At 46.4% G+C, this 144179-nt stretch overlaps 3 protein-coding genes and 3 pseudogenes across 4 annotated transcripts; 4 read left to right on the top strand and 2 right to left on the bottom strand.

The window, feature by feature from the left end:
* Positions 1–31919: 31919 nt before the first annotated feature.
* LOC146181222 (uncharacterized) lies at positions 31920–60512 on the bottom strand. Its single transcript, XM_084575726.1, has 9 exons — positions 60128–60512; positions 54531–54674; positions 49998–50226; positions 49212–49380; positions 46520–46843; positions 43082–43297; positions 37291–37525; positions 35621–35756; positions 31920–31977 (listed from the first exon to the last, which is right to left on the bottom strand). The coding sequence occupies exons 1-9, from the start codon at positions 60510–60512 to the stop codon at positions 31920–31922; spliced, it is 1896 nt and encodes a 631-aa protein (XP_084431852.1).
* A 4939-nt stretch (positions 60513–65451) lies between these two features.
* On the top strand, positions 65452–66057 carry LOC146181221 (putative ATP-dependent RNA helicase DDX5 pseudogene; annotated as a pseudogene).
* A 14060-nt stretch (positions 66058–80117) lies between these two features.
* On the bottom strand, positions 80118–112672 carry wap (DDB1 and CUL4 associated factor wap). Its single transcript, XM_084576295.1, has 7 exons — positions 112167–112672; positions 110971–111174; positions 108717–108821; positions 106841–107047; positions 97303–97599; positions 95693–95810; positions 80118–82932 (listed from the first exon to the last, which is right to left on the bottom strand). The coding sequence occupies exons 2-7, from the start codon at positions 111133–111135 to the stop codon at positions 82760–82762; spliced, it is 1065 nt and encodes a 354-aa protein (XP_084432421.1). The 5' UTR covers positions 111136–111174; positions 112167–112672; the 3' UTR covers positions 80118–82759.
* LOC146181220 (uncharacterized) lies at positions 101741–103645 on the top strand (annotated as a pseudogene).
* Positions 112673–112765: 93 nt separating the features above from the next.
* Positions 112766–136602, top strand: LOC146181217 (R3H domain-containing protein 4-like). 2 transcript variants are annotated; one of them, XM_084576297.1, is made up of 7 exons: positions 112766–113007; positions 114946–115136; positions 119394–119518; positions 120733–120906; positions 125233–125264; positions 130526–130667; positions 134087–134226. In XM_084576297.1, exons 1-6 carry the CDS (start codon positions 112934–112936, stop codon positions 130650–130652), a joined length of 723 nt encoding a protein of 240 aa, XP_084432423.1. In that variant the 5' UTR covers positions 112766–112933; the 3' UTR covers positions 130653–130667; positions 134087–134226. The 2 variants fall into 2 exon arrangements, with proteins under 2 accessions (XP_084432423.1, XP_084432422.1); XM_084576296.1 differs by lacking the exon at positions 125233–125264 and having other exon boundaries at positions 112767–113007; positions 134087–136602.
* On the top strand, positions 126198–129903 carry LOC146181218 (uncharacterized; annotated as a pseudogene).
* Positions 136603–144179: the final 7577 nt, after the last annotated feature.

The following is a 144179-nucleotide window of genomic DNA, read 5'->3' as shown; positions in this document are numbered from 1 at the left end:
CACAAAATTGAACTTTGCAGGACGTGCTTGCTTTGTAGACTTTATTATCACCAATGGCTTAGGGGGTATGCGATGCCCTAATTTTTAATTTGGAATGTTTCGAAAATATTAACCCTAAATTGGTTATGATCAAGCGTTAGACGGAAACCCCTCTGGTGATGCGGTGACATAGTAGCAAAACCGGCATTAGCCAAAATAATAGATGCAAAAAAAAAGGAAAACATCGACGTTTCGTGGACCGTACGGGTCCTTTGTTCACAATGAAAACCTATCGATGAAGTAAATGGCTTATATACAGCTTAGGTAGTGTAATAAGCGTGCATATTCGAGAAGATTGGCCCTCGCGTCTGGTTTAAAACATGTGTGTCCGTTTGAAAATGCAGTGACTCAAGAAGTAGCCGTTATGACATATTCATCTCTGTCACGATGACTGAGGCGTTGCCTAAATCGATTGTCGGAATGTTGAACCAAGTCGTTATCTTGCGTGCGGCCATGGACGATGTCATTGTGATGTTGCCACAAGTGCCCGACAAAATTGCACGATTCGTCGATATATGCAGCTCCGAAATAATTACATTGTGTATGCAAATCCGGACTATCGTTTGGGTTTGATGGGGTCCTTCACTCGAGAAAACTTTTGCTTGAGCTTTCTTTATTGCACGTGGGCGATGTGGACGCTGTTTTTAAATATTCTGGCTATCGCCTCGCTGACTTCTGGAGCCTATGATATGCTAACCCGCTTGCTTTTGTCAGTGACCTTTCCATCCCAGTTTTGACATTAGCTGCGTTGTTCAGCTGTCTTGAACATCTGTTTCGAGTACTCGTTGTTTCGAAAGTAATTTCTCACAATCAGCCGCTCACAGCCGCGCTACGCCGTGAAGAGGCGTGAAGAGGCGTAGCTATGGTCTTCTCTAAAAACAATTATTGTGGTTCAGCTCTGGTTAACCCTAGTTGAATTGCGAAAGCAACGGCGGAAGCTTTGTTTTTCTGCTACATTAACCCCCTATCACGCCCTATCAGTGTAAGGTGCCACATTAATGGGGACACTTTGCTTTTGCAATAAAACTATTCTTAACCAGAGCTAAACCACAGCTACATTTTGCTGTGTAGTTCTGATATTAGTAGAAAGGGGTCTGTCTGACATGCAACTTAAGTGCTCCAAAGTTTCATACCCGTCTTACTCTCCCATTCAATATCAACTACCTGAGTGAGAGAGCAACTGCTATCACCTCGACGACGTGTAAGGATCTTTTGAGATCCCATAGCCAGAAAAGCAGTCAGTACCCGTCCATGCCACTAACCAACTATGTATGACAAGCCACAGGACTGACCATAGTTTTTCCCTTGCATTGTCCTGGGGAAAAGGCATTTAACATTGTCACCTTAACAAATTTCTCGCGTAAAACTGACATTCTGCACAGCACTTTGGATATTTTAAGTTCCACGGATCTTTCCTTTCTAATGAGTGTTGCTGTATGAAAACTGTCCGCTCACAATTGTCTCGCGATCTGGTTCGTACCCTTAACTCTCCACCATGCAGACTGTTTCTGTTCTCATGGGCTACCGCACATGCACGCTCATTTCCAGCGCCAAGCAAAATGACCTGGAGCATAAATGATGCCATAGCAACCAGCGGAAGCTGCAAACAGATGACTTGTCCTGCGATGGGACAAGCTTGCCTACATGAAGCCTCTACGTGTTTCTCACAGCTCTGGGAACCGAACTTGCTTATTAATTATCCCAGGCGAGCCGAATGACACCACGGGTTGGTGCACTGCATGCTAGCATGTGAGCAAAACACGTGAGCAAGCAGCGGCAGCGGCAGCGGCAGCGGCAGCAGCAGCAGCAGCAGCAGCAGCAGCAGCAGCAGCAGCAGCTGCTGCTGCTGCTGCTGCTGCTGCTGCTGCTGCTGCTGCTGCTGCTGCTGCTGCTGCTGCTGCTGCTGCTGCTGCTGCTGCTGCTGCTGCTGCTGCTGCTGCTGCTGCTGCTGCTGCTGCTGCTGCTGCTGCTGCTGCTGCTGCTGCTGCTGCTGCTGCTGCTGCTGCTGCTGCTGCTGCTGCTGCTGCTGCTGCTGCTGCTGCTGCTGCTGCTGCTGCTGCTGCTGCTGCTGCTGCTGCTGCTGCTGCTGCTGCTGCTGCTGCTGCTGCTGCTGCTGCTGCTGCTGCTGCTGCTGCTGCTGCTGCTGCTGCTGCTGCTGCTGCTGCTGCTGCTGCTGCTGCTGCTGCTGCTGCTGCTGCTGCTGCTGCTGCTGCTGCTGCTGCTGCTGCTGCTGCTGCTGCTGCTGCTGCTGCTGCTGCTGCTGCTGCTGCTGCTGCTGCTGCTGCTGCTGCTGCTGCTGCTGCTGCTGCTGCTGCTGCTGCTGCTGCTGCTGCTGCTGCTGCTGCTGCTGCTGCTGCTGCTGCTGCTGCTGCTGCTGCTGCTGCTGCTGCTGCTGCTGCTGCTGCTGCTGCTGCTGCTGCTGCTGCTGCTGCTGCTGCTGCTGCTGCTGCTGCTGCTGCTGCTGCTGCTGCTGCTGCTGCTGCTGCTGCTGCTGCTGCTGCTGCTGCTGCTGCTGCTGCTGCTGCTGCTGCTGCTGCTGCTGCTGCTGCTGCTGCTGCTGCTGCTGCTGCTGCTGCTGCTGCTGCTGCTGCTGCTGCTGCTGCTGCTGCTGCTGCTGCTGCTGCTGCTGCTGCTGCTGCTGCTGCTGCTGCTGCTGCTGCTGCTGCTGCTGCTGCTGCTGCTGCTGCTGCTGCTGCTGCTGCTGCTGCTGCTGCTGCTGCTGCTGCTGCTGCTGCTGCTGCTGCTGCTGCTGCTGCTGCTGCTGCTGCTGCTGCTGCTGCTGCTGCTGCTGCTGCTGCTGCTGCTGCTGCTGCTGCTGCTGCTGCTGCTGCTGCTGCTGCTGCTGCTGCTGCTGCTGCTGCTGCTGCTGCTGCTGCTGCTGCTGCTGCTGCTGCTGCTGCTGCTGCTGCTGCTGCTGCTGCTGCTGCTGCTGCTGCTGCTGCTGCTGCTGCTGCTGCTGCTGCTGCTGCTGCTGCTGCTGCTGCTGCTGCTGCTGCTGCTGCTGCTGCTGCTGCTGCTGCTGCTGCTGCTGCTGCTGCTGCTGCTGCTGCTGCTGCTGCTGCTGCTGCTGCTGCTGCTGCTGCTGCTGCTGCTGCTGCTGCTGCTGCTGCTGCTGCTGCTGCTGCTGCTGCTGCTGCTGCTGCTGCTGCTGCTGCTGCTGCTGCTGCTGCTGCTGCTGCTGCTGCTGCTGCTGCTGCTGCTGCTGCTGCTGCTGCTGCTGCTGCTGCTGCTGCTGCTGCTGCTGCTGCTGCTGCTGCTGCTGCTGCTGCTGCTGCTGCTGCTGCTGCTGCTGCTGCTGCTGCTGCTGCTGCTGCTGCTGCTGCTGCTGCTGCTGCTGCTGCTGCTGCTGCTGCTGCTGCTGCTGCTGCTGCTGCTGCTGCTGCTGCTGCTGCTGCTGCTGCTGCTGCTGCTGCTGCTGCTGCTGCTGCTGCTGCTGCTGCTGCTGCTGCTGCTGCTGCTGCTGCTGCTGCTGCTGCTGCTGCTGCTGCTGCTGCTGCTGCTGCTGCTGCTGCTGCTGCTGCTGCTGCTGCTGCTGCTGCTGCTGCTGCTGCTGCTGCTGCTGCTGCTGCTGCTGCTGCTGCTGCTGCTGCTGCTGCTGCTGCTGCTGCTGCTGCTGCTGCTGCTGCTGCTGCTGCTGCTGCTGCTGCTGCTGCTGCTGCTGCTGCTGCTGCTGCTGCTGCTGCTGCTGCTGCTGCTGCTGCTGCTGCTGCTGCTGCTGCTGCTGCTGCTGCTGCTGCTGCTGCTGCTGCTGCTGCTGCTGCTGCTGCTGCTGCTGCTGCTGCTGCTGCTGCTGCTGCTGCTGCTGCTGCTGCTGCTGCTGCTGCTGCTGCTGCTGCTGCTGCTGCTGCTGCTGCTGCTGCTGCTGCTGCTGCTGCTGCTGCTGCTGCTGCTGCTGCTGCTGCTGCTGCTGCTGCTGCTGCTGCTGCTGCTGCTGCTGCTGCTGCTTCTGTTGCTGTATAATGAAGAATGTCACGCAGCAACAGCTCAACGTCCGGTGAATATTGTTGCCCTCATAAATATGATAACTGAACACTAAGGCGATTAGTCAGTTGGTTTCTGTTGGTGCTTTCTTCTCCAAAATAACGACATTGAAATACCAGCAAGTTACTCCATCGTGTCCACCACATTTAGTTATATACTAAAATGTCCTTTGTCCTGCAAGGCTACAAGACATTACCGGAAAGTTTACCAAAGGTAGAACGCGACATTTCTAGCAAAACTGTTACCGCCAATTACTGCACTGAGCTCTGATGCGTAATCTGGTTGAAAACTTGCCAATTTCCATTTTTCCTTTTGTACTGATTTATCGCATGTACAGGCCCTAACCTCGACACACAAACGAGAAATGTAGTCGTCTCTCTCGATTTTGGCCCCGCCGGGGTGGTGCAGTGGTAAGACGCCCGACTACTGTGCCGGAGTTCCCGGGTTCGAATCCGGCCACGGCGGCTGCGTTTCGATGGAGGCGAAACGAAGTGGCGTCCGTGTGCTGTGCGATGTCAGCGCACGTTATAGATCCCCAGGTGGTCGAAATTACTCCGTAGCCCTCCACTACGGCTCTTCTTTTTCTCTTTCCACTTTCATTCCCACCTTCCTTCCTTCCCTTACGGCGCGGGTCGGGTGTCCACAGAGCAAGTGTGACAGTTACTGCGCCTTTCCCTTCCTGTGAACCAATTATTATCTCTCTCGATTTTGAAAACGGTTTTCATTTTCTTATGTTTAAAGTTCTGGAACTGAATGAGAAGAAAGTCCACAAATTCTGGCCAGGTGAAAATACCTCGATCCCAGGGTACAAATCGTCAGATACTGCGAGGTCCCTCAACTTGTCCACCACTTCATGACTCTTTCATCAACGCAGGAGGGAAAAGTAGTTTCGAAAGGTAGCTGCTTGTGCTAGCTGCGAATACTTCAGGCTCAGTGCGCTCATTTTGGCCACTATGGTTCTGTGAACATCCTCTGCGTGTGCTCCGCCATCAAACTTGCCCTATTTTTTTTTTTATTGTCGTGAAAGCTTTGCTTCTATTTTCTTCTGAGAATTATACTCATGTGAGGGCATGAGGAACGGGAGGGGGATTGTACTGTATAAGCAACACTTGAAAGCTGCAAGTGTATGTTAATGGCTTCCGGCCAGGATATGATAAACAGGTTGCAGTAAAGCCTTAGTTCTGCAACCGACCTGTCCCGTCTAATCGTGACACAAGTCTTTCAATTTTCCCCCTTCACCCGCAGTAGTAGTGCAGGCGTTAGATTGCTCGACTGTTGTGGCCAAAGTTGAAGATATTGCTCAGCGAATGCTGGGCGATGTCAGTACACGTTAAGAATCTCCAGATATCTTGGTCGCTTTGAGTTCAAACCACATAGACCAAATCAAACCTTTCTCCATTTGCAAGATATCAGTTAATCATCGCTATAAATAATTTGAGCATAGATTCATTCAAATTTGAGGCTTGATAACATTAAGCAGCACTGTGGTCTCCACCCTAAAAGCTTTACACTGGGATTTTGCCAGCGCACTTCTACGGTTAGATGATTCGGTCACCTAAAGAATGCAGGGAGTGCTAAATGTCTGTAGAATATCATATTTCCCGACATACTCGCTGCAAATTCAGTGAAATTGTTCTCGAGGTATAGATTTAAGCTGAGAGAACACACTCAAAAGTCGTTTGCAAAAAGTTCATTGTTGTTTTTTAGGGTTTAAGTATCTGCAAACATTCAGGTACATGTTGAAATATAAACTATGATTCTATCGTTATTCGTTTGTGAATTACAGGTTTTTAGACGCTTATACGGATAATATGAAATCGAAATTAAATTGCACCGTGTCCTCCCCAGCTGGACTTTGCAGAAGACGCATTTAGACAAACAGATTTCAGGTTTTGCTAATGCTGAGATAGACATGTCCGCTCAGCCTGAAAGTCCCAGACGTGTGGCCGCAACTAACCGCACACTGTAGAATACCAAGCAGACAAAGCTCTTCCCTAAAGTACTTCCAAAACCGGGGTCTTGCTCGCTGGCACGGGCCGCCTACATGAATGCAAAGAAAATTTATTGGTGTCACCATTACAGCCGCGATTCACAACATTCTTCACATCATCTTTTTGCATAGCCTTTGCTGAGTTGTAGCTATCTGCATTATCGGTAGGCAACAAGAGCTGGTATTATAGGGTTAGGAAAAATTCTGAAAGTCTAGGCGATAGATCAGAGATGAACCAGTCAAATGTTTCGACAGTTTGCTCACAGCCACATAGCTGTTTCTCTCGACGCGGTGCCCGTGATCATCTAAGCTAGAGCTCCGCTGCTAAAGCGTCGCCGAATATAATCAATTATTTACTAAGAAATAGTGAGGCTGAAATTAAGTTTTAAGATGTAATAGGTCATTCACTATCACGTGCCACTGATCAATTACAAAGGGCCGTCTGTTGTACATTTGATGAGAAGCAATCTAGGCCTATTGACGGTGGGGGAAAACACGGCCAGAACAACGCCGTCCACTTCCCTGGTGGGCGGGAGCATTGCTTTAGGCTTGCAGCATCCGGCACTGTAAGCCTTATGAGTGTATCATCTACTTGCGTTGTGACACTGGGGTGACACTTGGCCCTGTCAACGAGTAGCGCAAATGATGCTGCTAAGACGGGACGAGCTGTCTCGAAAAAGCGCACCGCACTATGCTGCTGAGCCGTCGGGTGGTACTCGAAGATTGTACAAAAGCACCGTCAGACGGCACTCTACAAACTGCATACTTTATTGTTGGTTTTGAGAGGTGTTTCAGTAAAATGAGTAGATTGTTGGAGCCGTCTATCTTGTGCACCTTTCGCATACTAGGCCCCGACGTGCATCTGAATACCGCCCACAGACGCCGCTATTTCCAAGGTTAAAGATAAAGAGCATTAAGCATATTTCCAAGATAAAGAGCATTAAGCAACAGGTGAAAAACACAGAAGGTAAAAATTGGATAAAATCGATGGAAAAGAAACAGAGTGTGGAATTATACCGAAAGTGGAAAATGCAGATTAGGAAGGAAGATTTCTTTGATAACTCAAGAGGCAGTGCCCTACTTTTTGAAGCTAGATCAGGGTGCCTTAGAACACGCAGCTACAAAAAGAAGTTTAACGATGGAGATGACGCATGTGCTGTATGTGGAAACTCCAGTGAAACAATTGACCATATTATACTCGAATGCAATGGTATCCATCCGGAAGTTGGTGCAGGCGCAATCACTGTTCCTGAAGCTCTGGGGTTTAGAGATAACAGTGGCCGGGTGAATAAACCGGCGGTGGAAACTAGCAAAAAACGGCTGGAAGATTGGTGGCTTAAAAGCAGAGGTGACATAATGTTAGTAATGTAGGAACAAAACTTAATAGATAGAATGATGGCTAAGTTAATCATTCTAAATCAATAAGTAAGATATAGGGAGAAAAATGAGCATGATAGCTACTGCTACCACCCCGTTCCAAAGGGGACGCTCCTATATTCCATCCATCCTTCCATCCATCGAGTGCAAGGAGGTAGAAACATGCAAGGAGGTAGAAAAAGAGCGAAATGGCTAGAGATAAAACAGCAGTTGAAGGATGACAAAATAGGTGTGTACGCTCTTTGCGAGACTCATCTCAGGGATCTAGAAGATCCGCCATTTATAGAAGGCTACGTCTGGGAAGGGTGCAACAGAACGAGAACGGAAAAAAAGGGTGGAGGGGTAGGTATGCTGATACACCAGGGAACAAATTGGCAAAGAATTAAATCATCTTGTAAAGAACATATCTGGGTTTCAGGAACAATTTCCGGCATACGGACATGGCTAGGGGTAGATAATTTAGGAACAGGACATCAATGCAGGAAAGAAAAGAAGGCTCTTGTTGAATGTCTCAGTAACGATATAAGCCAGTTTGGAAACGGGGCCAATATTGTTCTACTGGGGGACATGAACGGCCACATCGACGATCTGGGTGGATACACGGATTGTAACGGGAAGCTAATGCTGGATTTCTGTGAGCGACACGATCTAGTTATAGTAAATAGAGAAACAAAATGTGAAGGCCAAATCACGTGGGAATTCCGAAACAGGCAGACGACCATTGACTATTGTCTTGGTTGGTTGGTTGGTTGGTTGGTTGGTTGGTTGGTTGGTTGGTTGGTTGGTTGGTTGGTTGGTTGGTTGGTTGGTTGGTTGGTTGGTTGGTTGGTTGGTTGGTTGGTTGGTTGGTTGGTTGGTTGGTTGGTTCATAGGAAAGGAAAGGCGCAGTATCTGTCACACTTGCTCTGTGGACACCTGAACCGTAGCGTAAGGGAAGGGATGAAGGTGGGAGAGAAGGTGGATAGAGAAAAAGGGGAGCCGTAGTGGAGGGCTGCGGAGTAATTTCGACCACCTGGGGATCTTTAACGTGCGCTGACGTCGCACAGCACGCGGACGCCACTTCGTTTCGCCTCCATCGAAACGCAGCCGCCGTGGTCGGGTTCGAACCCGGGAACTCCGGCACAGTAGTCGGGCGTCTTACCACTGCACCACCCCGGCAGGGCGACTATTGTCTAATGTCGCAGGAAGTTTATAGCAAGGTCACAAAAATGTAAATAGACGAAGAAGGGGCGTGTAGTCTGGGAAGTGATCATAAACGTATTAGTCTGCAGATGGGGCCCTTGATGAAAAGAGAAATGGAACTTAGACAAAACGTAAACGCAAAATAAACGACGATCAAACGCAGATAGCAGCAGACATAGAGAAAGCAATAGAGAAAAACCCCATGGAAGACTGGGATTATGAATAGGTAGAACTACTCATAAGGAGGAAAATTCAGGAGGTTAAAGTAGCAAACCGCTGGAATGGAAAGAGGAAGCCACGGAGCTGGTGGAAGAAGAAAATCAGGGAAGCTACTGAACAACGACGGGCTGCTTCAAGGGAACACCGAATGGCAAAGAAAGCACAGGTATATCAGGAGGAAATCGACCAAAAATGGGAATCATATCGGCAAAAGAAACTTCAGGTGCAGGCCCTCGTCCAACGTAAAATAAGACTGTCCACCGAGCGCTGGATGGCTGACATAAACGATGCCTCTAGAGGCGCAGCTAGAAAATTCTGGAACCATATAAGCTGGCTAGGGAAGAAGAATCAAAGAAAGCAGGATCGGATTCAAGATAACGAGGGAAATTGTTTAAAGGAAGACAACGCAGTGAACTACATTACATCAGTTATAGCCGAGTCATTTAAGAGCGATGATAAGGTAATCTCCGCAAATCAGGAAGCAACACAAGGCAGCAGAATACAAAAGCAGCTTAGAACTGACCAATCTAAACTGGAAAAAGGCAGACAAAAAATATTCCTAAAAACACTTCTACAGGAATAGATGGAATTCCGATCAAGCTGATTAACGAACTCGGTCTAAAAATTAAGGAAATGTTGTTAAAAGCTCTGGAAACAGTCATAACGACTAAGCAAATTCCGGACAGCTGGCGGCAGAGTAAAATGAATTTGATTTATAAAGGGAAAGGAGACAGAATGCACATAAAATCCTACAGGCCGATTACCATAACATCTGTTATGTACAGGTTAGCCATGCACGTGGTGAAATTAAAGGTGCAAGCATGGGTAGAAAGTAACAAGATACTCGGAGAACTTCAGAACGGCTTTAGAAATGGTAGGCGCTTAGATAATAGCCTGTTCGTGCTTACCCAATGCATCGAAATATCTAGAGTGGAAAACAGACCTTTGTATTTGGCCTTCCTGGACATAAACGGGACGTACGACAACGTAAGCAGGGAACTCCTGTGGAACATATTAAAAGATGAATGTATCGGTTATGACATAATAGAGTTCCTACAGGAAATATACCGGGATAGCAATGTAGAAATTACGTGGGAAGGGATAAGAAGTACGGAGGATGTCAAAGTATGCAAATGATTAAGACAAGGCTGTCCTTTATCACCGGTGGTGTTCATGCTTTATATGATAAACCTGGAACGGAGGATACAAGACAGCAACCTAGGTTTTAACCTGTCATATAGATTAGGTGGAAAGGCGGTAGAGCAGCGCCTCCCCGGTTTGATGTATGCAGACGATATTGTGCTGCTACCTGAGAGTCTGGAAGAATTGCAAACTGTAGTTAAGTATTGCGGAGACGAAGGGGACGCTCTAGGCTTGAGTTTCAGCGCAGTTAAGTCGGGTCTGATGATTTTCAACGGCTCAACTGATCAGGGTCTTAAAATACAAGGCCATGAAATACCCAGAGTAGCAGAATATAAATATCTGGGGTTATGGGTAAACGAAGGATTGGCATACATTGGAAAGCATGAGCAATCACTTAAGGCCAAAGGGCGAAGGAATGCCAGGATAATGAAGCATAAGGCATTGGGGGGATACAATAGGTATGAGGTTTTGAGGGGTATTTGGAAAGGAATTATGGTGCCCGGACTTCCTTGCAGAAATGCGGTTTTGTGCCTAAACTCAGAGGTACAGTCGACATTAGAAATAAATCAGAGATCCGTTGGACGATTAGCACTAGCTGCCCACGGCAAAACTACAAATGAGGCGGTACAGGGAGATATGGGCTGGGCATCTTTCGAAGTACGGGAAGCTCAGAGTAAAATATTATATGAGGAACGCCTGAGGAAATTGGACAGTAACAGATGGGCAGCTAAAGTATTTAAATACCTGTACTTAAAAAGCGTTGGCTCACAATGGAGGAAAAAAACTAGGAAACTAACTAGTAAGTATGCTAGTCACAAGGACGGAGAAATAAAGAGCATTAAGCAACGGGTGAAAAACACAGAAGGTAAAAATTGGATAAATTCGATGGAAAAGAAACAGAGTGTGGAATTATACCGAAAGTGGAAAATGCAGATCAGGAAGGAAGATTCTTTGATAACTCAAGAGGCAGTGCCCTACTTTTTGAAGCTAGATCAGGGTGCCTTCGCAGCTACAAAACGAAATTTAACAATGGAGATGACGCATGTGCTGTATGTGGAAACTCCAGTGAAACAATTGACCATATTATACTCGAATGTAATGGTATCCATCCGGAAGTTGATGTAGGCGCAATCACTCTTCCTGAAGCTCTGGGGTTTAGAGATACCAGTGGTCGGGTGAATAAACCGGCGGTGGAAACTAGCAAAAAACGACTGGAAGATTGGTGGCTTAAAAGCAGAGAAGTGACATAATGTTAGTAATGTAGGAGAAAAAATTTAATAAATCGAATGATGGTTTAGTTAACCATTCTAAATCAATAATTAAGATATAGGGAGAAAAATGAGCATGATAGCTACTGCTACCACCCCGTTTCGAAGGGGACGCTCCTATATTTTATCCATTCCATCCATCCGAGTGACAGATGCTGCGCCTTTCCTTTCCTGCAAAAGAATTATTGAACGCCGGTGAACTTCGACGCGCTCGACGTGGAAGGCAAGGAGAGTTTAGCTGCTGACGAACGGCGCAGAAGACTGGAGAAATTAGCTTCTGATCCCGAGGTTTTCACTGCTTTTCGCTGCGTATACCCAGGCATAGCAGAGTTAAGCCATGATTTTTTTTTTTTTTTTAATGGGGAGGAGTCGCACATCGAATAAGCGTTGCTGGACAACACCGGCAGAGCTTGGCGAGGGAGCTGCGCAGCTGGCTTTGGCTATGAAGTCCCGCGCATGCGCAGAACTAGGCTATGTGGAGCCACGCGAAGCTGCGATCTGTCACAGGTAATGAAACTTTCAGTTCAAAAACGTAAATTAGTTCTGTAGAATATGAAAAATGGAATCATCTTGAAATAATATTTTGTTTCAAATGAGGAACGTTTGCAATGGCACGCTATAAACAAACCAGCCGCGTATGGGCCCATGCATGTTATTAGTCGGTACTGCAAGCAACGCCATCCAACAAGGCGCCTGGTACTCAAAGGTAAGGAATTATATCCAGATGTCATGACAAAAAACATTCAGAGAAGACAAGGCTGAGTTTGTAATCGCGGTTACTTGTTTCTTTTATTGCTTTTAAAATGCGCAGTTGTCATAAAGTATAACATGTTATTTGTAAAAAAGCGCATGATGATTGCTTTTCTTCAAGCCTTCGTCTTGGCTTTTATCATTAGAGAGGAGAAAAAATCAGGTACAGTAAAAAGATTGCAAAGCACGACAGCTGCTGATCGAAAAAAAAATAGCAGGGGCGTAGCTCCGATATGCCAGGATATACGTAGCGAGAGGTAGGTTTCCCTGTCTGACCTTGTTGTGGTTATGTATGTTTAGCAATGAGATACATTGGGTATACATATTTTTTATTCATACTGCTTGACAGAGACGAAGACTGCCCCAAGCTCTTTGAAGTAGCATGCTGCGGTTCTAACTTTTTCTACGTAGTATGTATATTTGGGAGTCTCCAAATGCAGTCTCGTACCACGGCCGCTCGATGGAAGCGCACTGGGTGCGGCCTGCTGCGTCGCGCCGCCGTCAATGGGCAAGCGCGTCCTTGGCGAGTTTACAGTTGCGCCCGCTATTTCTGCTGAGGGCGCCACTGTTCGGGGACACGTCGCCGCTGGGGTTGCCGGCTCTGAGCGCGCGGTTTGCTTCCTTTCTGGGCGCGTTCGCCTCGCGTCTACGTGGTAAACGCAAACTTTTTTGTGTGCGCGTGTGCAAGCACGTTAACGTTGAGACTGGATGCATTTGTTTTATAAGGCGAAAGCCGTTCTAGGCTCATGGAGCGAAATCTATGCGCAGAGGCTGTGCCTGTTATCTGTGCGTCGCATCTGTGCACTGGTGTGCCAGTCGCAAAAGCGAACGTACAAGGAGGGAGGTTAAGAATGAATATGATTGATGGTGATAGGCAATCAATAAAAGTTATAAATAGACATTGATAGATGTAATGACTAATGCTAATGACTAATAATGGTTAATAATTACTAAAATGATTTGTAATGAGCAGTATATCAAACTACGACATGTAATGACCGCAACTGATTAGAAATTAGTAAAAGTGCTTAGCGATTGATGGTAATGACTATAATAGCTAGGCATGACTCATCATTACTGTTAATGACTACGAGATGACCAATATGTGAAACGACGACATGTAATAACAACTGCTGATTCTAAATGAGTAACCTGCTTAGTTATGAGTGATAAGGGCTACAATGACTACACAGGCAGACTCATCATGACTGAGAAACGACCAATATATCAAACGACGTCTTGAAATGACAAACTGTGGCAAACGATGAGAGGCAAATGAGAGGAGAAGGGTAGGCTTTCGCCGTCCTGCGCTTAAGAGACATCAAGAGACCCTCTAATTTTATCCGCTGAGCTCGCTTCAGGCAAAGATAGCAACGAGGAGTGGAAATGCACTCGCTTCCTCTGAAATGAAAGTGGCGCTGAGGTTAAAAAGTCCAGATGCTGAAGCATATGCCCTATCAGCTGCCATTGAATTTGCTACAAGAGACAGCAGATTGGACTTATTGGTGATTAATTATCGGTTAACCGTGCAAACAACGTGACGGGAACACAGGAGAAGACGGCACAACCGCGTTAGTTGTGTCGTCCTCTTTTCCAGTGCTCTTGACACGTTGTTTAACCTATTTAGTTACCAGGGAACTGGTCAGTGAACTAGGATTTTTAACGATGTGTTGTGAAGCAAACGAGCACGATTAGGTAGCACCAGAAGCTTTTCTCGCAGGTTATGTTGCGAGGACATATCAGAAAAAGCTACGAAGGTTTTTATTTTTTATATATAAGCATGCAATTTGTTCTAAATTTTGCCGCGCTAGTCTGAGTGGCCTAGCAAGTAAAGGAGCCTGTTCATACAACATTTGTTTATACTGTTAAGACTGTTTGAGCTGATGCGATAAAATGAAAAGCCACGTTCCGCAGAAAATCCGGCGCCCGCTCTGTCAGCGGAAAGTCGGAAAAAAACCTCTCTGGTATGAAGCACTTTAGTTGGTAATATGGCCAGACACATATGGCGCAATGAGAACACATGCCATGTTGAGTGTGGCAGGAGCTGCCAAATCAGAGAGAGTCAATAAGATGCAAGGGTGAAAGGGGAATTACTGAAAGCGGGACCATTAGATCCCAAGTAATGCACACATACTCCTATAGGGCACGTTCGTACGGCTTCGGTAAAGAGGGGCTTTATATAGCTATGTGTAGGGTGCTATTTCATATAATGCGGTGGCTTAAGGTTTCATTCTAATGATATGCCACAGAGGCAGCAATTACGGGATACGGTGAACAAGCAGGTAGCAAAGTGCGGGCACTCTAACGAGGCTCCTCAAGGAGACTTAAGAACCCCAAGTTTTGTTTATCACTACCAGGTTGTTGCTTAATTTATGCGATATTTGGTAATGGTTTTGAGGCGACATGTCAGTCGAGCAAGAGCCTGTTGCAGGAAATATAGTCAACTGGACCAGTTGCAGGTTAATGAAAACCAAGGACAATGGAGGCTTGATGTACCTCGCAAAGGAAGTAATCAAGCTTTGTTAGCTTACGAGCACCTTCATTAACAGGATGATGAAGTCTGAAGAGGTCCGGCGAAGTAGCAAGCTGTGTAAACTTTTGGTTTCATCATTGTTTTCTCACTGTACACAGTACCTGCAGCTAATCTATAAAAACAATGATCGTGCCCAAGCTAAGGCGCTATGCAAGATATCGTTAAGTTGCTACCCCCACTGATAGCGAGCTGGGCTTGAAATGTCAACTCAACAGTGGAGCGATGTTTATGGCTATGGCATAAACCTCTCTCAAGAAAGGTTTTCCGTCTGCGATTGGTAATTTTCTTCCTTTTTTTGTGTGGTCATTAAATAAGCCTACTCGGCTGCTCATTGAATCTCGGCTGCAGTTGCGCCTTGCGCGTGAACATTCTTGTGATCACGGCTAAGAGTTTCACAACAGCAGCGTTCTTCCATTGAAAATAACGAACCAGCAAAATTGTATGGGTTTGCGAGCAGTCAATAAAAATAGTAATAAAACTTTCGGCGCATATACGTAGCACCTTGAGGCAGACCGGATAGATCAAGCGCGCTTATTTTGTCCGGTCATGCAAAATGCGGGAAGCCATGACGGATAGCGTTCTGGCGTACAAAGTCTAATGTCTCCAACTGAGTAGAAGGTCCCAGGTTATCATCTAGATCTAACTTAATAAACATCTTCATATTTCCACTGTAAAATTTGTCACAATGAGATAGAAAGGTTGGTTACATGACGCATTTTCATAGAGGTTGCTCATAGTAGGACATTTTTTTATTGGATAGCGCTGGCAGCTTAGAACAGGTTGTAGTCAATTTGTCTATAAAAGCTGTATGCAGGAATGAGTAAATGGTATGAAAATGACACACGGAATTCGCGACATAGTTAATTAAGTGGTTATTCATTAGGCTGCCATGGCAGCTGAACAGCTTCGAATTGTTCACAGCCGGGTCACATTTTAATGTGACGAACAACTGGATCCGAATGCAACATCATGGTAATGCGAGCTCTCCAATCGATTGAACACCGTCACTATAGTTTTTCTGGGTGCACTCCAGTATACATCCTTGCCGAGTAAGTGCTAAGTGCTGACATGGTCACACTGGACATGACAGTATATACTAATTCTTGTTGCCAAATTGTGTGAAGCGGAGCTCAAAAGGCTTCTACCACGCCGACGCCTCCCTCAAAGCGCAGCCAGGCGCAGCTCTCCGCGCGCGGCTGTCCCCGAACGGTGGCGCCGCGGCGGTGGCGACTGGAAGTAGGCGCCTCCCGCCGGTTTCGGGCGACGTAGCAGGCCGCACCTAGTGCGCTTCTATCGAGCGGCCGTGCTCGTACATTGGGTTACTCAGTGGTGCCAAGTCCAGTTAGTGCAACAGTCTCTCGCACACGCTACACATGTGTCGTTCAAATGGATTGTTCACGAAGTCTGCTTGAAGCGTCCGGGTCGCAGAAGCACTATTCACGTCTTGTTTACTCATTTTAGTCTTTTGGTACTTTTAAATTGCGCACCAATCACTTCCTATTCCTTTTTCTGGCTCTACTTCCGGCTGCGTGACGTGACATCTACTACGTCACCCCTTTCTTTCTTTCTGCTTTCACTTCCACCTTCCTCTTTTCCCATACGGTGCGGTTTAGGTGTCTACAGCATAAGTGTGACAGATACTGCCCCTTTCCTTTCCTGTACACCAGTTATTCTAATTATTACCTAAATAACTTATAGGCCTAATTATGTTTGGATACAACATTACGACACCCTCCATTATTGACACCACTCATTCACTTCTCAATTACAACTGCTACGGACACAATTTTGCGGAGACATTCTGCGGACACAAATGTGTGAACATAGCGAAATAATGCTTTCGCATTAATAAGCACAGACTACAGGCTCTACAGATAAAATGTTTTTTGCGAAGCATAACTTAATGAGCGCAACATGAAGCAAACACGTACGCTTGTTAATGGCGAGACGAGTACGATATCACCAGCACACCAAATAAGAAAATAGCCACATTGGAAAAGATGCCATAGGTAATGTGGGCCGCGGATTAGCCGAAAGTAACACCTCTGCAGCCCTCGAGGTCACCTAAAACGTGGCCTAAGGCATCGCAGTCCATCTAGTCAATGTAAAAATGGCCGCGCATCCTCCCCACTTCCATTCCATTACTCCGTCGTCTGCTAGGTGCCCGACCGCAGCCGCACGTAGCCAGCACAAAATCACCTTGCGGAGTTCCCGGGTTCGAACCCGACCGCGGCGGCTGCGTTTCGATGGAGGCGAAACGAAGTGGCGTCCGTGTGCTGTGCGATGTCAGCGCACGTTAAAGATCCCCAGGTGGTCGAAATTACTCCGTAGCCCTCCACTACGGCTCCTCTTTCTCTCTCTTTCCACTTTCACTCCCACCTCCCTCCCTTCCCTTACGGCGCGGTTCGGGTGTCCACAGAGCAAGTGTGACAGTTACTGCGCCTTTCCCTTTCTGTGAACCAATTTAACTTTTTAGTCTGGAAGCCAGATGGCAGCCCGAAACTGTCCAGCTGGAGATAACCAAATGCATTCTGACAGTAACCGAGAGTGACTGGAGTGACCCGAGGAGCAACCAACGCATGGATCCGCGCTTGGGCGACCAGTAGGCAGCCCGCAGGCTGTTAGACATGGATAATCGAAGAGGCCGACTGTAGATATGGCTTTGTCGCGTATTTACCGTTCTTTGTAGAAACATTTCGTCACGCGAAGTTCTGAGTTAGTGAAGACAGCCAATCACAGTCGGCATTCGCGGCTGATTTGCTACAAACAATTTAATTATATTGCTTGCCCACAAGCAGTCAGCATATTTTTGCAGTCAAATCACGCGGCATATTTAATTTTCCTTATGAATGTAAGCAAAATAGCTCTAGATCCAGAGTATATACGACAATTTACAGAGCTACACCGCATGCACACCACACAAAACAAACAAATCCCACAGAATTTCAACAGCTGTCACTGACAATCAGCGGATACTACGTTATGTCTCACACTAGCATTTTACAACCTTTTTTAAAGTTGCTAATATGCTTCAAACTGTCCTCGGGCCTAACGCCATCCGAGTGAAGTAATATGTGTCTTCTTTCAGGCACCGTTACTCCACTGAAACGTTCTACACGCAATTACATGTCTTAAGAATCGCCCATTGAAGACGATGCACTAGACATGTAAATGGAAGGGGAAAGCTGCAAGCGTGCATGGAAATATGCAGAGAAGATCTCAAGCATAGATCCATCACATTTCTACTCGCTGACAGTTTCCTTGGTAGAGGCATCACCAGCCACGGGGGTAAGCGAACAGTCACTTCGTACGCTTTTCGCAACCGGGTGTCTCGCTCTGCCGCTGCGTCAGCTGACATCAAGTATAGAAGCACCTTGGATCCTGACGCGCTTAAGGCAAACGTTAGCGCACGACTGCCTTCCTTTCGGCCATGACCTCAGCAGCTTGTCACAGACATAGCTTTTAAGGAAATTACAAAGTGTAAAATAAACATGGAAATTACAGTGTAAAATAAACATGAGCTCTAGATGTATGTGCTAAAGAAATAGCATGTTGGTATGTCTGTTTCAGGAGCAAACAATTGCCTGCCTGCAAACTCTACAACAATGGCACTTACAAACATAGCACTCGATCACCAGCCTAACCCCACCAGTGGGGCTATATATACTAGATTAACGCCAATTGGCACACGCACGAGTAGAGTAAAACTTTTCTAGGCATGCAATGTATCTCCAATTGAACATTTGATACAGCCAGTTCGCAAAACATAAGTACACTCTAGAACACATTCTAGAAGTATGAACCGTCGCATCGACAGCGATGTATTTTATGCACGCCGGATATACCCGCTGCTGGGTTAAAAGCTAGATCGCGAGCCATACAAAAAACATGCAAGACAAAATTTCTTAGATATTTTCGTCTCTTAGTAAATTATCCAAGCAGGCGGCTACTTATTCCCAGTTAGTGACCACTTTGATCACTGAGATGGTGTGTACAATGACCTTTGAAGGGAAAATATTTTTAAAAGTTAACTTTAAAGATCGTCGTTTAACCGGACATTGAGCAACAAGGGCGGTCTTGGAGCGCAACGAGTGCGCTCTTTCAGTTGAGCTTCTTTCAAACCGCGAGTGACATGTGCTGCGCCTTTCCTTTCCTGTAAGAGAATTATAGAACGCCGGTCAACTTAGAGGCGCTCGACGTGGAAGCCAAGGAGAGTTTAGCGGCTGACGAACGGCGTAGAAGACTGGAGAAATCAAGTCACTGCTTTTCGCTGCATATATCCAGGCATAGCAGAGCTAGGCCATGTTCAATTTTTTTTTTTAATGAGAAGGAGTCGCACACCTCTGAAGCGTTGCCACGGCCGCGGTTCAGGCGTCCACAAAGTGTGACAGATACTGCGCCTTTCCCGTCCTGTGAACCAATTATTTTATATTCACGCTACGCAAATATAGACGCACTTGGACTATTTCAAGAGACAAGTGCGAGCCTTGAAGCAGCTGTCGGGGCCGCTTGCCATTGCGCGGTTGACAACCGAGTATATACCCTCTACCACTGTGTCACAAAGGGGCTAATGTTTGTTCTAAAGAAGCAGTGTTTCCTTCATTTATGTTCGATCGTCTGCAGAGCCGTCAGCGGGCAGTTCCTGGCCCTACGGGGCTGGGACGGTAGGTCAACGTCGCTTGCGGCGGGGCCTAGCCTGCCACCGAATTTTTATCTGTTGTAGGCCGTCATTGCACCCACCACCACTTAGGTGGTAGACGACGGCTGTTGTTGCAGCGCGCGTCTTTCTCTCCCTTTCCTTTTCCTTTTTTTAATCGATATTTATTGCCTCAGGGCATGGTTGGTTGGTTGGTTTGTGGGGTTTAACGTCCCAAAGCAACTCAGGCTATGAGAGACGCCGTAGTGGAGGACTCCGGAAATTTCTAGGGTAAGAGATGAAGGATGAATAAATGAATGGAAAAAGGTTGACTGATTTTATGAAGTCCAGAAGATAGCGATGATAAGGTCCCGGCGTCCAAGTGGCATATGAGGCAAGATTCGTTGCTGAAAGGCCAGCTTTGCTCAGGGGCCGGATTCGTGTTGGTTTGAGTGCTGGCCAGTCCCACAGCAAGTGGTGGATGTCGGCCTCAACATCTTCGCTTTTACAGATCGGGCACCGTGGGCGGGGATATAAGTGTTGGAGGTATGACCACGTCATAGTGACAGCTGGTGTGAGGGCAACACCGGCCCGGATCCTCCTAAGGGCAACCTCCTCTGCACGGGTGAGACCGCCGGGAAGGGATATCGCACATGGAGTGATAAGTTCACGTGTGCGGCGCCGGAGGTGTTCCTTTCTTGACAAAAGGAGGGTAGCGTCGTCCACTTCGAGGAGACGTGGGATTGATGCGTGTTGGTTCACGAGGCGGGTTGCTAAATCGGCTTGACTTTGGGAAGGCAGCAGATCCCGTGGGACCCACTAAATGCGTATTGACTGTGGAATGCGCGCGCAAGCAGGTGGATGTCTTGGCAAATTTTAGGGCAGCGGCTGACACGTCGGAGCAGACGGACTGCTTGAAGTGCGTCAGTGCGGATGACAACATTGGCTGTAGGGAGCATGGTTATGGAAGCCACGGAGCAGTGTGCCTCCTGAACTGCCACGAGCTCAGCGCAGAAAGATGTTAGTGGTTCCGAAAGCTGAAACGTAGTTGTCTGATTCAGGCTAGGTCTCCGTGGACAGTAGATTGCTGTTTTGGCTTCACAGCCTTGCAGGCTTCCATCCACGCACACTACTATGAAATCTTGAGGCAGGTGAGTATCTCGCTCTTCAAATTTCTGGCGAAGCAACGATGCCGAGTTGGCAGACGTTCGTCTGCGGATATCAGTTGGCTTGTTGTCTCCTAACTGTTCAAATTTCCAGGGAGGGAGAACTGGCGCAGGTGGCTGATGAATAATGTGTGACGTTGCATACGCCCTCAGTGCTTGCGTGTAATGGGATAAAGTGGCCTTGAGTCTGTGAGTATCAAGGCGCTGCTGCACCAGTTCATCGACGGTGTTGAGCTGCGCATTTTTCTGTAACGCTACGACCGGTGTGAGTCGTGGAAGGCATGTTATGGTCCTCATAGCTTCTCGATTTACGGCTTCAAGGTGATCCCATTGTGCTCTTGTAAGATGCTGGAACTGGGCCTGATAAACAATACGTGGCTGCAGAACCACCCTCACTAACTGGCGTGCAACAGACGAGCCAGCGCCACCATTCTTTTTATTAAACTCATAGTTTGAAGTGCTTGCTTTTTTGCCTGAGAAAGCCAAGCAGTCGCTGATCTTGATTGGTGAATTGTTAAGCCCAGAATTTTCAGGCTCGAACTTTCTTGTATTGGGGTGCCTGATAGAGCCTTTGACTTTGGGAAGACAGCAGATCCCGTGGGACCCACTAAATGCGTATTGACTGTGGAATGCGCGCGCAAGCAGGTGGATGTCTTGGCAAATTTTAGGGCAGCGGCTGACACGTCGGAGCAGACGGACTGCTTGAAGTGCGTCAGTGCAGATGACAACATGGGCTGTAGGGAGCATAGAGGAATTGGATTTGAGGTAAGTTTACGGCGTCCCCAGCGGCTGGTGACTGACGTGTATGAAGTTTTACACACCCAAAGTTGAAGGCCAATGGAGGATGCGTAATCAGAGGTTACGTCTAACGCTGACTGAAGGGCGGCCTCTTGAGTGCTCCTTTTCCTTTCTTCTCTATTTTCTCCTCTGTCCGCACGAGGCAGCGGAGGTGACTCAGCTACAGAGCCAGTAGCAGGCCCGTGCATTTTCTTTTCTTTCTTCCTACAGCCACAACAGCAACAGAGCCGTCAGCGTTTTTTCTCTTGGGGGGGGGGGGGGGAGTACAGGGACAATGGGAATGAGGAGCCGTCCGTGGACAGCTTCAGAGACACTTTCGTCTTTTCGTGTTCATGCCAGTACCATAGCTGTTTGACACCAAGAAAGCAACGGGGCGCACACACTTGAAGCTGCTCTGTCCCCGAGTTTCAAGTGGGCAGTCGGCACCTGGTTCCGCTCTAACGTATGCACGACCAGCAGCAATAGCGCTCCAGCCTTGTTCACTGAGGCAAGCTCATCAACAGTAATTGATTAGAATCTCCCCTAGTGAAAAACGCGTATGAGTCGCAATAACCTCATAAAGATTTCTCATACTAAACTCGTACTAAACGCATACAAATCTCATACAATCTCATATACTTCTCATAAGATGAATGGCATTTGTATGATATTATATGAGATTTATAAGAGTTTAGTACGAGTAATTTGTATGAGGTTATTGCGACTCATAGGGTTCTTTCACTAGGGTCAGACGGCCATAACTCCTATTCAGTCTTGTTTGCACAAATCGAGACATATCAAGTCTACTAACCGTTATTTTGTCTCAGTATAATACACTAAAAGGCATAGAGTCATTGCACTCAAGCTGGCGCTTTGTTTTGCGGATGGATATCACTTGGCTAAGACATGCGTTTTATCTTCTCCTATTTAACTAGTGGATGCTTCTGATGTAAAACTATATGCGGTCCGCAGGCGCACGCGTACACATTCAACGCCACAAAAAGGCTGTATTAAATATAATGCGCCACGAATTTATATCATACGCTTCATTTGCTATGAAATCTATTTCGTACGAAAACCGCGTCTATCTCTTTTGTAAATTGACGATTCATTTTTCAATCCATTTTTATTTCAGTTGTCGTTGCAGTATGAAAGGCATCACCCAGCGTTCCGTCCTCATAGTTCGCTCTGTACAGTCAGCAGCAAGGGCACGGCTTCGCTTTACTTATTCCCTAAAGGACCACAAAAATAAGAACAGATTCAAAATGAAACCGTTTTAATGTCGCCTTTCTTGCAAGAGCGGGCACGGGGAAAGTTCGCTAGTACCAATATCAAATATCAATATTCAACAAAGATTTTGTCGCATGCGCGTGTGTTCCTACTGGCGTCTACCTTGACTTAAGGAATTGTCAGCAAAATTCAGGGCCGAGAAAGACCCCAGAGCGTGGTGATGAAGACGGTTGTCTGCCTTCAACCTCACCCCAGTTACTTACGTGACACATCGACAGGAAGATGCAGAAGACTCCAGGCTTAAAATCCTAGGCTTGAGGGCACATTTTTCTTTGCTTCACTCTGAGACCAAGTTCTGCAAGGCTGCTGATATGACCCTTCCGCTAAATCTTGATCAGCTCAGATGTTGGCTTGTAGCAGTGAATGGGACTACGTAAAGGAAAGTTGCCAAAGCTAAATAATGAACTGCACGAGGATATCTATCGCCTTTTTATACATCATTCACATCTATTGCCGCATGTTTCTTCTACAGTACGCCCCGCAAGCATCGTCCTAGCTAGACTTCGTGCTGAGTCTAGACGCAGTCGGCAGCAGGTATACATGCTACGAAATATTTAACGCTCCTGTGCCACATAACGCAGGTATTCTAGAACGCTTTGCCACCGAGAAGGACATCCTACGCATTCAGGGCACCATGCAGTCGCCGCAAGCATATCTCCGACCAGTAATGTACAGCGTAGCCATGGGTGTCTCTCGCGTACGAAACTCGGCAATTGACAACTGCCCGAGCCCGATTGGTCGACGTGCATGGTAGAGGGGTAGCCGACACACTGATGTCCGAAAGAGATGTGCGTGTTCTAGAGGCTGTTGACAGTTGCTTTCCAATTACAACGTTGATACGTTGAGGAAGCATCTTTCATGGCGGCTGCTGCAGATCCTCATATATGATCGCCTGGCCTCACCAATGCATCTTTACCGCCGGCAGCCAAAAGTTTAGCCTATTCTGTGCTCCGAGATGCCATTGAAAGGCAAGAGGAATTATATGCTCTGTCCCACGGATACTTCTTTCTAAAGGAGACTTCTGAATACTTGTATTAACCTCAAAGCGGACGTGGTAGGTTACTAGTAGCAATAGAATAAAAGCTTTGTTGTGTCGGGTTATGCAGTTCCTGTAGCGAAACAAACTCAAACGCGAGTTTGATGACTACTGCGGTTACTAAACAAAGCTTCGCACTGAATTATTGGCATAAAATGCAGTTGTACACTAGCATTAGCTCTGTGGCAAGGCAATTTCTACACTACTGCTGCTCGAGGTCTTTCAAATTTCGTTCGTAATTCACCAACAATTATATAATAACTGCAAGTATAGAAAAAAAAGGAAGTTTAAAGGTGGCGGACAAGATTTATTCAGTATTATCACATTACGATATCGCGGCGGGGATCTGATTCATTTTGCGTTTGTTCCATGAAAGCATATCGTGGTAACCCATACGGTATCCAAGGATGATAGCATTTTGAAAACTACGCGCCTCCTGAACGAGATCCCCTCTGTTCGCAAATTGCTAGGTAGAAAATTCAGGCGGATTTCTACGAGATGATGGCTTCTAGATTCCGCCTACTGATAGGCTCCGAGAGTTCCGTCTCATTCTTTTTTAAATCTTTTGATGGGAGGTTGAAGCATTCCTCAGGGGTCTGTTAGGGATGCTTGGAACCGTCGCCGTAAAGGTATGGCTAAATGGCACCTCATTTTATGGGACTGATAAGAACTACAATTTTTCGTGCGTTTTGATATGCGATGAAGATTCATCACAACGCGTCAACCCTAGTGAAACGCCAAACTTCAATGCTCAATACATAGAGGTGTGGCAATGAAGACATAATTTGATTTCATTCGGTTATTTATATTTCCTTAAATTTGCTAAATATTTCACTCCATCTGACTTTTCTTTCACATTTGTTCCCAGGCAATACACACGCAATTATAAGAGAGACCTCGTACCAACTGAACACCTGACACATGCTGTCGACACTGCAATTTAAAAATTGCCTCTGCCGTATTCGAAGCGCTTGTAAGTCAGTTGGAGCTCATTGCACCTCCACATTGTTTAAACGCTATTACATTTCTTGATTCATCCGTGGTGTGGACAGACCCTGTAGTCAATAAATACGTCCGCGCGCTGCAGCTTTGAAAACAAAATCGTGATTCCTGTAATCCAGCCGCCAACCTTCCGCTCCTTCGTCGAGAGCACAAAGGACTACATCACGACGACCGCCGCAGGCCACGTTTCTAATTCGTCTTGTCAATCGAAATAATGCCGGCATTCGCGGAGGCGAAGATAGCAGTGACAGAGGTTTCTGGTGGGTAACGAACGCATTTACTAATATGCTCATCCTAAATTGAAAACAAAACAAAGGAAATGAATCTCGCATTACACAGGCATGTTGCGCCATCCAGCGAGGCTGACACAAAATGACAGAACACAACAGTCTGGTGAGGGAGGGTGCAGCAAATTAACATCCAGCCTTAAATTACGGCGGGGGCTAGCCTGCCACCAAATTTTTGTATATAGTAGGCCGTCATTGCACCCGCCACCGCTTCGATGGTGGACGAAGGCTGTTTCTCTCCCCTCTTCCTTTCTTCCTTCTCTATTTTCTCTTATGTCTGCACGAGACAGTGGAGGTGGCTCAGCTACAGAGCCAGTAGCAGGCCCGTGCATTTTCTTTTCCTTTTTTCTAAAGCCACAACAAGTATATTCTAGGCACTATAATTTAGTTAAAGCGAAAAACATGTCGTGTCAGAAACGGCAAATGCGTACAAAAAATCACAGTGGCTTAGCTGTAGTTAAGCCTAGGAGATTGCGAAAGCGAGAGGCGAAGTGGGATGAATTTGAAGACGACACCACCTGTTAGGGTGCCTCGATGTGAGACGGGGGTGAAGGGTGGCTGATCCTGGCCCTATGAGGCTGGGACGGTAGATCAATGCCGCTTGCGGCGGGGGCTAGCCAGCCACCAAATTTTTATCTGTTGTAGGCCGTCATTGCACTCGCCACCGCTTAGGTGGTGGACTACGGCTGTTACGGCTCGCGGCTTTTTCTTCCTCTTCTTTTTCTTTCTTCTCTACTTTCTCTCTTCTATCTTACATCAGAAAGCTAATGAAACATGTCATCCTTAACCGACTGCAAAATTACGCGGAAGACCGCGACTTACTCCCTCCAACAATGATTGGCTTTAGGGCAAACTTGTCCACGCAGGACGTGATGCTACAGTTTAAGAAGAATATGCTGGACCCTCCATGCGGAACTGGGACGAAGGCGGTCTTCGGGCTAAACCTGAGCAAAACCTTCGACAACGTCTCGCATGAGGCAATCCTCACGAATCTCTCTAAATTGGACCCTGGTGAACGGATATTTAATTATGTCCGATCATTCCTATCCGAGCGGACAGCAGAGCTCACTCTAGGTAGCCTTAAATCAGATCCCATTCCTCTAGGAAGCCGGGGCACACCACAAGGCTCAGTGCTCTCGCCTTTTCTATTTAATCTTGCTCTCATTACACTTCCTCCTAAGCTCGCTGCCCTGCTGGGGCTGCAGCACACTTTATACGCGGACGACATCACCCTGTGGGTAACCGCGGGGAATGACGGCCAAATAGAGGATACGCTACAGCAGGTAGTCGACATAATTGAAACCTACGCGTCGGGAGCGGGCATTGAATGCTCGCACACGAAATCGGAACTGCTGGTTTTCAGGGCCAAGCCGCGCGGAAGAAATGCAAACCAGGCCCCCCCCCCCCCCCCGATCGCCCTGAACGTATGTGTGAGGCCAACCTTTCAGGGAGGTTCAAACCATGCGCATACTGGGTATGTACATACAGCACAATCGCAAAAACACCGAAACAATCAACAGACTCACTGCCACGGTGAATCAGACTGTACGACTTATGAGGCGAATCGGCAACAAAAGAAAAGGAATGAAAGAAAAAGATCTCTGTCGATTAGTCCAGGCTTTCGTACTGAGAAAAATTGTCTACTCCCTGCCGTACCTGCAACTGCAATTCGCGGAGAGAATGAAGGCCGAGAGCCTAATCCGACAGGCCTACAAGGCTGCCCTTGGGCTTCCGCACAGCACGTCTACGGAAAGGTTGCTGGCCCTTGGGGTTCACAACACGCTATCGGAGCTGTGCGAGGCACACCTTGTTTCCCAGCTTGGACGACTAACTCGCACGAACGCGGGAAGGTCCAAAGTGTACAGACTACACATGTGCGAACAACTTCCAGAGAAGGACGCGAAAACACAGTTACCTACACACATTAGGACAGGTCTATTCATTAAATCCTTGCCCAAGGATATGCACCCCGCGCCCACGAAGGCCGACGCATGGTGAGGGCTCGTGCCCTGCATAACAAGTACGGCCGACACGTCAATGCAGCGTACGTGGACGCGGCGAAATATCGGCACACCCAGAGACAAGCGTTAGCACTGGCTACTGTGAATGGGAACGGTTCCCCGTTGGCAGCCGCATCAATCGCAACCACCTCCTCCGAGGCGGCTGAGGAAGCGGTCATAGTCTTAGCCATTGCAAACACGTCCGCCGATATTATATGCAGTGATTCTAAAACAGCCATTCTCAATTTCGCGCGGGGCCGCATCACGTCTACCTCCCTCCGCATCCTCCAAAGCACCCCTGCTCCGGTTCGGGAAATTGAACTCATCTGGGTCCCGGCCCACTCGTCTAATCCGGGGAACGAGGCGGCTCACGCGCAAGCCTGAGGTTTCGTCGACCGGGCAGTGAGCGCTCCCTCCGACCCGAATTTCACGAGGGACGGGTTAATTTCTTTTCATGACATTACCCATCACTTCAGGCGGCTGGAAGGCGCACATATGCCCCCCCCCCAAATCTTTAACAAAGGTGCAGGAAGTTACCTGGCGCCGACTACAAACGCTCTCTCCTAAATCCGGTGGTGCTTGCCCAGATATACCCAGGCCAGTACAACCCAAACTGCAGTAAATGCGGCGAAAGAGCAACATACGATCACATTCTCTGGAACTGCGCAAATGATCCACCTGCGGTGGAATTAATACAGCTTCCTTTTCCCGAGCAGTGGAAGCCGTGCTGGTCAGCTCGAACCCGAAGATTCGACTACGGGCTAATAAGGTCGCCGGCAGCCATGGACTAGCGGCCATCTAGTACGTCTCTCCTTAGACCTGCTTGAGCGACGAAATAAATGTTTGGCAATCCAATCCTAATTCTCTCCGCTCCGCACGAGGCAACGGAGGTGGCTTAGCTACAGAGCTAGTAGCAGGCCCGCGTATTTTCTTTTCCCTCTTCCTACAGCCACAACAACAATTCGATGCGTGCGCCCTCGCGCCCTCGAAGGGTGGAGACAACTCCATCATATTTTGGCCCAACCTTCTCATAGCGCTTCCGGAGCGTTCCTGTTATCGACAATCCCAATGCTGAACGCGCGCGCCAAGGACCGCCACGCGACAGGAGCGACGGCGTACCATCTAAATACACTCTTCTCGGAGAAAATGTTAGATACTGCGCCTTTCCTCCAGAAGTCTCATCTTGTCTAGTGTTCCTGCCATCTGCAATCCCAACGCGCGCCAAGGAACCCCATACGACAAGCGTTCCTGTTATCTGCAATCCCAATGCTGAACGCGCGCGCCAAGGACCGCCACGCGACAGGAGCGACGGCGTACCATCTAAATACACTCTTCTCGGAGAAAATGTGAGATACTGCGCCTTTCCTCCGGAAGTCTCATCTTGTCTAGTGTTCCTGCCATCTGCAATCCCAACGCGCGCCAAGGAACCCCATACGACAAGCGTTCCTGTTATCTGCAATCCCAATGCTGAACGCGCGCGCCAAGGACCGCCACGCGACAGGAGCGACGGCGTACCATCTAAATACACTCTTCTCGGAGAAAATGTGAGATACTGCGCCTTTCCTCCAGAAGTCTCATCTTGTCTAGTGTTCCTGCCATCTGCAATCCCAACGCGCGCCAAGGAACCCCATACGACAAGCGTTCCTGTTATCTGCAATCCCAATGCTGAACGCGCGCGCCAGGGACCGCCACGTGACAGGAGCGACGGCGTACCATCTAAATACACTCTTCTCGGAGAAAATGTGAGATACTGCGCCTTTCCTCCAGAAGTCTCATCTTGTCTAGTGTTCCTGCCATCTGCAATCCCAACGCGCGCCAAGGAACCCCATACGACAAGCGTTCCTGTTATCTGCAATCCCAATGCTGAACGCGCGCGCCAAGGACCGCCACGCGACAGGAGCGACGACGTACCATCTAAATACACTCTTCTCGGAGAAAATGTGAGATACTGCGCCTTTCCTCCAGAAGTCTCATCTTGTCTAGTGTTCCTGCCATCTGCAATCCCAACGCGCGCCAAGGAACCCCATACGACAAGCGTTCCTGTTATCTGCAATCCCAATGCTGAACGCGCGCGCCAAGGACCGCCACGCGACAAGAGCGACGGCGTACCATCTAAATACACTCTTCTCGGAGAAAATGTGAGATACTGCGCCTTTCCTCCAGAAGTCTCATCTTGGCTAGTGTTCCTGCCATCTGCAATCCCAACGCGCGCCAAGGAACCCCATACGACAAGCGTTCCTGTTATCTGCAATCCCAATGCTGAACGCGCGCGCCAAGGACCGCCACGCGACAGGAGCGACGGCGTACCATCTAAATACACTCTTCTCGGAGAAAATGTAAGATACTGCGCCTTTCCTCCAGAAGTCTCATCTTGTCTAGTGTTCCTGCCATCTGCAATCCCAACGCGCGCCAAGGAACCCCATACGACAGCTTGCGTGGGCTCAAATATGGAGGCGTAGAGGCGGCACTGACCCTTTCAAAGAATGTCCCCACCCTCCGGAGCAGCGGCGGAGGGCGCGCGTATCGAGGCGCCTACCACCTGTTAGACCACGGCGCACCGAGTGGCAGAAGCGCGAAACGCCCGGCGTGGCTACGAGCCACGCTACGCTGAAGAGCCGACTTGGTACCCCAGCTTTCACGCTGGTATGGCGTCAGTAGTCACGTGGTCTAAAGCGTAACTATCGGACCACGCTATGCTGAAGGCTCGAAACCTGGCGCACTATTGCTTTCGCAATAAAACGGACAAGCAGCGACATAATGGGCAGTAGTAAGAGAAATGTTCCCGGTTTACACCACCGAAACAGGCTTGAAATTATTTTCGTCATGCGGAGTATTCCTGGACAGCAGCCAATCTTTTTTTTTATAACTTGCACCAAAGCAGTGCAAGGCACTTGAGCTGACACATATATTTGTAGCCTGTATTAATTCGCATGGAAGCTCTCAGACTTATCAAAGTCTGATTTTAATTTCCTCCTAAAAGACAGCCTTGAATATAAGTGCAAGCATCTCAAGTGCTCAAGTGTCCTGATCTACGGGGTGGGAATTGGGGGGGGGGGGGGGGGGGGGGGGGAGGATTTACGTCGCTTGGGCGTTGCTCTCGGTTCTACACGCCACGCGGCTAGCTCGGGCCAACTCAGTAGGCGTGACGAAGTACGCACTGGCGGTTAAGCAGCGGGCCAAGCTGTATATAGGGATCCCCCAATACGATAGCTTCCTTGGCATTTCGCATCGAAAGCAACACCAGCAATTCCGTCGACTAGCACCGCCATCAATCAGCTATCTCAGTCTAGCTGCCGCGCCGCCGCCGATATGGCCTGTGGAGATGAGCGGGGAAGAGGAAGGACGGGCAGTCCATCGGCTTCAGGCAGTACCTCTCCCCCAGCCCTCTACACATTCGCCCCGCGGGAAGGATCAAGAGGAGGCAAAAAGGCTGATGTCCATGGACTAAACTTACCGTGAGGAGTTCGCCCGTTTCCACCGGGCTCAGATATTGTCACATAAAGTCAAGACGTTTTGGATGGTAAGGCATACTTTGTTTCTCTATGGGTAAAATGGATAAAGCGAGCACAGGGCGGGGCTGATCGGGGAGCTATGGGGAGAACTTCAGTCTGTTTTTGGTATAGACTGATTTCTCGCTTGAGGCAATGCTATATTTATACTAGTTTTCCGGTGGCCAATAGCAATATTCTTATTTGTACATTTTAGTGATATTCACACAAGGCCTACGCAATCGAATTTTTCTTGTGCCACACTCAAATTCTAGCAATCAGATACAGCACATTACGCTATTTCCTGCACTCCCACTTTCTACAGTCGCTATCATTAGCATATGCCGTTGTAATTTTATTCAATTCTGCTACGTGATTTGGGACGCCAAGTGAACAGCACATTTCAAAGTATTAAGAGTTTCTTCTAAAAAGAGGTGCTGAATTGTTTGACTAGTGGTTGCAGGATGATGGTTTTCATACAAACTACTCCCTTGCAAATCTCACTCACATCTCGGCGAAATGTTAGAAAAAAAAGCATAGCTATGTTTACTGCTCAGGCGACATGCGATGTGTACAAGGTGGAATGAGGAAGGTTTCAGCAAAGTTAAATATGCATTTAGATGAAAACCACCTTTTTAAATTCAGGGACGATCAATTCGATAGATGCAAATAATTTCAACGCTCTGCCACGCCTGCCCTCATCAAAAGAAAATAAGAGATTTCACTCATCAGCTAGATACATATCGACCATGACAGGAGGCAGGTGGCACAAGTTCCAACTGCAGTAGGTGAAGATCCACCTGTCGGGCCCCAGGAGGCAAAACTACGACGCTTCTTACATCGGGGTGGTGCACCTCGCATTGGTAACGTAATTGATCCACACAAAAAATTTGAACAGGAGAGTTCTTGCAGTCGTCATCATAATGTTTTATGAAAGGTTTGCAATAAATCTACACGTGCTAGAACAACCATCAAAATTATTGCTCCGTTTCGTGTATGTAACCGCACTATGATTTATTTTTGAGAAATCGAAGATCAAAACTTCAACCTTCAAAATGGCTTCATCGGGTCAATACCGCAATTTTTTTAAAGCAGAAAAGGTGTTACTAAACCATTTGGGCTTCGTACTAACTCATTCAAGTTTCAGGAATCTATAGGACGGCTGCAATAATTCCAGATTTTAAAATTATTATTAACGATGGCAGAACCTTTGTTTAGAGCACCACAATTATGCCAAAACTTCTTCATATTTCATAAAACAGTCTCCTTCAATGTCATTGAGACCTTGCTAACATGTTACTAAAACCTAACACATTACTCTGGAACACATCTGCATGCTTATGAGCCACATCTAAATTTGTGCTATCGTGCTATAAATTTCCTCGTTATAATGCGGTTATCAGTGGCCCAGCACAAGGACATAAAGCCTCGCTAGTAAATGCTAAACAAAGGCTATGAGTGGCCGAAAAATATCGCATGAATATAAAAGTAACCGTGTTTTCATATTTTCTAAATTCTCTGCGCACGCGCACAAATGCGCGCACAGACGAAACGATGAAAAATAAAATCGGTTGCAGCCACCGATCCGCAAAAGAAAAAACGCGCGGTGTTAAGCTGGCGCTGGTGGCGCTGCTGCTGCTGGGTTGCCGGCAGCCGGTTCGCCATCTGGGGCTGCTGCACCATCAGGTGGCGCTGCTGCGTCGCCAGCTCCTGGTACAGCACCCTCAGCCGGAACCGCTCCGGATTCACCTGCGCCTACTGCTCCAGGCTCGCCTGCTGCAGCAACCCCTTCTCCACCCTCTGGAACGGCGACCTGCGGAGAATGCACACTGTGAATGTGGAGCAGTGCCTATATAAACCAGGGCATTAGGGGAAAAGAAGTTCGGCGTTCGATTGGCAGTGTTTACGATGCAATTCATTTTCAATGATGCCTTCTATTGGGTTGAATTGCGCAGACATTGTCCACTGGTAGCAGCGTGTGGAAAATGTGCTCAAAGAAGCCACATGCAAGCCGAAATAAATTCGACACAAGCCAACGATAGGCCGGGGTGGCGCAGTGGTTACGGCGCTCGACTACTGTTCCCAAGGACGCGGGATCGAATCCCGGCCTCGGCGGCCGCTTTTCTATGGAGGCGAAAAGCAAAGTGCCCGTGTGCTGTGCGATGTCAGTGCACGTTAAAGAACCCCAGGTGGTCGAAATTTCCGAAGTCCTCCACTACGGCGTCTCTCATACCCTTAGTTGCTTTGGGACGTTAAACCCCACAAACCAACCAAACCAACCAACCAATATCATGACCTCTTATAGAGGCATTCCTTGCCTTTCCCGCTCAGGTTTTGTATGTAGCCAATCGCACTATGTGCGTGTTTTCCCCTCTCTTACCCTACCAGCAGACACTATGAGGTCGGCGCAATTACTGTTACGTGGGGCGACATAAAGTGCGCCTGTGTGCTCTCTAGGCCACACAAGACTCATTTATTATGGGCGCATTAAAGATGCACTCAAAACGAACAGACCAAAGAAGATATTGCATATTCGATGGTTGCTCTCCTGAGAAGATGGTTGCTTTCCTGAGAAAATCGCCAGTGAATATCCAAAGGCCTTTACATTAAAAAGTTCCCCTTTCAAAGCTCGGCAGCAAAAAAAGCCTGCAGTGACGTCATTTTCTGACGTCGTTGCAATCCGACCAATGAGTGAAGCAACAGGAACACTGCAGTCACCTGTAGCGCCAGCAGGCGGTGGCTTCTCCAGCTTCGTTTATTGTTACTGGAACTCGCTATGGCTTTCACAGACGCCCTCCGCTGCATCGCATGCACCTCTGCTTCATTGTAGAGTGCGTGCGTGTGGAGAATAGGATCCGTGGATGCCAGAAACTATACACCTTCAGCAGCAGACTGCAGTAACCTTGCTGATCGTACTCCCCCACTAATGCATTCGATGGCGCTTATGTGTGGACTTTGGTGTAATAAATAATAATAATAAATTGGTTCACAGGAAGGGAAAGGCGCAGTAACTGTCACACTTGCTCTGTGGACACCCGAACCGCGCCGTAAGGGAAGGGAGGAAGGTGGGAATGAAAGTGGAAAGAGAGAAAGAGGAGCCGTAGTGGAGGGCTACGGAGTAATTTCGACCACCTGATGATCTTTAACGTGCGCTGACATCGCACAGCACACGACGCCTCTTCGTTTCGCCTCCATCGAAACGCAGCCGCCGCGGTCAGGTTCGAACCCGGGTACTCCGGCACAGTAGTCGGGCGTCTTACCACTGCACCACCCCGGCGGGGCGACTTTGGTGCGCTGTGTGCTGCCATGAAACGGGCTCGGAAATATCTAGTAATTTGTAAAATCACGCTAGCAACAGTCATGGTTACCGGATTTCATTCAAAACCGCTTCTGAGTAAACATAGACGTGCATTTGTTATCTAGCACCACAATGTGCTATCTGTTACCTGTTTCTTGACCGACTGTACAGCACGTATATGAAGAGAGGCAGCGCTTGCGACTGACTCTGCTCTAGCCGTCACAATTTCTGCATTGGGGAATTGTCTCGTGTGGCTTCGAAGTGGAAAGAAATGAAGGTACGTACCGCTGAAATCTTTCGGCGATAGCCGTCTACAAGCATTGAAAGCATACTCAACCAACTTACAGCAGTTGATACACTACGTCTCTAGAGGGAAATCATGCGCTGAATACGTACCTAATGCGTCACGTACTGCGCCTGTATGACTAACTGCGCTGGAAGCCCCGCCGGGGTGGTGCAGTGGTAAGACACCTGACTACTGTGCCGTAGTACCCGGGTTCGAACCCGACCTCGGCGGCTGCGTTTCGATGGAGGCGAAACGAAGTGGCGTCCGTGTGCTGTGCGATGTCAGCGCAGAGTAAAATATTATATGAGAAACGCCTGAGGAAATTGGACAGTAACAGATGGGCAGTTAATGTATTTAAATACCTGTACTTAAAGAGCGTTGACTCACAATGGAGGAAAAAACTAGGAAACTATCTAGTAAGTATGCTAGTCACAAGGACGGAGAAATAAAGAGCATTAAGCAACGGGTGAAAAACACCGAAGGTAAAAATTTGATAAATTCGATGGAAAAGAAACCGAGTGTGGAATTATACCGAAAGTGGAAAATGCAGATCAGGAAGCGCCCCGCCGGGGTGGTGCAGTGGTAAGACACCCGACTACTGTGCCGGAGTTCCCGGGATCGAATCCCGGCCTCGGCGGCTGCGTTTCGATGGAGGCGAAACGAAGTGGCGTCCGTGTGCTGTGCGATGTCAGCGCACGTTAAAGATCCCCAGGTGGTCGAAATTACTCCGTAGCCCTCCACTACGGCTCCTCTTTCTCTTTCCAGTTTCATTCCCACCTTCCTCCCTTCCCTTACGGCGCGGTTCGGGTGTCCACAGAGCAAGTGTGACAGTTACTGCGCCTTTCCCTTCCTGTGAACCAATTTAACTTAACTTTTATTTTTTATCAGGAAGCCCCGCCGGGGTGGCGCAGTGGTAAGACGCCCGACTACTGTGCCGGAGTTCGCGGGTTCGAACCCGACCTCGGCGGCTGCGTTTCGATGGAGGCGAAACGAAGAGGCGTCTGTGTGCTGTGCGATGTCAGCGCACGTTAAAGATCCCCAGGTGGTCGAAATTACTCCGTAGCCCTCCACTACTGCTCCTCTTTCTCTTTCCACTTTCACTCCCACCCTCCTCCCTTCCCTTACGGCGCGGTGGCGGTGTCCACAGAAAACAAGTGAGACAGTTACCGCGCCTTTCCCTTCCTATAAATAAATCACTGCGCTGGAAAGTTGCGATACGCGAAACTAGAGTCAATTCTGCATGGTCGGGTACGTGTGAGGTAATTTTCCACTGCGGAAAAGAGGAAAGAGCAGGCTCAAGCATCGCACTTCGCAGTCATACATGCGTGTCCCAGCATGTGAGCCTGGCTATGCGTCTTCTATGCTGCTCTAAGAATGAACACTGATGCACGAAACAAACACACGGCAAATACAAAAACATTCGAATGGCATACGCGCGGCAGAGAGCAGACGCATACCAGTGAGAGAAGTCGGCAGTGTATCCGCCTTCACAGGGCCAAGAACACTTTGCACATAAAGGACCCGGTTATAATACAATGTTTAAATATCTCGGTTCTGTCAAAATAGCATCAGCTGTAAAAGTTGTTCAGGAGTAACATTCACGCCAATATTACATTTTTTATCACATTACGGCCCGGGCTACTAGTGGGCTACTAGTATTTAATGTGATGGAGACCAATACCCATGTTTCGATTTTTCCAAGCAATTAAACTTTGAAATTTCTAAATGTCGCTTTTATCGACTCAAATTCCACATAGCGCGTGAATATTGTATTGAAAAACGCGCCTCCGATATTAGACCGGGATGCGCAATGCCACGTTCTGCAACTGTACAACTCATTCACTTACGATTTCGCCTGGTCCACCGGCTAACCCCCCTTTAGCGGCAGCATCTTTGGCCGCCGCGTCGTCCATTTCCCTCTTGAGGCCGGGTAGCCACGCTGCTCCGGCCAGCAGGGAGAAGACGCCGGATGCGATGAACACCATCGAGTAGGCGTCGGGGAACACCACTGCGGATGTATACAGATGGACGGACGGAGACTTGGGGAGCTCTTAGTTGCATGGCACACGTTATCAAGTGCAAGGAGAGACACTCAAATATCTTAGATTCAACCTAAAACAAAAAGTGATTAAAGTAATGTTCTTATTATCTTCAGAAATAGAAAGTTAGTAAAAGGACTGAACGCTCGACCAGGCCGTGCATCGTTGCACGGTGCGCAGTGTATTCCACAAATGATGCACATACACAATTTTGATCGCACGAAGAAAAATAACTCAGTGCTTCAAACCGTGACTAAAACAGGTCACAACGCAAAAAATGAATATCTTTTAACCGCCGGCACCATAATGAAGGGTACTGCAAGCACATCAAGCTATCTGTGCGTAAAAGAAGGCATCACATTTGCACCACAAATCGTTGCGTTCACAAAACGATCCCAGGCAATAGCTATTTCATTAACTAGGTGACATTTTAATATTTACATATCTGCTTTTATTTTAACTGCGAAAATAGAAATCAGGTCTACACAGGTAGGTTATACATCAATGTGAACCATGAGCTAAGTGAGTAGACAATATTTATGTAAACTCACCATGACCAACTTCCATTCTTAAATAGTTTGTGCAGCATACGCACTGCGAAACTGACGGTCGTCACCATGAAATGTGATTTATTTTTGAATTTCCTTGAAAATCAGTGTCCATAAAAGTATACGAGCTGAACTATGTGCATCTAACAGCTTGTTGAATGGCCTTCCAACAATTTACACTCATAAAATACTTCGCCATTTTATGACTGAACAGTTTTATGCATCAAATACAAAACGTCGTTTAAGTGTGACTCTATGGGGGAAATGAACATGAGTTTGGAGGTCGTAACGCCCGCAGCAACGGCGTTTGAAAAATATGCAGTGCATGAAAGGCAACTCAGAGAGCTTTCAGATGCGTAGTTTTGACGTCGTATATTCCTCTCATTTTCGAGTGAGAAAATTTAACGGGAAATGAGGTTTCATAACCACCACCTTGAGTTTCACTGTGTATATGACCGACAGCACATTAAGACTAAAAATAAAATTTATTTAGAAACTTAGGTGATTAACCTTGCATTTAATAAACCTTATTTCTCACATAATTTAATTTTTCCTAAGACAACCGACGTGCAGTTACCGCACCAAAGTATCTCATAATGTTTGAAGTACAAATCTACCACACAAGTATTATTCGATATAGTGTGTCACGAAAAGTACATGATTAGGTTTGTGTACAGCGTACCAGCAGTGTTCAGCGAAGTAAAAACAGTGAAAATTTCACTCAGCCATTGAGTTTCAAAGGTGTTAATAGACATCCAACACAAAGACATAGATATACGAACGGCTAAACACTGCAAATGTTTGGTGAAGTAGATGCTTTGATATTTCATTTCATTCTAAAGAAGCCAAGACAGGAATGCGCTAAACTTCCGCCAAATAACAGCCAACAGCGCCTTCATTCTAAAACCTCCGGCGTGTCCGCTGCACAAAATATCCTACGCCACTTGATACTCACTAACTATCACTGGTCCGAGGAGGCAAGCAATACCCGAAGCCGAGCGGCACACGGTCAAGTGCCGCTCAAAGGTTTCCGCCTCGACAAAGCGCCGTAGCACCGGCTCAGCCAGCATGTCGAGAGAGCTGCTGAGCCAGCCCAGCGCGAAGCTCACAGGCCCCAGCAGGAAGACCTCCTTGGCCAGCGCCATGAGGAACTGCACGCCGCCCATCAAAAAAGCCTGCACCGCCATCACCTGCGGCAGGAAAAAGGTGGACAGGATATGAAGCGAAGCAGTCTTATAAACAGCCTCTTCCTTTACTAAGCTGGATCTCATGAGTGGAAAGAATTATACTTTTAAAGTATAAAATATATATTATAGAATTATATAAAAATCAGACAGCTGTTGTAAATAAAAAGAAAAAACACAGAATGCTGCAATCCTCCTCCGCCTCTCTCAAAGACCGATAGCTGATCCCATGTATTCAAATAACAGGCATTTTCTTCTCCTAACTGCAAACGTAGCTAAAGTTCACCGCCTTTTCCTGCACAAAGCAAGGCGCCCGTGTTCTCTGCGATGACAGTGCGGACTAAAGAACCCTAGGTGGTTTTCCGGAGTCCTTCACTACGTCGCCTTTCATAGCCCGAGTCGTTTTTGGACGTAACGTTTTGGATTAACACTGTAGACCGCCATCTTCCAGCAGAGGTTAGTTACCTTTGATGAGTAGTAAGCATGGTTAAAATTGTCCATTACTGTATCGTGCCTTTGTTACTCTTTCGTTCCTTGAACATCAAAATCCGTATTGTCTTTAAAGTTGTTTCACATATTAAAATTTAAAGGATAGCGGTTTATCGAAAGTCATTGCGTCAACGGGATCAACGGCGAAAACAGACCGTGACCAGACAGTTAAGCACAAGGCGAAAATGGCGATAGCAAAGCTGCTGGGAAGAATGGTGAACTTAGTGTTTACAATTGCCTCAGACGAGAAGAGGAAGCGCGTTGTTGTTTACGGCTTCGCAACAGCAGGCCCGCGTATGCCTTAAGACGATAGATATACGATCAGTCTAGCGTGCCCGGTGATGAAGATATAAGAGACGGCGTCAAAGTTTGCCCATTGTAATAGCAAGTCCTGTGCGTTTTTTAACACAGCAAGACCCTTGACACTCCGGGAGAAATTTCAAGGATGGTCTTGGGGTATTTGACCTACATCGCAACCTCACAAAATTATACAAATGTGCAGTATCATACGATTCTTGTTGTGGCTGGATGCCTGGTAGCAGTCGGTTTAATTTGTAAGTGCGCAAGAGATTTGACAAGGTTTCTGTGTGTTGGTTTTTATCATAAACAAGGGTGTACCCTGATGCGTTGGTTAGTAGGGGAGAATTGCACCGATTGAAACAGAAGAATAGCACGTAAAAGAAAGCATAGAAACCGGCAGACTAGTGCGATATCCGATGCTTGAAATACAGAAGGGCGAGATTGAGAGCTGCATACACATCTTATTCCCGAGAGTATGGTTAAATCGCTCGCTGAAGCCGCAGTTCAGCCCACCGGAGGCGTACCTGGTTCCCTTCATTATACAGAACTTTTTTAGCAAGGCATTTACGGTATGCAACCTTCGCTGATGTGCGGCCTACAAGTGTGACGGCATATTCAACGAAGTCAGACTTCAGCTTGGCGATTATGGAGTCAAGACCAACAAGGCGTTCGTGTAGACCCCTGTAGGCGCGTCCGGGTCCATGTTACGTAGCGTGTACGATGCCATGAGGAAGCATTGCAAGATAGCCAAGGCTTTTCAGCGTGCTGCTGTTGTTGCGACTGCAGAGAAATGCATGGGCCTGCTACTGGCTCTGTAGCTGAGCCACCTCCGCTGTCTCGTGCTGATAGAAGAGAGGCAGAGATACTCAGTGTTCGAGGAGTATATGTGCTTCACGAGTACGCCTCGCGAAGCACTGATAGAAGAGAAAATAAAGAACAAAGGAAAAGAAGAGGGAGAGAAATACGAGCGTCGCAACAGCCGTCGTTCACCACCAAAATGGCAGCGGGTGCACTGACGGCCTACAACAGATAGCATATGATGGCAGGCTAGCCCCCGCCGCAAGCGACAGTGACCTACCAGTCCCAGCCCCATATAGGGCCAGGAGCAGCCACTCCCCACACCTTCCTTTTAAGCGTGCTGCGAAATATCTAAACAACCGGATAAAATATTTGTCAAAGGTGCTGAAAGCGAAGGAAAGATTTAACTAACAGGGGAAAGTAAGAGCATACACGAAGGGAACTGCGCAGCTATTTGATGGACATAGATTTGGGAAATGCACGAATTTTGGTCGGGTTCAGACACGTTTTCTTCAGTGAACGTGAATAAAATTTTATCTGGCATGCGTGATATATTTTCAATTGAGCTTCAGTTTACAGTGTGCACTTCAGCTCCGCCAAAGAAGCCTCTCGGGGACTTGCGCATGAATACCTTGTCGGAGAATCAAGCACGAATATGGCGACAGTTAGGTCTTGAAGGCTAGCCAGAATCGAAACCTGAAGTGCAACTTGTTCGCTAACAGTCATAAGCCCGGCAGTTAACTAAATATATCCGGGCACTAACCAGGGAAGAGTTTCTGTTGCGCAGCTCCTCAAAGTTTTATTATAGCACGCGAAGTTTTATAGTCGGCAACAGTGTGCAAGTCACGCACTAACACTATATCATAAACTTCTCAGTTAGCACCCTTTAAAAACCCTTCAATCTTCACAGCTTTGACAAGTTGAGGTTTACAGTGTCTTTTTAAGATATCTTGTGAAGCTTTCGCCGACCTTCCGCAGCCGTTGAAGCAAGTCTTGTTTGGTGTCGAATTTACTCATAGCCGTGTGCCCAATGACACCTGAGGAGCCCGCCTCCAAAGCCGTCTAAGTCAGTTTTTCTCATTAAATCAAGTTAACACCGCCGATGAAATTCTAGTCCTCCCTTTGGCTCCAGAAACTCATCTATCTGTAAAGTCAAAACAAATGTTCTACATCAAGCTTGTGCGACCAGATAAACATATCCTATCGCACCAGTGTTACCGTAGTAAAATCCAAACTTGAACTTCACAATCTAGCTTAGCGCCGGAAACTAGCTCGTCTTTCTCTTTATAAGTTTTATCACAGCTTGCCACCTGACAACGTATTCATCCGTCCAGCCCATTGGACATCTCGTCATCTCCACTGCAATGCCGTCTACCCCCAGCGCACCCATACGACAACATTCCAGAAGTAATTTTTTCTCCACACTGCCCTGGATTGTAACTACCTTCCCGACCACATCGCCTCACTAACCGACATTCATCATTTCAAGACTGCGATCGAAAGACATTTTTTATTGTAACCGCAATACTACAAGCCCACCCCTCATGTGATCCCCCTTAAATGGGGCCTTTGAGGATTCTATAAATAACTAAATAAATAGCAAGGTTCCGCTTCAGAGCGAATCGAGCACAGATGACAGCCAAACTTACACTACTAGACGTGGGATGTTTTCGGGCACTGCAGGCATCTAGAGAGAGAGGCAGTAAGAATCTGCGGGACCGATGTTGTATTCCGGCCCTTCAACACTGTGTAAGAGAGCAGTTCATTAAAACGAACGCACTCGGATAATGGGTCCAGTAATGAAAACACTCCAAGGTCATCCAGCTGTGTGCCGGAGACACACAGGGATAGTATTGCCACTGAAGAGAATGCTCACCATCGTCCCTATTATTTATTTAATGGATGCCTTTTACTTAGTTTTCCTGCTTTCAGATGTTTTCGTGCGTGCCTCGCCACATCATCATCGATTCTTTTAGTATTCGTGCTCAGGCTTCATTTTCTCCTCGCCCGCTGTTCATTCAGAGCATTGAATTTCAACCGTTAAGGAGTGGTTCGATGCTCAACAGCTTTGGTCTCGACAGGGTCATTATTTATTTTTCCGAGAATCGCAGCTTCACACTTTTGTTGCTATTCCAGATAGTATACCATTATTTGACCCATGCGCTCTAGAATACTGCAAGCGGACGCAATGATATACATACACTGAAGTTTTTAATGCGAAAGCAATGTTTTGTGATCTCTATAAACCCTATAATTGTGGCTCCTATAAATGTGTTCCTGATTTGTGAAGCCGAGTAGCATCGTAAGCATGCTGTGTACTTCGGGCTGGTCAAGAGAACTGCTCAAGCCTCCTATAAGTTCTCCTTGTGGTACCTCGCGTACGCGGTAGCCATTTCCACATGCATGGCAGCTGCAACTAGAGTAAACTGAGCATGGCGTAATTCTAGAATATAGCTGGTTTATTCTGTGCTACGTCTAGATTGTTCCCCTGCTGAAATGCATGCGTGCTGGCCCATGCGTTGTTGGGACAAAAAAAAATAGAGATTGTGACGAAGCCTAGTTGTAATCACGCATGTGATGTCGCGCAGGACCGCGAGTATCGGCATGTGGCACCTGAAGTAACACACATAGTTTATCCTGGGGCCCTTTCTCCTCTTCTGACTTCTGCGCCTGACACTTCCTTAAGCGATTGCTCTCACTGCCCTGTTCCATGATTAAAGTTTAGCCTGTCACTTCCGAAAGCGATTCCGTCCTCTGCGATAGCTTTCTTGGGGATCGGAAGCCGCTCTCGTGGAAGGTCCCGCCGAGGGCGACCCCGTTATGTGATGTCAAAGCATCTTAGCAAAAAACGTGACATTTGAGGAGTAGAACATGTAAATGAAAAGCGTGGTCATTCAAGCATAAGCACCGCATTAGCTTAGTATGCGGCTACTTTTTGGATACGAGGCAACATCGCATGCCATTACCGCGAATGAAACAAAAAAAAAAAAACGTGGTGCGCGGTGGCTACTCCCGGCAACCCTTTGCGCTGGGGACCACCGCGCTAGAAGCTCTCCAAGAATAGCAATCTTGTGTCTTCACAATGTCATTATTTGAGTATTAAAGGGACCGTTCACAGTTGTACTTCTTCACCTGAGGTTATTTTGACGTAATACTTATCAAAACATACAAGAATTTCTGAAACGCCCCCGACAGCAACCAGGCCACATCGGGATGACCACCCCTACTTGTTGGATGGAACGATTACGGAAAATAGGAGCTGAAAATATAGCCGTTAAAGACAACTTCAGTGTTTTTTTCTTTTTTCATAAATTTTCGCTTTTGATTGCATTATACTCTTCGGTGTGTCTTGACTCCAACTCAAAAGTCATTTTTCAAAATTCCAAGTAAAACTTTTTTCAAAGAGCAAAAAAGCAAATATAAACCACAACTACTTTCACGGCCAGAAACGACGCTCTATTTGTCGAAGTGGTGACGTCACATGCACTATTGGAAAAACACTCTTATGGCGAAACTGAAGTAGGGAAATCATGACACAGTACCTAAAACGTTTGAGATACCCTAATACAAGCATCAAAGTATCGTGATCACGCGGGGAGGGAGCAGTAACGCAGGTATAAAATGTTTGTGACGCCATAAACACAGTTTGCCCGCAGAAATCGTCTGAAATGCGGTTACGAAAACTGCACATTTCAAAATCGCCTTCCCAAGCCGCACAAATTTGGTACAGTGCGTCAGCGCATAGATAAACGCTTAAGAAAAAATATTTACCAGACTATTCGGATGTCGAAAAACCTCCGCAGTTCCCATTTAAATACACTCATGCATTAAAAAAAATTGAGACTGGAGATGAGAGCCACTAGTGTGCTTTCTCTGTGCGGACTCTACAAGTGTTCATAAGAGCTGACATAGCCTCAGGCCTCAGACACTAAGAATTTACTCTATAGAAGAGGTCTGCATCAAAGGACACCTTACCTTACGGTGTTCTCCGGTGCTTATTAGGACTTCGTAGCCCACCCGACCAGCGAGGTCTCCAACGCCAAATGCCACGAGTGCCAGGGTAGCCGACATACCGCGCTCCCGGTCACCGTCCAAGGCGTAGTCATAGATGAGCGCGCTCGCCGTCACCGACAAAGAGGTGAGCGCGCAGTGGACCGCCAAGATTTGGCCCACAGTCGTGTCCTGAGCGGACTGAGTTAACGCGCCACAGAAAAAGGCGTCATTTAGGCTTTTTCTCAGCTTTCCTTTCCATGAAATGAAGACACAGTGAGCGTCACACTATAATCCCTGCACGCCTAGAGTACCTTATACCCCACAAGCAATAGTGAACCCAATGGATCGATATAAATGGCTACGGCGGACGCAGTTTCATGGCTGCCAAAGCGGGTATTGCAAAAAATGTGTACAAGGTGCTCCTTCGTGCCAAAAGTATAATATTAAAAGATGATTGAACGTCCCTATGTTGGTGCATACGTGTTGATGTGGAGAAAAGCCCTATTTTTAGGCAACCCTACATGCTCATAAGAAATAAATTGATCTTAGCGCATCACCGATAGATATCAGTAAACATTTGTAAAACCATTGGGTTATATATCGAAGAGAGAGGGCACAAGTGAAGCGAAAGCAGGGTAGAATTTGCGAATTAGGGACAACTGAAAAATTTTCAAAAAACGCAAAACTGATAGGACCACTCGGAACACTACCAACGTATTGTTTTTTTTTTTTTTTTTTTTTTGCTGGATGAAAAGATGGTTTTGGTAATGTGAGAAATTTCAAAATACTGCCCCAACGCTTATCTGATATTACCACGTCGAAGCGCTCGGGAAATAAGAGCTAGTGACTTTACTTCATATCTGCGGCAGGACTAATTCAAGATACCGAGGCGTTACTTCTAAAGAATAAAACAAACTGTTGCTGTCTCATTACATCGTTTCCATCGAGGCAGAAATTGACAACTACTGACCGCCTGAGTATCACGCCCCCCCCCCCCCTCCCTACTGCCACTTTATTCCTCAATACCCCGCCAAAAGATATATACTGCCAACTGCTTCGCGTACACCAAAGCCTCACTGTAACGAATGTGTACGTTATAAATGGGTAACAAATGTGCTTTAAGAACGAAGTGTGGTTATCTTGGGCCGCCGCAATATCAGAGCAAAGCTCTGATCGTACTCAAGCGCGTATGCGTTGGTTGAGATGAAGCCATCGTGTCGCCTCCACTTCGCTTTATATTATAGCTACGTCTAAATGCAGGTTTCGAGAGATCCCCAGAAGCATACGATAAACAATGGCGCTCATGAATATCTAACTCAACGCCCCATCAGAACGAAAGTCTTCAATTTAAAACTCATTGTTCGCCAAACGGCACTGAGCGCACAAATATAAGGCGAATGATTCAACACTTGCGTTTGAATGTGGCCTTTTTCTCCGTAATCTTATTAGCCGATTTCAGTTTTCTGACTATCCGAATCCTTATTTACGCTTACCACGCTGCTTTTCTAGTGTTTCGGCGACGGAACAGATTTCAATACGAAAGCGCTTGAGTTTCGTCGCCTTCCGCAGTTTCATTCATGCGCATATTCTGGCGCCAGATATGCTTCGCTGTAACGCCAGATATGCTTCACTTTAACGCCAGATATGCTTCGCTTTAAAACAGTTTTCTTGCTTATGAAATGTTTGTTGTTGTTTTTTTTTTCAAAAAACATGACTCATTTTAATCCTCGCTGCATTATTTAATCAGCATGGCTTTGCATTCTCCTATTAGCACTCCTTGAATGAAAAGAACACTGAATAAATCTGCCGAAATACGACACTTAATAGGCGAACTTCAATAGCAGCTCCTCGAGTATTTGGTTTTCGATATGTTGAGAGGGCGAGAGACGCTTATATACGCTGTCAGACCCTGCTCTCAAATATACATCACGGCCGGTCATTAGGTGGCTCTCAATTGTTTTCCGATCCATGACTGTTGGCCCTGGAAAGGATTGAGCGGCAGTTCTCTCTTTCCTTGTCCTTCAATCCTTTGCCAGTTATGATTGCCGTGCCTCATTAAACTCGCTTTGATGGACGAGGGTGTGTGTCTCTCCTAAAACGTATTTCGCCGCGTCAACTTTCGGGAGACATTTAAGATCCACCTTTAAGGGTGTGATGCAAATGCGATGTTGGCTCTGCTCCTCTACTTTCGGATGAACGTTCAAGGGCATGCACTTTCATACTTTCTAAAACACTTAATTTGTGCCTCTGTTTTCTCCTACACCCACACCATAAAAGCTAAGCCACAAAATTATGTCAAATAAAACCCTACATAGAGGTAAAGGTCCGCTTTAACCAACATGTCCGAACGTACCTCCGGGGCCTAGGGTTTGTAAGTCTGACTCGAGATTCAAGGTTCCTGGGTTTGATTCCCACGTCACCTGCCTATACAACAGCCGCAACATCGTGCATTAACCTACGCGACCTTAACTCCATCTGACCTGCCAATTGCACCTGTCAGAAAAATGCTCGATACTTTTCGCTCACAACGCTGAGAACAACACCGACACCAGATAATCGCTGAATCTTATCTTATCTGAAGCTCACCTCTCCCGCTCAAATACTGCGCATAAGCCGATGGAAACGAATCACTACAAACGCGAACCTCCCCCCCTTTTTCTCATTACATTTCCACGTTTCCCCCTCAAGCTGTATGTCTCTTCTCAGCATTCCATTTTCGCGCTTTTGTAGAGTGCATTGCTGCACTCTTCCTATTATCTCTTCATTTCCATATAGTCGCCCTGCTTTATTCGCGTAGCAACACTAAGTTTGGGCGTTATTCTACTCTCATGACAACATCGTCCGCTCTCGAGCCATTCCAATTACGCATTCCCTGCGCTCTCGCCGCAAAGCCGAGGCACTAAGATAACCGTTGCCTCTCAGCCTCTTCGCCTCCGTCGGGAGAGAATCTCCATCTAGAGAGATGGAAATTCTCTCCTCCATCTCTCCCGGAGAGAGGGAGGAAGAGGTAGCGTTTCGCCCTCCGACTATACGCGGAACGGCTGAAAGGCGGGTGACTAAGACAACACCGATTACGCCAACTTTGACGACGCTAACCCAGAAACGGGAGCCTACGAACTGCACTCTGAAAAGGAGGCGTACACCGATTCCGGCCGCGTCCGCGATCAGCTTCGTCTGCAGTGGGGCCAGAGCATCACCGGAGTGGCGTGAACCTCAAGCTGCCCTGTACAGCTTTTTGCACGGCCCTTCGTTCCCTTGTAGGTTATGGGACATAAATGAAATGGATTCATAAAAATGACCACATGAACAATCTTTCTCCGCCTCTTAAGACTTGAAGAAAGGGGGGAGGTAGAATTGAAGTAAAACTGTGTGCCCTCACTCCTCTCTGCGGGTACAAAAGGTGACTATGAAATGGCTCACCCCGCCGGCAGCTGCGACTGGTGACGGTGCTTTCTCGGCGCCCAGTGCTGGCACTTCGGGCTGCGGCTCGGCGTTGCCTTCGGCAGGCGGAGGTTGCTCTCCTTCAGTTGGAGCAGCAATGGCTTGCGATGGGTTGACCGTGCTTTCAGCGCCTGTCCCAGGATCGACCGACACGGCGCCGGAAGGTGCGCCTGAAGGGGCAACTGAAGGGACACCTGAGACGGCCTCTGAAACTGCGCCAGACTGGACGCCGGATGCAGCGCCAGGTGTGGCATTTGCGGCCGACTGTTCCTCAGGATAGGCCCCGGGAAGGTGCATGGAGGGCTGAGGAGGTGAAGAAGTGATGCGCATACCATCATATCCACATATAAACGTGCGAGACTAACAGCATCCTTTCTAATAACAGTTTTGACGGTTTTCATCAATTCAGAAGGCCTGCTAACCAAATGAAATATCACAGCTTAAGCTTACAATTTAGTTCAGCCCACATTTATGGCTCCGACAGACAATTCCTGCACGTGGAACACAGTATCATTGAATAAACAATTTTCCCCTGAGGACGCTAATCACGGAAGGATAGTACTGACGGTATTGATAGAAAACGCACAAGAACAACACGCTGCGCTCATTTACGGTTGGCATTGCTGAGCGCGATGATAAATCACCTCGTACGCTATGTTAATTGTTGTTAGCGGCAGGCATTACACTGGTATAGGAAGTGAAATGCAGTGAGGTTCAGTGGCCAGGGCGCTCGACTGCTGACCTCTGGTATGAAAGTTCAATACTGGCCTCCGTGGGCCCGTTTCAAAAGAGTCGAAAACCAAAGATGTCCGTGTGCAGTGCGATGTCAATGCACGTTGCGATAATTTCAGAATTCTCCACTATATGGTGCATCTCAGCCGATTTCGCTTTGGGACGTTGAACCCTCTTAACCAATCAAGCCGGTCGGGCGGGGGAAATGGATCATTTGTGTAATTTTGTCGCAAAACCCCTTTTCTATCTACCGCTCAAGATAGTGATGATGCAGAAAAAATTGTCTACTTCATCGCCGAAAGTACGGGCATGAAATGCAATTCCTGTAATGGCTTTCCCGCATCAGTGGCTTTCTTGCTACGGATGTCGACTGCGGAACTCAAAGACATCGGATAGTATCCCGGCCATGGTGGGCGCTTGCCAATAGACGCGAGAAGCAAGGCTCACGTGAACTTTGAGATATCAGTGCATGTTAGGAGCCTAGGTGATCGAAATTTCCACAACGCCCTACTAAGGTCTCCCGCACGGCTTGAGTCGCTTAGCCACGTGAACTCCTATAAACCACATCAAGCAAGTAGAGGCTTTCTACATACTGGAAAGGGCCTGAGGTGGCATTAGAGACCGTTTCAGTATACAGCTCGGTATTAGACCACATTAACGCCTAAGGCAGATTAAGCCTGCTTATCTTTCTTCTTGTGATTATTTCAGACGACTCACTGTGAAATGATTTTCTCCTACATAGCAGACGTCACATGATGTTCTATTTCCGGTCCGTGATGTCGCTGTCAGGCCCACGATTATTTTGAAAGGAGCATGCCCGTGAGTAACAGCGCAACCAAACACTTTGGCCATGCCTTGGTTTATGCGTACCTACACCGAACTCTACCTTGCATGTGATATAAAAGGTTTTTAGGCGTGCACACTGCTTTTCACTGTGCTACTTTCACCAGCATAGGCTGGCAAATACCCTGTGGACCCGAAGTTTGATGTCCCATGATAGCTAAACCACGGGTAAAAAAGCGCTGCCAGCTTTCAGAGTGCGGCCTCGTCAAATAAGCATTACAGTTGAGTGAAGTTCTAGGCGGCTCTCGATGCATCGGGCCTTGTTTATGGTCTAGGTTTTGGCGATGCTTCCCGCTTCTCTAACAATCCGGCCACAGTAAATGGTAACAGCACTACTGGTCGTAAGGATATGTTGGTACAGTTTGATCGAAGTCCAATTGAATGGGGGCGGTGGACATGGTAATAATGTTTGCTACTGCCTGTGGTGCCCTGCAGCCCCTTTTAGTGTTTTAAACCGCGCGCGCTTTTTCCTATTTGTGTTGGTGTTTGCCTGGCCAGCGCTAGTACGCATGAGCGAGCTGCTAGGCGCGGGGGCGGCACGTTATCGGTGCTAAAACGAAGGTAGAAAAGTGCATCGGAAGCAATGCTTGGGGTACTTTGCCCGGCGGGAGGCCAGCGAGAGGCGGCAAGCTAGCGTTGCGGGCCAGCGGGATGTACACGGACGACGGAGCGAGGTCCTGCCAGACGAAGAAATGACTTTGGAGTACTTGCGTGAGTTTCTTCCACGCGAGGAGCAATGTTTTTTGTACCGCCGTTAACGCTTTCGCCCTATTGCTAGCCCTATTCGCACCGCACTGTGTTTTGTCTTGCCGTGATAAAGCCCTGACCCTCAATCTGTTTCATTCTTGGTGTTCCATTGCCGCGCGAGCACAAGTAGGCTTTTTTATGACTTATCTAATGTAGATTGACGCAGTTATGTGACACCTTTTTCCTTTTAATTCTTCGGGAGCAAAATTCAAAACGCGGCGTGGCGAAGCCAATTCCTTTTTCTCGCTTGTGTTGTAAATCATTACGACAGTGTGAAATGTGGCGTATCGTCCGTGCCATCTATGATCTACGGTCTAACGTATTAAATACTTGTAGAGCAAGGGCACACCTCTTTATGCTCGCCGTCTTCCTTGTGCTCGCCTTCTGTCTTAGGCTCTCCTTCCGGCTTCGGCTCGCCTTCGCCCTCCAGAACTGGCTGCGCAGCGGCGCCCGCCGCCTCTGCGTCTTTAGGCTGGTGGATCGAGGGAAGTGGATCGATGGCGGATATCCATACGGGCCTGTAGGTGCAGTGCGTGGTAAAAGACGAAAACATATTTTTGACAGAAAAGAAGGCCACGCGAATTGTCCCACGCTCTGCAGCCGACCACAAACAACCCAGGGTGTAGAAACGAAAGAAATAAAACGTCGCTGCAGTGACGAGCTCTTTTTATATGAATACTTGTCTTACTGTCCTGTACCAGTATATTTTCTCATCCTTTAATTCTTTAAAATGTTCACGCCATAATCTAGCTGCAAACGGTAGTGATAATCGCACATATGAATCCAGACAACAGGACTCTGCACTTATTTCACTTTTCTTGCAGCCGCACCCATAACGACAGCGTTAAGGAACAAATTCGTTCCAGCTTCCATCGAAGTGTGGCTACTGACGTCAAGTTGGAAACGAAAAACTCATTGTTATTGAATAGTTGACCAAGCTATGTTCTAAATTTCACACCGAAATTTCCATTAAAGAAAAGACAGAAGCACATGTCTTAAGCGCGTCCACTGCAGACTGCCCAGCAGCTGCGCTGAAGGGAGGGCGGAGGCGCTAGGACCAGGCGGCCAGTTAAAGCTGAAGACCATCTTTTCTCTTCTTCATACAATGGAAGACTTGTCAGGAGGACCCACTTACCGGTTTATGAGCATGGAGCCAGCCAAGGCGTTGAGCGATATGGCGCCGGAGACCAGCAGGGCACCATTGAGTCCATAAGTTTCCACCAAGCCCGTCAGTATGACAGGGTACATTACGGCCGAAAGCGAGAAGGCTGCGTGGTAGAGGCGCAGGGCCTTCTGTCGTTCCGTAACGAAGTGCAGGTGGACAGTCGTCTCGTCCACAGCTGTCGACAGAGCCGCACCAAGACCTGCGGGTTAATACATTGAGTCTTGTTTGAATCACAGGACTTCGTATTAAAGCGGCCAATATTAACTTTCTTGGCACATCGCAACAAAGATGCTCACCAAAATTTTCATGTTTTGAGTCTTCACTACTTTATCGGACTGGCTTTGCGATCAGCCGACTGCAGAATTAATTCAGACCAAACCTGATCATCTCGTTAAAGGAAAACTGCAGAAATGTCATTTGTTTTACAATATTTATCATGTTTGTTTCAGTATGGCAAGGCGGACATCGTGGATGGGAAAGACGCATTAAGAGGCAATCGAATGAACTCATTAATTTAGGTTTGGTTTGGTTTGTGGGGTTTAACGTCCCAAAGCAACTCAGGCTATGAGAGATGCAGTAGTGGATTGATTGGTTGGTTCACAGGGTGGGAAAGGCGCAGTATGTCACACTTGTTTCTGTGGACACCTGAACCGCGCCGTAAGGAAAGGGAGGAAGGTGGGAGTGAAAGTGGGTGGAGAGAAATATGGAGCCGTAGTGGAGGGCTGCGGAGTAATTTCGACCACCTGGGGATCTTTAACGTGCGCTGACAACGCACAGCACACGGACGCCTCTTCGTTTCGCCTCCATCGAAACGCAGCCGCCGAGGTCGGGTTTGAACCCGGGAATTCCGACGACTCCGGAAATTTGGACCACCTGGGGTTCTTTAACGTGCACCGACATCGCACAGAACACGGGCGCCTTGCTTTTCGCCGTCAGCGAAAAGCGGCCACCGAGGCCGGGATTTGATCCCGCATTCTTGGGAACAGTAATCGACCGCCGTAACCACTGCGCCACCCCAGAAACCAAACCATCATTAATTTAGCTTTTTTTGTCTTTAGGGCAGGTACTCCTATCGCAAAGTGAAATTAAGCCGCCAATACACAAGGCGAACTCTCATTATTAAATGTCGTAGAAGGAACTGCAGTTCGACATTTTTAAAGCGAAAACAGGCATCTAACTACTTAACTAGCTATGTATTTCTTCCCACAACGTAAGTTGATCAAATGGTGTCTTTGCGCTCACTTGATGTATACAAGCATGGAAGAAACACCAACGCATGGTAAAGTGCGCAAGTATTTTGTGTAATTAAAGTTAAAGTCCAGTGTTTAATTAAATTTAAAGTGATTAATATTGCAAACTGGGAAACCACTCAGAAATCTCAATCCATAGTTCCGATCTATATACCTCACTTCTAGCTATACTTTAAAGTTTGTAGTGTTGTGATACAATACTGAACCGTAGAACTGCACAGTTTGGTTCCACGAGCCAGTGTAGTTTTTATTTTCTTGCCAATAACCGAACCGCTCTCAAGCGGCCTATCAGTTTGCTTGTAGTACGTCGAATGATCTTGTACTCTTTTTCGCGCTCAGTGCCGCCGCGTCGCGGCTTTACCTCTCTGTGTTTTTAATACAAAATGCGCCGAGATTTGCCTGGAATGATTGCAGCCAAGCCGACTGCTTTTACTTGGTTCCAAACTGTTCTAGTACCTTTGGCGTATTTATCTCGTCGTTTCTACGCCGATTTTAATTTAATCTCTGCCGAGTACGATGGAGTTTTGTAGGTCGAAGATTGATGAGCATGCATTCCGCCAGTGCCGGCCTTTTTTGGGGTGGGCGACCAGTGCGATCGCACAGGCACCAGTATGAAGCAAGCGCTGATTTTCGCTTAGAGCTCACCCCAGCTATTTTCCGTCTCCCCCCCCCCCCCCCCCTCGTTCTTGTCTTTTGGCCTTCACAATAGGTATTAGCTATGTGCCTTTTTACAGTCAGAAAAGTTACTGTGCGGTCTGTCCAGTGCCCGTCTGAGTTGCGTTTTCTTTCTCTCACGTAATACTCCTTTCAACGCGTTCTTTGAATAATGACAGTTCTTTCTTTTCTGCATGCTACGCTGGAAACATATCGTTAGAGCACGCAGCTTCAAAAAAACTTCTTGACTTTGAGCTCAGAAATGGGCTGAAAGTCGACTAGGCGCCTTGATGATCTCCTTTTTGAAAAGCGCAGGAGGTGGGGCTGTGAGACTTTATTGTCTTGGTCGCCAGAAAAATTATTTTTGGACAAGATAAATTATTATATTTTGGCATGGTAGAAAAAATGTACGAAAAAAATTCAATTAATCTTACTTTTTAGTCAAGGACGATTTTGTTGTTACTATTGTTGCTATGTGCATGGCTGCGAATTGAGATAACATTTCGTGCAATGGTGTGGCTACTTCAAAAATAGAGGTTGTATTGGCTGAACCTGTCATTAAGTTAAAGCAGGGTTTGTTTTTATTTTGACATTTCCTCCCTCCCCTGCTGCACACTGAATAAAAACTAATATTTCTTTGAGAACTCATGGTTGCATGTGTCTTAAGCTCGTTCTAAGCAAGACAATTTGCTAAAAACTAGGATGGCAGAAATGCTAAATTTGCAGATATCCATTGAAACCTGTAAAAGAGAAACAAAAAGATCAAAAATTTCTATTTAATGGATTTCTTATAAAGGTTTAAATCAATCAGACAGTCAATATTTGAGCTTTGCTTGTGCGCGCTACTTTCTTGAGTGATTGAAGTTGTCTGCAAATGCAACTAATCCTATTTTTTATTGATAAACCTCTTTTTGTTCTCGTCTTTTTAGACCGTGTCAGCCTTTCGTAATGTTAGCAGTATATGACCCGCTGGCACGTAGGAATAACCTAGGGCGAAGTCATGGTAATGACTTCTGGCTGGAGCTATTGATTCGCGGCCTCCCTTTAGGCTTCAGCCATAGGAATACACAAGTCACAATAATGAACTTTCCAAACAACTTTGTTTAATTATCAGGCGTCCCCCAGAAAAAAATTAATCGAGATAAGCTAAACATAAAGAGAAGAGCTTGAAGGCTGGGGGGCGGTTGCTCTTGACAGCAGTTGGCACAGGGCGCGCCGAATTAGGTAAGGCCGGGCCTGCTTGCCGCTATTGATGCCACCGAGTTGCTTGCTTCTTTACGGAATAAAGCCAAACAAGCAGTCATTATTTTGGTGTTACCCTAGTGAAAAAATTGTATGAGGCAATAACCTCGCATTTTCTCGTACAATATTACTCCATTCCCATTAGAAATCACATACAAGTCGCATATAATTCCATAAGGACTCATAGTTTTTTGTATATTATCATAAATTATGTACTATATTATAAGATAATGATGTGCAACGAACGAGAGACTATGCGATTATATCAGATTTTATGAGGTTATTGCCCTGTAGAACTTTTAGTTTTTCAGTAGGGTACACCTGTCGGGTCATTGCCTTCTGCATTGTCACCACTACGTGGCAATATGGCAATATCTTAGTAACAAAAAACAAATTTTAGGACATTCCTAAATACATTATAGCAGACGGGTAGCTAACATTATGTCAAAAGCCAGCCGATATGAATATAAGCCCTGTTAACTAAGCGGTACGAATCTGCCAGCGTGGCCTAAGGGTAGAATGCCCCACTCGGAATGAAACAATCGTTAAAGGCACTTGATCCCTCAACACGAGTGCATTTCTTGCGAATCTGTGCACTCGTTCGCAGTTTTTTTTTTTACTCATTTGCTGCTTTTTCATCTTTTTTGCTCTTTATTTTTTTATATTTTTACTTTCGTTAGTTCCCAATTTGTTATTTTGCACGTTTCTTTTTGCACAATTTTACGTATTTTGCATAATTTCGACGTCCGTGACTGTTTTGACGTCTCCACGCTATATCGACCACCTTGTCTAACTTGTAATAATGACTGTTTTGGCTCTAATTATTTACTCCATATCAACAAAATTTTTCTCACAATTTTTTCCTCCTAGCTCTACCTCACATGACCATTATCGTAGTCATCAGTCAATCCATTTCTTGACTATGTCTTTGCGACACCTCCCGCGCACTCATAAATCCTGTCCACATTCATGAGCCAATAAAGGTTTTTGCCCTAAAAGTTGCCGGAGTGTTGAATTCCCTTCACCGTCCCACCTGCATTGCGAAGCCGCGTTGGCAGCTCCGCCAAATCAACCATGTCACGCCTTATATATTACGCCTTACGACTAAATGAGCACTACGAATAAATATTAAGTCTGTGATAACTTCATCATCGACAGCCAAGGTGCCTACAGCTATCATCGAAGCTCCTCTAAATAAAACACGTTTCTTGACCTACAGTGCAGTTTAGAAGTATCTGAAAAGAGCTTCTTGATTGAGGGCACAGTGCATTTCAGTGAACTTAGTCTGCACTGATGTCCCTATTTTGCCCTCGAGGAGAACCCAAAGGTTTGTGCCTACGCGTGTGCAGATGCTCACCGCAGCCTAGTGCCAACACGGGTACGATCAGGAAGAGGCTGTCCAGGACGAAGCAAGCGATCTGGCCCACGCCCACCAGGGCAGCACCGGCAACGGACAGCGTGCGCAGCGAAGTGGTGCGACACGCCATGGCTGCCACGGGTGCTGCAAGCGATGCGGCATTTGTTATCAGACAGCTTAACACCTGGCCATGAATATCACTGAAAACTCGAACAAGGTTTATTATTTCTTCCCTGTTCGCCGCCACTACTGCGCCTATAACGTAAGCTCCGGTTCTAATGGTGCTTGACTCTTGTTGAGCTGTGCAGCAGTGAATTAGTCTTCGAAAATGTTACTATCGAGGCAGTAGGTAGTTGTTTTGGCCATTATTTTGGCCAAATTGTCCCTTATAACAAGGTCAAAGCATGAATTCATTTAGTCGAAACGCGAAAGCGTTGTCCTTGTTTCTTGTGGTTTATTGGGGTATATTGTACAAAGGGGCCAAGTTATCACAGTCGGATAACAAAGGTACTTTGCCCACTACCTCGTTCTATAAACATATCCAGATGCGAGAGGTACTCTTATTTTCTACTAAGAACTGATTTGATTCCACATAAAGGTTGACTACTGGGGACGTTCTGTAGACTCCATACGAAAGGGCAAACCCAACTTATGCAGTGGACCAAATAAAAATAAATATTTTGCCATAGCCTAGATTATCGGCGATTTTCACGATATATATAGGTGGCATCGCAGTAATATCTTTAAGTGATTACACGGTCGTATCACGGTTTTTTATTGAAGGCAAGCGGGAAATTTTATCCAAACACGTATTATTAGCTGGTATTAGGGAGCCAACATATATTCCAGAGAATAAGCTACCCTAAGTAACGCGGCAAAAAGCAAGCACTGCTCAACGATGTCACGCGAGGCCATGGGTTCTATGGAAAGCATAAAGCTAGTGACAAATTGAAGATTGCTGGCCAATGTATCCAAACAGCATCTATGTATGGGACGCCGCACGCGAACATCGCCCGCCTCGAAAGCATTAGTGACACAATGATCGCCGGTTCCTGGTGTTTCTTCCCGGCGGAATACTCCGCAGAATGGAAGAATGCTTAGTATTCTGTACGGTATCATCACATGCAAGCCACGAAGGCTATCATCGCATTGTGCTGAAAGTAAATTTTAGCGGTGGTTCCACTTTGAACCTTCTTCTGCGTGGACATCAATTAGAAAGCCAAATCTGGTACCATCCAAATGTGGCCCTCCCTCTAACTGGAATATCATCCTTACTCATAAACAGGCTTGCTAATGCGGTGAAGCGTTGTGCTGTGGGAAAAAAACTTACCGACGATTGCGTTACTTCGTAATGCGAAATTTGAGCGCAGCTCATCAGCAGTTCCGATTTTTTCGATAGATTGAGGCAAAGATTTCGAGCAAGACACGCATGTACAATTGCAGAAACTTTTATTTTTCGCACATATTCCTTCAAGAAACACTCCACTAACAGTTCTTGACTGTCATGAAGGCAGCTTTGTGGTAGGAGAAATGAAGAGAGCATTAGCTTATCGGAAGGTTGCGGGAGGACCGCTTCGGTGGTGGACGACGGCTGTTGTTGCGGCGCGCGTCTTTCTCTCCCTCTTCCTTTTCTTTCTTCTCTATTTTCTCTTCTGTCTGTACGAGGCAGTGGAGGTGGCTCAGCTACAGAGCCAGTAGCAGGCCCGTGCATTTTATTTTCCTTCTTCCTACAGCCGCCACAACAACAGGCAGCGCGTGGGCCCATATGAACGTAGCGCGACGAGTGATACCGCTGACAGGCTAGCCCCCGCCGCTTGCGGCGGAAGCTAGCTGCCACCGAATTTTTATCTGTTGTGGGCCGTCATTGCACCCGCCACCGCATTGGTGGTGTACGACGCTGTTGTTGCGGCGCGCGTCTTTCTCTCCCGCTTCCTTTTCTTCTCTATTTCCTCTTCTGTCTGTTGTTGTTGTGGCTGTAGGAAGAAGGAAAATAAAATGCACGGGCCTGCTACTGGCTCTGTAGCTGATCCACCTCCGCTGCCTCGTGCGGACAGAAAAGAAAACAGGAAGCAGCAGAGGTGGCTCAGCTACAGAGCCAGTAGCAGGCCCATGCATTTTCTTTCCTTCTTCCTACAGCCACAACAACAGACAGATGGCTCCCCTTACTCTCTTTCCACTTTCACTCCCACCTTCAACCCCTTCCTTTACGGACACGAGATAGGACACGGGTTATGCCGGCCCTAATTCGCGGCGGCACTCTTGGTGTCCGGGGGGAAGGGGAGATGGGATGTTGGGAGGGAAGGGGGGGGGGGGGTCATCATCGTGGAGTCGCTCTCGTCGTCGTCCTCTTCATCGGCTCCGTCGCCAGCGTCGTGGCCAGCAGGTCAGCAGGCCCGTTGGTAGGTTACAGTTGTGCAGCCAGGCCGGACTCCTCCAGGAAGGCCAGCAGGAGCCGGTGGGCTGCCAGGGGGCTCCCCAGGTGGTCGACATTACTCCGTAGCCCTCCACTACGGCTCCTCTTTCTCTCTTTCCACTTTTACTCCCACCTTCCCCCTTCCCTTACGACGCGGTTGCGGTGTCCACAGAAAAACAAGTGAGACAGTTACCGCGCCTTTCCCTTCCTATAAATAGATCTATAACAATAAATAGGCAGCGGATGTGGCTCAGCTACAGAGCCAGTAGCAGGCCCGTGCATTTTCTTTTCCTTCTTCCTACAGCCACAACAACAACGACACTGACGTTGAACAGCACACGGACGCTTGTTTCGCCTACATCGAAACGCACCAGCTGACATCGGGATGGAACCTGAGTACTCGGGTTCAGTAGCCAGGGGTCTTAACCGCTGAACTATCGCGGCCGGCGGTAACGCATACCATGAGCAACTAGAAATTGTTAGAAATCACCATAGTGCCCTTTGACGAGAGGTCGAACCCAAATTTCTCACGTTAGCAGCCGCTATGCTTCCTTGGGAGAGTCCGGCTGTGGCGGTGCAATGGTTAAGACGGTAGACACCTGTTCCCAAGGACGCAGGATCGAGTCCCGGTCGCAGCGGCTGATTTTCCAAAGAATCGGAGAGCTAGCCTGCCGTATGCTGTGAGATGTCAGTGCAAGTCTAAAAACCCAAAGTGGTTGAAGTTTCAGGATCCCTCCACTACAGTGTCTCTCATTGCCTGAGTCGCACTATGACGTTAAACTCGATAATACAAACCAGCATTAAGACACTCGACGACTCAACCACAATTTCTCAATTCAAACCTTGACATGGCGACTTGCTTTTGGTGCAGGCTAACACAAAAGGCTTCCGTGTGCTGACGTTAAAAATTCAAGTGTGGTGGAAAATATCCGCAGCCCACCACCCTGAGCAGCTCTACCTATTTATTTCACTCACACTTCCCTTCTTTCACTTGCGCTGATGCTCAGGTGTCCAGAAAAATGATAAAATGCGCATTCCTTTTCCTCAATATCGAGCCGTTTCTATGACGCGGAAGGCATAGTGTTTGTGGTATACCTTCAGTGGTAACTAATCTCGAACATTACTTGGAAGATGCATATTATGTACCATCACGAATTGCATGTTATCACCTCGAACGCTGTACGAAGATTACGCCACATTTCGGGCACGAAATAATAAGTGACACGTGGGACTTAATCTGGTATGCCGCTTTCGCAAATGGCACGCTGAAGGTAACGGTGGAAGATGGCTGCTCCTGACATTTCGGGGCTGGCAATATAGTGGCCTTCACTGCTTGTGACGAAGCCGTTTACCAGTGAGACATCTGTTGTGAATGCCGTCGTAGCACTCGCAGCTTTGGTATTAAGACGGCGGCTGTTACGACTCCTCCTTTTCGGCTCATTTTTCGGCCTCAACAATGGTGCCGGAGAGAATTTTGTCCAATCGATAAACTAGGCATTAACCTTAAGAGCATAAAGAATCGGCGCGCTTTGTATTTGCTATATGGCGAGATGGAACTTTCAGAATGTTACGGTTGCACGCAGGTACAGTTTACGGACAGTTTTTACCCTAGTCATTTAAGACAAAGTAAACAAAGCTCTAATGGCACAGAGTTCTTACGAGAAGTGAAGAGGTCGTCGGTACAGAACTGTCGCGAACACCTTACTATCTGTTCAGTGTTGAGGAAGTGCCATAATCATGATAAACTATTTGCATTCGTGTCATAATAACTCTTGAGCCCTACACAGTTCTAAATATAAAAATGACCATCTAAGCTAACCTTCCAGGCTAAATCGGCTTTAATATTTTGAAAACAGGTGCACTGTGAGAAAAATGAAAATGCATTATCATTGACGAAATTTTGACATCTCAAAGCCACTGAGATGCTAACAGATGGCGTGGTGATGGGCTCGGAATAATTTTTTTCAAGCAAGGCGCACATGTGTTGTACAATTTCAGTTCACGTTAATGAACACCAGGTGGCCGAAGTTTTCAGAGCCCTTCATTGCGCCCTCTCATAGGCTGAGTCGCTTTGGGACGTTAAACCTAATAATCCAAATCAATTTTTCATCGCCCATGTTGTTTTACCTCCACTGACATCACGCTATACGCAGGGCCCTTTGACAGTCGCCTCCACCGAAACCAGGCGGACACGTCCGGATTAAAACTAGAAACTAATTGAAACGATGGAAAGAATGATTTTTCTGAAATTAAATAGTCAGCAACTGCCAATATCTCAGCGAACACCTCCCTCGAACCACAAGTAAGAAGGTAGCACATAGATGTGAAGCAATGGAGCGCTAAGGAGTAATTTCGACCACTTTCAGATGTCTATATACTATGTATTGCATCGAACAGAAACACGGAAGCTTTTCTGCGTTTCCCCTACATATATATATCCTACATATATATATCCTGTATGCGCCCCTCCCCTCTGTAACGTACAACTGTACCCTGAGGGTATTATAAATAAATAAATAAATAAATAAATAAATAAATAAATAAATAAATAAATAAATAAATAAATAAATAAATAAATAAATAAATAAATAAATAAATAAATAAATAAATAAAATGTTGCTGTCCCGGTGTGGTTCACATTCGAAAAATCTGACCAACTGCAGAAGTAGGGTCTAACCACTGCGCCACCTTCGCGCCCTCTAACAAGGTCATGCAAGAGACTCTCATACTAAATGGACAGCTGGACTGCCGTGATAAAAATGATTGGTTTTAAACGGGGCAATGGACAATACAGAGCAGCATTAAGAATCACGAGTGTTGGTCGCTTAGTGCACTGTCTCTTTTCTGATAATTTCGATCCGCCCGCCCGTCGCCCTAACTTCTGGCGCTCTGGATACTCCGACCAGCTAAGCAGACCACGAATGGCAGATGAGGCGCAGCAAAGGCGCTTCTCTCTCAGGTCCATCCTCTGGTATTGTAGCCACCACCTGTGTTTGCGTGCGTTCTTTTCAACGTCTTTCTGCTGGCGCATTTCTTCCGCTATTGATCCTTAGTCTATGTGCCTAAGGCTAAACAGGGATGCCGCTTTGTTCACCTAGTAGTACATCGCATGTTAAAGCTATTACAGGTTTGGCTATATATGAAGACTATACTTCAAAGGGCACTGGCTTGACATGCAACGTACCAAGTGTGCACGCAAGGCTGTAAATGAAGGCGTTGATCCAGGCCACCGATCCCTTGGCATCAGGGCTGAACGCCTCTCCAACGGCGTAGAACAGCACTGGCAAGGCTCGACGCAGCAGCGAGCAGCAGAAGATGTTCCAGGCCACCGCTCCCGCCACCATCCAGCTGTGTTGGCCATCCGGTGCAAGAACCTGTGCAGGCTGCCCGGCTAGGGATCCTGGGGCTCCTTCGAGCGGCACTGGTAGCTGTTCCACTTCGGGAGGCACCGGAGGCTGTGCGCCGTCTGGAGGCACTGGAGGCTGCTCCCCTTCAACAGGTGCAGCCCCCGTTGCCTCAGGTGGAACATGCGGTTGCTCTCCTTCTGGCGGCGCGTTAACCGCTGGCATTGGTGATTGCTCTGCCATCTGTGCCCTTCACGAGTGCTGCTCCAAAATTGGTTCACACTTTTGGCGGGCACAGACAGCCACGAATGTGGTTAGTTTTTGGAAGCTTCAGTTCCTCAATGTAGCTAAGGGTACCGTGGAGCTGGAGTCTTGTCGAGAACTAGAACGCAAAGATGGCTGCTCCTTCTGGCTGCACGCGAAGAGTCCCGAGCTGCACGCGAAAAGCCGTGTGCCATTTCCTCTTCTTTCTGTCGTACTATCTCGTTGCGAGCAAGACCGCCCAGTAGCTGGTCGCTTCGAAACTGTACGTTACAGCTCACATTTGCGTATAACATAAGTGAATATCCAGTACTCATCGAAACACTATAGTATTTTAGTCTTTAAAATTTGTTCCTTTACAGCTTCTTAATCTGCACATGAGGTCTACGAGAACCAAAAAATGTTTCTTTTCTTATTTAGCCCCGATTTGTTCCCATAGTAAAGTCGCGGTTCTGAAAAATTGCTTCTTGTGTTCATTACAAGCATTTGTGCCATGGGTGTCTATTTCTTCTTCAGAAATTCAGGCATCAATTTGGAAAAAAAAAAACACTTTTTCAATGACATGATCATGTCATTTCTCCTCCTCCAAGCGCAGTTATTCATGAAGGAATGGTCAAGTTCAACAGAGTACAACCCCGAGTACCAACAAGAACGGCGACAGGCGCGGGCCAAGTCCTCGTCGAGCAACACGCCCAGGACCCGCACGCCCGGTACGTGGACGCAGCGGAATACAAGCGAGAAGGATGCGTGGCAGTGGCCGTTGCGGCGGCTACCGGCATCAAGACAACGGCAGCGAGAGTGCGGTGCACGGACGCCACAGACGCCGAGGAGGTTGCCATCGCTCTGGCGATCTCGGAGGCCGAGTTTCACACCGTGCTCAGCGACTCGAGGAACGCTGTGCGCAACTTTGCCAAGGGGCGAGTGTGCGCGCCGGCGGCCGCAATCATCTGTAAGCTCCAGCTCCAAGACCGCGGCAACCCTCTCCGCATCAAGTGGTTCCCGGCGCAAGCGAGAGATTGTGCATGCTCACCGAATCACAACGAAACGACCCATTCGGCGGCGCGAGCGCTTAACTTCTACGCCCCCGAGAGGGACCGTTCCGAGTGGTGGTTCGAAACAAAAGACCGAATGACCAGTTAAGCAGAAGTGACTAAATGTTACCGCCCAGCTCGACGGACAATGCCGCCGCCTCACCCGGCATTTAGTCGGGAGGAGGCGGTCATCCTAAGGCAAATGCAAACCGGATCACTCCTAGCCCCAGCAGTGCTACACGTCCTCCACCCCGACATTTACACGAGTGATATGTGCAGTGTATGTAAACTGGGTCCAGCGGACCAATGACACATCATGTGGGACTGTGCCAGGTTCGCGACCGAAGCTGCATCCAAGACATATCCGCCAGAACTTCAAAGTGCTGTTCAAAATACAGGCAAGGCATTCAACTATAGGCCATCCAGCAGGTTCGAGGTGCGCTCGAAAAGTACAAGCCTCACAACCCACCACAAACGGGCCAAATGAGGTAGTGCAGAATAGGGCATAACCCCGGGTCGACGCTTTAACCCGTCGTTTGCCGGCTCCTAAATAAAGTTACATACATACATACATACATACATACATACATACATACATACATACATACATACATACATACATACATACATACATACATACATACATACATACATACATACATACATACATACATACATACATACATACATACATACATACATACATACATACATACATACATACATACATACATACATACATACATACATACATACATACATACATACATACATAGAAATTATTGGTTGATATCAGTATTTTCGAAAATTCCTTTTTTCTTTGACCACATTTTGATGCAGCCAAAGCATACAGTCCAAGAGTCTATTAACCGAACATCTGCTCAATTTGCCCACGGTTTCCTCGGCTGTTCAAATTTCTTCTCTGTAAAGCTGCCTTGTTTTTTACTCGAACGGCGTGCGAAGCTTAATAAAGAATTTTGAATTCAATTATTCTCAGCAGAACGACTTCGCCACTTTATCTAAATTTTTCAGAAACAGAAAATCTTTTTGGGTAGTCGTTCACTTTAGCACTTATCCAGAGCTTATAAAGTCTTCCGCCGGCTTGGAAGCCAAGCATTTCTAACACTTTTCCTTGTGGACGAGCTCTTTGCTATTTTTACCTTCCGTTCATTAAAGAGAGCAACTCAACGAATCGTGAACCAGCCCCGTATCATGATTTTCATCCCTCTGTGGTTTAATGTGGGATGTTGTACGGCGATCTATATGAAGTGTGTTTCGCCAATCTTTGGAACGAATCTCCTTATTCCCACATGAGGAGAACGCGAATTTAGCTGATCAAATAAGCCTGTTATATCCTTCACCTAAACATACCAACTGTGCACTTACCAATGCCATTCTGGTAGCCAATCTCTTTTGACTTATGTGCAGATTCGCTGTTGTGTCATGCGATGAAAGAAATGGTAGGAGCATGAAGGTTGCTACCGTTGTTCCTGCACATAGCACATGACGTTTTTCAATCACTAGAGCCACTGTTGAGCCTGGTAAAAGGAGTCTTTACAAATATACAAAACAGGCAGACTAAAATTTATCGCGTCATTCCAACGTTTTTCCGGGCCATTTATTTGCCGATCTGGCATGTCTTTATGAAAATCTGAAAGCCGCAACTTCTATATCTCCTCAAAGCTAGTGAAGCTGCCGGCTGTGCAACTCTGAAATGCATTGAAGGCCGAAGCTGGTTTATCCTAAAGCGTTGTCCAACAATAAACCATTTGTGCACTCCATGTGACGTTACGTTCATGTCGCACCCCACCCACTGCTTATATGTGCGTCAGAACACATTTACGCGCATAACATTTCACTTCAAAATGCCATTAGGATAATAACAGTTTGCTAGAAGACGAAAATGATTGCATTTGGAAGCGCCCATGCCGGAACAAAATTATGAAACTAAACAAAACCTAAAAGTTACACCCAAATTTTCTCTTGAAGTTGGGCGTCGGAACATAACGTGAATGACCAAATGGGTACTTCCAAAATCGTCTGTAAATAGAATAAAAATATTTAATATCCCTAATTTATTTATCCACTATTGCATTCTTCTTTGTCGGGAGCATCAAGTTGTGCCTATAGCCGGGACCTTAGTCAATTCTCTGTCTCATGTCCCTGTCAAATATATTACACATCACATGTTCGAACCCACGCACTCATGAAGCGTTAATTAAAAGTATGAAGCAAGCCACTTTCCGGCAACTGCTTGCACACACTGTTGCAATGTCAAAATCAGACCCTCTAAATAAAGTATATTTGTAACAATTAGAGTCTGCCCACCCTCATGCACCAAAGCGCACCCGTGCTAATGAGCCAAATCTCTTTCATTGGTGCAGCCAGTTACCGTTTCAGTCCTTACTATATCTAGACATTCCATGCATCTCTCCTAAACGCTTATTTCAGATTAGGAAGAAAATAATAGGCACATAGAGAAAACCCTTGCTAAAGAAGGAGTTTTAAACATATCATTGCATGTGTTGACAGCATACTCATTCACAGAAAAAAAGAAAATCAGTTTAAGGAGATCCACTCTCTCGTTGATTTATATATTTTCATAGATCTCTACATTTTCGCCAATAGCGTAAGGTCCGGGTATCGCATAAAAGCCTTTGTGGGCGTTATTATGGTCGTAACACAAAAATAGGCTCGTGATATAGTGATCAAAAATGCGGTACAGCTGTTGTTTGTGCAGCGCTTGGAGCGGTGTCAGCGCTTGGAATGGGGTCAAGTGGATGCAGCTAGCACAGAACCGGGTTAAGTGGAGAAATATGGGAGAGGCCTTCGCCCTGCAGTGGGTATAGTCAGGCTGATGATGATGATGATGAGGATGATGATGGAGCAGTGTCACACCGCTTCTAAATTGGCATCCATGTGCTACTAGTCATGTCGAAGGCTAGTCTGCGATATGGATTTCAAGCGACGAAGTAAGTGCCTCCAATGCATGGCTTTAAATGCGTGGGCGTGTCCACCGCGAATCTAGAAAGGTACTGCGCCTTCCTTGCCTCGTTTCTATGGATTCCACTACATGATGGCCACCTCTCTGCGTCATCACGTTGCGCATGCTTTAGCCCCTTTCATAACCTCCCCTTCCATGGCAGTCATCTTCCTATGGCATCCCTTCCCGTTGCGTATTCCTTCGCTCTATCCATGCTTCCCAATGCAATATATCACAAGTTGCCACCAACCCTCTTCTCTATATTTTTTTAAATGCCGAGAGGGTATTTTGAAACATTGATTTTACCATCCACAATCATTGGGTGGTAAAATTATTCTGAGATGAAGAGTTTGACAGGATGAGTGATTTGTTAAATACATTATCTGCTGCCCAATTCATTGCCGATCCCCCTGTGTGCGGATGGATCATATGTTATTTGGTAAACAAACATTAATGCAGTATATCGATTATTAATAAACGTTTTTACTGAACCCTGGCCAATTCCCACTTGTGGTCATGTGCCATGATACAAGAAAGAAGAACAATGCGGTACCTGCCGGTGCCAACCCTGGCCAACCGGATTGCAGCGCGGTTAATTCCATCCAGCCAGAAAGGGCATCAAGTACAAATCCATCTTTCCGAGGAATGGCTGCTGTGGATTTTTTTCGCGCTATGGGACCTGATACAGTACCAGCAGCAACATCTGCAATCTCAACTGATGGTAGCATGAAAGCACCCGCAGTAGCTCGGCGGCACCACGTACTCGAGCGTGAGGCTGTTTACGCAGGAGAGTGCGCCAAAGGGCGCCCGCCACAGCCTTCTAGACCGAAATATACGCCCGCCGAATCGGGACCGCATTCAGCTGCCAACCTTCGAGAAGAATTTATACATGGAGCATCTGCCAACGACGGGCCGGTCGCCTGCTCAAGTGGATGCATACCGAGAAGCCAACGCTATCGCAGTGCAAGGGCGTGGCGTACCCAAGCCTATCTTTAATATCGAAGAGGCTGGCTTTCCAGAGGACCTGATGCAAGTTGTCCGATACTCCTTCTGCGAACTCCAAGCCCAGTGTTGGCCAGCGGCCCTCAGCGTAAGGGACCTCTTTGTCATTGTGGAGAACGAAGCGAAGGGCAAGGCTCTCGGTTACCTGACCCCTGCTATCGTACACATTCGACACCAGCGACCCATCGAGGTTAGCAGTGGGCCCGTAGTTCTTGTGCTCACCGAGTCTCGTCAGTGCACGCGAGAGGTTGAGCAGGTAGTGCGTGATTTGGAGAAGTGCAGCCACATTCGAGTCATGTGCCTTTGTTCCGGCGGCCCTAGAGAACAGCAACTCAAGCAACTAGAGGAAGGTGCGGAAATCTGCATCGCGACGCCACGACGCCTTGTGTCATTCATGGAAGACTCTTTGCGCCGCTGTACCTACCTGGTGGTGGATGGTATGGACCACATGGTCGCCTTGGGCTTCGAGAGAGAGAGCTTCGTATTATTTTAAATAATATCCTATCTGATCGACAGACGCTGTTTTGGGTCGCTTCCCGAAGAATGGATGTGGAGCATATCGCCGAAGAATGGCTGACAGACCCCGTTACAATCACAACTGGAACATCCGCATCTTACCCGAGTCATCAAGTTGAACAAACTCTGCGTTGTCTGCGAAACAAAAACAAGAGAGAGAACGCACTCTTTGAACTCCTTCAGGAGGTAGCATGAGACGAAGGTAGAAAAGCTGTCGTGTATGTCAACACGAAGCAGGCAATGGACGAAATTGTGATGCACCTGAAGAAGGAGGGCTTTTCTGTGTTCGGCATCAACGGCAGGATGACGAAAGAGGAGCAGCAATGGGCGCTGAAAGCTTGGCGATTTGACAAGGTGACAGTTCTGGTGTCGACTGATGCAGTGGCGTGTCATATAGATCTACGAAAGAGATTTACCATATCGTTGGCGTGGAGTACTTGCGAGAGGCATGGCCTGTCCGGCGTGCGTGTTTACTACGGCAGAGGAAGTAAAATGGGCATCATATTCAGGAGTCCATCACTGGTGTTTAGTCTGCCTGGCTTACACAAAATGTTCATAGGCAAATTAAACCAGGATAGACTGGAAAACGGTGAAGCAAAAACATATCACAGTCGCACTCGGACTGTCGCTGCATGCTTCCCGCATACGCTGTCGGCAATCATTTTGCGATTTCTTTGATTGTTTGTGCAGTCCACGAACACGCATTGCTGTCCCGTTGCCATTGCCTCTAAAAGGGGCGCTAATAAAGGTATTTAAGTCTCTTAAACGACCATATACCGAAGTGCAAGGCCGCTCTGCTATGCATGAAGCGTGCGAATGCACAGCCCACTCGGTACTGGACACAATAGGCCGGCACTATGAATCTGGTTAGAGAGTATTTTCTTCCTCCTCTGCTTTCTCTCTGTAAAACTGTCTATACACACCTCACTGGAGTACACTGCTCCCGAAACACGAATTTGGACGATCTTGATAGCTCTGCATGCCTGTCCATCATATCGCTTTTCCAAAGACTGAAAAGTCCGATCAACACAAATAGATCATAAGGCACGACAGAGTTCTTTTTTTTTTTTTCAGGAGGCAAAAATCTAATAGTATATGGCGTAATTTCAATGTCCTTTTTAAGAGTTCTTGGTATGTCCTTAGCATCACGGCACAGAATAAAGTAATGATCAATTGTCTCAGACGTTACAAACTTCGGCAATTCACCGTACGGGGCAAAAACACCTCCTTATCATGAAGAAGTGTCTTGGCAGGCAACGTCGCACTGTGTACTTTGAAAAAATAAACTTTTTTGCGGCTGCCTGAATGCAGATTTGCCTAACACGCTTTAGAACAGTCGTGTCCAAAAACCCCAGATAAGGCTGCCGATACAACGGTGTAGGAAACAAAGACTCAGTGCGAACCTGGGTCATCTGCTTGCTCAAGAGGCTATAAAACTTTTCACAAATCATCGTTTCAGTAGCGCCATTGCCCGATACGGGCGACGTCTAGCGTCGAAACAGGTTATGCCGCCATTTTGGAGAGTGCTTGTGAAAGCTGAACTTGAGCCTGACGGCCGCGCATCTGTTTTGTGCCCTTCAAAGCGCCGTATATGTACTGCTTCTTCCTTCCATTTCACCTCTGTTGTGCCGCATGACCTAATATGCGATTCATATTGTCACCAACATACGTAGCAAGCAGCGCAACAACTGAGCTGGCCCTTTTTAATCAAGCGAAAACTCGAGAGAGACGAGGATGACGCTTAGCCAAATGTCAAGACATTCGGCCACTTGGTGGCGCCAGAAGATGGTCAGCGGTGTGGCATTGCCCCCCTTCCAAGGGGCATCGACCCGATGCCGCAAGCGTAGGAGAATAGTAGAAAAGCGGGGCAAGTTATACGGGAAAGTCTCTGGCTCTGGTTTGGACCCTGAAATGGTTTACCGATTGTAATATGGCTTCATTGTGGCAACGTGAACTATCTCAGATTTCGGCTGCCGAGAGGAGCGTACAGTGCCTTGTGGTAGCACCTCGTAGTTCACCGCGCTAAGGCGGCGGAGCACCTCGTAAGGTCCAAACTATCGCCGCAGAAGCTTTTCAGAGCGCCCTCGCAACCGTATTGGGCTCCATACCCAGACTTCGCGCCGGGCGTGTAAGTCACCTCTCAGTGTCGCAGGTTGTAGCGCTGGGCGTCGTGTACTTGTTGGTGCCGAATTCGCTGTCGGGCAAGCTGGCGTGCAGCTTAATTCTGCGTCATGAATAAATTGGTCAGCCCCCCCCCCCCCCCCCCCCCCTCCCGACAGGGAAGGGAGCAGAATCTGGAAGAAGCATGGCATCCAGCATAGTCAAGGGTTCGCGTCCATGAACCAAATGAAATGGAGTGAAGCGTGTTGTTTCCTGGAGTGCAGTGTTGTATTCTGCCGTACATCACGTACGGCAGAATTCGGTCCCAGTTCCATTCGGTCACTTGATGGCGCCAGAGGATGGTCAGCGGTGTGGCAATATGCTCGCATGAACGACCAATGTGAATTAATGGCCAACACAAACCCAGCCAGCGGATCCGGCGCTTCGTTTTCGGCATTGGTGTCAAACGCGTCGGGTTCGTCGAGGCCTGGCGTGCTAGTCAGCCGTAGGTATTTTGTATTTATTAACGCGAAAGCGTTACTTCACTATGTTCACAGATTTCTGTTTGCAGACCGTGTCCGCAGACTGCGTCCGCAAAATCGTGTCCGCAGCAGTTGCGAGTAATTGAGAAGAGGCAGAGGTTAATGAATAGTGTCAATCGATAGAGGCTGACGTAATGGTATGTCCGAAATAATAATGAGGCCAATAAGATACCAAAATGGAAGCCTGGGCGAGTTGGTATGTATACATTCTAAAACAGCGCAAAAGAACAGGGACGAGAGAACGAAACGTACAGCGCTCGAAACCAGCGCTCGTGTTGTACGTTTCGTTCTCTCGTCCCTGTTCTTTTGCGCTGTTTTAGAATGAACCAATAAGATAATTCGGTAATTAGAGGCAAAACACGCTAAAATGTGTCCGCAGCAGTTTTGAGTAATTGAGAAGTCGTAGAGGTCAATGAGTGGTGTCAATCGATAGAGGGTGACGTAATGTGTGCAAAAATAATTAAGGCAATAGGTTAGAAACCTAATTAGAGACAAAAAATGAAAAAGTAAAGGCGAAAATGGTCTCAATAATGAATGGCCTGGCGCCACATTTTATTGCATCAAATACTAAAATAGTTAATTAAATCAGTTAACTAAGGTGACTTCAAAGATGTGACATTACGCAACCTGAAGTGGAGCCAAAAAAGAGCATAGAAAGGGATTGACGCGCAATCTGAAAGTGCCAAAGACTAAAGTAGTTAATTAGGGCAGTCAGTTAGGGTGACATCAAAGATGTGACGTCACGCAACCTTAAGTCGAGCCAAAAAGGGCATAGAAAGCAATTGGCGCGCAATTTGAAAGTACCGAAGACTAAAACGGGTAAACAAGAAGAATAATTGTGATGTCAAGGATGTGACATCACGCAGCCGAAAGTAGAGCTGAAAAGGGCATAGGAAGGGATTGGCGCGCAATTTGAAAGTACCAAAGACAAATGAATAAACAAGAGGTGAATTAATGTGACGTAGATGTGACGTCTCCCTAATTGATTGATGTAATTAACTATTTTAGTATTTCATACATTCAAACATCACGCCAGGCCATTCGCTAATGAGACTAATTCACCTTTAATTTTTCATTTTCTGCCTCTAATTAATTACCTAATTAATCTATAAGCTTTATTTTTTTGCACACAATCACCCTCTATCGACTGACACTACTCATTAACTCTGCGACTTCTCAATTACTCACAACTGCTGCGCACACGATTTTGCAAATTGCTCTCTAATCTTTTCCTATGCCCTTTTCCGGCTCTACTTCCGGTTGCGTGACTTCAAATTATCAACGCCACATTAATTCACTTCTGTTTATTCATTTTAATGCTTGGTACTTTGCAACTGCGCGCCAATCATTTCCTATGCCCTTTTCGGCTCTACTTTCGGTTGTGTGATGTCACCCTAATTGGCTGCCTTAATTATTTACTTTAGTCTTTGGTACTTTCAAGTTGCGCGCCAATCCCTTCCTATGCCCTTTTTTGGCTCTACTTCAGGTTGTGTGACGTCACATCTTTGACGTAACCCTAATTAGCTGATTTAGTTAATTGTTTTAGTATTTGATACACTCAAATGTGGCGCCAAGTCATTCGCTAGTCAGTCCATTTTCGCCTTTACTTTTATTTTATGCCTCTAAATAATTACCTAATTAACATATTGGCTTAATTAATTCTTCGGCCACATTGCCTCAACCTCTATCGATTGACACCACTCATTAACCTATACGACTTCTCAATTACTCAGAACTGCTGCGGACTTTTACATTTTTTGCCTGTAGTTAATTGCCTGATTACCTTATTGGCCTATTTATTTTTTCGGTAGTAACATTACAACAGCCTTTATCGATTGACCCCTCTCATTAACCTTTACCTCTTCTCAATTACTCGCAGCTGCTGCGGACACGATTTTGCGGACGCGATCCGCGGACACGGTCTGCGGACAGAAATCTGTGAACATAGCGAAGTAGTGCTATCGCGTTAATATGAAGGACTGGCCCGAAGGAAAGGAACGCCCAAGTGCAGCGCGGGCACAGCGCTCACGTAAGTCTTTATTCCGCTGACGAAGTGTCGTGAGCAAACCCGCGCCCACAAACTCCCTGTAAAATCTTTGCGGTTGACTGCAGCTATCCACTGCCTTCGCAGATCGGGTGATGCCGGAAACCGGCGCAGCGTAAACATATCACATCGGCAGTGCTCCCGCGGAGTGCATTGTAGTGGGCACACTTCAGTCCCCAAAATTGTTCTTTTCCGCTGGTTGTTCGTACACCCATACACATCACAGTGCTGGCCTATAGACTTTCGATTGGCCTATGCCATTATTTACGAGAGTAAGTCATTAGCGACTAAAATAAATGCAAACATCGATGGATATCTAGCGCTTCACATTGCAAGCGCGAGGCAAGTCACAGTCCAGCCCAAACAGGCAATATTGATGCATACTCTCAGCGCCAGAAGCGCCCCCGTGAAAATGTCTGTACAGGTAATCTATAGAGAAACGCACAATGAGAAAATTAAAAGTGTCAGCAACCTCCTTAAGAAATCCCCATAAACTTCCCTCACGAGCTTGCCCAATTGGTGCGGATAAGTAAGGCAAATGAGGACTAAGACTACACCACGCTGACCTCGTGAGAAACTGATCATAATTCCCATTTTCTAGCGTGAGGGTGATAGTAGCGATGACAGTGACAGTGCATTTCTTTGATAACTATGATAGTATCGATATAGACGATGAAGATGGTGATTGTACGAGTGACAATGACGATGCAGTGAGTGAAATCAGACTGGTAAAGTGGATTTTACCATTTCCGCTTTTAAGCAGACTTAAGCGCACTTCTGTAATTTTGTACTTGAAAGGATCCCGTTAAACCCCTAGCGATGACCACCGATTCATATGGATCGGTCGACAATATGGGCCCCTTGGTCCTGCTAGCGGAGGTAGGGCGTGGCAGATGAAAGCAGTTTCAACACACCTTAATCGGATAAACCAAGGGATCATGAGCTCCCGGGTTCGAACCCGACCATGGCGGCTGCATTTCGATGGAGGCGAAACGAAGTGGCGTCCGTGTGCTGTGCGATGTCAGCGCACGTTAAAGATCCCCAGGTGGTCGAAATTACTCCGTAGCCCTCCACTACGGCTCCCCTTTCTCTCCTTCCAGTTTCACTTCCCACCTTCATCCCTTCCCTTACGGCGTGGCTCAGGTGTCCACATAGCAAGTGTGACAGATACTGCGCCTTTCCCTTCCTGTGAACCAATTATTATTGTTATTATTATTATTATTTTGTTTCGTAACACTGTTGAGAGGTGGCGCGCATATTTGTCTCTAATGATGGTTTAGTTAACCAATCTAAATCAATAATTAAGATATAGGTAGAAAAATGAGCATGATAGCTACTGCTACCACCCCGTTTCAAAGGGGACGCTCCTATATTCCATCCATCTTCTGCAAGGAGGATTGGGGAGGAGGAAAGCGTGACCAAAGTTGCGTCGGCGATGAAAGGGGAGCAGAAGGAGAGAGTACAGTGCGAACCTGAGCGCCGGACGCGAGCTCGGCGTTCGTGTAACAAAATCGGCCTACGCTGAATGCATTGCAGCGCGCCTGAGTCAGCGCTCCTGTCTTATCTTACTCCGTGGAAACAGCTATTAGGTATAGTCGTGAGAAAAAGTGGTGTACAACACTCAGTGGTAGAGTTCGGGAAAAATTGAATTGCAAGGCTACCTAAAAACCGCCATCTTGGATCGAGACAATAGTGGTAGTGCCCCATTTTATCCACATGCATGCACCACTGTCACAGCCCCTGTCGCTGTCGTTAAATGGCTGGTAAATGCAGTTTTCCCGAGCTCAGTCACTGGCTGGGTGTTGTATACCAATTTTGCTCACGACTGTACATCAACTGGCAGATACATTCTGTTTACATCAGGCATACATTTTGAACGACAAGGCGAACTGACAACTGACCTTTTTTTTATTTTTTCGAGGTATACCACCGATACCTCGAAACATTCACCCAGTTTCCATGATGGACGTCATGCAGAGAGCCAAGTCTTTGACCAAACATTTTCTTGATACACAGCGCGTTGCACAATTAGAGGCGCGATATAGAATGCATCGCCCAGCTAAACCGTGGGATCCTCGCCGTTACAATTTTGCACAGAAAGGGCATTTTATCGCTAGTATTTTTAATACGAAATTTGTTTGGGGTACTTGCCTGATTCGATCGAAAGAAGTCAAATGTTCCCATCTTATGCGGCGGCGACAACGCCAGACGAGCCGCTGCCCCAGCGATGGTACTGGTGGCGCCACCTCATGCTGCTACAGCAACTCTGTAGCAGGAAAAGAGGGGGCGAACGTTTCTGGCAGTAGGTTTGAGTTGTTGTAAGCAGCATGTGGTGGCGCCACAAGTACCGTCGCTGGGGCAGCGGCTCGTCTGGCGTCGTCACCACCGCATAAGATGGGAACATTTGACTTCTTTTGATCGAATCAGGCAAGTACCCCAAACAAATTTGGTATTAAAAAATACTAGCGACAAAATACCATTTCTGTGCAAAAATTGAACTGCGAGGATTCAGCGGTTTAACTGGGAGAAGCATTCTACATCGCGCCTCTAATTGTGCAACACCCTATATCTGTAGTGTATGTCGATGCAGCAGATTCCTCGGCTGGAAAGATATGGTGCAGTCATAACTGGGGGCGCTATATGTACTCAACACGCACATTTTGGAGAAACAGCTAACAGCCATTGCTCTAGCCATTGCGGGATCCTCGGCAGAAACCATTGTCAGCGACTGAAAACTGGTTATAAGTAATTAAACGTTGGGAAGAATCTCCCCCCCCCCCCCAAAAAAAAATGCAAAATTATCAGCCCCCAAGGCGCATTCACTTAATCTGGACGCCGGCTTAAGCCTCCCTTGCTGGTAATGAGGCGGCTCGTAACGTAACTCGAGAACAGTGATGTTACGTGATATGGTTCTGATGTGACTGTACTGACTTGTTGTTATGGCTGTAGGAAGAAGAAAAACAAAATGAACGGGCCTGCTACTGGCTCTGCAGCTGAGCCACCATCCCTCTATTTATATTCACTCACCCCTTCCACCAGTGTGGGGTAGCAAACCGGTCTCTTTTACCGGTTAACCTCCGTGCCTTTACTCCTCCTCCTCATCTTCCGCCTCCTGTCCCGCCGAGCTGGGCCGCGCAGCCCACCCCAATAAACTCCGGCAATGACAGGGTTGTTTGGTTGTTTTCTTATAGGGGGTATTCACGTGACGTCACAGCTGACATCAATATGCAGCCAACGCCATCTTTGCGTCCTGTTCTGACTAGTAAGGGGCGGCGGTTAGCTTAGCTGTTCGTGCGCGTCCGTTTGCTATGTCACTCTGCCTCATGCCAGCACGGTTGTTATGAAAACTCAATCGGTATCATGAATGACAGTTTGATTTATCGGCACAGTGTTCGCGATGCGGACAGAGACCTGTACGAAACAAAACTTTGGTACCGATGCACAACTGCACGGTAAGCCTCGGTGCCCACGCATAAATATGTGCGACATTCATGAACTCCTTGTCCTACGGACGAGCTTCGTCACAAGAAACCAATCGCAAGCCTACTGGCCATTCGAAGAACGCAACTGCGTTACAAGCGGCTGGGTTAAGAGCCGCGGTTGAAGCAGACGAACTGCGTGCCGTCCAACGTTTATACAAACTAAACCGCTTTGTTTTTGTAGCTGATATTCTGCATGGAAATGGCGTTTGGTAGTCAGTATCTTTGATACAAAACTTGATTGGTGTACTTGCCTCAATCGATCAGAAGTCGGATGTTTGCATCGTCTGTGGCGGTAAGGAAGCAAAAGAAACCGCTGCCATAGGCCACAGCGATGACACCGGTGGCTCCACTTCGTTGCCTTGCGGGCTCGAAATAACTTTTTGCAACAAAACTCTTGAAATACAGCGCAGTTTTGGCCAAGCTAAAGTGATTTTTTATTAGAGATAAATAAGTTTATAATAACGTTCTTCAAACCTTCTGCAAAACAACTCTGCCCGCCTACGTTCCTTCGCCGAATCTGCATGCGGTCTGCTTTAATTAGCAGCCGACACAGACGATGCGAACATCCGACTTCTTCTGATCGAATGAGGCAAGTACGGCAAACACAGTTTAGCGAGCCTTCTTTGAAGGATTTTATTGTAGCAAAACACGACGAGGAGGTGTTGGCGGCGCGCTGCATGCATGGGCATGACAGGACGCGATACATTGCCGCGCTGCTCTTTTACCTTCCGAGTGCGTGAAGAACAGTCGTGCACGGATAGTGACAAGAGCTGGCTGCTAGGATCCGGAAGATTCCAGTCCAGCCCATTTTGACATACATTTCTCATATTCCATGATACTTGAGCGGTTGAGCCGTGCCAGCCATATGTGACGTCGCATCTCGGTGAGGCGTCTCGTTCGAGTGGAGTTGTTCGTGTGTACTTCGGGAACCATAAAATGCCGAGGTCGTTCGCGGAGCTCTTCAGCTTCCGTCCGTTGTTTACACTGTGCACGCTTCTATTACAGTCTACGATAGCTCAATAAACAACATGTAGCTGCGGATGCCACTGCTTGTAGAACCGCACGACAGCACTTGATACGTACGTTCGCCCTGTTCGTTCCGTGGACACAAAAATGGCCGACTGCGCCTCAATTACCCACAATGCACCGCGCACAGCACGTCAGTGAATACCCTCTATAGAGTAATCCTGCAGCTTACAGGCTTGCCATACTCAGATTCACCCTTGCAGACAAAAAGCTCTCCAAACACCAGGGCAAAGCATGGCGTAAACTTCAAACTACTAATACCTATCCCTATCCCAATTATGTTGCCTATATTGGGAATGACTCTACTCAGACAAATGCAAAAATTGTGATGCCAAAGCCGATCTAAATCGTATGATCTGGAAATAATTAGAGCCAAAATGTAAAAGTGAAATCAATCAGACCTTGAAATAGCCATATGACTAATATCGACGTCCAAGGGATGTGACGTCATACTAACCGAAAGTGGATGTTTTTCTGACCTAATGAGCCAAATAAATGCGTGATTGTGCTCAGAAGTTACACATTACACGCGCGGAAGAGGTTACCGTAGTGCTAGTTGCGACAGATCAGTTATTACCACCGACTCGAGGGGTGCCTACCGCAATATCGTTTTGCACACGGTGGCTTTGCAAAACAGCGGTTGTCACGGTGCCCCGCGCATCGAACGATTATCTGGACTTCGCCTCGCACTGGCCTCGATGGAAACGAAACGGCCGATGCCGGGCACCAACCTCGTCTCCCACCGATCCGGACTCCGAGCCCAATCCTGCCTACACTTTCAAAAGAAATCATTCAATTCTACCAATCTAGCCATTCACTCTATCCTAAGCCCCGCAAGGGCCTAACAGAAAGGCAGACGAGCGCATTCACCTTCGCCTTATACCAAAATAGTTTGACCCCGCTTGCACGGGAAAATGCTCGCACTGTGAGGAAAAATCCTCGGACATTTTCCGCATGGTGTGGGCATATAAAAAAAAAGCACCTAATCTATCTCCCCTACCGAACCCTTCCCAGGAGGGCGGTCCTACTATTCTGCTCTTACCTCGCGGCGCAACTGGCCGTGGTTGTTCTAGTAACGTTCGCCTTGGTCGAGCAGGCCCCGGCTGCGGGAAACGCCAATGGCCACCCGTAAGAGGGAGCCCACCTAGTAATTGTTAAGGGGTGGCCCTTTAGACCGCTGCCGTACTTTCCCTGTATACAAAATAAATGTTTCATTCATACTGCGCGTTTCTTTCCCTGTAACAGAATTATTACTCCATTGCGGCACGTTTCTTTTCGCTTTCCCTCCTGCCTTCTGCCCTTCCCTGCGGCTCAGTTCAGGTGTTCACGGAAAAAGTGACTGATACTGCGCCTTTTCTATACACCAATTTACACCAAAAACACAATAAATAGCAAGGTGGTGTTAAATGCTTTTGGGGGTATTCAGTAAGCGCCGTGCGCGGTGCAGTGTGGGTAATTGTAGCGCAGTCGGCCATCTTCGTGCCGACTGAAAGAACAGGGCAAACGTATGTACACTCTTTGTCAAAAGTTTAGAGCACAGGAGGTCCACTTCTGAACCATACTATGTGGCTCGTAATGGATTCCGAGGTTTCCAAACTTGCTGAAGGCAAGATTTTTCGTCCTACCCTCTCCAATGTCTAGGACTTCCACGATTGTCAAAAATGTCATAATATACGGCTTAAAAGCAAACTCTCTGGGCTCTTGACAAAAGCAGTACGCATCAACTTTTGTCGTGCGGTTTACAAGCAGAGGCATCCACAGCTATGGTTTATTGAAGAGTCATAGACAGTAATAGCTGTACACAGAGCAAGCAACGGAAGCTGAAGAGCTGTGAGAATGACCTTCACTTTAAGGTTCCAAAAGTACAAACGAATGACACCTCTTGAACAAAACAACCCTTAGATGCAACGCCACGTATGGCTGGCACAGCTCAACCGCCCAAGTATCACGATAGATGGGAAATCTGTGTCAAAAATAGGCTGGGCTGGAATCTTTCGGATGTGCCCTGGCAGCCAACTGTTGCAACGATTCATGTACGACTATTCTTCAAGCACTCGCAAGCCATATTCCAGGTAAAAGAGCAGTGCGGCAACATGACAACATGCTTCAATATTTCCAGCCTTGCGTATGCAGTACGCCACCAACATCTCCTTGTTGTGTTTTGCGGCAATCTAAGCCTTTAAAGGAGGCTCGACAAACTCTGTTTGGCATACTTTCTTCATTGGATCATAAGTCTGATGTTCGCATCGTCGGTGTCGGCTGCGAAGGAAAGCAGACAGCTGTCAGGCATGGCACCTATGGCGACAACTCATGCTGTTTAAGGGAACAGGGGCATATAGATTCGGCGAAGGAAGGTAGGCGGGTAGAGCTGTTTTGCAGAAGGTATGAAAAACTTTATGAACTTATTTCTCAGTAACAACCGAAACTTAGTTTGGTCAAAACTGCACTATATTTGAAGAGTTTTGTTCTCGCATTGCAAAAAATCATTTCGAGCTCGCATACAACGAGGTGGTGCCACCGGTACGTGGCATCGCTGCGGCGGCGGTTTCTTCATTGCCGCCACAGACGATGCAAACTTCCGACTTCCGATCGAATCAGGCAAGTACCCTAAACAAGTTTGGTATAAAAAAATCAAATTTTCATTTCTGTGCGAAATTAGACCTACAAGGATTCAGCAGTTTAGCTTCCAGGTTCCAAAAATTCTACGACACACACGTAATTGTGCAACGCGCCGGTTCGTCTGCTTCAGCCATTGATCTTTAAAGCAGCCGCATGTCATGAGTGGTGTTCGAGTAATCTGTCAGCTTCCAGTTGGTTTCTTGCAATGAAGTCAGCCCGGAACACTAATTAATGTCGCACATATTTATGTGCGGCCACAGGTCGATGCTTACCGCACAGTCGCGCACATCGACTGCAAACGGGTCGGTGCCACACAGTTTATGTATCGGTCTCTGTCCGCATCGCACACACTATGCAGATAGTTCGAACTGTCACCCATGATGCCAATTTAGTCTTCATTATATCAGTGCTGGCATGAGGTAGAGTGATAGAGAAAAGGGAAGCTAACAAGCTGCCGACCGTACTAGTCAGAGCAGGACCTGAATCATAGGCACATACTGTATTTACTCGCATAATGCTCGCACTCGCGTACTGCTCACACCCCCAACATTGGGTGCCGAAAATGGGATTTTTTTCTTCCTCGCATAATCATCACACCACTGTGAGAGCCGTCTGCTAGTAGTAACAAGCGCCATCTTTGGAGCGCTAATGAACCGAGCTCATCTTGTGTGCTCGCGCTCTCAAGCGGCGATAGCGTGCTAGGGTAGATCATCATGATCATCATAGGTTATGCTCCTTTTTTTTTTTTTTTTACCTTCATCATGCTCGTAGTCCCCGCCATTTTGCGAGTTGTCTCCGCACCTCGTTGTCATCCACCGTCTACCGGGTTCTTCATGCCACATCGCGGTGGGGTGGCACTCAAGTTATACAACTGCTTTTAAGCTGAAAGCCTTCCAGTATGCGCTACAGCATAGCAACTGCGCTGCCAGCAGGCACTTCGACGTCAATGAGTTCTACGTAGTAGGCTACTGGAGGCACCGATTGCAGTGTCGACACGAACTTGGACCAAGTCTCTGATCAAAAGTAGAACTGTATGGTCTGCTGTGCGCATTATACCATGAAACATGGGAAGTGATGATGAGGCTGCGTGTGGTAAATAAAGTACTTTAGCAATTTGTGCTTTTGGTGACCCTGTACTTTTATAACAAGGTAAGTTCTGCTTGAAAGCAAAGTTTTGGTTATATTTACAATAGCTGGCATAAGAATCCCGATTTTCACCTATTTAAATTTGCTTTTAGCTCTCCAAAACATTTACTTGAAAATTTTCCCCGCATAATTATCGCACCCCCCAACTCAGCGTCAGTTTTCCGCAAAAAAAAGTGTGAGCATTATGCGATTAAATACGGTAGGTAGCTTGGGTGAAGGCAAGCTTCTTCCAGTCACTGTGCCATTCAGCTTGAGCCTCATGGGAAACATGCCAGTTGCGCAGTCTCTTTGCATAGCCCCGCGAGGGTGGCGCAGTGGTTACGGCGCTCGACTGCTGCGCCCAAGAATGCAGGATGGAATCCCGGCCTCGGCGGCCGCTTTTCGATGGAGGCGAAAAGCAAGGCGCCCGTGTGCTGTGCAATGTCAGTGCACGTTAAAGAAACCCAGGTGATCGAAATTTCCGGAGTCCTCAACTACAGCGTCTCTCATAGTCTAAGCCGCTTTGGGACGTTAAACCCCACAAACCAAACCAAACCATCTTTGCATAGCAGCAGCGAAAAAGTTACACGTACAGCTGAAATGCACGTGGCCGAAACACAGCCATAAGCGAATAAGGTTTCCTTGCACCTAATGCACCGCAAGCTACATATCCGATCCAAGTGGTCCAGGAAACTTGATACCTGCACATGTCGTATATGCTACTGCTACATTAGGCGCAGGTCAGCATCTTTGCTAGGCCTCACCTCTCTGGTATTGTCCTCCCATTCGTACAAACCTGCTGTTCATGACAATAAAAGAATCACTGCAACACCTTGATCTCTTGTTGCCTTGGGTAGATAGCAGCAAAAACAGTGTCAAAGAGACAGTTTTTGGGAGACAACTGGGTATGAGAAACTAAATTGAGGAGCACCGTTGTGGCTCGTCTGCTATTTGCAAAACAATTATAAGTCGACTCAGACACTCTTCTCCTTATAGCGTGAAGTTTACAAGTGTGAAGTTTGTGAAAGTGTGAAGTTTACAAGCAGCATGATAAGAATAAAATGCACAGGAAACAAAGCACTATCAGGAAGCTGTGAGATTCTATTTCTTAACACACAGGTTCTTTATTTCTACATTATGAATGTGTTTCCACTGACCACATGCACAATGGATAATCACAGCCCCGAGTAGCTTCCCGAAAATGATGCCATATAAAAAATGAACAGGGACACGAAAGCAGCTGTAGCCGGCTTCGTGTTTCAGGTTGTCTTGCACAGGCCAATAATTGGCGATTCATTGCATCGCAGTTTGCAAATGAGGTGATTCACTGCACAGACTTTAAGAAACAGCTAGAGAAAAAGTCCAGCTCGGCGTTCTTTTACTCTGGCCAAGCTCACCACACGGTCGAAAGACAGAAAGACAACACTGCATGCCTTGTGGTACCCAATATGACGAAAAAGTCGCAAAGCAGCGCAGATCAATGTGGCACAACACTGAAGAACAACGTAGAGAGACCAGGCACCAATGTTCACTGAACACCAGCAAAACATTTTGGGATGTACACCGCAGTCAATAAACGATAGGACATCAATGTTCTGTCCTGTCTACCAGTGCATTTCTCTTTGTTTGATGCTTGCTACGACAGTTGTAACTGTTTACCACATCTCTCAATACTACCACATTAGGTGATCGACTGCCTTGGCTTTAGCCTTCAGGTCGAAGAATTTTTGCACTCAGCCGCCATCACTAACTGTGTACACTAATCCCAAACCTAGCCTGTACATCTTGCTCGCTTTCAGCTCGGCTCTAATTTCCTTGCAGCTAGGAAACTGAATGCTTCGAGGCGTGCCATTGATTCTGCACCACAATATGTAGAGTCTCAAGCCACTAATGTTTAGGCTCGACGGTCAAAGTACTCTTTGCACTTGCCAATCTTGATGGTTGTGCACCATGGTGTGAAATACATTTACTGCACTCCGAAGAAGAGAATGAGATTACACAAGCACCGTGAAAAACTTGTCGCAGCATATCTCGATTTACTGAGCTGGCTGCGTAGCTCCGGACAGTGAGAAAAAGTGGTATGCATGGACAACTGCTAGGTGCAATAAGCACGAAGCACATTTGCCAGCAAGCACTGACAATCTTTCGCATTTCACAGGTGCCAAAAAACTGATCAAAAGCAGCAATTACTGAACTGGTGCACTGTAACCCTTGACCAATAATGTGATTCCAGTAACCTTCACGACACCCTAGAACCTATCCTTGGTTAAATGCATGACACTATAAAGCAAGTCCCAGAGGTGAATATTCTGCCTCACAGACGAAGCTGTCGTGCTCATAGTAGAATACTTTCTGCCGACTGATGCAGTGTCCAACTGCGATGAAGCACATATACAAGCCAATGTTCAAAACTGCAAAACCAATGGCTAGAACAGGTATGAAGTGTCAACAAAAGTGACAATGCCTTCAGGTTAAAATTTTATTGCGGGTTCACTAACGTCAAACTGCAGTTATTTGTACAACACAGAAGGCTGGTGATGACTACAGACCTTTTTTTAACTATTACCAACAGATGTAAAGGAGACAACAGAATGGGAACTATTGAACTGCATGAACTATTGAAATTACACAATAATAATATGGGTCTTGAAGTGAAGAGATGTCTAAGCTGGGTTCACTGATAGTAGTGTAACTGTATGCATTCTTAACACAAAACATCAACATCAACTGCTTCCAAACTACCATTCCTTGATGACAGTGCATTCAGACTTACATTGCAACCAAAAATTACCACAAGCCATCCAAGGTATGGTCCTAATAAACATTATTTTCATGCACATAGCAAGTCCTTTTTTGATAACCATTTCCTCCGCTGTAAGCATATTCAGTATAATGCACATGAAACATGTCTTGACACAGTATATAAGACTATACAGGTTACCGGAGTGGTAAAAGCTAAAAATCTAAAAAGTAAGAGAAATAATCACAAACCAATTTCTGTTATAAGTGAAAAGCTGCGTAAACTGAGAAATGTGACCCTGCCGTACACACAATGAAACAAGTGCCACACATCTCAGTGGGTCACACAGTGGGTCAGGCAAGACAATAGTGATAATGGAACATCAAAGCACATAGAGCATAGAAACCATAATAAAAGGATCACGGCAACACGGGTAGCTCAGAGAGGACCCACGCAATCTGGCGTTCACTACGGTCTTCACACACTGAAAAGACTGGCTGCGATTAAGCTACTTATAAGGCAAAGTTAAAAAAAGGTGGAAAGGGCAGGGGGAGATATTAAGCACCCCGATACTCATGAAAAAAAATGAAGTGCCGTCCTCTCTGTGTGTTGCTGTGCAGCCCGATCAACCAGACACCAATGCCTCTGTGCACCTTCCCTACAACTCTTCCTGGTATTGAAGAAGATGCGTAACGGCATCACAGCCATCAACTCAGAAGGTCACAGTCTTATGTGCAGCTTTGATGACAGTCACCAGGGCTTGACAAACCACCAAAGCTGACGCCACATTTGGAATTTCGCCCAGTAGTGTCCAGTCCCGCAGGACTTCACCGAATTCCATAGACGCTGCCGCTGCCACAAAAGGGGGGGCCTGATCTCACCTACGGAATTTCTGCATCTTTGCCATTAGGACTGAATGGTTAAGTCATGGCGCATCGGTCTGTCAGATGACTATGTCAATGGGTGAAAGGCGGCCGTGTACGCACAGCACACACTTAGCGTCAAACGCGGAGGATTTCGAGGCAGCTGTTGTAGCATATAGCGATCCAGTCTGGCTGCGTGGATGCCCACTGGATCTGGTTGATCTCTCCCTCGGCCGTGTAAGCCAGGATGGGGTCCTCGATGGCCCGGGGCATTTGCTGGATGTCCCAGATGAGGGCCTGGTGGTCGTCCGCTGGAAAAGGCAAGCATAAAAGCATGAGTGTCATCTTGGGTGTTTGAATGAAGCCAACAGTCGGCGAGGCAAAAAAAGTGCAGGATATATATATTTATTTTATTGTAGCTGCTGTTGACCTGAATTAGCACTGTAATGATTTAAGGGTGAAAAACAATTAAATGCAAAGTAGAAGGAAAAAAAAATATGGCCGATTTGAATAGTTAATCAAATACGAAGTAGATGCGTAGAACCGCTTATCACCATTGTACCTTTCATGCCCTACCACACACATCTTTGATTTACACTCTCTCCAATATCTTCCCTAAGCTCACGCAAGAGATGGCCAGCAGTCACAAAGACAAACAGCGCCGACGGTTGCGCTTCTAAAACAAACAGCTCACAAGCCTAAGGCCCAAACATTCCGATCGTTGCCCTTGGTCAGTTGCGCGCGGCCGGCGGTTTCAAAGGAACGTATGTCCAGGCGCCTTCCCAAGAAGACACCGACAGCAGCTCCCTCGGCCGTGCATCCTCCCCAGCCCGTGTTTCGCCACTATTTATGGCTTCCACGCTCTTTCCCCTCAAACCGAGAGACAGCAGTTAGCGCTGAACCCACAACCACTGCTCTTACGCTGTGCTTTTTAACTGCTCTGGCTTGCCTACTTCGCGGCACGGTCGAAGCACGACTTTTCCGAGAATCGGAACGGACCAAACCGCTGGCGTCACCCGTTTTCATGTGTTCCTACATCACTTCTGAAGTGCGACCGCCTGCGCGACCATCATAAATAAACTTGGCCGCCCCTTCGGAATCCCCCCTGCAACAGTGAACCCATGGCTTCGGACAGACACCGGCGAAATCCGTGATTGCGGCTAGTAGTGCTACGCACTAAAACAGTGCACCGATGGTGGGAACGAAACTTCGCACTGATTAACTATGCAAACAGACCTTGATCATTTAGGTGAGGAAAAAAAAAAATTGACATCAACAATTGCAATACTAGGAATGCGACATACAAGCACAGCTCTCTGTGCCACAGACAACTTGGCATTTTTGTCATCACTGGCATGAGTGAGGAACATGCACCCAATCAGTCAACGATACAGTCCCACAGTGGTTCTGGTTGAGCAGTGTAACACAATGGCCAATTGGAGAAATTATGATGATGAATGATGAGCATGATTCCCATAGCTTCCGGTCGAGCAGCAAAAGCTAGTGGCAAATCAGAAGGAGAAGAAGAACCCGTACATATACCAGCGTGGCAGCTTTCTAACAGTTCTAACACACAGACTGCACGACGGCTCACTGTAGCCAAAATTATGCTTATGGCAATATTCATTTATTAAAATTCACGAAAGCTGCCACCGACGGCATTGCGGTCAGTCACCGCAGCCGATGCAAGAGTGGCCGGCGGCGCAGCAGTGAGGCAGTGTATAGCATTCCTTGGCTTTGTACCAGAAAAAACAAATGTTATGGATGGATAAAACTTTATTTAAGCAAAGGAGCTTGGGACTCGCAGATCCCTGGGCCCCCGCATGATCAGGACCACTGCTATGTACTCGTGCAACAGTAGTATGCCTGCACAAGTGTGGAGCCTTCGAGGATGGCGTCGCACGCGAGTGCACCAGGCGACGAATTGCACTGCTCTCTGCCTGCCCTAGTCGTCGCTGGGCCTAGGTGGTTTCGCCGGATGGCACTTCAAAACAGCTCAGACTCAACCAGGGTCTCCAGCAACCACTATTTTCAAAATCCCTGACTTTTGCAGGTTTCCCCGATTATTTCAGGTCAAATTCCCTGACGAGTGAAGAGGCTCAAAAACTTGTAGCTGCTGATAATAATGAGCATAGCTAAATAATTCCCAACAAAAAGCAATTTATTATTCATATTCTGCAGTTGACAATAATGAAAGGATGTTATTAGTGTTAATGGCGGGTAAAAAAGTCGTAAGTTTGCTGAAAATTAAATGTGCACTGATGCCAGCCTCAACAGAGCTCTTTGATACTACCAGTTGCGATATTTCCTATGGGCCCCACGTATAAAAAAAAAAGGCGGTTTTGATTGGTCAAAATTTGGGTGTATATGCCTCGATACGAGGCATCCTAGGTCACAGCCAGTCTCGAAGGGAAGAGTGCTTCTCGTAGCGGGTTCTTAGCGAAAATTCTTTAATATAACAGCCATAGAGGACTACCAGTTGCGATATTTCCTATGGGCCCCACGTATAAAAAAAAAGGCGGTTTTGATTGGTCAAAATTTGGGTGTATATGCCTCGATACGAGGCATCCTAGGTCACAGCCAGTCTCGAAGGGAAGAGTGCTTCTCGTAACGGGTTCTTAGCGAAAATTCTTTAATATAACAGCCATAGAGGATGTGAGTCTTCAAAAATGGCCAAAAATCGATTTTGAGAAAAACTAATTTTCAGAATGTTTATCCTTTCGAGCACCTGCACTCAAGTTATTAGCGCTGAGTTCAGTCAAGAAATGCGATAAAATCGGCTTTCAAAACGTCACGGCATCCACAAAGTGCCCCCAAAAAGAGATATTGTGTTCGAAATTCCCGCGTGCATTGCATCCGACCAATCGCCGCCATCTTAGGCTTGGTTTAAACTGCTCTCTTTGTGTGCAATTTGCGCTACCTCAAAATGGCTTCGCTCAACTGGACTGGCTGCACGCGCTGGTTCCCCGAACACCATTTATGGTCTCTGATTAGCTCCAACGCTGTGCGATTTTGAAGCGTGCCATTCCGCATCTCCCATTGGCTGGCGTGATCACAGCGTTGTTTTTTTTATATTGGTTTCACCGCGCTAACACATTGAACGACAGAAAAGACAAACACCACGGAGCGCGAACTAACAACTGGTTTTAATGGATGAAACGGAAGTCATTTTATACACAAAACGTGGTCGTCATCAAGCAAACATAAGCAACGAGGAAACATTAGGAAACAATCATCGCAGGTAACAAAGGCATACGGCTAGACACACTCATCGCGATAATCTAAGCAAATCAACTTCTTTCGCAGACAACGACAGTGATACGTTGCTGATACACATATCGGCCCCGACGGATTTTATTTCAAACGCTTCTGTGATCTCTCTTTCGCTTTCATTATCAGAATGCGAAATAACAGCGGTTTTTTCAAATTGAGGCTTACATTTGCAGTGCTGGCAATGCGTAGCCAGCTTCCCTGGATGCACGATTGATTTGCAATTGTTAGCATGCTCGTTTAGCCGACATACTTCAATCCGCATGAGAGGGGGATGGAATAAACCACGCCTGTATCGCATTCGACATGTTTCCTCTCATGGTTGGTGGTGCAACGTAGTTTGGGTGTTTCATCGAGTCTGTTTATTTTTGCGCACAACCCCGATAGCTTTTTGGGTGCCGTGAACACCACAGGAACTTCGTGCCTGCCTGCAATCTTTTTTAGACCGTGCGATACTCCGTGTACATACGGGATGACAATCGGACGCGTGATCTTTTTGGAACCTTCAGGGTCATTTTTTTCCTTATTTTTTGCGGTCAATGTTTTTAGGATTTTTTTCTGAAATCGAGGCCAGGAGAATATCAGGGTACCCGCTATCTTTTAACCTTGCAACCTGTTGGATAATTCCTTGCTCTACCTTATGCACGCATGACTTCCTGATGCTCTGAATTATACATGTATTAGCGATGGACCGTTTGGTTAATTTTGAGTGTGCGGAATCAAACCTTAAAATCGCCTTCTCTCCCCTGGTTATTAATTTGTTTGAAACGGCATTCAAGGGACTGAAATTCTCGTTTGAACTGCTGGAACAATCGGTAATTAGGTTTCTGGACCTCGAAATTCATAAGGGCCTAGAGTACACGTGTTGGCTTTACAAGACAAAAGGAGAGAAGGCGATTTTAAGGTATGATTCCGCACACCCAAAATTAATCAAACAGTCCATTGCCAATACCTGTATAATTCAGAGCATCAGGAAGTCATGCGTGCATAAGGTAGAGCAAGGAATTATCCAACAGGTTGCAAGGTTAAAAGATAGCGGGTACCTTGATATTCTCCTGGCCTCGATTTCAGAAAAAAATCCTAAAAACATTGACCGCAAAAAATAAGGAAAAAAATGACCCTGAAGGTTCCAAAAAGATCACGCGTCTGATTGTCATCCCGTATGTACACGGAGTATCGCACGGTCTAAAAAAGATTGCAGGCAGGCACGAAGTTCCTGTGGTGTTCACGGCACCCAAAAAGCTATCGGGGTTGTGCGCAAAAATAAACAGACTCGATGAAACACCCAAACTACGTTGCACCACCAACCATGAAAGGAAACACGTCGAATGCGATACAGGCGTGGTTTATTCCATCCCCCTCGCATGCGGATTGAAGTATGTCAGCCAAACGGGTCGGTGCATAAACAAAAGGCTAAACGAGCATGCTAACAATTGCAAATCAAACGCGCATCCAGGGAAGCTGGCTACGCATTGCCAGCACTGCAAATGCAAGCCTCAATTTGAAAAAACCGCTGTTATTTCGCATTCTGATAATAAAACCGAAAGAGAGATCACAGAAGCGTTTGAAATAAAATCCGCCGGGGCCGATATGTGTATCAGCAACGTATCACTGTCGTTGTCTGCGAAAGAAGTTGATTTGCTTAGATTATCACGATGAGTGTGTCTAGCCGTATGCCTTTGTTACCTGCGATGATTGTTTCCTAATGTTTCCTCGTTGCTTATGTTTGCTTGATGACGACCACGTTTTGTGTATAAAATGACTTCCGTTTCATCCATTAAAACCAGTTGTTAGTTCGCGCTCCGTGGTGTTTGTCTTTTCTGTCGTTCAATGTGTTAGCGCGGTGAAACCAATATGAATAACCAACTAGGCCCAATTCTCGCCATTTTAGCGTTTTTTTTTCTTGCTGTTTTGCATTCGCCGCCATAGCCACCGCTTCATGCGCGTCTCCATTGCGCTCATGTTTCTGGATGCACTGCTTTGTGCAGTTTTTCCTTGCGACCGAGATGCCGGAAAACAGTACATTGTAACCGTACACACAGCGAGCCTTTGGAAGCCATAAGAAACGGGCGAGGAACAGAAACCAGAAGACGTCGATCACAAGCGTGCTATCGGGACAGTTGAGTTACAGCCGGTGCCAGACTTGTTAGATGTGTAGGGGACATCAACCACGCTGTTCAACGACAACACCACGGGTTCAAGTTACAGCGCAGATTGCATCCCAGATCACGGCATACTTTGAGTTGAAGCCGCCGCCGCGTACTACTCTACACTGAGCCGGCGCACTGAAAGGTCGGCACAAAGTCCGTTCTGTCGGGAAAGTCCACGACCCAATGCGAGTTTCACCTCGACGTTAGCGCGGAATGCGATGCCGGTACCGAGTTCGTGAATGTGGACATGAACGTGTTAAGCAATTTTATCGCGCATGCGAAGTGTAGAGCCTGCGGCGAGATCGTGAAGACGTGAGCAGTCAAACAGTGGAGTGCCACAACGGACCTCAGCTGTAGCTCAGCTCGCCGATCGCTTTCGCGCTGGCCACTGCTTTTTGTTGCGTACTACTCCAACGTAGCACTTCCAAATATTTTATTGAGTACCAACTCATGTGCATATTGGTTCTTCAATTGTTGCAGCTCAGAAATGCGCTGTCAGTTATATCGCGCATCGCCTTGCGGTGCAACCACGCGCTCAGCACAAAAAAGAAAAAAAAAAAAAAAAGAAATGCCTGAATAACATACTTGCTGTGCGCTAGCTTAAAATAAAAATGCACTGCAGAATATATCGCGTCATTTTCCCTGACTTAGCAAAATTTTTTACGGTTTCCCTGACATTTCCCGGTGCATAAAATTTCTCTGACAATTACCGGTTTTGCCGGTTGCTAGACACCCTGCTCAACGCTGTAATAAAAGTTTGTTTTCCATCACCACCTTATAGGAAGCCTATCATATAATAAAATAAGCTCGATAAAACGTGTGTACAGCGACTGTCGTCAATCGGCTTATTTTGCTCTCCACAAGCAGCACTGACGACTGTTCCGGGCCACTTGCAGCATTGCTCGGCGCACCGGGTCAGACCAGCGCTTCGTAGTGTCGGCTGGGCAGACAGAGCAGGGTATTCTGTATACCACGCCTTGGGTCTTTTCTTTAAGGTGAGCGTCCTTGGGCGGGCCCAGCCTCATATATAGGTGAAACGAGAAACTTCGCAGGAAGAATGAAACAGCACAGAGCGGACGTCTAACAAATGCACAGTCAATGCAGCGCGGTGGCCGAACACTGCGAGACATGCGACCATAAAATTGACTTTGACAGAACGATTACACTGGATACTGAAGCTAATACACGCAGGAGGAGGCTTTTACTTGAGTCGTGGCATATTCAGCGAATACCGGGGAATGTTAATCGCTCTTTGGACACCCTTCCCTCTTCATACATTCATAGACTACGGCCACTGACCTGGAAATCGTTGACACAAGGCCTTAAAAAGACAAGCTGTGCCTCGGAGTCACACCATGATGAAGGAGCCGAGTTGGCTCCGAAACGTCATGATTTTCTGTTAAAGAACTTGGTTGGAGTCATTGACCTTTACCTTAAAATTAAATTCTCCAACGTTTTCCTTTGAGACAACATCAGATAAAGTTGAAAGCTATGCAAGCACAGATGAGACCTGAAAGACATTGATGAATGTGTGGGCGGTGAGGGAGAAAATTCACGCTAGGGAAAACTGGGGCGGCAACTGGAAGTCTATGAATCGAACATAACATATTGATGTCCCAGCGCCCAGCTGTTTTCATCGCTTTTATTTTTTTCTGGTGTCATGGAACATTGAGTTGTTGTTGTGTTGGGTTTTTTGGTGCGGAAGCAACTAAGGCTATCATGCGCCAAGAGCAAGGTTAATTTGTTTTGTGATAAAAGGGGGAAAACGGGTGTGTTTAAACTAAAGTTTGTTTAGAAAGTCTCCTTTTAGGAAGCGGGTTGCGTAGGTTTTTCTAGCACATAAGCTGCTAACGCAATGATGTGGAAAGCATGAGGTTTTAACTTGTTTACTGATGCACCCTTGCTTTATACTACAGTTTGTGCAAGAAATCTGCTTCCCTTTTGCCTAAAATCAGGTTTGGGTGAAAAGGAATGTGTTGTTTGTAAAATGAGGTAAAATATTTTTTTTTCTTAGTGTTTAGAGACCTGTGCATGAGAATAAAACGTGGCTAATAGTTGTTTTCCACATTTTTCGCATTGAGGCTTTTTGTTGTTTTTTTGTCAGCAGAAAATTGTGTGTCAGGTGTGTGTGTTCAATGCAAAGGCGGCATAGTATTACTTCTATGAAACGTTCCTGATGCCGGCACGACATCCATTCTCCCAAAATGGGCTTTACTAAGTGTAATTTGTTATTCACTTCACTATTCCAGGAAGACTGCCATTTTCTTTTTTTTGCAATGTACAAGTTTCATACAGTCTTTGAGGATCACTGAGTTGGGGGGGGGGGGGGTAGGGGGGGGAAGAGGCGGAGCGCCATTTTTAATCACTGATATCTCTGGTGTTAAAATGAAGCTAGCTCGTAAATTCCTAAAACGAAGTGGCTAGGGGGACATCTTATAGTTGTCCATCAATTACGCCGATGGCGACCAGGGGTGGAAGCAGGCTCGAGCATTCCTTTTTATACAAGTGAGATGCTTTTCCAACTTCGCACTCATCTCCGACAAGGCAAACGGCCAAAGCATGTAAACATGTATAATATAACACAGGCTGACTTGAGCAATAACTTGGAACAGACTAGCACAGCTTGACCTAAACTGTTTGCCTATTTTGACTTGATAGATTTGAATGTCAAGTCGACCGCTTTGATGCCCTCGTGCAGCGCCACTAATTTAGAGTTCAGATTAAGGGGCACGACATTTCCGCTCTCTATCTTGTGCATATCTTTATTGATCCTATACCTGTGCTGATAAATTCCTGACCGATAGTCAGTAGTGGGTTCAGTAAAGACAGATGGCACTGAGGGGTAACCTTTGCATCCTTCAGCTTTTTTACTTCACTGCCTCCTGCCAATGCCGTATTTACTCGCATAATGCTCGCACTCGCGTAATACTCGCACCCTTAACATTGGGCATAAAAAATCAAAATTTTTTTTCCCTCGCATAATCATCGCACCAACAATATCACCACCATGAGAGTCGTCTGCTAGTAGTAACAAGCGCCATCTTTGGAGCGCTACTGAATCTAGCTTCCCTCGTTGTGTGCACGCACTACCAGGCGGCGATAGCGTACTCGGGCATATCATCATCATCAGTTATGCTCGTTATGTTTTTGTTTGTTTACCTCCATGATGCTCATAGTCACCATTTTGTGAGGTGTCTCCGCGTCTCTTTGTCATTGTTCCTTCGTTCCGTCCGTGTTACTTGCTTTGTTCTACCGTCTACCGTGTTCTTGATGCCGCATCGCAGTGGGGCGGTAAGCAAATTATACAGTTGCTTTTAAGCTGAAAGCTTTTGAGTACGGGCTACAGCATAGAAAGCACGCTGCTAGCAGGCCCTTCGGCATCAACGAGTTCTGTATAGTGCGCTACTGGAGACAGCGATTGCAGTGTCGATATGGACTCGGATCAAGTCTCTGATTGAGAGCTGTGAGCATAATACCACGGAATGCGGGGAGTGATGATGAGGCTGCGTGCGGTAAATAAAGTGCTTTAGCAATTCGTGGTTCTGGTGACCCTGTACTTTTATAACAGGGTAAGTTCTGCTTGAAAGTACTGTTATGAAGTATTTACAATAGCTGACCTAAGAATCCTGCTTCACACCTATATATATTTGCATTTAGCACTTCAAAATATTTGCTTAAAATTTCCCCTGCATATTTATCGCACCCCCCAACTTACCATCAATTTTCCGCAAAAAGAAGTGCGAGCATTATGCGAGTAAATACGGTAAATACGGCGAGTTTGCTTGAGCAATGCCGGAGCTTAATTTTGGCGATAGGCCCTGTATGGCTATCCAACACACTTGGGAGGCTTTCCTAGTGATTGACACCTTAGACATGTCCATTACACTTCAATTATGATTTTGTCTGCCGTAGGCCTGACATGCTTGTCACTGACAGACAGGCTCGATGGGGAAGTATCTGGTTGTTTTCATGGCGAAAACATTACAATAACTCATGCAGCTTTTGCAGTTGGACAAGTTTCCTAACGGCTCACACTAGTTTGTGCTATTTGCTTTGCTTGCTGCTCTCGCTTCTCTCTTCATCGGTGGTTCAAAATGCTGGGAGAAGGTGCTATATGCCACATGCACAGTGGATTTTTTTTCGCAATTAGTTCCCTCCAATAAATTGTGGCTGATACTAAAGTTATTTGCGGACAAATATTTATTATACTCCACGCTTTCCCGGCTTTCAAAAATTTTGTTCGTACAGTTGAACCCCGCAATAACGAAAACCGCAAGTACGAATTTCTCGATGAAACGAAATAGTTTAGTGGCCCCGGCCAACGTTCATAAGATTCAATGCATTTCATCTCTCTCAACAACGAAACGCTTTCAGACTTCAATCCCGCAACAACGAAGGTTTCTCAAGTAGCAGTCCACACATTTTTTTCGTGCGTAAGCCATTGCAGGAAATTAAATCACTGGAATGCGTTTTAGTACACCAGTTTTAACATTTTTGGCGCTTCCACGCTACCAACAAGCACATTTACGCACGCGGCCATGCTTGTTTACAAGTTGCTGATGATGATGACTGCGCGCTTGTCGTTTGAAAAACAAAAACACTAATTTGGCGGGCTATGATTTGTTGGCAACCAGTTCAAATGGGCATGTCCGTGATGAGTTATTTTTTTGTTGCCAAAATTTTTCTGTACAGCGTGATGACGGGCAATGGTTTTTGTTTCTTTAAATTTTTTATTCTCTTATGTTTAACTTGTGGCTTTGCCGCGCCAGAGGGCAGCGCCACCATTACCATCATCGTATCGCCATCATGAATGTTTGTTGTTTTCTCCATGCCAGCAGGCCACGCATTCACTGTTTCTTTGTCTGGCGAGCCGACGTTGCCGTACCGACGTGCTGACAAGATGCCTCCTCCGACCAAAAAGCGGAAGTTCTTGACGCTTCAGGAGAAGGCTGAACTCATCGCACAAGCTTCCAAAGGAAGGAAGAAGATGGATATTGCGGAAGAGTTTGGAATTCCGTGCAGTTCGCTGTCTACCATACTGAAGTGCAAAGACAGCATCTTGGCTGCCCTGAAGAATGGAGCACGTGCGCAGCACAAGACGGTTACAACAGCGTCTTTTGAAGATGTCGACAAGGCTGTGTATGCCTGGTTTTTAGAACAGAGAGCCAACAAGGTGCCGCTGTCCGGGGCCTTAGTGCAGCAGAAAGCCCTCGGCTTCGCTTGCCTATTAGGGCACGACAATTTCAAGGCGAGTGCCGGTTGGCTGAGCCGTTTCAAGGCAAGGCATAATATTGTTGCTAAAGTGCTTTCGGGTGAATCTGCAAGCGTCGATGCGGAATCGGCATCAACTTGGATGCGAAAGACGTACGAAGGCATCGAAGCCGAATACAAGCCCTGCGACATTTACAACGCCGATGAAACTGGCCTGTTCTATGAAATGCTGCCATCAAAAACATTGGAACTAAAAGGGCAGCGATGCCATGGTGGAAAGCAAAGCAAAAAACGCATCACGATTTTGTTGTGTTCCAACATGGACGGCTCCGATAAGCGTCCGCTCCTCGTCATCGGCCGCAGTAAAAAGCCGCGTTGCTTTAAAGGGGGTCGCAGGCTGCCCGTGCAATACACAGCCAACCATAAATCCTGGATGACCCGCGCCATCTTTGGGAGTTGGCTGGCCGCCTTTGATGGAGATATGCGAAAGGCAGGATGGTTTGTGTGCCTGTTCTTGTATAATTGCAGTGCACATCACGTTGATGACAAAGCTTTGACCAACATCCGCCTGATATTTTTTCCCCCGAACTGTACCTCCGTGATTCAGCCCTTGGACCAAGGTGTGATACGAAGTGTTAAGTGCGCGTACCGAGGGAGGCTTCTTCAACGGCTGCTCTTGAACATTGAGATGAAGCGCCCGTTGGAAGTTGATCTGTTCATGGCCCTGGAAATGGTGGCCGCGGCGTGGACGGCAACAAGAGCAACTATTGTTCAAAACTCGTTCCAGTACGCGGGGTTTGCTACTGAGCAGCTCGCACCCGCCGCATCGCCAGGGTCGCAGCTGTCAGAAGAAAGGGCCGCACTGGTTAGCGCATGGCAGGAGCTGCGCGGTGTCGACGAGACTGTGCCGGAGGCGTTGGACGACTTCCTCTTTGTGGATGAAAATGTAATTGTCCATGAGGAATTGACAGATGACACCATCATCAAGAATGTGTGCAGCATAACTGAGGAGAGTGACGACGAAGGCGACGACGATCAGCTCGAGAAAAAGGAGGCAAGTCCGCGGGATGTGCTCGATGCTCTCGACACCTTACGTTCGTTCATCGGTGCTCACGATGACGATATTACAATGGAAAGCCTGCTCAGTTGCGAGAGCAGAGTTTTGACGCTGCTGCAAAGCAAGAAGAGGCAAACATCAATTACAGACTTTTTTAAATAAAGTTGCGCTTCCGCAGGTTCAGGTTCGTACTTATTCATCTGTACAGTCCCGTTTTCGCGATAACGAAATTCTCGCAAGAACGAAAAATTTTCTCGCCCCCGGCAATTTCGTTATTGCGGGGTTCAACTGTATTAAGCCCCATGCAAGATGGAGTATGCATCTGCCGATGCACTGCCGTCACACTCCCATGTTCAGCTAACTTTGGTAGTACAACACCGTGACAGCCAGTTTGGAGTGGTATTGGAGCAGGGTGGAGCAGAATGGAGCAAATGAAGCAGCACTTCTACTCCTGCGCTGCTCACACTGCATCATCCAAACCAATCATACCATCAAAGAAAATGCATCATCCAAACCAGCCATTATTGAAACATTTAATGGCTGAAAAGGAGCGGAGACACTTCATAAAAATGCCAACTAGTATTTTCTGCCATAAAGTGTGAATAGCTGCTTTCAAAGGGCTCGCAGAATTCCCTCCACATTTGCCTTGTCCTTGATGTGGTGGCAATTACACAACAAATACTCTCCAATGACAGCAAGACAAGGCGAGCAAAGACAAATTTCTCGCTGTTTCAGGATGCTTTGCCCCCTTACACCACTGCACTGTGGAGATGCCATCTCGATGACCGAATTTTGCCATGTTCCTGGTCTTCGTGCTTCGATCTCCCTACCCTGCCAGCTCTTGTGTTAGCGCATAGTTGTTTTCAGATGCTTGACCCCCATGACGTTAAGGCACAGCCAAAAAGCCATGTCGTGTCTGTGCGGAAACAGATTTCTTACATGTTGGCACACTGACGTTCAATGATGCATTGCCTCTTTGCACCTAGGCACTGTAGGTACATTCTGCCATTTTCCAGAATTTCATGTCATGCGCACACAGGTTTGGCTCGCTTGTTTGCTAGCATGTGTGCAGTTGATTTCCAAATGCATTACACAATCACCAATTGTCAAAATTTTGAACACATAACCAGGAAATCGCATTATCTGGGAATGTATTAACCGGGAGAGAAATGGTTTCATTCTATGGTAGATTTTTTGTTGCCTATGACATCGAGAATAAAAATCAAACTGTAAGAAGTGGGAACATATCAATGAGGTTCTGCCGTATTGCCCACAAACAGGGAATATTCCCGTGGTTATTCGACTGAACAAACCCTCCCCAAACACAACAACCGCCATGCAGCTGATCGCGGTCTGGAGAAATCAGCGCAACGGCCAACTCACCAGCCGTGCAGATGTGGCAGGACGAGTGGGGTGCCCAGGCGATGCCGTTGACGCACGCCCTGTGATTGTTGAGCCGGGCAACGGGCGTGCACGGCACCCGCACGTCCAGGATTATCACCTGGACAAGGCACACACCACTCTTGCAATCTGCTTGTGACCATAAAAAAGAAGAAACGTCATCGTAACTGCCAGCCGTGTACATCCGCACTATGGCCTGTAGCTGCGCCGCAGCAGTGTTCCCTTTTCAGCCATTAAACTTCGCAGTATACTTTTATTAAATTCCTCCTGCGCACCATGAGCCACCAATGAAATTTCGTTGCGTTGAAAGTGCGCCAGAACTATTTTGTTATACAGGGGCTGAAAATGCACAGTGTTCTATGGGAGCAAAGTTATAGAAACTGAAGTATACTTCATTACATCGAAAATTCTGTTACACTGAAGTTCGTTACATTGAGGTTTAACTGTATCGCAAAAGGACACACGCAACATGGCATGCCGGAAAGCTGCCACAGCTGCAACGCAACTGTCCACGTCTGTAGTGCGTAGATTTTTATGGGAGCTTTGACGGGACTCGCTCATCAAAATGTACCTGTTGGGGAAACACAGGTTCCAGGAACATAAGTGCGGACGCCAACTGTATAACCGTACCACTGCTTAGCAGACAGGTGATGATATAGCAGAGGGATAAAGCAACGTGCATTGGTGAAGACAAAATAACCGACAGTCACTAGAGTAACAGAGTAGATTCAAAGACAAGGCAAGCGTAGCAGGGAGTGACTGAAGGTTAGATGAGTGGATAAGATTAGGAAGTTTGAAAGGGTGTGAGGTGGATGTGGCTGGCACAGCAACCGGTTTAACTGGAAGAATATGTGACAGGCCTGCAGTGGGTATAGTCTAGCTGGTGATCACGATGATGAGGAACACTTCAAAATAAATTTAATTTGGAAAGTTAGCATTGTTCAACAGAGAGTATGGGCTAACATAGTGCAGGGAAATACCGTGACATTCAGGTGACATTGAGATGGCCAAGAAGGTCCACCACAATCTAGAGTTAGCAAAGAATGAGGTAAAGAAATTGCACTTCTGTCTTTTTTTCAAAGGAAGAAAGCCAGACAAAGGATTGATACAAGAATGCAAAAACAAATGATGCAAGAGAGCAGAAGAAAGCAAGGATAGGAATTAAAAAGGGGTGCCAGGAGGTAAAAAAGAAAAACTAGAGGGAAGAGAACTGATGGAGGAACAAATGAACCACGGGACAGGAAAGAAGAGAGAGGGAGAGCAAGGTGACAGAAAAAAGGAAATTTATGAAAAGGGAGAAAAGGAACAGCAACAAAGCACCAAGGCAAAGAAAGAAGTAAAAAAAGAGGAGGCCTCTCCGCAGTGGTCTAGAGGGATGAGTATCTGCCAGGAATGCAACTGGTGTCGAGGTTGATCCCCACCGCTGCTCAGCACACATCAGCTTTATGATGGATACCTAGCACAATCAATACAAGCTATTCTCCGTCTAGCGTCTAGGCTTCTGCTGGCCTGAAGCCATCAATGAGCCACCCAAAATCAAATCGTCATAAAGAGAGAGAGAGAGACAGAGAGAAAGACTAGCAGCCACCCACCTCACAGGCGTCCATGGCAAAGGTGGCGAGGTAGTTGGGGTCTTGCTTGTTCCAGGCGAGGCGAAGCAGGGGCTGGTGCTGGGGGTCCTCGTAGATGATGGTCGAGTGCTCCAGGTGGCGCAGGTCGAACATGCGCACCGAGCCGTCCGCCCCGACGCTGGCAAACATGTCCCGGCCGCCACCCGCTCGCGAGAACGCTATGTCATACACTTCCTTGTCGTGCGCGATGAGTTGCGTCTTGACGTGACCAGACACAGCACCGCCGCCCGCCATGGCACGCCCCACCACCTGGCCGGTCTGGATACGAGAGCGCCACACAACGGTGAATCGCAGAAAAGCAAGATCAGGATGAGAACAAGAAAATGTTTTTAGCTAACAATGTCCGAACCTCTTCAGGTAACAGAGAGAACATACAGTAAAGCCTCACGGGAATTAAAAAAAAATGTCCAAATTATCCGAATGTCGAATTATCGAATGAGCAACAAAAATCTCATGTGAATTTTTTTCTATTGCATACCTCTACTTCGTGAAGAAGTCAAAATGCTCCTTTGCTTTTTCGCGGAAAGCTGGGCAGTGAGGACTAGTTTGTGAACATGAGGCAACCCTTTTAGGGCGAGCGTGTTGCCAGGTGCATCATAACAGAAGTCCTCTAAAATTGCGAGACCATCCGCGACTTCTGTAGCGGTACGATGCACCGGGGGCTCATCATTGTTGAGCGAGCCCTCTTCGCGAGACGCCTCATCTGCCACACAGAGGGCATCACTGATTCTCTCATCATCACTTACGTGTTTATACAATTGTAGGTCCATCCCCCTTTTAAATTCAAAAATCCGAAGTTGGGGGATTGATTTACAACCGAAACAAAAGCATGGAACTGATAACAAGAGCAAGAAAATAACCATATAGGGAGTCTACGGCGAATTTGTTTGCTCTACGGCTTTAAGTGCAACATTCAGCTACAGTGTGTGCTTCTCAGGAATAATTTTTTTACTTTTACTGGGCAGCACAAGCTGCAGCTGCGGGAGTGTCGATAGTTTATGGAAGAGTTGCTGTTCGAATCGCGGCGACACTCACTTTGTGCACGTCAGTCTCGTCAGGTCACACGACACGGCGGCACATCCAGGGAGTGCCGATGGTTGATGGAAGAGCCGACACAAATCATTCATTTAGTTCGGGCTCATTTCGCGTTCGCAATTTTAACTTTACGACCAGCTACATGCTTCGTCACAAGCTCTCCAGTCCAAGAAGCACTCGGCGCTTGTTCCGTGCAGCGTTCAAAGAGGCGGCTATTATTTATGCCGGAGAAACAACTGCGCTATAGGCCGCAAGTTTGAAGCTTCTAAATGGGTTATGCGGGAGTGGCGGTGGTAGCGGGGCAGCGAGACAAAATGTTGAACTTTGATGCAAAGCTGAGGCCTCCAAGGGATACAGATGGTATGCTATCCAGAGCTTGGAGGCCCAGCTTGCCGCGTATATAGCAGAAATGCACGATTTGTAAGTGGAGACGAGTTGTATAGCAAGGCAATAAATTTTCATTGTCGAGAGTATCCACCACAGTATATTATCCTTTGGGGGGGTGGGTCGACTTACAATCATGTAAATACGGTAACTGGCCAGCAACAACAACACCGTCATCTATGGATGTGTAGTCGGCAAGATTCACTTCGATGGAGAGCAGCTGCTGGTGCTGCAGGCTCCAAGCTTGTGGCAGACTGCACAAACCCACAGTGCCCGGCAGCGTGTGTGCCAACACGTGAGCCAGAATATGAATGGCACTCAGAAGCGTGATGACCACGCCTGTTTCTGATTCATGCAAAGAAGCGTACGCTCCAGCACTTGCCTACAATACTTTTTTCACATATTGGTTAACACCTTGATCCATAGGGTGAAGCGCAGCGGTAGTGTTAGGAGGCCCAAGCATGAGCTGGATCGTCGGCACAGCAGCGGAGTTGCAGATGAATAGATGATGGCTGTAGCGATGCGCGCCATGCGTGCTCCTAGTGTGTGTGTGTGTGTGTGTGTAGAGCAGCGCCGCCTTCCATACGTTTTTGAAGTAGAGAAATAACGCGCTCCACCGGCGTCAATTTAGTCTCGTTCAAAAGATTGTGATTCAGGCTATTCCCATGTCACGATTGACGCCCATGAGCGAACACCCGAAGCGGTAAACAAAGGTACAAAATTGCGCGAAACACGCACTGCTATTGGGCTCCAAAGGCATGTGACCGAAATGGCCACTTTTGGTTGGCTGCCGGCATCAAATGCTTACGGCCTGGCGCCATTTTGAAAAGGTCGCGAAGTTAGGCCTAGCTCGTTTAGCGATGCTCCGTCGACACGACCACGGCATAAAACACGGAAACTTTAGGCTCGATAGTCATACTAGCCTAAAAAGCAAAGAAAGGTTGACATAAGAGGCGCGCCAGTGATGCTGCACCGCGGTATCGTGTTATCCGCAATCAGTGACGAAGCGGTGGTGCTCAACACCACAGATAGGAGAGCGAAGATTTGCTCAAGGCAATTCCTACACCGCATACGAGCATCGTGACATGATGATGCCGATGAAAAAGTGATACCTAAGCAGTTTTCTTGGGCGCAACAGATCGAGCGCTTCGAAAAGTTAGTGGCGCGGCGACCACAAAACGGCGTCATGTGCGGCATGCGGAATCGCAAACCTTGTTGAAATAAATTTACTTCTGAGTTACAGAGGGCATTTCTGTTGGCGGGAAACTGTGATCTCACACCAAAAACCAGTTTTTTTTACTTGATGTTAGCCTTGATAATTCATCATCATCATCATCAGCCTGATTATACCCACTGCAGGGCGAAGGCCTCTCCCATATTTCTCCACTTAACCCGGTTCTGTGCTAGCTGCATCCACGCGACCCTTGCGAACTTAACCTCATCCACCCACCTAACTTTCTGCAGCCCCCTACTATGCTTTCCTTCTCTCGGAATCCAGTTTGTTACCCTCAGCGACCATCGGTTATCCTCTCTTCGCACTACATGTCCTGCTCATGTCCATTTCTTCTTCTGATAATTCAAAAATGTGCCAAAAACAAATTTTCGCAGATTTCTCAAAATTGAATTTTGGCCACAGTCACCATTTTGCAGCAGCGATAACTCGGCTTCTAACTTTCGTCCAAATCATCCTAGAAGGCTCATTTATGCATTAGTGCAGTCTGCTATGATTCTAGACCATTTAAAAATCGAAATCTTCTCCTGAAGATCGCATATTTACCGACCACGCTTACTCCAAACAAAAGACCAGTTTTCCTTGTTATGTATATATAAAACTGCCTGCATTAGGTAAAAACAGTTTGCAGTTTTGGAATGAGCACAAGAAACAGCACAAATGGTGCAAATCTGGTCCAAATCTGGCTATAAATAAAAAATTTTTTTCTCGTTTTCTCAAAATGCCCATTCTTGACTTCTTGCTCCTTTGCCGAAGTGATATCTCTGCCTTTTCATGGAGGTGCAGTCATAATTTTTGTTGTGGCATGTAGCTAAAAGTGCAAAGCGCACAATGCTAGGAACAGATTTTGTAATTTATGTTTCAAAAGATTTTCAGCTTTGCTTACATCAGACAGTAGGGCACCTACATTTGGAAAACTGAACTTTGGCTAAGATCTTATATCAAAAAGGGCTCCTAACATTGTATTAATGAAGCTTTCTAGTACCTAGCAAAGTATCCATCTGAATTTTTTGTAGTTTGGTATTTTTTCATTGTTTCTGCAAATTATGAACAATTAATTTTATTTATCTTTTGAACTAATCGACCAATTAGAAAAATACTTACATATTTGAAATCAATGCAAGAAATTGAATCATAATACCGAGTTTTATTCAGTTTGGTCAAAAATTAATAAAACTGGCTTTCAGAGCCATGTCCCCCTTTAAGGGGGGACACGGGTCTTGAAGGCGGAAAAATCGCCCAAAAATCAATTTTTAGAAAACTGAAGTATTAGAATCTACAACTATTATTCTCTGATTCCACCAAGTTTCTCACCTCTAGTGTCAATATTTGAGGCGTAATATCAATTTATAACAAGTCGGCTGGCTCATTTCAAGCTGATGTTTTTACTAAAATAGCGCATTTTCAAAAAAGTATAGCTTCCGTCCCACGGCCGCGCTCACGCCAATCTTGGTCTCTTTCAAAAGAGTGGCTTTTCGCCTTCAAATTTCGCGCTCCTGCGCGTCGTTTCGCTCATTGGTTCGATACAAACAAAGAAAAGAAAAAAAGCCACAGCACACGTTCCTATTCGTTGCTTCGGTGCATGCGACAAAAAGGGACCCTGTGATTGGCCGTTCGCGTCTCGCGTCGTCTGCTGCGCGCGTCAGGGCAGTCGGAGCCGTGCCCTTAGACGCCATCTTGTCTAGTGCTGTCAGCCTCGAACGCCTCGGAGATCTCGCAGCGATGTCTACGCCAACGAGAAAGTTTGCGATGCGTCATAAATACGGCAAAAAAAGGAAAAAGTCGTCGATTGGCAATGCTGGGAAAGGTGCTTTGGTGTTGCGAGACGCCGAAAACGAGCAGATTCCTGCGTCCAGTGACCGTGTCGACGAACCTACGGATCAGCTAGGCCTAGCGGGCCCGTCAAGCGAGCACACTTCAGACGTCGTCAGCCGCGTTCGTCACGATACAACGCTTCTGACGCCTTCCAATCTGGCAAGTGAAAAGAGAAAAGCCGACGCCAAACTGCGGGAGTTGGATTCAACGCCAGCAACGAAACGTAAGACAGACTTTGCTGCCAGCGATGCCGCGATCTGCCCGCTTGATGAGACGAGCTTCGCCGTGATTTGCATCGAGTCGATCAACAGCCTTCTTGACGGTGCAAAGTGTAAAACGTGTGGAGGGAGTGTTAAAATCGGCCGAGGTGATCGCAAATACGGCCTCGCTGTCAAGCTTTTCTTGACATGTGTCAACTGCGGCGACAAGGCATCGGCGTGGAGTTCGCCGCATGTGGACGGAAAGCAAAGTGTAAATCCTTTCGCTGTGAACATTCTGGCTGCGCGCGCGATGCAAAGTACCGGCAACCGGCGGACTGCATTCAACGACATCTTTGCCGCGATGAATATTTCCCATCGTGGACTGCACACGAAAACGTGGCAGAGCTACGTAAAAGAAAAGCTGACGCCTGCCGCGACGCGTGCAGCCGAGAAAGTGACCGTTGAATGCGCGGAGTCAGTCCGGAAGCTGTACGATGAACTGAACGTTGACAATCCTGGCAACATAGCCGTGTCCTACGATGGGACTTGGATGACTCGTGGGCATTCTTCCCACATCGGAGTCAGCACTGTCATCGAGCTTTTTACGGGGCTTGTCCTAGACTACGTTGTCCTGAGCAATTTTTGCCCAGGTTGTGAGCGGGGACCGAAAGTGGACGACCCCACGTACCAAGAATGGAGAGCAAGCCACGTCTGCCAGAAAAATACTGATAAAAAGGCTGGTGAGATGAAAGTAGAAGCGGCCCTAATCCTATTTAGAAGATCGCTCCAGAAGCACAACCTCAGATATACAACGGTGCTGTCAGACGGCGACAGCCGGTCCTTCCTCGCCCTGAAAGATGACCAAGTGTATGGCTACGTTGAGGTCACCAAAGAAGATTGCATTAACCATGTTCAATAGCGGATGGGGACAGCTCTCCGCAATCTGCTGTCAAAACAAAAAGGGTTAGGCTCGGAACCACTTGGTGGTAAAGGCAGACTAACTGGTGATCTAGTCAACAAGCTAAGTTCTTACTATGGCTGGGCACTCAAGTCCCACAGTGGCAACATAGAAGAAATGGCAAAAGCGGTGATGGCTACCTATTATCATGTGACATCAAATGATCAGGAGTCGGATCACAGCCTTTGCCCAACAGGTTCAAGTTCCTGGTGCCGGCAAAATGCTGCGAGTGCCAAAGGAGAGCCAGCCCCAAGGCACCGCTACAGCCTTCCTAGCCATGTATGCAAGGCATTGCGACCAATTTATGAGCGCCTCTCTGACAAGAAGCTCCTTGAGCGATGTGCAAGGGGAAAAACCCAAAATAATAATGAGAGCCTACACTCTCTCATATGGGCACTGGCACCAAAAGAAAGGCACGCATCCCTCTTCAGTGTTGAGGCCGCAGTTGCAGAAGCAGTCTTGAAGTTTAATATAGGGTACCAAAGGACCTCGGTAGGAATTTTGAACGAGCTGTGTTTGAATCCTGGCCAGAGAAGTGTGCGGCGTATGGTAGAAAAGGACAAGCTTCGGTCCGTTGCATCTACAAGCAAGCGCGCATCGGCAGAAAATTTGCAGCGTGCTCTGAAAAAGCGCCACAAAGGTGGTAGTGCTCAAAATGACTATGCCCCTGGAACATATTAACAATGTCTGGTAGTGGACATGTACATATTTTTTACTTTTAGTGATTAAAAATGACTTCAGTTTGTTTTTCTCATTTTCTCAAGATGTGAATTTTGGTCTCCTGTCAAGTTGGTGAATGCGATATCTCAACACCCATTGCAGATACAGAAATGATTTTTGTTTCAGCATTAAGCCAAATATGTGGAGCACACAATGTTGCAAGCAGATTTCTTAATTATTGCTTTAAAATTTTTTAAAATGGCACTTTTTGTGACCACTGCGTTTCCATGTTACGACTACTAAACTTCAATGTGCAATAAAATGAAAAATAATCATTCAATCAAAAATCTGCTTGCAACATTGTGTTCCTTATTCATTCTAGTATATAGCTATATGCTAATAAGAAGTTTTTGTGAAGTGGTTTTTTTCCTATTGTTTTCACAGCAAGTGCACCATTGTTCTTAATTATCTCAACGCCTAATTGGTTCAGAGAAAAACTAATTATATTTTTGGAATCAGCACCAGGAACTGCACATGTGTGCCAAGTTTCATCACTTTAGTTCAAAAATTAAAGAAAATGGCTTTAAGACCAGTGTCCCCCCTTAACGGCTCTCGACTGTGTCCACACTTCACGGGGGCCAGTTGCATCATGACGAGACATTTATGCATTTTTGTTTAAGACGTTGAACGTCTCGAATTACCCTGGACTATGGTTGATGCCGTAGTGAAGGAAGGGCACCAGAAATTTCGACTAATGGGGTTCTTAGTGTGCAGTAATACCTTACAGTACACGTCCGAAAATTCAGGCAGTCCGAAAAATCAAATTTTATTGAAAAAAAAAAATCCCTTTACATAAACTTCTGATTGCCACTATGTGGAGGTAGGAGTCAGTAGCCCAATCAGATGCTTGACATTCCTTGCCGTGCAATGTTTACACATACAACAGGCGGCACCCAGCATTCGAAGGCTGTACTGCTGTCAGCATCTCGTGGGCGAATGCGCTGGCTTAGATAAAGTCCAGAAACATAAACGAACTGGCGACTTAGTTGAGCCGCCGCGTTTTGAGGATGCTTCACTACATAGTCATCATCTGCCATGCGGTGAAGCATGTTCAAACCACGACGGGGCCATGTTTGCAGCTACTTCGCACTGCGTGAAGGACCCCGTTTTTGTAGCTGAAAATTTGCTATATATAACCCCATTTTCGACCCCCTTTAAGCCTGGATTAACAAAGTTTCACAATGCATGCTATGTGGAGGCTCGGCTATTGGCAGTAATGCTGCGGCGCATGTGAATGAAGTAAGAAAAATTTAACACTCAGTCGCAATGCGTGCAAAATTTCGAGCGCTGATATACATTAGTTGTATGGAGCCTGTTGCAGTGCTGCAGAAGTCCGAATAAACAAAGAATGTCCAAAAAATCAGAGGTTCGAATTTTCGGCCGTCGACTGTATTTACGAATATGGTCGAACCCGGATATATCGAATTTTGGTTATATCGAACTCTTGGAATATCCCCTTGAAAATCCCATGTAAAAGTATAGGAAAGCCGCATCATATATCGAACTCAATTTCACTGGTCATTCGATATATCAAACTCCGCACCACGCACTGAAAAGTGTGCCTTCCCCAAAGTTGATCGCATCACTCTCAGCCGTTTGCTGCGTGACGTTTTCAAGCCACGCGCGAAAGGAATCAGAGGGGACAGTTCAGCGACGGCTGGTCTAGGGCGGCGCCGCGCCCATTCCCCAAAGGGATGAGCATCTCCTGTTATCACTTCCCGCGCGCCAGCACGTGACGTTTGCAAGCCATAAACGTGAATGAACCAGAGAGAACCAGTGGGAACGAGAGGGAAAAACGTGATAGAGCGAAGCGCAAGGGTGTGCCCATTCTTTTGCCGAGCTATCTCTCTCCTTCCTCTTTCCAGGCCTTCATTCGCAGTAGCATGCGCTACGCATGGCATGCGCCAAGCCAGCTCAGCTCGTTTTCAGACAGAACGTCGGACGCTTTCTCCAGTGTGTGCTGCAAACCTTCTGCACGCGGTGGCTGACATGACTATGGCGCCTGCGGACGTTAAGAAGCCGCAGATCTCTCTCCCTCTTTTTCTGCGAGAGTCGTCCATTCTTATAGTTGTGCGGTACGCGTGGCATAGCGTAAGATATGGCGGCTGCGGACGTTAAGAAGCGGCCATTTTTTTTTTTGTTTTTTTGAGGGAGTCGTTTATTCTTGCATGTATGAATCAACGAAAGCATGCGGTCAGCTGCTATCATGACACTGGCTTTTAGCATTTTTCGCTTCAAACAGAATTTAGCTGTCACGCTTTCCAATGACTTCGTGGCAGTGGACTCCAATCGCCCCAAACGCGGCGTGATAAATCGAACCAGCCATCATGGGCACTCTGCCAAGTTCACTCCCCGCCACCGCAGGAGCTATCAAAAGATGAATACGGCGTGACGCCGGCATGGTGCCAAGAGATAATCTGTGGATGAGACGACCGAAACGGAATGGCGCGCGCCATCGACATGCAAGCGAAAACGCTCACAATTTCTGCCGCGGCGACACAGAAACCTCATTTTGAGCTGCCGCGGTGGCCCGAGCGGCGAGAGTGATGCAGTCGCTCTGTCGCTGCCGCTCGTAGCTGAGATCGCTCAATCGCTTAAATGTGAGCAAGCTGACCGTAACGCGTGCTTTTTTTAAATTCTAGGGAGCAAAAGTGGAGGGTGGGTTCATTATGGGAGTGGGTTGATAACGCGACAAATACGGTATCGTTTTTTCACATTGTAAGTTTTATCACAAGCTGATTTCTGTATATCAAATTATCAATATATCGAACAATTTCACGATCCCCTTCGAGTTCGATATAATATCCGGGTTTGACTGTAGTAAGAAATAATGAGATTCAACTGGAACCAGTTATTCGCTCAAATATATGATTCATATTTTAGTGTGCCCAGTTCTTTATACCACAGAAAATTTCCCTCTTGCATTTAAAGCAGCTCGAGCCAACATACATCCAATGTGCATTTTCTCTCAGTGAAGAGTTATTTCAAATTTACCTTGTCCATCATCTTTCAATCCAGAACAACACCAGGTTAGCTACAAATAACTTTGTTAAAACTAGACCTTGGGCTTCACAAAGACAGCAGCCGCCTTTGCAACATCAGGTGCTCGAACAATGAGTTCGGCCTTGCGAAGGCGAGATCCAACCTTGCACCCACCTCAAGGCCCCAGATGGTGCAGGTGGTGTCAATGCTGGAGGTCCCCAGCAGGTTTGGGTCCACCTCGTTCCAGTCAAAGGAGGTGAGGGGCGCACAGAAGTCTGAGTTCTTGTTGTTGTTCAGCAGGCACTCGAGGCGGGTCTCCTCACCCGCTCGCCACACCCGCAGGTAGTCCCCACTTGTTGCCAGCAGGTCAGGGAACACACCCTGGTCACACAAGGAGAAGCACAAGATTATTACCAACAACAGGCTCCGAAACTCCCTAGGACAACATCAAATGGAGTTTCAGTTCCCAAGACGCCTTTCTTGTCAGCCGCTTCTCTTTCAACCCCCCCCCTCTCACCCCATCTCTCCGCACTTAAGCCTTCTTGGTAATAAATTTTGTTCTGCCAGGCTGGTATCGGAAGCATGAATTGAAAGCAAAGTGCATGTGCAAAGTAGCACGTGGCCTGCACGATGCCGACGTCACAATCACTGTCGCGCGTAGGTGTCGCAAGGTATTTGCAGAAGCGTGCAGCTCTCACATCGGCAAAGCTCCGATCGCCTCTCGTGCTGTATGCGCCGCGAGTGGCGAGCTGTGGCTGTGCAGCTGTTAACAAAACCCTTCGGCTGTAAAAAGATCTTGTGAATGCCTTTCTCATAATTCTGCACACTGATTTTTGTTTCGATGACGATTTTTACGATGATATGAAGTATGAAGGGAGGGTACACTGCCATGTATGTATGGTGTGCTGCATCAGATTCCCCCTACAACGTGTGACATCATGCCCCAATGTATGTGTATCTAAGTAGCTCACAGAGTGATGCTCTGCTTATGCCACCAGTTAGTTCCAGTCTCAAGTTAAAGATGATGGCAGAGAGAAGGTGCAGAGGATAATGAAGGCTCGCAACCACCTCAGCAGCATTCTCAGTGAATGCTGAAGTGAAAACACATTCAATATGGTGCTCAACTGATATAGTAATCTTCATCAGGTTAGGAAGCACAGGGAAGAGCTGAGCCTCTTCTAAGATTGTTTACAGTTTATAAGACCTAATGCCCCAAAGTGACCCAGGCTGTAAGAGAAGCTGCCCCCCCAAATGCACGGCTCCGGATTATTTCCGACCACCTGGGGTGCATGTGGCTGCAGGGGCCATAATTGAACCCACACCCTTGGGTTCGCATTCATGTGCATCAAAGTATGCCTCTGCGATCAACAAACTAGACTACTGTGTGTCAATGGATGTGCTCTTGTTGCTGTTTTCATTCAGAGACATTGCACAGTGAGTGAGGGAAGTGATTTGTCATACGACTTGTTTTCCCGCCGTGCTCAAGCAGTTCAGCGCATGTGAGTGTGTCAGTGGTTAAAGAGGAGAACAGCAGTGAAAAACATGGCATGGTGCGGCCACACTCAAAATAAATAATGATGTTCTTCCACTCCCTCACCAAACTAGGCACATGCCGACGCGTGTGTCGAGGGACATAATGGCAACTACAGGTGCTCTGAAAAGAAATTCCAAGGCCTGATCACTTGCAACAAAAAATTTTCAGAACACATGGTACAGCCACTCGACACACAGCGATGCGCAAGCAAAATTAAAATGAAAAATACAGGTTGCGATTGCACCCCAAGAAGAAGATGCATTCAGAGGGCCCTATATATGTCAATGAACAGAAGTGATATACATGGAGAATCATTATCTTAATCAATTATAGCCAGTTGCCAAGAAGCATTTTAAGTATTTTTTTTTTTTTTTAATTATATGGTCTATGCAGAGTTTTTCAAATTTGACTTGAACACTTACAGGACCACCTCTACAGATTAGCTGCATCAGAATATGACCATAAATATCTTTTCGGTGTCCCTTTAAAAACGAAGGAGAGTGTTATGCAACCGACCTTGGTGTCGGGTATCCACATGATCTTTGTTGTCGGGTAGGGATGGTCGAACGTGCTCTTTGCAAGGAACTCCGACGTATCCTCGTCCAGGGACACCAGCTGCACCTGCAATGCAGAATGCGAGAACAAGCAAGGCAGTGTTACTGCACAGGAGAAACACATCAGTAATAAGTAATCACTCTCTTATTACGAGAGCAAAGACAACGGCGCGTTCACTGTCTACTACAACAGTGCACAAAGCGCAAAGGAGAACCGAACCTCACTGCCATAAAAGCCGACGAGTGAGAAAAAGTTGCCGATGGTTATTACAGCAGGAACAATGCGACATTCCGTGACAAGTTTTCGTGGTACTGAATGTGTCCCGTGCCATTCTTGGCAGTGCTTACCTCTCAGCTCAGACGCAGGAATGGCACAATAGCACAAGCACTAGTTCCCACCACAGATCAGAGATGGCGCCACATATCCGTGACAAGGAGCATAGTGTGTGCACTTGTGCTCCTCTCCTTTCATCCATTTGAACTCCTTCGTACTTTGCCACAGAACCAGGATATCTGTCCTTAACTGGTACCGGAGTAAGCATGCACGCCTGAGAAATCAGCTTTGGCCTATAAAGCACGTCAACAGTTTGATACAACTTGCGAATGAAGTGGCAAGTGTCCTTTGAAAGCAAGCCTTCCAAATAATGGCCTCAATCTACTGTTACGATGTCGCTGTCTTGTCTTGCACCCACTAGCCACCTATAATGCTGTTCTAATAGGTGCAAAGGATCAGGCTGAGACACCATGGCAACACGCAGATGCCACTGGCTGGAAGACCTGCTTCCAAGAAGCATTAAACTGCTTGATTCGCGAGCTATATCAGACTATAGCATAATGAAAATCAGTAACCATTCAAAACTTCTGCCCTTCCTGAAAGGGGCTCTGCAACATTTGTCCGCTATGCTTCCTGAAAGGGGCTCTGCAACATTTGTCCGCTATGCTTTACAGATTAACCCACCTTCACTTCGGCTGTAGCGGCATTACACCTTCTCAGAAGGTATGTTTGCGACGACCGCAAGAGCTACACGGCACTGCAAGTATTGTAAAAATGAGTTGTGCTCACGGGACGCGAGAAAATGTGGCAGACAACGCTGCACGACTTTTTTAAGTGTTAGCATGGCAAAAAACATGCGTTCACTTGCCCACCACTGTCATTTTTCAGTTTGTCCTTCCCGGCTCTTACGCTTTTTTACGGTCCCGTGAAAAACGTATCAGCGTGGTTTTACTGTATTTAGTAATATGTAACTACAACGCAGTCATTTTCATATTGATTTACCTAAATTCTCCTCTCTCTGAGGTGCTGGTGCTACAACTCAAGCCTCGATGGCATTAAAAGCGCATTACTTCCACATCACTGGCTCGAAAGGCATGTTAATGCTAAACAGCAGATGTTTCAGTTTATTTACTGTTTTGTGCAAATCTGCTCACCTGCATCAGCAAGAGAAAGACGCATGCGGGGAGAGAACCAGGTGTGCGGGAGTGCCAGTGTTTTCGTCTCTCTTCACCTCAACTGAGCACACTGCCTTTTCCATTCGTGGGCAGTTTCGTCCTCTTCTTCGGTCACATGATCTGGTTACGTTACCACTGATACTGCTCAACCTGGAAACGTGCCATCGACAGCTGCCCCGCAAAAGCACAGACGCTACAAGCAAGATGCCAAATGCAGTAACAGCATTTCATGGTACACTCGTCATTTACCTGCCATCACAATGGTAGACCAACGATTTCCTAGGGCCTCTCCGATCATTATGAGTGGACCCACTATTTTTAACGGCACAATTGTGTTAACAACTGGCGCCATATTATGACTGGGCCTGAATTTCTGCTGGTTCTTGAAGTCGCACTATTTTGCATACGCTCCACCTTCAACCCGACCCCTCTGAATAAAGGCAGTGAGAAGTTTAAGAAAAAGCCGCAAATAAAGAATAGAATTGGTTTTAGAAGGTTCAACAACCCCAAGCAACTCTGGCTATGAGGAACGCCGCAGTGGAGAGTTCCAGAAATTTCGGCCACCTAGTCTTTTTACGTGCACTGGCATCATGCAGTACACTGGCTGCTTGCTTTTCGCCACCACCTAAAAGCGGTTGCAACAGCTGGGATTGAACCTGCATCCTTGGGATCAGCAGTCGAAGGGTGTAATCATTGCGCTATCACAGCAAAGTAAAAAAAAGAAATAAAGAAGTGAGATGGAAGGGATTTGGAGTGAAGTGGTGCACCTTGTTGTTGTACTCCTCGATAAAGCTTCCGAGAGCCAGACGAAAGCGTCGGTCTGGCCTCACGCTCCAGTTCATGCTGTACACAGTCCAGGGGGCTTCATACTTGTAGATCTCCTTCCGCTTGGCCCCGCCGGCGCCAGACGGCGCCACTGCGTGGACGGCCATCTTGTTCCCCCTTTCGATCAACGAGATGCAGCCTTACCCCTGAGGAAAAGAAATATCATGTGCATTCTCAACACATTTGATACAGATTGGTAGCCAGTCATTAAAACTGGCTCAACTAAGCCCATCTCCCTTCACAAACACAACGTTGCGGTTTCACCATTACTTTAAATATTGCATGAAAGTTGTCCCAGTCAGACTCAACTGTGATTGTTATAAGGAAAATAAAACCGCAGCAGACACAGGACGGAGGCTGGAGACAACACAGGTCCAGACTCCGTCCTGTGCCTGCTGCGGTTTTATTTTCCTTATGTCTCACCAACTGGCCTACACACCTACCCTGCTAAGTTATGTGATTGTTACACACTTCAGGCTACTTATCACTATATACACAGGAATTGACTAGACAGCTAGTAATCTTTTAAATTAACAGAAGGTATTTCAACATACGAGCACACATTTTAATCTGAGATATATAACTGGTATTAACAAATGTTTATCTAGCCGGCTGATCATGTGCGCTTCATTCAGGTCTCTTTTCGGTTTCTGGGGCATACCAATTTGTTCTTGCTATTAAAATGGCAAACTGAGGTTTCTTCAACAAACATAGCAATGAGACTGTTCAGTTGGTTCAGTGCTCTTCTGCTTTCAGTAATAGCAATAATAATAGCAAGTCAAATTCAGTCTTACTCAAGATGCACCAAGGTCTAAACGAACCTCTACAAATTAAATTTAAAATGAAAATTCGTCAGAGGAAAAGTGAGCACGCTCCGATTACATCATTCTGATTACATCGTCCATGCACTGCATTTAACTAGGCTACGAAAATAGACGTCATATCACAAATAAAGAAAAAAAGAACGACTACTGAAAGCACTTGCATGCTCTTTGAGACAAAACCGTTTCCCAGCTGCGCGCCTCCGTAGATTGCCTCAGAAGTACACGCACTCCGCTACCGATAACCGGCGTACAGCACAGCAATTTGATTATCCCTTAAGAACTACAAAAGTGAGAAAACCGCAGGCCAGCCAAACCTCAAGTATCGATGAGTTCCTTCCGTAGTCACGCTTTTCTTCACCAGTGGACTCCGACGCAGCGAGCGGTTGCTCTAGCACATAGCTCGCTAAAACACGAGGCCGCAGGTCATAGCCGACGTAGCATACACTGCTCCAGTTCGGCCCGAGAAGTTGTGGGATTTACCAGACGATGGGTGGCCGGCGCCTCGACCCATCGTCGAGGGGACTTGCCACGGCCCTGCCTGGCAACAAACCCGCTGAACCCGGCGGCACGGACAACCGACGCCAAGTCGCCATGGATGAACAGGAATTTTGAGAGCTCACACAAACCACCCACAGATCACAAAGATGCACACAGATGCACCGCTACGTTTCGGAACCACTCGTTAACTTCGCCACGCTGTCACAACGCGTGCACAGCACCACATGTAGGTAGCATGTATGCAGAAAACGATGGCCCTGCTGCGATCGTCGGCGCTTCGCTCAGCTGCCCGCGTACAGCAACACCGACAACGGAAATGCGACCGCAGCGCCGATCGCAAGCCAAGCGGGCAAACTAGCAAGCTACTCAACATGTGACATGACGTAACGTTTTGCCCGTGAAAATAGCACAAGCTTTGTTTACACGGCAATCAGGGTTTGTGTTTATTGTGCTGCTTTGGGGCGCGTGTGCTGTTGCTGCAGGTGCCGTTCGCGCGGAGCTTGGGGTCGGAGCACGCTCGATTAATTTGATTGGTTCGATAGGTCAAAATTGCTGCTCGTTGCACGAAAATTGTTACCGCACCATGGGAGTTATTCGAAATGGAGCGAACGTGAAGGATCCGTTCAATGGAACGCCCAGCTACGACGTCCTTGACGGGTAAGTAGTAGCGTCGATCGCGCGTTTCCACTGAGTTTTGCTTCGGCGGTAGCTGCGAGACAGCTGTTACTAGGGCCCGCAGGGTACGCGACTGGACACTGGTCTCCTGGGTAAGCTATGCTGCGCTGCTGGTTGCGACATATTCGTTTCCAGTCGTGCTCTTGCTAGCTGAAGGTCAGAAGACACTAGCAGTGACTGTGCGCGAAGCAATCGGTGCAAAAGTGATCGCGTTACCTTGATGCGAGCATAAACTGAAAGGAATTTTTAAATTTTAGTGTGTTAGTGAATAGCGGTCAACAAACAAGGTGGTACAAACATTATGCAGTGCGTGAAATCGTAGCCTTACGGAATGTTCTCATTTCCTTTCCGCAGCATTCTGAATAAAGTTTCTCCCTTTCCGACCTGTCTTGACCATCCGGTGAAAGCTGTAACTTGGTTCGTAAAAATAAATAAAATGCTACCAAATTTTAATAGATTGCTTAGCGAGGAATGCGGCGAAATTATTGCAAGCATTTGGATTTACTTTACATACACATAGTTATTTTTATATTGTTAATTACTGGCATTTCGAGCAGTGTATTTATTGTAATTTGTTTTCGTTTAGTTGAAATTTAGTGATCACGGATGACACGCACTGTCCAGTGTCCGCGAGTTTTGTGCTGTCGTTGACACCTGTTTAACACACCTTTTAGGGTTTATATGAAACATGGGGGATTTTTTTCTTGATCGTGACCGGGCGCGAGATTTTTACAATCAACTACATAAACCATCACAAGATATGTAGCTGCTCAAACATTCTTGCTGAGGAATCTGCACCCCATTGTGATGCTCTGATTTATGACAAAGCTGTTAATTTTCATTCATTCTACTGCCTTTGAAAAATAAAAAGATCGGAAAGAACAAGCCACACAGCAACTGTCTCGTTTATTTGCCTGCGGTGCCCTTTGAAGTAAGTTAAAACCTTGGAGCCTAATACAAACTATGTCTAGATATTCCTTTATGCAGTAGGCATCCTCTTCGTGCCCATCTTATGAGGGAGCTGCTATAGAGTCCTGCATATTATTCGGGTAGCCACCTGTGCTTGTAAATATGTTGGTACTTCTCTGTTATCCCTTTGGCCATATTGACGAGAGGGATGTTTTCACTGAGCTACAGCTCTAATTGCACAAAGGACAGAGCAGCTTGTAGTCATGTGGCATGATCACTTGTTGTTTACGAAAGATGTCTACTATATCAAGCAATGCAGTTACTATTTGTGCCAGTGCAAGGAGATTTTATGGCAGAGAATGCCATTTCTTGGTTACATGCACAACCTGCCCTAAACATAAAGTGCAAATCAAGTTAACGGGGGCTGTAATGCTTTGTGTTTATGGAAAATTTGCAGTTTTCTACATATCTGATGTTTCTCAAGACACGGCCAGAAATTTCAAATGGAGCAAGAGATGTTTAAAAGGTTATGAGGGACGATTTTCATTTGTAGCTTCCTGCGCAGTTCTTCGTTCGCGTACATGCAGTTGCTGCTTGCTTAATTACCATTCTCTAAACTTGTGCTTCTAATATCTCACACATTCATACTAGCATACAGTTCTAAGCTACCTTGCTATCTTAAGTGACCATCTTACATTGATATACAGCCCTATTTTAACCAAGCCGTACAAACGTGATTGATTTATTGCTATCGTGTTAATCATGTTGTGGTTCCCAGACAGTTATTTAATGTGACAGAGTTTATTCGAACATGCATCGGAAAGACAGTGCTTGATACCATGAGTTCTGCGCATGTGGATATTTATTTGGCTGACGATGTGCTCTGGTCTGAATGCTTGCTTGCAAAAGTTTATTTGGTTGCCCACTTTTTCTTTCAAGTGGCATCAACTAAGGTGTACTGGGTCTTTGTGTCTTCATTGCTGTGCCACCTTGTTTGGGATCCACCTTCAGGTTCACCAGCCACGATGAAGGCGAGGAGCCAGCACCACTAGTGGACCACCTGCACCAGCTCTCAGGTTTGGTGCCGCGCCGGCGGGCTGTGCGCCGGGCAGCGCCTGCCGCGTGTGGCGACGTCGTTGGGCTGAGCTCACGTGGGAAACACCAACACCGGTCCACCAGGAAAGGACGGCGCCTTGACAATGGTATGCCAATCTAGACCTGCATAATTCGAGAGCAAACAGTTCACCGTCTCAGTGGTGGGGAATGTTGTACTGGTGTTTTTTTTTTTTTTTTTTTTTCATTACTTCACACGTTGCTTGCTTTAACTGGGGGCTAGTTGAAGAATTCGTGAGCACTGGACTTGTGCCTTCTGACAAAGTGACTTTGAGATGGGAAACATGCATTGTCTGCATCCTCAATCAATTGTCAAGGCTTTCTTAAAAACCGTAACTCTGGTTTGGTTTATAGGGTTTAACGCCCCAAAGTGACATTGGCTTTGAGAGATGCCATAGTGGAGAACTCCGGAATAAATTCGACCACTTGCAGTTTTTTAGCCTGCACTTACATGATGGCAGCCATGTGTTTCACCTTCATACTCATTACATGTAACCAGCTATTACTATATTTGGTGCTAATTGGAAGAAAAATAGCGGAATTTGATAGGAAATTTATCGCCTGCAATTTTGAGCGCATGAATAAGGAAATCTTGTGAACTGTGAACAGCTCCTTACATAAATAGTTTCTGAGCCTGTGCTGATCAGTGATAGCAAAATGTAGGCTGATTGAAACACTCCTGCCCAAATCACCGCACTGATTTTGGCTTAAAAACAGAATTATTAAAGGTGCACTAAAGAACCTTCTGCAAAGTTTCGTTCTAGGATTTTTTTTTTTACGGGTTTTCATGAATCAATAATTCTAGTCGCAGACAACATAATTATAAATTAAGCCCACGGAAATATTAACAGACCCTTACTATGAGCTTTTACGAGACGCAGCCTGATCAGTTTGCAGTGGGCAATGAAAATCCTCTAAACTGCAAAGACACCCAAAGTAGCTTTTATTGGTGGTTTTGGATGTGATGCAAATAAATATTTTGATAGAACTATTACTTATGTGTAATTCAGAGAGCATGTCAACAAGCCTGATCCAAGTGGACTATGTTCATATTATCGCTCTGCTTATTACTCTGCCGATGGGAAAGTGGCAAGCCACCACGCGACTGCCTCAAATGAACTCCGCGCGTTAAGTGGCTCTCCTCCTACTTTCTGCAGTGAGTTAAAGGACAAAAGAAAATGGGGAACCAGGACATTTTACCTGATTCTAACAGCTGAATCTGCCACACAGAGCAGCAAATCGTGAAGTTTTCAGAATGCTTGTAGCATGTAGATCAAGTTCCTACCGGTAATAAGAGGCAACTCAAAAATTCTCTTTAGTGCAGCTTTAATGCACATCAGCCCTTTGGGTCTGTTAGGGGTATGTTAAAAGAAGTGTATTATTAGTGTAGCTTACAAATGTGCTGAACCAAGAAGCTAGGCAACAGTGCTTGCTTGCTGTGTATTTCTAGAGGGTTTCACAGGCTGTGCATTGCATTCCAACACAGGAAACGCACATGGGCACGAACTGCTGTGTGCAGAGAATTTTCATCCTCCTACCTTGCCTTTTTCCCAGGAGTCGCAAACAGCCTGACACCAACATTGTTCGCGTTAGAGCACTCTATCTTATCTCCGAACTTGATCGTGCTCCCTTTTGCTTGCCTTATCTCTGAACCGACTAAGTCCAACACTTTTGAGTAGAGGTGCATTGGAACGTGACCATCACGTGACCTCCCCTCTCCCTCTCATACTTGCCCTTTCATTCTATGCCCATGCTTTGTAGTTTGTGATAAAACAAGCTGATCAAGCTGGGATAGCAGGGAAGTGCGATCTCTGAATCGGTGCTTGTTGGTGCTTGCGTGCAAACAGAGGCAGTTTAGAGTTGCTGTCCACCCTTTGTGCTTAGTAGCGGCTGCTGTCAAAGCTCTTTAGAGATCTGATTTGAAACATATGCACTTCAGTTGGAATTGTGTATCCTTTCCTTGTTTTAGCAAGTTTTTGTGCAGGTGTGAGAGGGTTTGTCCTTTTGTTGTTGATAAGGCTTTGCTGCATCTTTGTAGTCGGCCTCAAGGGCTTTTTTTTTTTTCTGAGCTCATGATAGCGACTGTTGCTTTCACTACTGAGAAATACCTTACTCATAATAACTTTACCTCGTCGTGAAACTGAATCCTTAATAAGATTCAGCAATTTGTATGGGTTAGAGTGGACGTGGGATTTCTTGTCTTACCCAAAAGCCGAAACTGCTCATAAGTTCAGTGCGTCTGAGTAGCTTTGTCATGATTACCGCAGTGACTTGTTTTTCTCAGTGCATATTCTCTCACTGCTGATTTCATGCAGCTATACTTGCAAACTTTGTGGCAGGGTGGCAGTAGCTGAAGACCAGGAAAGATGAAATCTTTGGAAGCACAGTGAAAGCTCATTAATTTGAACCTCAATAATTCGAATTTTCGGGTAATTCAAACTTCACTGCTTGGTCTGGCCAAGCTCCATAGAGGTCTGTGTAGCGTAATTTGAATGCGAGTTGGTTCTACTACGGATAATTTGAACTATGCGGCACCGCGATTGGGTGGCCTGCCGCCCAGCACATGACCAAAGAAACGCCCCCATGACAGGGTGGCATAGTTAAGAGGCTGTCCGCGTCCAAAAGCTATCTGTTCTGCGTGACCTCAAAGACTTGCAACTCACTGCTTGTTAATTCGACCCTCGTTAATTCGGAAATATGGGTATTTCTGTCAGCGCAGACCCAACCAATGCCCCTGTAAGGCTATGGCGTCGGATGGGCGCTATGGGGCTCACACCGGTTATGCCGCGTCCTGTTATGATTGCATGGTACCGTAAGCGATTGTCAAAATAGCACTCCTCAAACTTGGCACTGCATGTTGCGCAGTTGACCGTGCACCCTTGACATGCACGCAACGATAGGTGTAATGAAACACAAATGGCCTCATCCAACACTACCTTAATAGGCCGACTGTGTTTCAGTTTCGCTGTTATGAGCTTTGCCCCATCCGGACCAGTCCGCGGCAGCGGGGCTCATTGGCCGCGCACCAGCCAGCTAACCGATCGCAGTTGCACAGTGTTTCGGATAGTGTATTTTTGATGTGCTTTCATCGTGGTTCTTCCATAGCTCCCAAAATGCACGCTCAGGTACCACTTAGCGCATCGTGCAGTGAAGCCTTACATGTGATGCAGGCTGTTGATGAAGGGGCACTCCAATCCTTTCTCTATGGAGCTCCTACTACCACATCACACCATGAAGGATGAGTGCCGGCAAGAAGTTAAGGCGAAAACTTTAGTCAAAGCCGATGGCACTCTGCCAAGTTTACCCCGCCTCCCCCATCCAGTAGAGCTAATGTTAAAAGATACATGCACCGTGATGCTATAGCAGTGCAGCATCTTGGCGCATTTCCAAGAAATGGCCTGTGGGCTGCGACGATTCGTGAAACAGAGGGATGCGGTGATGACTAGTGCTTCTTTCTTTTTAAATTCTCAGCTGCAAAAGTGGAGGTTGAGCTCATTATGCGTTTGGATTCATTATGCGAATGAATACGGTAAATTTACCGTAATGCAAATGGTTCTTGTCAGGCTTTTCGTGACTTTTCGATAATTCGGACAGCAGATAATTAGAATTTTTTCCGGTCCCATGATGATCGAATTAACAAGCTTTTACTATACAAACTTCTTCGAAGGGCATGCGTAAAATTTTCATTTGCTGTTCAATTTATCAGCAAAAGAACTTTTCCGAGTATATGGCATGGTGAAGAGTTTAAGGCTAAAGCTTTTCTAGGCTCGCGGTGAGAATGCGAGATTCCACAAGATGTGTCTGCAAGACGTTGCTGTAGGTTTGTACGTTGAAATAATTTCTCTAATCACGGTGTCACAGTGCAATCTGACGTCGACGTAATTTCACCGTTTGGGTAGTTAGGCCTAGTCTCTATAAAAAGCTTCATAGGGCTTTCTTCTGTGTGAGTCACTTCAGTCTCACATGTCGAGGAGTGGGGTCCTGAGATGCTGATGTCACCGACAACGAAACCAAAGTGACCAAAGAAAGAAATGAAACTATAACAAGTGCACAGCACGCAAAACAGAGATAGAAGAGGAGGAGGAGGAAACGCTTTCGCCATTAAGCTCTCCAGTGCAGTTAAGTGCAGTCCTGTAATTTTTTTGTCTTGTGAAAACACCTTTGTGAGCCTGCGACAATAGCGTGGTCCTTTGTCAGTTAAATAAATCATGCTTCTGGCTAGCGTCCATCTTTGTGTTGGCCGCTGACTGCTTTGGCACCCTGGCTACTCAGTGTTGAATGGCTGAATTTGTGCTCAAGCTGGCTTGCAGGGGACTTTATAGAATGCACGCTTGACACGAATGCAGAGCGCTTCCTTCACACTCTGGCGGAGGAAGAAGATGATGTTGATGGACAGCTGAGCATCGATGACTTCATGCACCGGTCGGTTTCTGCCTTCTCCCGGTTGCTGGCTGATCCGGACAACCACGAGGTGGGAACCAGTGATTTGCATTCGAGCTTATTTAACTATAAGTTTGAACAATGCACTTATTGGTGGCAAAAGACTCCAAAAAATCTAGGGTAGTAAATATTGCGTAAAGGGGAGGGGGGGAGGGGTTGAGTGTATGCTTAGGTCGAATGTGATAGTTGAGCCATAAACCGTGTTGTGCACACATCGTTGGGCACATATCCACAAACAACCCACATTATACATAGGGAAGTAATTAATGATATGCAGCATTACATTTCAATATTTACTGGTTGCATGGTGCTTACTGCCTGATGCCACCATGTTATGCATTGTTTTTTGTAATAATCAGAGGGTAAAATGTATTTCTATTCTGCATTTGTTTTTGGATATGCTGATGTATGAGTTTAAGGATAGTTTTTTTCCCTCTTTATATGCATTTCTCTATGCCCGCTGCCTCTTATTGGTTCTTTGTCTTCAAAGCCCTTATCACAGAATGGGCACAGCACTCGTGAGGGTACCATACTGCAGAAAATACAAAAAAAACTTGTGTGATGTGCGGAACTTCCATTACATTCCAGTAGACATTTTTAGTGCTTGCTACCAGAGTTTTGGATATATGGGCTTTTTAATGATATTGGATGCCATTGCTTTTCTGCCCTGTGCAGTTTGGAAAGAATAAGATGAGTAAAAGCATCTCAGTTCTATGTACAAACGCTTTTTCAGCATAGCACCCCGGGAAAGAAAAAGTACCTAATTAACTTGGTGCTTCTATCGGCAGCTTATTTAGACTTGAACCCTAATCCTTTTGATATCCATTGGGATTTGAGGCGAGGAATTGAAAACACGTGGCCTTGGCATTGGCCTGCCTTTTGCTGTCATTGCAGGTAGAACGTTGGGGGTAAAATGTGCTGGTGAACACCAGCACATAAGCTCTCACACCTTGAAAAATACCTACTGTCAACAGCAGGACAAGAAAAGAAGACAGCCGCACGCACCAGCTAGCAGCATTCTGGGCACTCGCTAAAAGTGGCTAGTCCACAGTTGCGTTGTTTTTGTTGCTCCCGGCGGCCTGTTGAAGCTGTTTTCAAGACCTTGGATGCTAGACCACCTGGCCTGCCTTCATTCACCAGTGCACCTCTGAGCACTTCACGTCGCCACAGTCGACGACATCCTTGCTTTTTGTTGGTTTTTTTTTTTGCCGGCCGCCGGTTGGAGCACACCAACTCGCCACGCAGGTCTGGGACGAAGTGCTCAACTGCAGAGGGCAGCTCCAGCGGGAGCTTGAAGACCGGCAGCCTGATGTGACCGTTGCCGAAGGAACTGGCAGCAGTCTTCCGGTTGATGGTTGTTGCTTCCAGAGGCTCGACGCCGCACTGCGGACCGTGTTGCGCAAGCAGCGAGTCCCCCTGGTGAGTGCCTCAGTCATTTTCAGGGCTATTTTATATTTCCTCTGGGGCAGAAACATGGAGGCTACCGAAAAGGGTTCTACTTAAGTTGAAGAAAACACAGAGAGCTATGGAATGGAAAATGGTAGGTCTAATGCTGAGAGATAGGAAGCGTGCAGAGTGGATCAGAGAATTAACTCAAGTTGCTGAGATTCTAGTCGAAATTAAGAAGAAATAGGCATGGGCAGGGCATGTAGTGCAAAGAGAGGGTAACCGATGGTTGCTAAAGATAACAAATTTGATACCAAGGGAAGGTAAGCGTAGCAGGGGGTGGCAGAAAATTAGGTGGGTGTATGAGACTAAGAAATTCGGAGGGGTCAAGTGGATGCAGCTAGCACAGGACCAGGTTAGTTGGAGGAAACTGGAGAGGCCTTCGCCCTAGATTGGGTATAGCCTGGCTAATGATCATGATGTATTCTTCTAGTCTAGTTAGTGCGATTCCATTTGTGGAGGCCGCCTTGAACCTTAGGACAGCATTGTGTTCTGTGTGTCTCGGTTTCACCCAGAGTTCTAGCTGGCCCCATGGATGGATTTAGGGAGTTGGCTGGCCAGCAAGCAACCATGTTGGTTTCATAGTTTTGAGCATACCCATTGCGAGACTCCCCAGGGGGCCTATGTAATCAAATCCAGCAATCTGATTGAGCTAGCTGTGACACCACCTATGGGCAAAAAACGTGAACTGTTTTTTGGTTGAACAAAGTGGCTGATAACCACTTTTGTTCTCTGGTGCACATTAAAGAAGCAACCCCCACCCCATCTTCCCAGCTAGTTGAGATTAGTACCACGCCATCCTTCTTTTCTTTTGCGATGTTTATTACCTCTAGGCATAAAAGGATATATATTAAGAAGGATGAAGGGTATGGTAAAATAAATGAAGAAGGTTGCCTTCTAATACCTCATCTGCAGCTCTGGTCATTAAAACCTCACATTGCACACCTAAGGCCCATAGTTTTCTGAGATTCTATCTTGGATTTAAGCGTTTTCTGCTGAATTATGCGTTAGCATCCAAATTCTCAATTTGAGACGGACATCAGTAGGAAAGAGCGAGGAAAAAATTGCTGTTCTACATCTTTTGCATTACAACAGCTCGATGGGGGTTTGGGAAACTGAAAAAATTTAAAAAATATTATTATGAATAAAATCTAATCTTAAATTGTTCAGGCCGACCGTGGCTGAGAGCGCACTTAAACAATGCAAATGGTATGCCAAAGTACGGATGCTCCAGATACATTAACATTACTTAAAATCCAACATTTCGGATGTGCTCACCGCAGTTGAATTAAGCAACATATTCTATGCTTAAGCGCGCACAGCTTCCCACGCAGCAACAACAGGTGCCTTCATTGCCATGTTATCATTATTTAGCATCCTAGCTGCCCATTTCTCTCTACTCTATCGAACTCTTTCTTCAAAGCCTTATGTTTGTTGACTACATACACTGCCTTTGTATATATCTCTAGCCACCTTTTCATTTGTACTTGCAAGCAAGCTAGATGTTTTGCTTTGCTCCACCCCGTCCCCTCCCTTGCTTTTGAGCCTTGCTTTTGAGCCTTGCTTTTGAGCCTTGTGGAGAACGTTAATTTACCTACCTTGAAAAGTTGAAAAATCGTAACATAACATGAGGGACGTTCTAAGGCACTGTTGGATGGCTCCCAATACATTTTGCGGATTTGTTTCAAATTCATAGAATTTAGTATTTTCCATCGTAGAAATTTCACAGCCTTATCTATGCTGTGCTGTTGCTTCTGGAGTTCGAGTTAACGAGTGATTAGTCTTTATTTGCCTCTCCTACCTGATGCTTTTACCTGGTAATGTTTGAATCAGGCGCAGAAAAAAAAAACCATGCTTTGAAGCAAAATATTTAGCTGGCATGATCAGTGAACTTTGGTTGTGCATTCGATCCTCTGTGAGATGGTTCAGCCTGAGTGCTGCTGTTCCATTATCCGCATCACGTTAGTCATTTCGAATACTGTTACTATAGGCACTTACATAATTTGACAGCGATAGCTGCCAAAGGCTTGTTTCTTGAGTTGAGCATCGTAGCAGTGTGTGCAAACTTAAAGTGGTGACCGCAGGACAGTGGTCACCATCAAAGAGGGCAAAGGAAGGTTGCCAGGGTGTCTAGCAACTGGGAAAACTGGGAATTGTCAGGGAAGTTTTATGTGCCGGGAAAAATCAGTGAAATGTCAGAGAACCATCAAAAATTTAGCCAAGTCAGGGAAAATGGCATGATATATTCTGCAGTGCATTTTCATTTTAAGCTGGTGCAGAGCAAGTATGTTATTCATGAAGATGTTTTTATTCTTGTGCTTTCTTGCCAGCACTCTGCCACCACGGCGGCCGCGCTGCAAGGCCAGGTGCGATATATTACTTCGACGACAGCGCATGTTGAGCTGCCACAATAGCGCATGCCATAGCGTATGCTACCATGCGCGTGCAGCTATATTTGATTGGATTGGATTGGCTCGGCTGATTGCAGAGTGGGCAGCCAGCAAACGATCGGCTCACATACTCTGAGGCTGGCATCAGTGCGCTTTTAATTTTGATTAAACTTTTGACGTTCTTAACGACCATTAATGCTAATGACAGCCTTTTTACTATTGTAAATTGCAGAATATGATTAATAAATAGCTTTCTGTTGTGAATTATTCATTTATGCTCATTATCATCAGCAGCTACATATTTTTGAGCCTCTTCACTGTCAGGGAACTTGAACTGAAATAATCAGGAAAAACCTGGAAAAGTCGGGGATTTGGAACATAGTGGTTTGCTAGACACCCTGGTTGCACTGAGGTCATTCATGACATCACTGGAGTGCACCACACTGAACATTCGAAGCCTAGTAAAATAGCATGGGATAGCATTTTTCCACTTCTTTATAACTTAGCTGTGATGCCCTCTAGACCTCAAAGCCTTTGCTTTGACATTCTGCGAGAACTAATACATACGATGTATATTTCTGAGTTATTAATGGGTTCAACAAATTGAACACACCTCCTGCCACTTCTGTGCTCACAAGGCTTCCTTTGTGACTGTTAATGACAGAGATAAATGCAGAAGAATGAGAAAAGAGTGGTCTATAACTCTTCATGTATGCATGTCATTCTCAACTTTGCCTCAATATATACCGAAAAAAAAAAAATACTGTGACAGCTGTCCCTGAATCTCACATTTCGTGTTCAGTCAGACTAGAAAAGAATGCAACGATTCCTTTCCATCCACGCGTCACCAGTGCAACATGGTCATGAAGGATTATTGAAGTTACAGCGGCATCTGCAATCACCCCAAAGTCATAAGAATAGTTCATTATTGCAGTATTAAATGAATGTGGGCAGACAAACGCTGCTGCCAGTAGTCGGACTGATACTATCCAGTGTGTGCACAAAATGTAACTGCAGTGTATGGAAAGGGGGATTGAGGGGAAATTCAGTGTTTTTGAAGGTTACAGTACATCTGTTTGCAGATACCAGTGCTTTGCAAATTTAATCGATGCTTTCTTTATATGTGAGCTTGTAAACCACGAGCTGAATGTAAGTGATCGTTTACTCAGAAGTGAAAATGGAGCTTTTTACACATGTGAGCTTGTAAACTACAAGCTGAATGTGATTGAGAGTGTATTCAGTAGTGAAAATGAAAGCTGTGAGTAAATAACTAATGATTAGCAGGTGTTAAGGTTCTGGCATTTTTGTGTAACAACGTGACACTCCTGATTTCGGGGTGCTTCTGAGCCAGACTCAGAAATACTCGTCATCCGAATTGCGTGCATGACTTGGCTATGACGAGACTTATCTGGGAGGATTCCTTTGTTCTTATCTATAACTAGTTTCAAACAGAGGAAAGTTGAAAACTAACTGTTATTAGCTGCTCAAGGGCTCATATTGCTATGGAAGAGGTTGTGACAGTCTGTCCTTGTGTGTGTTATCATTAAACTTGAGATGTTAAAGTTTGGAGCTAATTGGAGCTCCATGCCAAGTATTGTCACAGAATTGAAAATGCGCAAGGCAACTAAGATGCAGTTCTGACCTCCACTACAATTGTAATTGATACTCTGCAATGAGTACAAGAACAGACTTTAAGAATATGTTTGCTCTTACATGGCAAATACCAGGGGGAAGCCATAAACAACAGGACCGAGGCGCTTTATTGTCCCTTCGTTATCATGAAAAATTCTTGGGTCATAAAAGTGGGAAATGAACGAGGAGGAAGGGAAAGGAAGTTAGCCAGCCATGCGGCCATTGAAGGGCCCATGTGACCACGTGTGCGTTTGTCTCTTTTCTCTCATGTGACCAGCACCTCGCGCCGATGGACCTGCAGTGCCTCATGTAAATACTACTATTCTCTTTGCACTGAATCAGTTGTAGGTGTGCCTACACAGATGCCGCCTGGTCTCGCCATTTACCCCGCCGCTCTGGCTCAATTGTTAGAGCAGCTGACTACCGAGCCAACCTCGTAAATAAACTATTTGCTCTTGCTCTGTAATCGTCCTGGTGGATGCTAATGTAAAATACAAAATTTCTGCACAACAGGGCAATAGCCGCTTGCTAACCAGTCTTCAAGGTGCAGCACAGTCATTGCTTTGTTGTGTGTGGAAGGCTTCTATGATGGAAATGATTTGTTTTGATGTCCCGCTCAGAACTGAGAGAAGATAAGCCAGGAATACAAATATTGACAATGGTTATTGAAAACGATGCAGTACGTTGAGTTTAATGATGCTTGAGCAACTGATGCTATTGTGCACCAAAAACAAGTTTGATTGTCTGTTTGGATTGCAGTTATTCTGATGTATAATTTGTTCAATATATTTTCTTCTCTTAAAACTCCAAAATGCAGGCCAGATGAATAAGTTCATTCTCACTTGAAAGCAATACTGAGTGGAAAGGAATATGCTCATTGTAAAACAGTGTAAAATGTTTCTCCTGTAGTGTGCCAGGTTTTTTGCATGAGAATAAAGTGTGGCGCACTCCTAGCTCATCTACGCACGCATCGCAAAGTGTAATGTCATGTTTTTATAGTAGGAACTTATGTAGGAAGTGCGTGTGCTCTGCCTCGGAGAGGGCATAAAACCACTTCCTTGAAATGTTCCCAATGTGTAAGGTGCGCACAGGTGCTTGAAAACCTTGAATACCATTGAATTACGGAAGTCTGTTTTCAAGGCCCTTAAAAACCTTGAATTTATGACTGGAATTTATGACTGGTCCTTGAAGATTCTTGAATTCCTTGAATACTAAATTTGAACTGGTGTTTTTCGTCATGAAAACGTTTTTGTTGCTACACTTTTATTCTTGGCTGAGTTCTGAATGAACTGCGGGGAAGGAAACGTATCGATTTTTAGCCTATTTAGCGCATTCTCGTTAGGCGGCTGGCAACACTGCAGTGGGCGCGCGGCTGCGTCGTCCCATCGCTATCGCATCGCCATCACTCACCGAGCCCAACGTTTTTAGATAGGTTTACCGAGCCGTGTCTACGCTGGCGTTGCCCCAGTGCTTGCATTTTTGGAATGAGCGTGGCTTCTGCCTGTCAGCGCACGTGATATTTTCATATGTGACACAATGCCTGGAAAGAGCCAGTTTCAGGCTACGTGGCTCCACCATGACGAATACAAGCAGTGGATTGCGCCTGATACAACGAGTCCGCATCGGGCTAAGTGCAAGCTTTGCGGTAAAACTGTGGATGTGACTGCCATGGGTGAATCCGCTTTAAAAAGTCACATGAAAAGCGGCAAGCATATTGGCGCAATGAAGGTAGCGCAAGGGAGCGCGTTGAAAAGGTACCTGACGCCGGTCGCGGTAGAGCACTCTACTAGCACGTGTTCCTCGCAGCCGCCAAGCCTAAACAATGCTTGCAAAGCGCACGAGCTTGTCACTGACGCTGAAATTCTTTGAACTCTGAAAGTTGTGACATCCCACTTTTCGTACCGGTCGTCATCCCAAGCAGGGGAGCTATTTCAGCGCATGTTTCCGGACAGTGAAGTGGCAAAGGCGTTTTCTTGTGGTGAGAAGAACTGCGCCTATATGACATGTCACGGTCTCAGGCCTTTCTTTCTTTCAGCATTGCAGCGAGAAATAGAACAGTGTGAATTCTATGTCGTACTGTTTGACGAGTCGGCAAATGACTTTCTGCAAAGTAAGCAAATGGATGTGCACGTGAGGTGTTGGGACTCTGCTCACCAAGTGACGACCAGGTATTACACCTCCGTTTTTATGGGGCATTCCACAGCCGATGACATTCAGGAAAAGTTGCTAAGCGCCCTCGAGCCTTTGCCTCTTGCCAAGATTCTTCAGATATCGATGGATGGGCCCAATGTCAATCTGAAGTTCTTCAAAGGTCTTCAAGAGCACTTGCAACAAAACCACCAACTTCTGTGTGTGGACTTAGGCACTTGTGGGCTACACACAGTGCACAATGCTTATAGGGCTGGAGTTTCAGCGACTAAATGGGGACTTGACTGCTTGTTGTCTAGTCTGAGTGCAATTTTTGAAGGTGCTCCAGCACGGAGACAGGACTTTTCGGCAGTTACAGGCCAAGATACCTTTCCTCTTAAGTTTGTCGCCCACCGGTGGGTGGAGAATGTTCCTGTAATTGAGAGAGCGTTGCTGTTGTGGTGTGACATGAAAAAGTACATTGAGGCTGCTAGAAAAAAAGAAGTCAACCTGCCAAAATGTGCATCGTTCAATAACTTGTGGGAGTTCTGCTGTGATGCTTTGCTGCCAGCAAAGTTGAATTTTGCCTTATGTGTGGCGATGGCACTGAACCCTTTTCTGGTAGAGTACCAGACAGACAAACCAATGGTTTTTTTCCTTGCAAGGGATTTAGAAACTGTTCTCAGAAAGCTGCTGACGAAGTTTTTGAAATGTTCGATCCTGTCTGCCAAAGGGATAGTGGGTCTGCTGAAGATCGACATTGATAATGCCGAGAACCATGTTCCACTTGAAAAGGTGGATATAGGCTACAAAGCAGAGAAAGTTCTCAAGAATTCTAAAGTGAGCTCAAAGGACGTGTTTCAATTCCGGATGGAATGTAAACAGTTTTTGATCAGTGCCACAAAGAAAGTTCTAGACAGAAGCCCCTTGAAGTTTGCATTTGTTAGGGGCCTTTCTTCACTAGACCCACGACAGATGTGCTCGAAGCCAGAGGAATGCCTTGCAGGTTTCAGAAAAGTGTTGGACACCCTCATCACTGCAGGTAGAATGGCTGATCACCTTCGAGACACGGTGCTGGCCGAGTACACGGAGCTCCTGCACGAGCAGAAACATCAGCTTAGACAATTTGGCAAGTGCGCTGACAGACTGGATGAATTTACCCTGATCTCTTGAAGTTCAGTTCAACCTACTCGAAGTTGTGGAGCATTGTGAAACTTCTGCTTGTCCTCAGTCATGGCCAGGCAACTGTCGAGCGTGGATTCAGTGTAAACCGACAGGTGTGCGTTGAGAATCTGAAGGACCTTTCATATGTTTCACAACGGATCGTGTGCGATGCGGTTGAGAAAGCAGGTGGTGTTCTAAACATTCCAATCACCAAGGAACTGAGGATCGTTGTGTCAGCTGCAAGGCAAAAGTATGGAGCATACTTGGAAGCCCAGGAAAAGCAGGACCTTGAAGCTTCGAAGCAGAGAAAAAAGCACTGCATTGAGGAAGAGCTTGCTGCAATGAAAAGAAAGAAAAAGAAGCTGGAATTGACAATTGATGATCTCATGGCATCTGCAAATGCCTATGCTGATAAAGCAGAGGCAGAAAACAATGTGACACACATTGTAAAGTCCAATAGCCTCAGAAAGACGGCCAAAGACAACAGTTAGGAGCTACACGCCATCAAGCTCCAAATTCAACAAAAGCTGCTAGAGCTCCCCTGAAGTAGCCCTGAGGAGCTGCTTCCTAAGGATTTTTTTGTTTTGTGCAGTTGAAGCAGTGGACAATATTTTGTGAGGGTATAGGAAATAACCAACAATTTTATAAAACCAATTTTTTACTTTTCTGCGGGATATGACCAAACTTTCACTGTGATATTTTGTGAAGCTATATCTAATTTTTTTCTGTGCAATAGAAGCAAATCTGCGTAGTGATGTTTTTTTTCTTTGTGGAATAAATATTTCAGACGTTTTGAGAGCACTGTTTGAAGATCTTTGACATGGAAAAAAAAATTAAGCCCTGGAAGGGGGCCTTGAAAATCCTCCTATGGGGGCTTGAAATTCCTTGAATATCCTTGAATTTTTTTCTTTGCCACCTGTACGAACCCTGTGTACTTAATTTCCACCCTTCTGGCACAGGCTTTAACTGGTGTAACTTATTTACCTTGATGTTCCAAATAGATTGCCATTTTTTCATCAACTTACAATGCACTAACTTCATACGGCCTTCAAACAATACTTTTAATCTTTGTATTTTCTGTATTGTATGCAGTTGTAGCTTAGCCCATTGGCATAAACTGTGGCAGCTAGTGTTACTGACAGTTATAGGTAAGCAGTGGTTCTAATGGAGGAACCATGAGATTATCTTGACTTTATTATTACAGGCTTCTAATGTAGGAGGTAGACCTTCATCAAACATATTGCCTGGTCATTGTTACACATCAATGATGGGATAGCGGCATCATGATGTCGCCGTAATTACTTATACGTCAAGAGAAGAAGAATAGACCAGAAGGCTCATTGGAAGAGCAAACTAATTTGCTGCTCATACTCATAGCTGTAACCATAATACTGGCCACAAAGCTGTTTCATTTTGTACTCGCAGATGGCACTGATGTTACAGGCGTACTTAATTGATACGTTTGGTTTTACAGTGTTTGTCTTAGTGTAGAAAAGCATGGAATTACATTTCTTCTAACACAGTGTGTAGCAGCGTTCTCATTCAAGAAGAGGGGCTTAGGCTTGCTGCACTTTCCAAGTTCCTCCACTGCTCTGGCCACTCATTTTGCACCGGTTCCCACACTGATGCAGTCCCAGGTTCAGTCATTGATGCATGCAGCAGGCAGTTAGGTACTTTTAATTACCTTCACCTAATTTGTGCCGTGGCACTGATGCAGTCCAAGGTTCAGTCATTGATGCATGCAGCAGGCACTTAGGTACTTTTAATTACCTTCACCTAATTTGTGCCGTGGCACTTGGACATTACGAGCTAAGGGACAATTGTATGGGCCACTCACTTGACGTCATGGAAGCTGGATGCATGACGCTTATTTTAGTGGTCAAAGAATTCTCAATGACCATGGTGTCTCCTGGTAGAATTACTACTAGTTTATTGAATAGGGCTATTACGTCGTTACTGGCATTCTAGTTATGGTTGCAGGACTTTGCTGATGCTTTGGCATTTGGGGGGAATTGACTTGCCTCGAATATTTTCCCACTTGTGCAAAGTTTACGACTTTGGAGTTTGCTTGAATTAGTGCACCCTATTGTTGTGCCCTGTGGAATAAACTTGGGCCTCGCTGGATGCTGAACGTGCGTGATGCATGCAGTGAAATTTGCCCCACCTTGGTTGAAAGAAGGAATATTGACTTTTAGGGAAGCCCGATGGTAGTTTGAAATGCAAATGTTTGTTGTCCCCATGAGAGGTGTCCTTGGCTGATCTGTTGGGCTGCTGTGCAGGGCACCCTGTGCCTGCTGGAGTCGCAGCTGTGCATGGGCTTTGAGCGGGAGCCCCTGGGCGAGCAGCGATACCAGCTGGCGACCAGCTTCGAGCGCCTGCTGCTGCACGCCCTCTGCCAGTACATGAGCCTGCTCGCCCATAGTGAGTGGCGGCCTCCCTCTTTCCCAACAACTCCCGCAGCTCTTGGCCAAAAGTTTCTCAGCGGTCTAGTGAAAGACAGGCTTCATGCTTCTAAGGTTCTCAAACCTTTCTTGGCTACATTGGTAACACTTTTTTTACACCGTGCTGGCTTCCCAAATGTGTGCTGATTTCAATATGGCGCTCTCCCAGTGAAGGAATCTTGCATAAGGCAAAGATAGGAGGGTTTTACTGCAATAATACCAGGAAAACGCAAAGATCGTTTGCTTGCGCTGTTTCATGTTGCAGTTTATCGGGCAATACAAAATTCTAGACTTGGTCTGTTTGGCAGTGAGCTTCGCATTATTGCAAATTGTTCTTGAAAATTGAACTGCTGGCACCAGGTGGACCAGAGGTATCATTAGGGTGCACACAGGTCCTGAAACCCTTGAAAACCCTTGAATATGAAAATCTAATTTTTCGAGATGATTAAAAGTGCTTGATCCTTCTTTTTTTTTAACCCTTGAAAGTCGTCAACAAATTATGTTCAAAGATTGCAATTGTGATTTAGGCTAAAAGAAGCTCACAAAGCTCATGCAGGATCAAAAATTGTTTATTTTCTCGGCACATATACTTCCACTTAATGTTTAAAAAGGAATCCTTGAAATTTTCGCACAATTTGCAGATGTGCGCTATTGGTTGGCCACATTGATGTGGTGTAGCGCCCCTTCCAAAGAGTGCAGTCACATTGCCATCGCCATCACCGCCTGGTCGACAGGTTGCTGCTTTGCGTTCCATGTGCGTTGGCGTTTGACTAAACGGAACGATTTTGCATAGACGAGCTTTCAGATAGTTCTCTGCATATGAATGCAGCAGTTGCTCAGTCTGAAACTAAAATACCTGCAAAGCTTAAATTTCAAAGCGCGTGGAAGAGCCAGCCACACCGACTACAAGGACTGGGTGACTCCGGATGCAACGAATCCGCACCAAGTGAAATGCCAGCCATACGGGAAATCCTTTGTGCTGGGTTTCATGGGAGAGAGTGCATTGAAAAGTCATATGAAGAGTGAGTAGCACAGGGCAATTACGATGAAAGCAGTGACAGGTTCGGTGGACGAATATTTTACTGCTAGCACGAACGTGCAACCCATTGATCGTCACGGTCATCTGATGTGGATAGCATGTGCAAGGTCAACGAACTGGTGACAGGTGCGGAAATTTTGCGAACGCATCCTACTGTGCCTTCAGATTGTTGTCCGAAACAGGCGAGCTGTTCAAGCACATGTTTTCTGATAGTGAGATTGCTAAAGTCTTTTGATGCAGGGAAAAGAAATGTGCTTATGTGACTTTTCACGGCCTCCAACACGTTTTTTTCTTACATCGCTGCAGTGAGGTATAGACCAGTGCAAAAGCTATGTCATATTTTTCGATGAGTGTGCAAACAAGTGCCTGCAAGAAAAACAAATGGATATACACATAAAATTCTGGGACTCGCGAAAAAAAGTGGTCACGAGATACTACACTTCTGTGTTTGTGAAGCATTCGACGGCAGCGGACATCCGAGAGGTGTTAAGTCCACTTGAACCTTTGCCACTGAGAAAGTGGATGGACCTAATGTGTACCTCAAGTTCTTCACAATGCTTCAACGCCACCTACAGGGGAACTACCAAGTCCAGTGTCTCGACTTGGGCACTTGTGGCCTCCACACAATCCACAATGCTTACAAAGCGGGCATTGCAGCGAGTAATTGGGGACTTGACATCTTTTTGTCTAGTCTGTGGGCACTGTTTGAGGATGCCCCAACTAGGAGCCGGAATTTTTCAACAGTCAGTGGGCAAGCAAGGTATCCTCAGAAGTATGTTGCAGATCACTGAGTTGCTTGTCATTGGAAGAGGTCTGGAACTTTGGAATGATATGCAGAAGTATGTAGAATCTGAAGGAAGAAGCAAGTGAGCCTGCCAAAATGTGTCTTTTCAGAACATTGTTGAATTCAGCCAGCATACATTAGCAGTGACAAAGCAGACCTTTTCTCTTAGTGTCGTTGCCATACTAAAGCCTTTCTTGGCAGAATACAGACTCATGTTGTTTCTTCTGGCAAGAGACTTAGAGACGGCAGTGTTCGACATTCTTTTCAACTAAGGGGGTTACTGGCTTTCTGCAAATTGATGTACAGGACCCAAAAAACCATGCGCCGCTCGAAAAATGCACTCGTTGGCACAGTCGAACAAATTGTGAAGTGCACAGCAAGTTCAAAAGACGTATTTATGTTTAATGTGCAATGCAAGCAGTTCCTGGTAGCAGTGACGAAGAAAGGCCTTGAGAAGAGCCCCTCGAGATTCCAAGCAGTTAGAGGTCTTTCCTCACTTGACCCTCAGCAAATGTGCTGCAGGCCTAGCGAGTGCCTGGCAGGCCTCAAGAGAGCGTTGGAAGCCCTCATAGCAGCAGGGAGATGGACTGACCAGCAGCGAGACACAGTGCTTGCAGAATACACTGAGCTGTTGCGAACAAAAACATCCACTGCGACTTTGCGAGAAAGCCACTGCTCTAGACACATTTAGTGAGCTTTTGCAGTTCGGTGCGTGTGCAGCACTTTGGAAGGTTGCAAAATTATTGCTTTTTGTTTGCCACAGTCAAGCAACGGTTGAGAGAGGCTCCTGCATCAACCAACAGATCTGCATAGAGAATTCGAAAGGTCTTTCTTTCATCTTGCAACAAATTGTGTGCAACAAAGAAAGGTCTTTCTTTCATCTTGCAACAAATTGTGTGCAACAAAATGGAAAAATGTGGCGGTATTTTTAACATTATCGTCACAAAGGATTTGGGGAAGGCCTTATTAGCTGTGCAGGACATTATTATAGTGCTTACTTGAATGCCAGAAAAGGCAGGAACAAGAGCTTGTCAAGCAGTTGAAATAGCGCTATGCTGAGGACCAGCTTGACAGTTTCAGCAAAAAGGAAGACCCTCAAAGCAGCAGTCAATGACTTGACTATGCTGGCAAAATAGAAACTGCTAAGGGCCTCACCTACATTATAAAATCAAACTCATTGAGAAAAGCTGCCAGGCTAAGGCTGAAGAATTGTTAAATCTGAAGAAAGAGATTGAGACAAAACTTCAAGAAGTTCGTTGAACTTTGCTTGGTACTCCTTTGCCATTGAGTGAAATAGATGTTATGGCTATATTTTCTTGAAGATGTCGCAAAATTAATAGAGCCCTATTGCATGCCCTTGAAGAGCCTCCAGAAGTTCCTTGAAAGTCCTTGAATATCCTTGAATTTTTTTTTTCACCGTAGCCTGTTCGAACCCCGAAATAAGCTGTCGTTAATTATGCTTTGTAAGAGAAAGAAACAAATTGCAAGTAGGCATGAGCACTACGAATAGATTGTTGTTTGAACTGCCTCGTCAAGTGGGGCAGTCCTCATTTTTCTCTTTTCGTGCTGGTCGCAGGTTATGACGCGGAGGGCAAGCGCTGGACTCGGGTGCGCAACGGCCGGACCGAGTTTTGCCGCCCATCCGAGTCCCTGTCCGCTTACCTCGAGCGCCACTGGGCACGCAACGGTGCAGCCGCTGCCTGCTGACCGCTTTGCGCCAGTCGCTCTGGCAACCGCAATTTTTCACGCAGTACACCTGTGGCATTATTCGAGCCCACCTGCTCCTGACACTCGCAGTTGTGGGCCTTGTCCGTCGGTGTGACAAGACTGAAATTGTCGAGTTTTTTCCCACCATGGTACTTGTCAGCTCTCCTAAAGCGATTAGCCGCGGGGTGGAAGATTAATCGTACGTTTGCAAAACGTTTTATCCTGACCAGTGCTTTCAAAAGCGCTGTTTTCTGCTTCGCCTTCTAAACAGTCCAGTTGGTGTTACTCTCACGAAGTCCAATGACATGGTGATGGCGAGTAACACACTGAAAAGACTGTGGCAGTGCCTCATTTTTCAGCCAGGCAAAGTCAAGATTACCTTTACTGCTTTGATCCTTCGAGTACAAGAAAATTGCTGGGGTGAAATGCTGCTTTTCATCACGTAACAGCTTATATCATGCAGCGTTGCATTAAATGCAGTCTGAGTGAGTCTTAAGTTATTTTTCTCCGCGACGGTCGAGAGCCCTTCTAGATGGATCATGGACTGTGCAGTGTGAGGCGTGTTCTTTTCTGCTGCCACTCATTGTTTTCCTAAGCTGCAGTTGATGTTGATCTAAGCAGTCCTGTTGTCTTTGCTATTGTGAAAGTTTGAAAGCATGGATCATGGAAATAGCACACCTCAAAGACTCTGCCATTGTCTCACGCATCTTCATCAAATCTTTACACCACACAAAAATTGCTTGAGTGAATTGGTAGAACCCATTTATATGACTTATTTTGTGCTGTAGGCAATGCTGGATTCAGTCTGTGTATTTCGCAAATATTTCCTGCCTTCTGAAGAGCTATGTCAGTCATGTGCAGATCTTCTTAATGAACATAAACATTTAATACGACATAATGTCTACATATACAATCTCTGAAGCTGAAGACATGCTTCGAATAAGGGCAAATTAATATTTGTAAATTGTTTCATATTCAAAATGCATTCATATATTACTAATCTTATTTGTCTCCTTACGGACTCTGAACACCATGAGAATATGCACATAGGGTAAGGCACTAAGAAAGTTGACTAGTAGCATTAGCCTAAGCATGAAATACAGGCGTCTGAGCATGTAACAAAGTTTGGTTGGTTAATTGGCTCACCTGTACCTGCATTAGCATTTTACTTTTGTGCTTTATTGAGACCAGATGACAGAGTTTCAATAGAATGTGTTGTTGGTTTTGGGTTGGTAAAGATAACAGTGGTACAGAGCACTTTTGTTGTCGTGTAATGCTGAACCTCTGCAGCCATTCTGCAACGCTTTGATTACGCGCTTCCTCATGTCTAGCAGTACTGATTAAGGAGTGAATTTGCACATTGATACCAGAAGAGGAGTCTGGTTAAGATTGCTGGACGTGTTCTTTTTTTCTTAAACTATGCAGGTTGATGACATTTCAGTTATCAGAGAGACATTTCATTGTGCAGAGTCCGGTTCATGGAGTTTTGTCGCCCTTTTGTCATCATATCATTTTAGTGCCTCTACTAAGGCATGTCTTATCTAAAGACAATCTGATTTTTTGCAGTCAAGTGACATATGAGGGGCTACTCTGTAGACATCACCGACTTTTATGAATTCATTGTTTGGGCGGAGGTGGCTTTTACACACCTAAACTGCCAGATTGACCATTTCATTCCTGCCCATACGCTGTACTAAAGGAAGAAAAAAAATTGTGTGCGGTGTGAAATGGTAGCCAGGTTTTTAGTATGAATTCACCTTCTTCTAGGCATGTGCATGTTTTTGGGAGGACGTCACTCATTTTCACTTTCATATTGACTAATTTTGTGCACTGTACCTTGTCTGCAGGAGTCTATACTTGTTAGCATTTTAATGGTGGATCCGATTCTGCTTTCGATTTAAATTTGGAGACACTTTGTTCTGGAGGATGTTTGTTTGAGTTATCAGTGTCATCTTTTCACATTTTATATAAATATATGGATAACCTTCATGTGAGCACTTTCATTTGCATGTGTTGTAATGAGAGTACAGAGAATATTTAGCTCACCTAGTGAAGTGTTCGCAAAACAGCACGTTGTACAGATTTCTTGATGGGTTGTACATTGCAGAGCATATAGTTGTACACTCCGGGGCAGCAATATTGTGCTGCTATTTGTAAAAGACAAAAGATATGTAGGACCCTTGATTTGGGTCAAGTCCTAAGGTGCTGTCTTTTTGTGCGACACTCTGGGTGGTGGCATGCTCCGTTTTCATTGTTGGTGCTGAGTAGTGAGAACTATATTTGTCTGACTTGTTTTTATTTTGTTTTGTTGTTGATTTTAGATATGTTTTTGCATTTTCATCACTTGCAAACATCAGGCCCAAATAATAAAACGAACTCTGCCAACCAAGTGCACTGTTTAAATTGAGGTGATATTAGCAGTGGTGCATTTGGCTTGTGTGGCGTCCTCCAGGTAGCTTCTTCGTGGTGTTACCTCGGAGCTGTAGAAATGTGCATTGCCACAGGAATTCCACAGTCCTGACAGCGGTCTGTGATAAGACTGACAGTAACTGCAGAATTCCTGTGGCAGTGCATGCTTCTACAGCTCCGAGTCAACACCACGAAGAGGCGAACTGGAGGACTCGGCCCAGTCCGCACCTATGGTGGTGTGTCCTTGCCGGGACAAGTGGAGCATGTCCTGAGCCGCGGGCCGAAGTTCGCTGTGGAAACCAGACTATCTGCAAAGGAACTTCTAACGATACCTCACGATAGTGAGGCAGGTGCCTAACCTGGCTACGACCGCTGAAGCCAACCAATCTATTTCTGAAGGCGTGGACATTTTACAGAGATTGCTGCTGCTGCTACAGGCAGATAAAGAAGGTGGTTTTGTAGATCAGCTCTGTATCTGTGTCTCCTCTCATCTTCGTATGCGCGGCACTGATATGTCTAATCAATATGCCCAAGCGTCTACCTTGTCTTTCAGTCATTGGTGACTTTAATGTTGAACATACCGCATGGAGCTACAAAAAATGCAAAACCAAAGGAACCAGAATTTGTATTCCAGCACAAAATCTTGACCTCTCTTTTCTCAACGCGGTGCAAAGTGCCAGCAGACTATATTAGTAGAAAGGCAGAATCGCAGACCTCGCACTGCGTAAAAACATTGGGTTGGGTTGGGTTGGGTTTTTTGGCACATAGGCTACTATGGCCATCATGCGCCAAACACTAGGTTGCTGAGCTTCTTTATGAGTGAAAATGAAAAGTTTAGAAAATTACAGCTGATTTAGAATCCCTAACTCTTTAAGAAAACTAAAAACAGATGAAATTTCAACAAGCGGGTTGTCTCCTAATAGTAAACAGGGGTGGAATGGGATGCGTTCATTATAGAATGGAGTAAAATATTTTTTCCTTAACTGTTCAAGTTCTGTGCACGAGATCAAAATGTGGTTCACGGTGAGCTCACCTCCACATTCTTTGCATAATGGTTTTTGCTCTTTTCTCAGTAAGAAATTGTGTGTCAAGTGTGTATGTCCGATTCGAAGACGGCACAAAATCACCTCACTGAAGCGTTTGTTCTGTGTACATGATTTCCATTCTCCTACTATGGGTTTTACTGTGTGTAGTTTATTTTGCTCTTCGTTATTCCATTTTTTCTGCCATTTATCTATCAGGCTTCTTTTTACTAACTTAATACAATCCTTGTAGGGAATTGGTATTTTCTTTATTTTCTTAGTTCGAGCTTGTGCAGCACATGAGTCGGCTACTTCGTTACCATCTATCCCAACATGGCTAGGAACCCAGCAAAAGACTATGGTTTGGCCTTGCATTGTGATTTTTTCTATGCCGTGAATGATGTTCCCTACTATAGGCTCAACTGCATTTTTGGAATGTAATGCCGTAAGCACACTTAAAGAATCGGTATAGATTATGCTCTTTTCACAGTTCTGTTGCATAATTTTATTTACAGCTACATAGACAGCGTAACATTCTGCAGTAAATATTGAGGCACTGTTAGGTAGCCTTATGACTTTTTCTCTGTTGCCTTGCACGACAGCACATCCAACATAATTTGCTGTTTTTGATCCATCTGTGAAAAATTCTGTGAAGTTCATATACTTCTCTCGTAGTGCTAGGTATTCCTGTAATATGTGTTCGTGTGCTGTTTGATTTTTTCGGAAGGCTGTCAGTGTGAGGTCACATGTAGAGGGAAGGCTGTACCAGGGCGGAAATGGATACTGTCTCTGGGCTACAGTTGGAAGTGCATCCAGTATTCCTAAATCTTGGCATATTTCTTCAAAGCGGAGTAGTAAAGGCCTGATAGCATGGGGTTTGTTTATGAACAGTGTTCTGGAAGGGCACTTTGTAACTAAGGGGAAACAGAGATGTTTTGGTAAAGATCTTATCCTGAGTATGTATTCGCATGTAAGCATGCTCCTCCTGTCGGCTAGGGGTGGTTCATTTGCTTCTACATAGATGCTTTTAATGGGGGATGTTCTGTATGCACCACTAGAAAGACGTAAGCCGAGGTTATGTATTGGGTCTAATCGCTTTAGATATGATGACCTCGCGGAGCCATACACAATACAACCGTAATCTAAACTGGAGCGTACAAGAGAGCGGTAAATGTGTAAGAGGCATGTTCGATCGGATCCCCAGTGCTTCTTTGAGAGAACTTTGAGTATGTTGAGGGACTTAGAAGCTTTCTTCTTAAGGTTAGTTATGTGAGGCAGGAATGTTAATTTTTTATCAAAAGTTATACCTAAAAATTTGTGTTTATTTTTTACTGGCAGTTCAGCTTCATTTAGGTATAAAGTTGGATCTGTCTGTAGGCCTCTCTTCAGTGAAAAAAGAACAGCTACTGTTTTTTGAGGGGAATTCAATGTTATCTGTATTTGCCTCTCACAGGATGATATGTTGGATGATGTACAGGCAATTTGCAAATCATCAACGTAGAGTGAATACATAACAGACTCTGGGATTGCTTTACTTATACTATTCATTTTTACAACAAACAATGTAGTACTTAAAATACATCCCTGTGGTACGCCATTCTCTTGGATAAATGTTTTTGACATAGTTGTGCCTAGACGAACATTGAATGAGCGGTTAGAGAGGAAATCACGCAAGATGTTTAGCATTCTCCCACGGATGCCCAAGTCTGCAAGGTCACGCAATATTCCGAACCTCCATGTTGTGTCGTATGCCTTTTCAAGATCGAAGAAGACCGCTAGACAGTGCTGTCTGTGTATGAATGCTTCTCGGACGGTATTTTCCAGACGGACAAGATGGTCAGTTGTACAACATGCCTTCTTAAAGCCACACTGATGAATGTCGAGAAGCTCTTGGGATTCTAGGATAAACATTAATCTAATATTAAGAATACTCTCAAATGATTTTGCCAGACAGCTAGTTAATGATATTGGCCTATAACTGCTGGCCGAAGTTGGTGGTTTGCCATGCTTCAAAAATGGTACAACAAGAGCTTTTTTCCACGCCTCCGGTATCTGTCCTACTACCCATATCTTGTTGAAAAACTTTAGAAGGGCTTCTACAGATGGCTCAGAGAGGTGGGACAACATTTCATAATGTATCTCGTCGGGGCCTGGGGCTGTCTTTTTGCCAGTAGATAGAACTCTATGAATTTCTTGTATTGTGATTAAACTGTTAATCAGTTCGTTGCTGCCACCGCTAGTTGGGAGTTTCTGTTTTTCAGCTGTGATTTTATATCTTAAGAATGATTCTGTGTAGTGGTTAGAGCTAGACACTCTGCAGAAATGCTCACCGAGTATATCTGCCTGCTCCTGCAAGCTAGTTTGCACACCTGGAGGGGTTAGGAGAGGGACTGTGTAGGGGGAGTAGGTACCATCTAGTTTGCGAACTTGTTCCCATACCTTTTTGGATGTGATGGAACTGTTTATAGATGAAACATAGTTTTTCCAAGATGTTTTCTCTGCGCTGCGACGAATATATCTTGCTTTTGCTCTTGCTTTCTTAAAGTTCATTAGGTTCTCGTGCGTTGGGTACCTGCGAAAGACACCCCAGGCTTTATTTTGTTGTTTTTTTGCTTCCTTACATTCCTGTGTGTACCACAGTTTATGATTTGGTTGTATTTTGCCCGAGGACTGGGGGATAGCAAGGTGAGCAGCAGCAAGGATACGGGTCGTGAAAAGCTCATTTAATTCATCTACACTGAGGCTGTCTGAAAAAATGTTTTCGAAATTGGCTTCTGATTTGAACAATGACCAGTCGGCTAGGTGGAGCTTCCAGCGACGTGGTTTAGAAGGGATGATTGATGGAGAAGATAAAAGCTCAATAACAACAGGTAGATGATCACTTCCATACGGGTTGTCTATCACGTCCCATTTAAAATAATTAAAAATCGATGGCGAGCAGAGGGATAGATCTAAACAGCTCATTTTTCCAGAGCTTGGTGAGCAGTATGTTTGCTTTCCGGTGTTCAGCAAACATATGTTGTTACATAATATAAAATCTTCTAATATGCGGCCTCTAGTATCTGTTAATTCACTGCCCCAAAAAGATGAATGGGCATTAAAATCACCAACTACCAGATAAGGCTCTGGCAGCTGGTCTAAAAGCTCCTCTAAGTCATGGAGATTTACTGGTGAATGAGGTTGAAGATATAAGCAGCATATCGTTATCGTCTTAAAAAGCAAAGTGGTGACAGCTACGGCTTCGTATTTAGTTTTGAGCTTGATTTGTCTGGTTGCAACACCACTCTGGATAACAATAGCGACACCTCCTGATAATCTACCAGACTGCTCCCGGTCACACCGAAAGACTTTATAATTTTTTAGAATGTTTTTATATTCAGGTCCTAGGTTTGTTTCTTGTAAACAGATGACGAATGGAGAGAACGTGTTTAAGAGATCTTTTACATCACTATAGTTGTTAATTAGACCTCGACAGTTCCAGTGAATGAGGAACGCCATATTGGGTGGATTTTGTTGAGAGTTAAAAATTTAGGTTTCGGGTCTCTCAGGGCCCGTTATTCGGGGTTTGTCCCTTTTTTTCTTTTCAAGGGAGTTGTGCCGGCGCAGAAGCGGCGGCGAACTAAGACTAGTGTCCATCGCTTCCTCGGAGGCGCTGGACGTCCGCTGGTCAGCTGCGGGTGCTTGTGTTTCAGGCTTCTTCTGAAGGGAAGCCTTTTGGGCTGGCGGTTGTGAGACCGGTAGGCCCTGTTTTGCAGATGGCAAGGAAGCTTTCGCTGTCCCTGCCTGGGGCGGGGGTGGTCCTGTCTGAGGCATTGCCTGGACAGGAGCCAGATTCAAGCGTGGCGTGTCGCCCCCACGCGCCACCTTGGAGTAGTCTGCCTTTGCTGTAAAAACGAATGGGTTTTTCTTTTTCAGTTTTTCGCGCGCTTCTTTGAAGCTGATGTTTTCTATTGTTTTTATGGCTATGATTTCCTTTTCATTTTTCCAAGTTTGGCATGATCTGGAGTAGGCAGGGTGCTCCCCATCGCAGTTGGCGCAACGTGGCACAGCTGCACAGTTTTCAGAGGTGTGGTCATTTCCAGCACATCTTGCACATTTTGGACGGCCACGGCAGCTCTGTGAGCCATGACCGAAGCGTTGACAATTGAAACAGCGTCTGGGGTTGGGGATATAATGTCGCACAGTCACTTTGATATATCCTACTTCAATAGATTCGGGGAGTGTGGAGGTAGCAAAAGTTAGGACAAGGTGCTTAGTGGGTATTTCTTTGTCATCTTTTCTTATTTTTATTCTGTGCACATTGGTTACATGCTGTTCTTTAAGCCCCTCAAGCATTTCTTCTTCTGTGAGGTTCAAGAAATCGCTCTCAGATATCACGCCACGGACAGTATTTAATGATGTGTGCATAGACACTACAATTGGGATGTCCCCAAACGACTCAAGCTTTGGAATGTTGTCATATTGAGTTTTGTCTTTGACTTCAAGCAGGAGGTCCCCACTGCCCAGCTTGGATACTTTGTATCCTGGACCCAGGGCTTGTGTGAGAGACTTGGACACGATGAAGGGAGACACCATGCGGGCTGGCTTTTCTGGTTTTTCACTGTGGATAACGTGGAACTTGGGGAATATTTCTAGTTTTTCATTAAAGAATTGAGAGGTTACTTCGGTCCGCCTTTTCTTTGTTTGGCGATCATTTTGTCTTGAAGAAGCCATAAAGTAAGTATGCTGTTCGGTCACAGTGCCAGCCACCCACCATCGAGCCCAACAAGGGGACGGGGCAGGAGTTAAATAAATAAGTCCTACCCTCGCCAGCTGTACACAGTAACTATAACCTAATATGGGTAACCCAGGGTAGTTACACCACACACGGTTAACCCTAGCCGCCCGGAAGAAGGAAGAATCCAAGAAGAGAGAAGAAGACAGGAGAGCTGTAGGATAGAAGATAGGAAAGTGAAAGATGGAGGGGAGGATAGGAAAAGGCGACTGCCGGTTCCCCCCGGGTGGGTCAGCCCGGAGGTGCCGTCTATGGGAAGCATGGGCCAAAGTGGTGTGTTGCCTCCGCCGAGGGGCCTTAAAGGTCCAAACACTCGGCATCGGCTCAACCACCAGGATCCCCTTTTCCCCAGACACGGCGATGCCACGCACGGCTAAGCGTGGGTGCTCGGGGTCCGTGGTGTCGCACAGTACACGCAAACATCTGCTTTAACAGATGCCCCCTGCGGGGCGTAAAAACATTGGGAACATTCGGTGGTCCATCACGGGTGTCCCACTTGGTGATCATTATCTCAACCATTTTCCAAACTCAAACCAGCAAGCCCTCCAAAATCGCCACCAAAATTACACATCGGGACACGTTTTGCAAAATTTGGGAGCAAACCGCCCCAGTCTCTCTAATCTTAAAAAATGGATCTCCAACCTTGTCTCTGATGAAGAACATGCCACCTCAATGGCACCTGTGTCTGAAGAGCAGCATACCATGGACAATAAATTACTCCACGTGTGGGAAGCGTATGCCAGGCTTCTTAAATGCTGGAAAAAACTGTCTCAACAGGACACTACATGTAAAAATTGGTTACGTAGAATGGGAGATTGAACAGTATTCTGTTGAATTGGAAAAGCAACAGTGGGGCCAAATTTGCGACAGCACGGATGCACAGCTCAGCACCAAAGACGTGGCTCCTACTTTGGCATCTCTTAGACCCCATGTATCGCTTAATCTGCCCAAAACAGATCAATTGCTTTGACTTATACACCAGTATCCTAGTGCACAGGACCTACTCATCAATGAACTCCAACAGCAACACACAGCGCCACAGACAATGGACTGCTCCTAGGCTACACTGGGTTGGACAGTGTGTACCTCAACAGGGACATCAAGTGCGCATATGCATGGCATACGCTGAGCCAACTCCACACAGGCACATCACCTGAGCAGACGGAATAAAACCAATAAAGTCACAGAAATCTGCTCCCTGAATCGATCCTTGACCTAACGGAATTCCTGAATCACCATTGACATTCAGGCATCCTCCCACAAAGCTGGAAACATGCCAAAATTACTTTCATTCCTAAACAGGAAAAAGCTAGCGCTAGAAACTTTGAGGCCCATCTCCCTGAGGTCTCGCCTTGGAAAGCTACTGGAGCTCATTATTGGTACCAGGCTTCAGAGCTATGTTTAGGACAATGCACACAGCCTGGACACAGTGATTGGTTTCAGGGCAAAATTATCCACCAAGGGTGTCATGATCAATATTAAAAGGCCCATTATTTATGGGGACAGAAATAAACACACCAGTCATCCTGGGCCTTGACAGAAACAAAGCCTTTTATGTCTTTGACGTAGTCATATAAAATCTAGGTAGTATTTACCCGAGCTTCAGAACGTAGTTATATCCGATCCTTTCTGTTTAAATGCACAGCCACCATAACACTAGGTAACATATAACATCTGCTACATTAATGTTAGGCACACTATGTGCCCCACAAGGCTCGGTCCTCTCACCATTTCTCTTCAATTTAGCGCTCATCCAC

This window comes from Amblyomma maculatum, chromosome 8, assembly GCF_055883805.1.
Source record: "Amblyomma maculatum isolate TAMU_Amacu chromosome 8, ASM5588380v1, whole genome shotgun sequence".
Classification (NCBI taxonomy): Eukaryota; Metazoa; Arthropoda; class Arachnida; order Ixodida; family Ixodidae; genus Amblyomma; species Amblyomma maculatum.
Note: the sequence above shows the minus strand (reverse complement) of the source record. Positions and strands in the feature narration are given on the sequence as shown.

Bases quoted from the DNA above. Each gene is read 5' to 3' on its own strand.
- LOC146181222 (XM_084575726.1), bottom strand. From the start codon at position 60,512: ATGCCAGCGGTTAACGCGCCGCCAGAAGGAGAGCAACCGCATGTTCCA. The intron at 54,675-60,127 runs GTACGTTGCATG...CATCGCTTGCAG, and splicing joins CAGCCTTGCGTGCACACTTG to CACCCGTGGCAGCCATGGCG. The intron at 50,227-54,530 runs GTGAGCATCTGC...ATTAACCCGCAG, and splicing joins CGTGTTGGCACTAGGCTGCG to GTCTTGGTGCGGCTCTGTCG.
- wap (XM_084576295.1), bottom strand. From the start codon at position 111,135: ATGGCCGTCCACGCAGTGGCGCCGTCTGGCGCCGGCGGGGCCAAGCGG. The intron at 107,048-108,716 runs GTCGGTTGCATA...TTGTGTGACCAG, and splicing joins TGTGGATACCCGACACCAAG to GGTGTGTTCCCTGACCTGCT. The intron at 97,600-106,840 runs GTGGGTGCAAGG...TCTCGTATCCAG, and splicing joins GCACCATCTGGGGCCTTGAG to ACCGGCCAGGTGGTGGGGCG.
- LOC146181217 (XM_084576296.1), top strand. From the start codon at position 112,934: ATGGGAGTTATTCGAAATGGAGCGAACGTGAAGGATCCGTTCAATGGA. The intron at 115,137-119,393 runs GTATGCCAATCT...ACACGAATGCAG, and splicing joins AGGACGGCGCCTTGACAATG to AGCGCTTCCTTCACACTCTG. The intron at 119,519-120,732 runs GTGGGAACCAGT...CTCGCCACGCAG, and splicing joins CTGATCCGGACAACCACGAG to GTCTGGGACGAAGTGCTCAA.